Source organism: Oncorhynchus mykiss, chromosome 12, assembly GCF_057628025.1.
Source record: "Oncorhynchus mykiss isolate SJ-2025 chromosome 12, ASM5762802v1, whole genome shotgun sequence".
Classification (NCBI taxonomy): Eukaryota; Metazoa; Chordata; class Actinopteri; order Salmoniformes; family Salmonidae; genus Oncorhynchus; species Oncorhynchus mykiss.
In genome coordinates, this window is record NC_143033.1 from 13,577,501 (window position 1) to 13,682,500 (window position 105,000).

The window sequence follows — 105,000 nt, forward strand, 5'->3', positions numbered from 1 at the left end:
GAGTGTTAGAGACGGAGAGTGTTAGAGACGGAGAGTGTTAGAGACGGAGAGTGTTGGACGGAGAGTGTTAGAGACGGAGAGTGTTAGAGACGGAGAGTGTTAGAGACGGAAAGGGAGGGGGAGACCGAGCAAGGGAGAGAGCGAGAGAGGGGGGAGAGAGACAGAGAGAGAGACAGAGGGAGAGAGAGAGAGACAGAGAGTATTGTGGAGCTAATCATAATGTACAAAATCAGCAAAATGCCTGTGATAAGTGGTCAGTATGGACGATATCGAGAAGAGCTTTGGGTCAGGCTCCTCTTCTTGTCAGAGTGGGATGGGGAACTAAGGCAGATATATTCACATTGCATACATTAACATTAGGGCTGCCAGAGTTAATCAGTTAACGCAAGTAAAATTGTGAAATTTTACTGCACAATTTTTTTTATTGTCTGAAAGCATTCAAAGTACACTGAAAACATCCAAAATACATGATCTATACCTGATTTTACTAACTGTTACTTTGGACAAAATAACACATCAATATTCTTGTTATGCTTTTTGTATAAAAACAATTAAATTACAGCTCAATTTGAGCAAATTCTGAATTTGTGATTAATCGTGATTAGTCACAGCAAATCCTGTGATTAACTTGAAGAAGAGTTTTAATTGTTTGACAGCCCTAGTCAGTGGACATGCATACAGTATACTGTATATAACACATCCTATCACATGTTATAAACACTGGACAAATACTTCAATAAACATAAGCTGACTGACAAACATGCTTCGGCATACAAACAAAATGTACATACATGTTAATGCTGTATGTGTCATGTAAACATACAGAAATGGGGAACAGAAAAAGCCATGGTTTCAAGATACCTAAATGTTATATCTGTCTCAGTAAGAACACATGTCCTTTTCATTCACAACTCTTTATGCAACGTTATTTCCTTTCTTAAACGAAAGGTTTAGCTGATTGTGTACAACTGCCAGACCTTCCTCAATGTGCTTCTCATTCTGGCCAAATCTGAGGAGGAAAAGGGTTTGTTTGTGCCAAAAACTACACGGCTCTATGTATCACAAACTCTAGCTTAAATAACACAAAAATGAAATAGATTTACAGTAGTGAATTCTCTGAGATCAGCATCTCTATCTGCAGCCCACATGCAATCTAAAATTATACTTCCAGCAGCCGACAGTACAGCAGCCATTGACTGTAGCTCCGCTGTGGTCTCTATGGCTGTGTCCTCTATGGCTGTAGTCCCTATGGCTGTGGTCTCTATGGCTGTAGTCTCTATGGCTGTGGTCTCTATGGCTGTGGTCTCTATGGCTGTGGTCTCTATGGCTGTGTCCTCTATGGCTGTAGTCCCTATGGCTGTGGTCTCTATGGCTGTAGTCTCTATGGCTGTGGTCTCTATGGCTGTGGTCTCTATGGCTGTGGTCTCTATGGCTGTGGTCTCTATGGCTGTGGTCTCTATGGCTGTGGTCTCTATGGCTGCGGTCTCTATGGCTGTGTCCTCTATGGCTGTAGTCCTCTATGGCTGTAGTCTCTATGGCTGTGTCCTCTATGTCTGTAGTCTCTATGGCTGTGTCCTCTATGGCTGTGTCCTCTATGGCTGTGTCCTCTATGGCTGTAGTCTCTATGGCTGGGTCCTCTATGGCTGTAGTCTCTATGGCTGCAGTCTCTATGGCTGCAGTCTCTATGGCTGCGTCCTCTATGGCTGTGTCCTCTATGGCTGTGTCCTCTATGGCTGTGTCCTCTATGGCTGTGTCCTCTATGGCTGTAGTCCTCTATGGCTGTTGTCTCTATGGCTGTGTCCTCTATGGCTGTGTCCTCTATGGCTGTAGTCCTCTATGGCTGTGTCCTCTATGGCTGTGTCCTCTATGGCTGTAGTCCTCTATGGCTGTGTCCTCTATGGCTGTTGTCTCTATGGCTGTTGTCCTCTATGGCTGTGTCCTCTATGGCTGTAGTCCTCTATGGCTGTGTCCTCTATGGCTGTAGTCCTCTATGGCTGTGTCCTCTATGGCTGTTGTCTCTATGGCTGTTGTCTCTATGGCTGTTGTCCTCTATGGCTGTGTCCTCTATGGCTGTGTCCTCTATGGCTGTAGTCCTCTATGGCTGTGTCCTCTATGGCTGTAGTCCTCTATGGCTGTGTCCTCTATGGCTGTAGTCCTCTATGGCTGTGTCCTCTATGGCTGTTGTCTCTATGGCTGTTGTCTCTATGGCTGTGTCCTCTATGGCTGTGTCCTCTATGGCTGTGTCCTCTATGGCTGTAGTCCTCTATGGCTGTAGTCCTCTATGGCTGTGTCCTCTATGGCTGTAGTCCTCTATGGCTGTGTCCTCTATGGCTGTAGTCCTCTATGGCTGTTGTCTCTATGGCTGTTGTCTCTATGGCTGCGGTCTCTATGGCTGCGGTCTCTATGGCTGCGGTCTCTATGGCTGTGGTCTCTATGGCTGTTGCCTCTATGGCTGCGGTCTCTATGGCTGCAGTCTCTATGGCTGCTGTCTCTATGGCTGCGGTCTCTATGGCTGCGGTCTCTATGGCTGCGGTCTCTATGGCTGTGTCCTCTATGGCTGTGGTCTCTATGGCTGCGGTCTCTATGGCTGCGGTCTCTATGGCTGTTGTCTCTATGGCTGTAATCTCTATGGCTGTAGTCTCTATGGCTGTAATCTCTATGGCTGTAGTCTCTATGGCTGTTGTCTCTATGGCTGTTGTCTCTATGGCTGCGGTCTCTATGGCTGCGGTCTCTATGGCTGCGGTCTCTATGGCTGTGTTCTCTATGGCTGTATTCTCTATGTCTGTGTCCTCTATGGCTGTAGTCTTTATGGCTGTATCCTCTATGGCTGTGTCCTCTATGGCTGCGGTCTCTATGGCTGCGGTCTCTATGTCTGTGTCCTCTATGGCTGTAGTCTCTATGTCTGTGTCCTCTATGGCTGTAGTCTCTGTCTGTGTCCTCTATGGCTGCGGTCTCTATGGCTGTGGTCACTATGGCTGTGGTCTCTATGGCTGCGGTCTCTATGGCTGCGGTCTCTATGGCTGCAGTCTCTATGGCTGTGTCCTCTATGGCTGTGTCCTCTATGGCTGTAGTCCTCTATGGCTGTTGTCTCTATGCCTGTGTCCTCTATGGCTGCAGTCTCTAAGGCTGCGGTCTCTATGGCTGTGGTCTCTATGGCTGTGGTCTCTATGGCTGTAGTCTCTATGGCTGTGGTCTCTATGGCTGTAGTCCTCTATGGCTGTGGTCTCTATGGCTGTAGTCCTCTATGGCTGTGTCCTCTATGGCTGTAGTCTCTATGACTGTGTCCTCTATGGCTGTGTCCTCTATGGCTGTAGTCCTCTATGGCTGTGGTCTCTATGGCTGTGTCCTCTATGGCTGTAGTCTCTATGGCGGTGTCCTCTATGACTGTGTCCTCTATGGCTGTGTCCTCTATGGCTGTAGTCTTTATGGCTGTGTCCTCTATGGCTGTGTCCTCTATGGCTGTAGTCTCTATGTCTGTGTCCTCTATGGCTGTGGTCTCTATGGCTGTAGTCTCTATGGCTGCGGTCTCTATGGCTGCGGTCTCTATGGCTGCGGTCTCTATGGCTGCGGTCTCTATGGCTGCGGTCTCTATGGCTGCGGTCTCTATGGCTGTGTCCTCTATGGCTGTAGTCCTCTATGGCTGTTGTCTCTATGGCTGTGGTCTCTATGGCTGTGGTCTCTATGACTGCGGTCTCTATGGCTGCGGTCTCTATGGCTGCGGTCTCTATGGCTGCGGTCTCTATGGCTGTGTCCTCTATGGCTGTAGTCCTCTATGGCTGTGGTCTCTATGGCTGCAGTCTCTATGGCTGTGTCCTCTATGTCTGTAGTCTCTATGGCTGTGTCCTCTATGGCTGTAGTCTCTATGGCTGTGTCCTCTATGGCTGTGTCCTCTATGGCTGTGGTCTCTATGGCTGTGGTCTCTATGGCTGTAGTCTCTATGGCTGCAGTCTCTATGGCTGTAGTCTCTATGGCTGTAGTCTCTATGGCTGTGTCCTCTATGGCTGTGTCCTCTATGGCTGTGGTCTCTATGGCTGTGGTCTCTATGGCTGTAGTCTCTATGGCTGTAGTCTCTATGGCTGTGTCCTCTATGGCTGTAGTCTCTATGGCTGCAGTCTCTATGGCTGCGGTCTCTATGGCTGTGTCCTCTATGGCTGTAGTCCTCTATGGCTGTTGTCTCTATGGCTGTGGTCTCTATGGCTGTGGTCTCTATGGCTGTGGTCTCTATGGCTGTAGTCTCTATGGCTGTAGTCTCTATGGCTGTAGTCTCTATGGCTGCGGTCTCTATGGCTGTGTCCTCTATGGCTGTAGTCCTCTATGGCTGTTGTCTCTATGGCTGTGGTCTCTATGGCTGTGGTCTCTATGGCTGTGGTCTCTATGGCTGTGTCCTCTATGGCTGTGGTCTCTATGGCTGTAGTCTCTATGGCTGTGGTCTCTATGGCTGTGGTCTCTATGGCTGTGGTCTCTATGGCTGCGGTCTCTATGGCTGCAGTCTCTATGGCTGTAGTCTCTATGGCTGTAGTCTCTATGGCTGTGTCCTCTATGGCTGTGTCCTCTATGGCTGTAGTCTTTATGGCTGTGTCCTCTATGGCTGTGTCCTCTATGGCTGTAGTCTCTATGTCTGTGTCCTCTATGGCTGTGGTCTCTATGGCTGTGGTCTCTATGGCTGCGGTCTCTATGGCTGCGGTCTCTATGGCTGCGGTCTCTATGGCTGTGTCCTCTATGGCTGCGGTCTCTATGGCTGCGGTCTCTATGGCTGTGTCCTCTATGGCTGTAGTCCTCTATGGCTGTTGTCTCTATGGCTGTGGTCTCTATGGCTGTAGTCTCTATGACTGCGGTCTCTATGGCTGCGGTCTCTATGGCTGAGGTCTCTATGGCTGCGGTCTCTATGGCTGTGTCCTCTATGGCTGTAGTCCTCTATGGCTGTGGTCTCTATGGCTGCAGTCTCTATGGCTGTGTCCTCTATGTCTGTAGTCTCTATGGCTGTGTCCTCTATGGCTGTAGTCTCTATGGCTGTGTCCTCTATGGCTGTGTCCTCTATGGCTGTGGTCTCTATGGCTGTGGTCTCTATGGCTGTAGTCTCTATGGCTGTAGTCTCTATGGCTGTAGTCTCTATGGCTGTGTCCTCTATGGCTGTGTCCTCTATGGCTGTGGTCTCTATGGCTGTGGTCTCTATGGCTGTAGTCTCTATGGCTGTAGTCTCTATGGCTGTAGTCTCTATGGCTGTGTCCTCTATGGCTGTAGTCTCTATGGCTGCGGTCTCTATGGCTGCGGTCTCTATGGCTGTGTCCTCTATGGCTGCGGTCTCTATGGCTGTGTCCTCTATGGCTGTAGTCCTCTATGGCTGTTGTCTCTATGGCTGTGGTCTCTATGGCTGTGGTCTCTATGGCTGTGGTCTCTATGGCTGTAGTCTCTATGGCTGTAGTCTCTATGGCTGTAGTCTCTATGGCTGCGGTCTCTATGGCTGTGTCCTCTATGGCTGTAGTCCTCTATGGCTGTTGTCTCTATGGCTGTGGTCTCTATGGCTGTGGTCTCTATGGCTGTGGTCTCTATGGCTGTGTCCTCTATGGCTGTGGTCTCTATGGCTGTAGTCCTCTATGGCTGTGTCTTCTATGGCTGTGTCCTCTATGGCTGTAGTCCTCTATGGCTGTGTCCTCTATGGCTGTTGTCTCTATGGCTGTTGTCCTCTATGGCTGTGTCCTCTATGGCTGTAGTCCTCTATGGCTGTGTCCTCTATGGCTGTAGTCCTCTATGGCTGTGTCCTATATGTCTGTAGTCTCTATGGCTGTGTCCTCTATGGCTGTTGTCTCTATGGCTGTGTCCTCTATGGCTGTGGTCCTCTATGGCTGTGTCCTCTATGGCTGTAGTCCTCTATGGCTGTGTCCTCTATGGCTGTAGTCCTCTATGGCTGTGTCCTCTATGGCTGTAGTCCTCTATGGCTGTTGTCTCTATGGCTGTTGTCTCTATGGCTGCGGTCTCTATGGCTGCGGTCTCTATGGCTGCGGTCTCTATGGCTGTGGTCTCTATGGCTGCAGTCTCTATGGCTGTTGTCTCTATGGCTGTAGTCTATATGGCTGTTGTCTCTATGGCTGCGGTCTCTATGGCTGTTGTCTCTATGGCTGTTGTCTCTATGGCTGTTGTCTATATGGCTGCAATCTCTATGGCTGTTGTCTCTATGGCTGTTGTCTCTATGGCTGTTGTCTCTATGGCTGCGGTCTCTATGGCTGCGGTCTCTATGGCTGCGGTCTCTATGGCTGGGGTCTCTATGGCTGTGGTCTCTATGGCTGCAGTCTCTATGGCTGTTGTCTCTATGGCTGCGGTCTCTATGGCTGCGGTCTCTATGGCTGCGGTCTCTATGGCTGTGTCCTCTATGGCTGTGGTCTCTATGGCTGCGGTCTCTATGGCTGCAGTCTCTATGGCTGTTGTCTCTATGGCTGTAGTCTCTATGGCTGTAGTCTCTATGGCTGTTGTCTCTATGGCTGCGGTCTCTATGGCTGCGGTCTCTATGGCTGCGGTCTCTATGGCTGCGGTCTCTATGGCTGCGGTCTCTATGGCTGTGTTCTCTATGGCTGTATTCTCTATGTCTGTGTCCTCTATGGCTGTAGTCTTTATGGCTGTATCCTCTATGGCTGTGTCCTCTATGGCTGCGGTCTCTATGGCTGCGGTCTCTATGGCTGCGGTCTCTATGTCTGTGTCCTCTATGGCTGTATTCTCTATGTCTGTGTCCTCTATGGCTGTAGTCTCTGTCTGTGTCCTCTATGGCTGTGGTCACTATAGCTGTAGTCTCTATGGCTGTGTCCTCTATGGCTGCGGTCTCTATGGCTGTGGTCACTATGGCTGTGGTCTCTATGGCTGTGGTCTCTATGGCTGCGGTCTCTATGGCTGCGGTCTCTATGGCTGCAGTCTCTATGGCTGTGTCCTCTATGGCTGTGTCCTCTATGGCTGTAGTCCTCTATGGCTGTTGTCTCTATGCCTGTGTCCTCTATGGCTGCGGTCTCTATGGCTGCGGTCTCTATGGCTGTGGTCTCTATGGCTGTTGTCTCTATGGCTGTAGTCTCTATGGCTGTTGTCTCTATGGCTGCGGTCTGTATGGCTGTTGTCTCTATGGCTGTTGTCTCTATGGCTGTTGTCTCTATGGCTGCAGTCTCTATGGCTGTTGTCTCTATGGCTGTTGTCTCTATGGCTGTTGTCTCTATGGCTGCGGTCTCTATGGCTGCGGTCTCTATGGCTGTGGTCTCTATGGCTGCAGTCTCTATGGCTGTTGTCTCTATGGCTGCGGTCTCTATGGCTGCAGTCTCTATGGCTGCGGTCTCTATGGCTGTGTCCTCTATGGCTGTGGTCTCTATGGCTGCGGTCTCTATGGCTGCAGTCTCTATGGCTGTTGTCTCTATGGCTGTAGTCTCTATGGCTGTAGTCTCTATGGCTGTTGTCTCTATGGCTGTTGTCTCTATGGCTGCGGTCTCTATGGCTGTGGTCTCTATGGCTGCGGTCTCTATGGCTGCGGTCTCTATGGCTGCGGTCTCTATGGCTGTGTTCTCTATGGCTGTATTCTCTATGTCTGTGTCCTCTATGGCTGTAGTCTTTATGGCTGTATCCTCTATGGCTGTGTCCTCTATGGCTGCGGTCTCTATGGCTGCGGTCTCTATGGCTGCGGTCTCTATGTCTGTGTCCTCTATGGCTGTATTCTCTATGTCTGTGTCCTCTATGGCTGTAGTCTCTGTCTGTGTCCTCTATGGCTGTGGTCACTATAGCTGTAGTCTCTATGGCTGTGTCCTCGATGGCTGCGGTCTCTATGGCTGTGGTCACTATGGCTGTGGTCTCTATGGCTGCGGTCTCTATGGCTGCGGTCTCTATGGCTGCAGTCTCTATGGCTGTGTCCTCTATGGCTGTGTCCTCTATGGCTGTAGTCCTCTATGGCTGTTGTCTCTATGCCTGTGTCCTCTATGGCTGCGGTCTCTATGGCTGCGGTCTCTATGGCTGTGGTCTCTATGGCTGTGGTCTCTATGGCTGTAGTCTCTATGGCTGTGGTCTCTATGGCTGTAGTCCTCTATGGCTGTGGTCTCTATGGCTGTGTCCTCTATGGCTGTAGTCTCTATGACTGTGTCCTCTATGGCTGTGTCATCTATGGCTGTAGTCCTCTATGGCTGTGGTCTCTATGGCTGTGTCCTCTATGGCTGTAGTCTCTATGGCGGTGTCCTCTATGACTGTGTCCTCTATGGCTGTGTCCTCTATGTCTGTAGTCTCTATGGCTGTGTCCTCTATGGCTGTAGTCTCTATGGCTGTGTCCTCTATGGCTGTGTCCTCTATGGCTGTGGTCTCTATGGCTGTAGTCTCTATGGCTGTAGTCTCTATGGCTGTAGTCTCTATGGCTGTGTCCTCTATGGCTGTGTCCTCTATGGCTGTGTCTCTATGGCTGTGGTCTCTATGGCTGTAGTCTCTATGGCTGTGTCCTCTATGGCTGTAGTCTCTATGGCTGCGGTCTCTATGGCTGCGGTCTCTATGGCTGTGTCCTCTATGGCTGTAGTCCTCTATGGCTGTTGTCTCTATGGCTGTGGTCTCTATGGCTGTGGTCTCTATGGCTGTGGTCTCTATGGCTGTAGTCTCTATGGCTGTAGTCTCTATGGCTGTAGTCTCTATGGCTGTGGTCTCTATGGCTGCGGTCTCTATGGCTGTGTCCTCTATGGCTGTAGTCCTCTATGGCTGTTGTCTCTATGGCTGTGGTCTCTATAGCTGTGGTCTCTATGGCTGTGGTCTCTATGGCTGTGTCCTCTATGGCTGTGGTCTCTATGGCTGTAGTCTCTATGGCTGTGGTCTCTATGGCTGTGGTCTCTATGGCTGTGGTCTCTATGGCTGCGGTCTCTATGGCTGCAGTCTCTATGGCTGTAGTCTCTATGGCTGTGTCCTCTATGGCTGTGTCTATGGCTGCGTCCTCTATGGCTGCGTCCTATATGTCTGTAGTCTCTATGGCTGTGTCCTCTATGTCTGTAGTCTCTATGGCTGTGTCCTCTATGGCTGTAGTCTCTATGGCTGTGTCCTCTATGGCTGTGTCCTCTATGTCTGTGTCCTCTATGGCTGTGTCCTCTATGGCTGTGTCCTCTATGGCTGTAGTCTCTATGGCTGCGGTCTCTATGGCTGCGTCCTCTATGGCTGCGTCCTATATGTATGTAGTCTCTATGGCTGTGTCCTCTATGGCTGTAGTCTCTATGGCTGCAGTCTCTATTGCTGCGGTCTCTATGGCTGCGTCCTATATGTATGTAGTCTCTATGGCTGTGTCCTCTATGTCTGTAGTCTCTATGGCTGTGTCCTCTATGGCTATAGTCTCTATGGCTGTAGTCTCTATGGCTGTGGTCTCTATGGCTGCAGTCTCTATGGCTGTGTCCTCTATGGCTGTGGTCTCTATGTCTGCGGTCTCTATGGCTGCGGTCTCTATGGCTGTAGTCTCTATGGCTGTGTCCTCTATGGCTGCGGTTTCTATGGCTGTAGTCTCTATGGCTGTAGTCTCTATGGCTGTGTCCTCTATGGCTGTAGTCTCTATGGCTGCGGTCTCTATGGCTGCGGTCTCTATGGCTGCAGTCTCTATGGCTGTGTCCTCTATGACTGTGTCCTCTATGACTGTGTCCTCTATGGCTGTAGTCTTTATGGCTGTGTCCTCTATGGCTGTGTCCTCTATGGCTGTAGTCTCTATGTATGTCCTCTATGGCTGTGGTCTCTATGGCTGTAGTCTCTATGGCTGTAATCTCTATGTCTGTAGTCTCTATGCCTGTGTCCTCTATGGCTGCGGTCTCTATGGCTGCGGTCTCTATGGCTGTGTCCTCTATGGCTGTAGTCCTCTATGGCTGTTGTCTCTATGGCTGTGGTCTCTATGGCTGTGGTCTCTATGGCTGCGGTCTCTATGGCTGCGGTCTCTATGGCTGCGGTCTCTATGGCTGCGGTCTCTATGGCTGTGTCCTCTATGGCTGCGGTCTCTATGGCTGCGGTCTCTATGGCTGTGTCCTCTATGGCTGTAGTCCTCTATGGCTGTTGTCTCTATGGCTGTGGTCTCTATGGCTGTGGTCTCTATGGCTGTGGTCTCTATGGCTGCGGTCTCTATGGCTGCGGTCTCTATGGCTGTGGTCTCTATGGCTGTGTCCTCTATGGCTGTAGTCCTCTATGGCTGTTGTCTCTATGGCTGTGGTCTCTATGGCTGCAGTCTCTATGGCTGTAGTCTCTATGGCTGTAGTCTCTATGGCTGTGTCCTCTATGGCCGTGTCCTCTATGGCTGTGGTCTCTATGGCTGTGGTCTCTATGGCTGTAGTCTCTATGGCTGTAGTCTCTATGGCTGTAGTCTCTATGGCTGCGGTCTCTATGGCTGCGGTCTCTATGGCTGCGGTCTCTATGGCTGTGTCCTATATGGCTGCGGTCTCTATGGCTACGGTCTCTATGGCTGCGTCGTCTATGGCTGTGTCCTCTATGGCTGCGTCCTCTATGGCTGCGTCCTCTATGGCTGCGGTCTCTATGGCTGCGATCTCTATGGCTGCGGTCTCTATGGCTGCGGTCTCTATGGCTGCGGTCTCTATGGCTGCGTCCTCTATGGCTGCGTCCTCTATGGCTGCGGTCTCTATGGCTGCGGTCTCTATGGCTGCGTCCTCTATGGCACATTATTCCCTATATAATGCACAACCTATGGTCCCTGGTCAGAAGTAGTGTACTGCGTAGGGTTGGGTGCTATTTGGGAAACACACATCCTATGTGAACAGGAGGTGGACAGAGGAGCAGGAGAGTGGTGAGGAGTGTTACTGGCGTCTGGTGCTTTTAATAGACTAACCAACCGACCTACGTGTCAACCACAGCGTGGGCTAGGAACCACAGGTACTGCAGATGGCAAATGAAAAGGTACCTGAATAAAATTACAATTTACAAACAAATGTTAACACACTGTGGTCACAAGTAGTGGGTTAATATGTATTAGAGGATAATATAAGAGCAGTTATTGAGTGTAAAAAGTGACAGACTGTTCTAGACTAGTATATATGCCTCTATGTGAAGTATGATTTTGTTCTAGACTAGTATACATGCCTCTGTGTGAAGTATGATTTTGTTCATGACTAGTATACATGCCTCTATGTGAAGTATGATTTTGTTCTAGACTAGTATACATGCCTCTGTGTGAAGTATGATTTTGTTCTAGACTAGTATACATGCCTCTGTGTGAAGTATGATTTTGTTCTAGACTAGTATACATGCCTCTGTGTGAAGTATGATTTTGTTCTAGACTAGTATATAGGCCTTTGTGTGTAGTATGTTTTTGTAAAAGAGAAAGGGGAAAGGGTATGCAAGCAAATTATGTTTTTGTAAAAGAGAAAGTACATGAATGCAAAGTATTTTTTTTAAAGTGTGTGTGCGCTCATTTGTGTGAGTGCGCTCGTCCGTGTGTGTGTGTGTGTGTGAATGCGCTTGTCCGTGTGTGTAGGCCTGTGTGTGTGTGTGAGTGCGCTCGTCCGTGTGTGTGCCCTCGTCCGTGTGGGTGTGTGTGTGTGCGCTCGTCCGTGTGTGTGCGCTCGTCCGTCCGTCCGTGTGTGTGTGTGTGTGCACTCGTCCGTGTGTGTAGGCCTGTGTGTGTGTGCGCGCGCTCGTCCGTGTGTGTAGGCCTGTGTGTGTGTGTGTAGCCTACTGTGTAATAAAAGTGCAATTATTGCGTGTCAAATGTTTTTGTAAAAGAGAAAGGACACAGTGTGCACTGTGCCTGTGTGTGGGTGTGTGTAGACTACTGTGTGTATATCTTAGGTATGCTGTTCCACAGGAGAGACCAGACCAGACAGACCAGAGTGCTGTGCTGCATGCCTGAAGTGGGGCCTGAAGAGTCACACCCCGCTGTGAAACGGTTCCTGTAACTACTCCTGCAACTGTAGTATTTGTCTACACTCGAATGTCCCTCAGAAGCCTGTTTAAAGAGCCTCTCTGTCTCCTCCTGTCTATTCTGTGTGTGTGTGTGTGTGAGTGAGGAGGGGGTTGGAGTCATTTTTATGGGTTGTTTATTTCATTATATTATATAGTGTAATATCTGATGTAATATGAACCTTGAAAAGTGGTGCTTGTGTGGGAGCGTAATAGGTTTCCTTATACATAAAAAGCGTTGCTGTAGCATCCCTTTTGTCCTGGCCTCACAGCAGGCTTCTCTGTCATAGTGTCGCAGTAATATACATGGATAGTGAGACATTTTTTTTTTATAGCGTCCCAAACGATTCGCCCCCTCACCAAGCTTCCTCCTTCACCAGGCAATGCGCTAAAGTCAAGTTACATACTATTCACTGTAGCCCTTCATATAGAGCGGCTCCTATACAGTGGGCTCAGCTGGTAACGGTATTATTACCGAGTTTGCTGTTTCCATCCGTCAATCGTCCTGCTAGGCTGAACAGGTGCGGAGAGGAAGGGGGCAATGGCAGTTTCAGCGACTCCTGGTCCTCCAATTAGGAAAAGCACACATTACCACGTGAACAAAGCCGCTGTCTGAGTGATATGGGGACATGCAGCTCGAGGAGCAGGGGAACGCACATTTAACTGGAAGTAGGCTAAAGGTACCGGGCGGGGACTGAAACCAAGCTATTACGGTAATTGATTTATAATCACACATTTATGCTGCCGTTTTGTGGATGCGGTTGGAATGGTCAGCGGTTGATTGTTGTCGCTGTGATTTTTATTAGGCTACAAGCGGGCATAGTGAATTCCGAGCCAAAGAACGAACATCACTAGCACAGGCATTGTAGGCTATTTGCTATGCTCCTCAATCAAGCGTCATAAAGTATTGATAGTTAACACAGCCTCGTAATCACACCTCTGAAACCTCTCCGAAACATTGAATTCAAGTATGCTAATTGAACTTTATCCTATCATTTAATTTGACGCCCCTGCTATTGTGAGAATAGTCTATTTGTTGGTGCAGCGAGGCAGGCTGCTATAACCTACTTACATTATTTATTAGACTGTGTGGCTGGAAGAAATCAATGCTCCTTTTGAATGGAGACACAAATAGCCTGAAATGAGACATTTCTTGCACAAAATAAACTTTTTATTTATCAAAAAAGAATGTTCCCATACAAATGCCACAGGGCAGTAATTGAAGTCCCCGTATTAAGTTTGTCTTAATCAATATCCTATGTGTTAATGTGAATAGTGCAGCTCTTACTACACATTTACCAAGTAAATGCATAGACATGTTATTTCAAGTAGTTTATATGGCTGTGATATAGTTCAGCTTGATGTTTTGATCTCCGTGCACCATGTCACTGTCTACCCATCCTGTCAGTATACCCAGTGCTGGCGCTCTCAGCGCTCATAATCAACTGATCTTGTCCACGCATGCGCAGTTACCATTCATCTTTGAATTTCGTGCAAGAAAGAAACGAGCTGGTGTCAAACGTGCGAGCTCTGTCGCTGAATCTCGGCACTTGGTTTTTGGTCCTACCAGCGATCAGAACGGTGCCTGTTATCAACCAACGTCTGTTTGGATATCTTTTTCCACTTCAGTAACACTTCAACCGTAAGTAGTCAGCATATATTTGACATCGAACCCGTTTTGTTCGGGGATAAAGTAGTCATTCAGCTTGCGGCTGTTGTGGGCTCCGGTCTGTAGCAAGCTCGAACTCTCGACGGAGTGGCGTGCAGGGTCACCGGGACCTGTGTCGGTGTATCTGTTGTAGCTAGCTAACTTTGTAACAACTGTGTAATTGTTCTAGACAACTAAGGAAAATATACTGTTTTGTGTTTTGTTGCTAATTTAATCAACTCTAATGGTAAATGTAAATAACGAACAAATAACTTTTTTGACTATCAAGCAAACTAGCCAAAGCAAATGATATACTCACTCGCTATACGTCGATGTTTTCACCACCTGTGCTGTTTGGACGAGTATTTCTATAGGACCGACTAATCCATTTGTCACCTTTTTGACACTAGTAACTATTCATATACATGTGAATATTTGTTTGCTCACAAAAGCAGCCATCAATAGACGGTGTTATAACATCACCTACTGGAGCAGGTGTCAGTACTTCCGCAGTGAATAGGCTATTAAGAGGAGTGTTTAGGCTAGTAGCTAGTACTACTATGGCTAAATCATATCAACACTAAACTGTCAGCATTTACTTCATAATATATAACGATTTTAAATGAATTGTTATCAAAATTAGTACTAGAAATTGTTCAAATGAATGCATTGTGTTTGTGGCGTGTCTTGGAAATGTATTTGAAATGTTTTACTTCTGGTTTTTCTGTTTTGACTGTGCTCTGCGCTCTTTCTGATGTCTGTAAGCAATACTCGAGTAAACAAATCGAGGTCTAAAGTAAACAAACTAGTATGTTGCTTTATTGTCATGGTTTCACAGTTTCATTGCCATGTTCTCTGTGAAACTCCAACATGAGTGTCTGGGAACAAAGAGAAAAACACTGGGGCTTATTTCCTCATTGAGGTTTGTGTCCCTCTCATCTCTTCCTCATTGCTGTGTGTGTGTGTGTGTGTGTGTGTGTGTGTGTGCAAGCGAGTGTGAGTTTAGCGTTATGCTCCACATATGGCTCGAAATGGCTCTTTTTGCTGGCAGAAATAGCAAATAGTTTGTGGGCATAGATGTGTGGTGCCAAAATGTTTTTTTTTAATTGAATTTGATTGAATTTGTTATGTAAAGGTACAGAATGACAGATTTGAAATATTGGGCAATATGCTTACATGTAGCTTCTTCCAACCTACCTGCTTTTTCAAGTGTCACAAATGAGCAGGTTTTGGTGCTGGAGTGGACTCCAATGGCCATCTGAATAGAGCGAGAGATGGTGTGTTCCCATGGGGTAAAGGTTAAAGTTCAGAGCTTTGTCACTTTAGAAAGACCCTCTGTCACATTTACTGCCACTCGGATGACTCCATGGCCTTTTTGTTTTCTCCTATTGAGTGCCCCGTGGGATATGTGTATGATGCTTAGTTCATACACTGCAGAGATTTCTGGCCAAGTGGTTCTCACTTGGGGAATGTTATTTTTACGAGAGAAAATTACAGTGACCAGACACATAAAGATACTTTTATCTTGAATGCAATCAAGTTTTTATGTTATTTCTGTTGGTGAAGAGGAAGCTGTGGTCAGAAAAATGTGTGAATTCACTGCACAGTTAGAATAGAGAACACCCTGTTTTCCAGTTCACAATCACCACATAATGTAACTGTACTCCACTATGGACTCCCGTGGGCTTGATAAACGTAGTCAGAGAAAATGTGAAGACACTCATAGAATTTAGAATATACAGTGTGTAACTGTTTACCCATCCTATGAGCTCAATAAACGGCCAGCAGTTGTCATTATTAAAAGGGGAATACAGCAGCACTCCTCTCGTATACAGGAGCACTCCTCTCGTATACAGGAGCACTCCTCTCGTATACAGCACCACTCCTCTCGTATACAGCACCACTCCTCTCGTATACAGGAGCACTCCTCTCGTATACAGGAGCACTCCTCTCGTATACAGCACCACTCCTCTCGTATACAGCACCACTCCTCTCGTATACAGGAGCACTCCTCTCGTATACAGGAGCACTCCTCTCATATACAGCACCACTCCTCTCATATACAGCACCACTCCTCTCGTATACAGGAGCACTCCTCTCGTATACAGGAGCACTCCTCTCGTATACAGGAGCACTCCTCTCGTATACAGGAGCACTCCTCTCGTATACAGGAGCACTCCTCTCGTATACAGGAGCACTCCTCTCGTATACAGGAGCACTCCTCTCGTATACAGGAGCACTCCTCTCGTATACAGCACCACTCCTCTCGTATACAGCACCACTCCTCTCGTATACAGCACCACTCCTCTCGTATACAGCACCACTCCTCTCGTATACAGGAGCACTCCTCTCGTATACAGGAGCACTCCTCTCGTATACAGGAGCACTCCTCTCGTATACAGGAGCACTCCTCTCGTATACAGGAGCACTCCTCTCGTATACAGGAGCACTCCTCTCGTATACAGCACCACTCCTCTCGTATACAGCACCACTCCTCTCGTATACAGGAGCACTCCTCTCATATACAGCGCCACTCCTCTCGTATACAGCACCACTCCTCTCGTATACAGGAGCACTCCTCTCGTATACAGGAGCACTCCTCTCGTATACAGGAGCACTCCTCTCGTATACAGGAGCACTCCTCTCGTATACAGGAGCACTCCTCTCGTATACAGGAGCACTCCTCTCGTATACAGGAGCACTCCTCTCGTATACAGGAGCACTCCTCGTAGTATACAGGAGCACTCCTCGTAGTATACAGGAGCACTCCTCGTAGTATACAGGGGCACTCCTCGTAGTATACAGGGGCACTCCTCTCGTATACAGGGGCACTCCTCTCGTATACAGGAGCACTCCTCTCGTATACAGGAGCACTCCTCTCGTATACAGGAGCACTCCTCTCGTATACAGGGGCACTCCTCTCGTATACAGGGGCACTCCTCTCGTATACAGGAGCACTCCTCTCGTATACAGGAGCACTCCTCTCGTATACAGCACCATACAGTTTCAGTTGTCATTGCCGTGGATACAGAGAGGTGATTGGATGACTGTTGGTATTGGCTTATCTTCCATTAATATAATTTATGTTGACCCTGGACTAGATGTTGGAGTCAATGTGATTTATGGGACACACACACACACACACACATTTAGACTTTAAAAGCAGTTTTTACTATGGAGAACTCAGCCTTGTGTTTGTTTGTAGGCATACTGTATGTGTTCTGTATGCAGGTTAGATGGTTAGGGATCATTTTCCTCAGTCACTCTTGATGTGACTGAGATGTATGTGGGTCTCTCTTCTCTTTCTCAATTCAATTTTCAATTTCATTTTAAGGGCTTTATGGGCATGGAAACATATGTTTACATTACCAAAGCAAGTGAAATGGATAATAAACAAAAGTGAAATTAACAGCAAACATTACACTTACAAACGTTCCAAAAGAATAAAGACATTTCAAATGTCTTAAAATTTGCAAATTGTTAAAGTACAAAAGGGATAGTAAATAAACATAAATATGGGTTGTATTTACAATGGTGTTTGTTCTTTACTGGTTGCCATTTTCTCGTGGCAACAGGTCACAAATCTTGCTGTTGTGATGGCACACTGGTATTTCATCCAAAAGATATGGGATTTTATCAAAATTGGGTTTGTGGGTTTGTGTAATCTGAGGGAAATATGTGTCTCTAATATGGTCATACATTTGTCAGGAGGTTAGAAAGTGCAGCTCAGTTTCCACCTCATTTTGTGTGCAGTGAGCACATAGCCTGTCTTCTCTTCAGAGCCAGGTCTGTCTACGGCGGCCTTTCTCAATTCTCTCTCTCCCTTCTGTCTCTCAATTCAATTCAAAAGGCTTTATTGGCATGGGAAACGTGTTTACATTGCCAAAGCAAATGGAATAGACAATAAACAAAAGGGAAATAAACCATCAGTAAACATTACACTCACAAAAGTTTTCAAAGCATATAGACATTTCAAATGTTATATTATTGGCTATGTACAGTGTGCAAATAGTTGAAGTATTAAATGGGAAAATAAATAAACAGATAAATATAGGTGTAGGATATGCACAATATATTGGTGAACATATCGGAATCGGACGATATTAGCTAAAAATGCCAACATCGGTATCGACCGATGTCTAGTTTAACGGCGATGTTAAAAACAGATGTCAAAGCTGTTGTGCTTACCTATATAATGTAGGTACGTGACGTAATGACGCCACTTCAAATGTTGTGCAACACAGCATTCCTCACCTAGCCCACAATGTCTGCTGTGTGGATCGAGCAGTCAACGCGTCCAGCAGTCATTTGAAAGAGTAAGACAATTTCAGCAAGACAACTCAAAGGCGAAATCCATTAACGCCAAGATAATGGATTTCATAGCCCTTGACAATCAACAGTTCTCTGTCGTGGGTGATGTTGGCTTTCACCGACTGGTCGCGGACCGGTACACACCACCAAGTGCGCTATTTTTCAGATGTTGCCCTACCGGAGTTACACAGTAATAGCATCACTGCTATTAGCTTCACGACATACATACTATGGAACACCGTTTGGGTTTTTGTGTGTCCTAAAAGATACAGTAACACTGTCAAAGCTGTACATAAAATTCTGCAAACAAGCAAACCCCGGACATGATCGATGTGTTTACAATACCGCGTAGGTAATAAAGCATCATTTGTTCGACCGCAACTTCTGGGGTAGTTAGCTTTATCTTGGTATCTAGCTAGCATCAATACAACCAGCCTGAAAACAATGACCAGTAGAAACTGCAGTCATTTTCATTATTCTTAGCAATGATTTAGGAATCCTTGTGAGTAAGTATTAGCTAGATTTCCACTTGTTGTTCACCTATTGAAATTCAGTTCAAGAAAATAAATAGCTACTTAACCCTGTTGCCCAAAGCTAATGTTATAAGCAGCCAGCTAGCTTCATCTGGCTACTGCGGCTCAACCGAAGAGGGTTATGTGTTGTGACGCTAGCCACAATAAGAATTAGGCACAATAGTGGAATTTGCAGTTTTCCATCAAAATAAAAGTGCCATTGACGGTGATGCAAATTAATACAAATAGTAGAATTATTCCATACTTTTATTTTGAAGACTAACTGCAAAGTCCACAATTGTGGCTAATCCTTATTGTGGCTAGCTTCACATAGATGGTCCCGACCACCATTAATCAAATAAGAACTGTTTTATAAATGAGGGTTATTTTAGATGATGACACCTAGATAACTGTAGCTACTGAAACAGATTGTTATTTGACATATCTTTTTTGACACACAAAGACCCAGACGGCGTTCCATAGAAGTCCAGGTTGAGAATGAAGCGACTGAACAACCACACAGCACAGCAAGCAAGTGGGTTTTGATGATGTTTTACTGGTAATGGGGACACGTAAATGCCAACAAAATAACTTTTTGGTCAGTGTGTGTATGTAACTTTTTTAATTAACTAGGCAAGCCCGATAAGAACAAATTCTTATTTACAATGACGGCCCGGACAACGCTGGGCCAATTGTGCGCCGCCCTATGGGACTCCCAATCATGGCCGGATGTGATACAGCCTGGATTCGAACCAGGGACTGTAGTGACGCCGCTTGCACTGGGATGCTGTGCATTAGACCGCTGCGTCCGTGTGTGTGTGTGTGTGTGTGTGTTAAATATTTACTTGTACTAGAATGCTTAAAAGACTGCTAAAATGTTAAATATTGGTTATCGGTATCATGTTTTTTGTCAAGGAAAATATCGGTATCGGCCAAAAATGTCATCAGTGCATCACTAATATGTTGTATTTACAATGTTGTCTGTGCTCCACTTGCTGCCCTTTTCTCATCGGCCCACAAATTTAGCTGCTGTGCTTGCAGATCTGTGGCAATTAACTCTAATGTGGTCATACATTGGATAAACTTCTCTGTCTCGCTCGCTCGCTCTCTCTCTCCCTTCTGTCACTCTCTCTACTCTCTCCTACCTTCACTCTCTTCTCGCTCTCTCCCTTCTCTCTCTTTCTCTCTCTTCTCCTTCTCCCTACTCTCTCACCCATCTCTCTCTCTCTCCCTCTGCGTCTCTCCCTCTTTCTCTGCATCTCTTTCTCTCTCTCCCTAGTATCTCTCTCCCTACTATTTCTCTCTCTCTATCTCTCTCCTTTCTCTCTCCCTCTCTTCTCTCACCCCCCCTCTCTTCTCTTTCTCCCTTTTCCTTCCCTCTCTCTCTGCATCTCTCACACTTGCTCCGTGTCTTCTCCTTCCTACTGATTGGATCTATTCCTGCATTCCATGCAGAGGTGATGAGAAATGTGAACGGTGGGAGTGAATATGAGCTTTTTCCCCTCTGTCAGTCTCCAGGCCATGGCAGTTAAGGTCTGTCTGCTTCTTCTTTCTCTCCTGAGGTTGGTCAGCAGAAACGGTCTGAAACTGAAAAACATCGTAGCCATTGTTCTCTGGCCAGTCGGGAAGATCAAATGTTATATTGTTTGTTGTATTTTTTTTGCATGACGCAAACATTTTTTCTTCTCTTGTGTATGGATGCAGTCAGATGGAGAAGAGTGAAGTGAAGGCTGGAGAATAGGTGTGTCTGTTTGTGAGGTTAAGAGAGAGAGCATCACTGAGTCAGCAGGTTTTAGCCAGGCTGGCCCTTTTTATTGCTAAGAGCAGGAAGATTCTAAACAGTATCCTCCCTGAGGCTGTGTGTGTGCGCTTGTGTGTCAGGGTTTCCGTTAGGAAAATGTGGCGCCAGACATTTGACCAGCAGCATTTTAATTTACAGGACCCCGTTAACCGGTAATTGCCGGCTTCCCCCCCCCCCCCCCCAAAAGAATCCAATAAGTAAAAAGAACAAAAAAAGTCCTATTGTGAAATAATGCATTTTAGCCTTTTCTTTGATGGAAATACCAGTCGGTGTATTTGACTGGTCGTGCTTATTGGTCTAAAGGTTCATTTGCATAATTCAGTGTTCCGAGTTCCCATCGAACGACAACTGAAAACAGGCTTCATCAGCACGTCACACACCACTTTGCAATGAACTGGAGGCCGTATTCATTTTGAAAAACATAAACGTAATTGTTTTAAACCTAAACTTTTTAATACATAAATACATAAAGTAGCCTATTATATCTCCTCTCCTAAATTTCAAACTGATATTTTCATCTCTGTCACATGAACCAGCTCACATGTTCAGTGTCCTTTAGACAAGTGTTTTCCTGCTAACTGCATTACGGAACGAACATTTGCGCGTAGCCTACTGCCTTGTGCGCATTGCTGCGCTTATAATGTGACGATATCATAGTTTAGCTCTTTCTTCTTTAATGTTTTTTTCTCTTACACCGCACACGCGAGCTGGTTCATGTGACATGAAAATATCAATTTGAAATTTAGAAAGATGAGAGATCTAAAGATGCAACAACTAGCATGGGTTGCTAATATGACTAGGATTGTCAACAACTAGCATGGGTTGCTAATATGACTAGGATTGTCAACAACTAGCATGGATGGGTTGCTAATATGACTAGGATTGTGCCTTTGGCTACTGGACAATGAAATAAAGTTGATTTGAAAACCAATACATATGGAAGTCTTTATGAAATCATTTCCGCCACATTTATAGAAATGGATTTAGGCTAGGCTGCTTTGATGGAAGGTAAGTCAAATGTTCAGGTTTCACAGAATTAAATTAAATCAAATGTTATTGGTCACATTTTTAGCAGATGTTATGGCTGGTGTAGTGAAATGCTTGTCTTCCTAGCTCCAGTGCAGTAGTATCTAACAATTCACATCAATACACACAAGTTAAGAAATATATCAATATTAGATCGAGCAATGTCGGATTGGCATTGACTAAAATACAGTAGAATAGAATACAGTATATACATATGAGATGAGCAAAGCAAAAATATGTAAACATTATTAAAGTGACTAGTGTTCCATTATTAAAGTGGCCAGTGATTCCATGTCAATGTATATAAGGCAGCTGCCTCTAAGGTGCAGGGTTGAGTAACTGGGTGGTAGCTGGCTAGTCATGGCTATTTAACAGTCTGATGGCCTTGAGATGGAAGCGTTTTTTCAGTCTCTAGGTGTGCCCCCGGTGATGCGTTGGGCAGACTGCACCACCCTCTGGAGAGCCCTGCGGTTGCCGGGGGTGCAGTTGCCATACCAGACAGTGATACAGCCCGTCAGTGATACAGCCCGTCTGTAAAAGTTAGTGAGGGTCTTACATGCTGACCAGAACGGACACGTGCGTGTGTTGCAAAATACATTTTTATTGTTATTCAGTTATTGCACTCACACTGCTGGCGCGCGTCAACGAGCGTCTGCGCTGCAAGTCCTGCCTCTCCCATCTCCTCAATGGTTTATAGAAGCAGGTACCCACGTGCCATCTCCTCATTGGTTATACCTACGTGGGTGATTGAAAGACTTAACTGTTTTGCCGGTCGCCGTGGTAATACTATGAAAGTTTAGATGCCAATCACCATATCATTTCAAAGATGAAAAAGCCTGGAAGGAGGAGAGATGACTAGAAACGATTCGGTTGACCGTTTTATGTGTGGATTAATTGTCGGAGTAGAGGACCTTGTGCATTTCAGGACCTTGTGCACACCATAGCACTAACACACTGTTTCCTACCTTCACCATTTGGGAGCAGACCTGGGGGCAGTATACATCAACCATATACTGGTATCAATGAATGGGCAAAACAGTTTTATTGTAAAGGGTCGATGTGCAGCAGGTGGGACGGAGTCAGGCGCAGAACACCGAGGATGAGTAATAACGGACTTTTACTCAAGACGACGACAAAATAAATTCCACGCAGGGAAAACAATCCAGCTCACGAAATAGTATCGACTGCTAAACACAGAACAAACACGTACACAATGTGGGAACCAGAGGGTTAAATGGGGAATAAATAGTAATGTAATGGAAACCAGGTGTGTACAATAAAGACAAAACAAATGGACAATGAAACGTAGATCGGTGGCAGCTAGAAGACCGGTGACGTCGAACGCCGCCCGAACAAGGAGAGGCACCAACTTCGGCGGAAGTTGTGACATTTATTTTGAAATGTGATTTTTTTCTTCTCCCGGACAATTTTATTTATCGGCTTTTCCATCAGTCGGCAATTACTGGGTAGAAGAAACCCTGGTGTGTGTTTGTGCGCACGTGCCTGAAGAATCTCTGAAGAATCTCCCGCACAGCACCGACGCGAATTCTGCTTTCTGCACATTTCCATATTCTGTTTATTGGACAGTTGGTAGCCAGCAGGGTTTGGGCCAATTCTAGGGTATTTTACTAAACCTCCAGTGGTCCAGCCAACTGGATTTAGAGAAATATTAAATTCATATGTGCTGTTGGGATCTGCGTAAATCAATAAAACCCTTTACATTAATAAGTAGGTAAGGACATGGTAACAGACATCAGCTGTTACCATAGCACTAACACACGTTTGCATACTGTGTGTTTGTGTGTGTGTTTGTGTATGTGTTTTGCCCATGCATGCCTATGTCTGTGTGTGTGTGTGAGGCCAGTGGAAACAAAGCTTCTGTTCTGTGATGCTGTAAATGGGTTGTATAATAGTGGGAGAAGCTGACAGTAGTGAGCAGAGTGCTGAGCAGAGCCACGCAGTAAGGCAGCGGAAACGGAGTTGCCAGCAGTATACCACCCTGCCAACAGCATACCACCCTGCAACCCACTGCTGGCTTGCCTCTGAAGCTAAGCAGGGTTGGTCCCTGGATGGGAGACCAGATACTGCTGGAAGTTGTGTTGGAGAGCCAGTAGGAGGCACTCTTTCCTTTGGTCTAAAAAAATATCCCAATGCCCCAGGGCAGTGAATGGGGACATTGCCCTGGGTAGGGTGCTGTCTTTCAGATGGGATGTTAAACGGGTGTCCTGACTCTCTGTGGTCACTAAAAGATCCCATGGCACTTATCGTAAGAGTAGGGGTTTTAACCCCGGTGTCCTGACTAAATTCCAAATCTGGCCCTCAAACCATCACGGTCATCTAATCATCCCCAGCTTCCAATTGGCTCATTCATCCCCCTGTAACTATTCCCCAGGTCATTGCTGTAAATGAGAACGTGTTCTCAGTCAACTTACCTGGTTAAATAAACAAAAAATATATAGATATGTTCTTCCCAAATGGCTCCCGATATAGTGCACTACTTTTGACATGGACCTGGGCAAGTGTAGTGCACTATGTGTCGAATAGGTTGCCATTTGGGACACAGGTACAGAGATATGCTACAGCAGTCAGAAACTGGAGCTTAACCAGGCAGAGTGAGGCATGGATAGGAATGGCCATATAAGGCATCCTGTACAAGGTAGAGTGGAGAAGATGGACCATGGGAGGTCATAACACATGTACTGGCGTGTACACACGCACGCGCACGCGCACGCGCATGCACACGCGCATGCACACACACGCACACATGGAAACAAAGCAAACACTGCTATCTGTCTCTGTAGCTTACTAAACGTGACCAATTAAAAGTGTTATCCTTGAATGAAAGTTAATAAAGTGTTTTAGAAAAGTCACTGAGTGACTCAATTTGTAGCATTATTAGAATGAGTCGGATGTAAACCAATTTCTGCACAAAATTTGAAAGAAGTAGGCTTTTTGTGCGTATGGAAAATTACTGGGATCTTTTATTTCAGCTCATGAAACATGGGAGCAACACTTTACATGTTGCATTTATTTTTTTTGTTCAGTATAGTATAAATCAGAGTAGTTTAACATGCTAAGTAGATGCAAAGTATCAAAGTAGTAAGTAGTTGAAATGTTGCTAATATGCTGAAGTTGTCCACGATGAGATTCGAATTCGCAACCTTTGGGTTGGTAGACATAACATATCATAGTAATTTGAGGGTTCCGTATTTACATTTACTATGTTATGTCTAGTCTGAGACCAGGCTGGGATGATAAACACCAGCAGTGCATTCGGAAAGTATTCAGACCTCTTCACTTTTTCCACATTTTGATACATTACAGCCTTATTCTAAAATGGATTAAATAGTTTTTTCCCCTCATGAATCTACACATAATACCCCATAATCATAAGGCAAAAACAGGTATTTAGCAGTGTGTGTGTATGTATGTATGTATGTATGTATGTATGTATATGAAAGTAAATATTACATTTACATAAGTATTCAGACCCTTTACTAAGTACTTTGTTGAAGCACCTTTGGCAGCTTTTACAGCATCTAGTCTTCTTGGGTATGACTCTACAAGCTTGGCACACCTGTATTTGAGGAGTTTATCCCATTTTTCCCTGCAGATCCTCTCAAGCTCTGTCAGGCTGGATAGGGAGTGTTGCTGCACAGCTATTTTCATGTCTCTCCAGAGACGTTTGATCGGGTTCAAGTCCGGCCTCTGGCTGGGTCACTCAAGGGCATCGAGAGACTTGTCCTGAAGACACTCCTTTGTTGTCTTGGCTGTGTGTTTAGGGTGGTTGTCCTGTTGGAAGGTGAACCTTTGCCCCAGTCTGAGGTCCTGAGCGCTCTGGAGCAGATTTTAATTTCTGTACTTTGTTCCGTTCATCTTTCCCTTGATCCTGACTTGTCTCCCAGTCCCTGTTGCTGAAAAACATTCCCACATCATGATGCTGCCACCACCATCCTTCACCGTAGAGGTGGTATTGGCCAGGTGATGAGTGGTACCTGGTTTCCTCCAGACGTGACGCTTGGCATTCAGGGCAAAGAGTTAAATATTGGTTTCATCATACCAGAGAATCTTATTTCTAATGGTCTGAGAGTCCTTTAGGTGCCTTTTGGCAAATTTCAAGCGGGCTGTCATGTGCCTTTTACTGAGGAGTGGCTTCCATCTGGCCACTCTACCATGAAGGCCTGATTGGTGGACTGCTGTAGAGATGGTTGTCCTTCTTGAAGGTTCTCCCATCTCCACAGAGGAACTCTAGAGCTCTGTCAGAGTGACCATCGGGTTCTTGGTCACCTCCCTGACCAAGGCCCTTCTCCTCCGATTGTTCAGTTTGGCCGGTTGGCCAGCTTTAGGAAGAGTCTTGGAGGTTCCAATTTTCTTCCATTTAAGAATGATGGAGGCCACTGTGTTTTTGGGGACCTTCAATGCTGCAGAAATGTTTTGGTACCCTTCCACAGATCTATGCCTCAAAACAATCCTGTCTCGGAGCTCTACGGACAATTCCTTCGACTTCATGTCTTGGTTTTTGCTCTGACATGCACTGTCATCTGTGCGACCTTATATAGATAGGTGTGTGTCTTTCCAAACCATGCCCAATCAATTTAATTTACCACAGGTGGACACCAATCAATCTGTAGAAACATCTCAAGGTTGATCAATGGTAACAGGATGCACCTGAGCTCTATTTCGAGTCTCATAGCAAACGGTCTGAATACTTACGTAAATACATGTTATTATTATTTCATTTTATTATTTTTTTGTAAAAAAAAATCTAAACCGTGTTTTCACTTTGTCGTTATGGGGTATTGTGTGTAGATTGATGAGGAAAATGTATTACAATGAGGCCAAACCCTGAACAATTGTGTGCCGCCCTATGGGACTCCCATTCACGGCCGGTTGTGATACAGCCTGGAATCGAACCAGGGTCTGTAGTGATGCCTCTGGCACTGAGATGCAGTGCCTTAGACCGCTGCGCCACTCGGGAGCCCTATTAAGGATGCACACTGAGCCTGAGCCTCATCCTCCATCATTGAAATAGTGTGACAGTGAAACACATAGCTGGTCCTCCGTGGATCACTGGCTGGTGTCATCTATTCTTTCAGGGCCACTTCCACCTTTTACCATGGATGAAGTGTGGAGCTTCACTTGCTGTCAGGTCACACTGGCCATTCCTCCTCTCTCCCTTTCTCTCCCTCTCTCTCTGCCCCTCTCCCTCTCTCCCTCTCTCTCCCTCTCTCCCTCTCTCTCTCTCTCTGCCTCTCTCTGCCTCTCTCTGCCTCTCTCTGCCTCTCTCTGCCTCTCTCTCCCTGTCTCTCTCTCTGTCTCTGCCTCTGTTGTTGCTATCTTAGTCCCTCGCTATCTCTTTTTTATCTTATTTCAACCAAATAAAGCATGTTAGATAATGTACCAGTACCTTTCAGGTTAACATGCAAGAGGAAAATAACTCTTAAACACATATTCTCCTTTTGTTAGAGAAAGGATTCAAAATATGTAAGCTATTAACCTGTGCTGAAAATATTTCTAAATGTAAAAGATGAAATCGCTACCTGACTATCCATTTTGATGTGAGAGTTGTTTAATGAAGTACGTTAACCCCGTGGACCATTGTAAAATATTAATTGGTGTTTTTAATGTTAAACGGTAGCATATCATAATCACTGCAGTAGATAATCAGTTAGAGCACTAAAACGCCACAGCATCTAACTGATTACACTAGCTTTATTTAATAAAGAGCTGCATCTGTTTGGCCCGCTCGGATATGGCTATGGTTGATTTAGAAGAGAGATGGGAGAGATTTAAGAGGGGGGGGGTTGTTTTGATTGACTGAATATTAGCCACCCCCTAAGAGACTGAACCAATTAGAGCATGAGTTTCTGATTGCAGCTCGTTCAGCGGTTGAACTATTACAGCTGTATGGTCGGGACTAGGAGACAGACGTTTGTCTGTATGGTCGGGACTAGGAGACAGACGTCTGTCTGTATGGTCGGGACTAGGGGACAGACGTCTGTCTGTATGGTCGGGACTAGGGGACAGACGTCTGTCTGTATGGTCGGGACTAGGGGACAGACGTCTGTCTGTATGGTCGGGACTAGGAGAGCTCTATTAAAAGTGCACTGTGAATATTACCAAAGACAGGCTGGTTTGTTCCATGTTCTCTGTAGGTACACTGTATCAATGATCACACAGTGTAGCTAGGGGAAGGATGCGGGGCGTAGCTAGGGGAAGGACGCGGGGCGTCGCTAGGGGAAGGACGCGGGGCGTCGCTAGGGGGAAGGACGCGGGGCGTCGCTAGGGGGAAGGACGCGGGGCGTCGCTAGGGGGAAGGACGCGGGGCGTCGCTAGGGGAAAGTGGACCGGGAGTGTAAAGTTGTGGCTAGCTATCACTCTCATAAAGTCATGAAGATGAATGAATGAATAGTGTGAGAAATGAGGATGTGATGGTTGTAATGACTGTTTCCAGGTTCACCATCCACACTGAGCTGTGTTTTAAATGGATTGAACAGTAACAGATGGTGCTGGGTCAGGGGTTATTTAGAGGCACCTGGGTCCTGGGAACCCAATGAATCGGAGCATAGCAACAGATAACACTACAGTTAGAAGGCTTGAGGAGAGAAGGCCATCCTCACTCAGTCCCCACAGGGACATTGTTGTCCCAGCGAGCCAGGTGTGAACGCTTGTGTAGTGATGGGGGATTCTTTTTTTTTAATGATATATGTGACTCGTTTCAGGAAGCTAGGCTAATGTCGCACGTCACTACATCACAGGAGAGGCATTTGAACATATTAAATGCTTTTTGGGGGGCAGAAATGCCTTCTGGAACATGTGAACTTATATGTGCCGTAATAGCAAACTGCAATTGTTAAATTACGGACCTAGTTGGTTTATCCATGGAAAAAGACAAGAACGTTCCACTCGCCTTGATTGGCCAAGATAATGGATGGCCTGGACATGCCGAGAGATGAGTTCGGATTGGTCTGAACTAAGGCTAAGGCTTAAGAGGATGTGAACGATGCTGAGTGGGTGTAGATAAAGTAGAGCTCTCCAGTAGCATGCTTCTGTCTATAACATGAGCTGGTCAGTATGTGTCCTTTCTCATGCTGCTTTTTTGAAATATACAATGTTAGCCATGGGGAACTGCAAAAGTGTTGCTACTGCTCTCAACAACATTGCTGCCCTGAATTAAGCAGGCGCTATCGACAAAGATCAGTATGAAAAAGTTGAGATGGACTACTTTCTGCACATGGTCAGCGTGAACTAGAGTAACTTGACACAACGGGCCAAACAAGCTGTAGCTACAAACAAAACGAGAATGACACAGGACATCTTATTTAGTTAAAATGGTTCCAGTCGGCCGTGAAGCATTCATCCATGTATATAAGAGTCTAGCTACATTTTCAGATATTCTACATGTTTAATTTAGTCAGAAAGTCGTTTTCATTGCAAGTTAAAGCATACTGTTAGCTTGCTGGCTCTCTAGCTAACGTTACGTGTATGATCTGTGTAGTAATATTATTAGTATCTCAGAAGTCCATTTTCATTGATAGTTATAGCTAATGTTAGCTAGCTATCTAACATTGAACCTAGTTGGTTAGCTTTAGCCACCTGCAGATTCATACTACAGCATTTCATGCATGGTGACTAGCTATGTCAATCCGTTTATATTGCTAGTACTGTATGGGTTGGTATTATGGTTCATTGTTTAGCTAGTAGCTACCTACAGAAGAAAAAACTCCACTTCGTCAGATGATTACGTGACCCATCAAGTTAGCCAGGTGTGTCTGGGCGTGATTAAAGTAATCTATTGTACAAGACAATAAAGAGCCCTCCACTTCGCTAGATGTGGCTGGAGGGTGGTTATATCATTTCTTTCACATGACCCAACAATTTAGACAAGTGTGTCTGATTATAACATATTTATTATGGACACTTTTTATTTTTGATATTGCTACTATGCAAATATGCACAGAACGAATTAATTGTACCTGTGCATGTGACAAATAAACGTTAATTTTATATGATATAGTGTGTGTGTTTACCAGAGATGGTAATGTGAAGAACAACATGACCTGCACCAAATCAGATTAGCATATAGGCCAAGGACAAGTGTATTTTTACCTGGATTTTCCTGATTGTAAGCTACTACTTTCACCACTTTTAGTTTGGAAAGTTTGTTGTTTACTTCACTACCTTACTCATTATGTTTAGCACATGGCCTCACATGTGAATTCTTAAAGAGATGGTCAAGGCTAAGGCTTAAGAGGATGTGAACGATGCTGAGTGGGTGTAGACAAAGAATAGCTCTCCAGTAAATGTGCCAAAACATTCAAGGGCCATTTTCTGAAAAGTTTATTAACTTTCAAAGCAGAATTACTTTCCAATTGTTCCTCAACTGCAGTGTATAATTGACCCCTTTGTAGATCTGAGACTCTACTTTTATTCAGTGTAAAAAAAACAAACACAATTTCAAATTTTGCTACATAAGACCGAATCGAGGTGGTCGGTCGCATATCGTAACATTTTGGCTGTACCTGCACCAAAACTCTTCATAGCTTGTTCTCCATCTTCTTTTTAAGTAGGGAGCCAAATTGTTTCAGCACTTTTTGTTTTATTTCCATGACTGATCAAAGCTCGTTTTGTCACGGCTCTCTCTTGTCCCTCTGCAGCAGACATGTATAGTGAGAAATATGTTTGGGACATCGCAATAAAATCACAGAATCGAAACGTACTACATATTGTATTGGCACTCCGGTATCGTGATAATATTGTATTCTGAGGTCCCTGGTAATTCCCGGCCCTAAGCTTTACACTCTACCAACCCAGAGGCTATTGCACCCCTATCAGAACCTGACACTTGTTGTTCTGAACATGTTGATGTGTATGTCAAAGGCAAATAATATAGACAGGGTTCTAGTCTAGCCAGAACCTCTGGGCTCAACAGCAGCTGGCAAGTCAGTCATATTTCTCTAGAGATCTCAGGCGTAGAAACAGCCTAGCTGTCAGTGTCGCTCCAGTAGACACGTGACTGACAGGCAGCATCCCTCACGCTTACCCTGAGAAGACGAGCACCAGCCGACCGGCCGCCGCTCTGCTCTCTCTGCCTACTTAACATCTTGTCAGGGAATTATTTCATGTTTTCTCCGTCTCCTTGTAAGATTATTTGTCTTTTTTTTGTGTGTCAACTGTAAGCTACTGTATAAACAGACTGAAGCAGGCAGCTCTTTTGTCTGGGCTGTAAATTGAACTGTGTCTGTGCATACGGGCGCGTACGTGTGTGTACACGCGAGACAATTAGGATCTATTCAAATCGTTTTGCAAAGTGTGGAAGTAATGAAGGCAGACGGACATATGGAGTCGTCTCTCTCTTGCCTTGCGTGCTGCATCACCACCAATGTCTATCAAATGAGAGCTGTGTGAATTTAGTATTATAGTCTTGCCTCCATGTCTAACATCCCAAAGCCCTGCCAAGTCCACAGGTGAACAGGGTAAATATGGTCACATGTGGCAGAGCATTTAGGTCTGATTAATGACCTGTGTTACCGCACAACGTATTTGGCTATTTGGCCTGGTGTCACTATACAGAACACAAATATAAATGCAACATTTAAATTGTTGCCCCCCCCCCCCCCCCCAGGATTGTTCCATACGCACAAAAAGCTTTGTTGTGCACAAATTAGTTTACATCCCTGTTAGTGAGCATTTATCCTTTACCAAGATAATCCATCTACGTGACAGGTGTGGCATATCAAGAAGCTGATTAAACAGCATGATCATTACACAGGTGCCCCTTGTGCTGGGCACAGTAAATGGCCCCTCTAAAATGTGCAGTTTTGCCACACAACACAATGCCACAGATGTCTAAAAGTTTGAGGGTGTGTCCAAATTGGCATGCTGACTGCAGGAATGTCCAACAGAGCTGTTGCCAGAGAACTGAATGTTAATTTCTCTACCATAAGCCGACCTCCAACGTCGTTTTAGAGAATTTGGTAGTACGTCCAACCGGCCCAACAACCGCAGACCATGTGAGTCCAGGACCCCCACATCTGACTTCTTCACCTGTGGGATAATTTAAGAAGGGGGCGGGGGGGGGGTGTTCTTCGATGAACTGTAACTCAGTAAAATCTTTGAAATGGTTCTATATTACATTATATATTTATATTTTTGTTCAGTATACAGTGCCTTGCGAAGGTATTCGGCCCCCTTGAACTTTGCGACCTTTTGCCACATTTCAGGCTTCGAACATAAAGATATAAAACTGTAGTTTTTTGTGAAGAATCAACAACAAGTGGGACACAATCATGAAGTGGAACGACATTTATTGGATATTTCAAACTTTTTTAACAAATCAAAAACTGAAAAAATGGGCGTGCAAAATTATTCAGCCCCTTTACTTTCAGTGCAGCAAACTCTCTCCAGAAGTTCAGTGAGGATCTCTGAATGATCCAATGTTGACCTAAATGACTAGTGATGATAAATACAATCCACCTGTGCGTAATCAAGTCTCCGTATAAATGCAACTGCACTGTGATAGTCTCAGAGGTCCGTTAAAAGCGCAGAGAGCATCATGAAGAACAAGGAACACACCAGGCAGGTCCGAGATACGGTTGTGAAGAAGTTTAAAGCTGGATTTGGATACAAAAAGATTTCCCAAGCTTTAAACATCCCAAGGAGCACTGTGCAAGCGATAATATTGAAATGGAAGGAGTATCAGACCACTGCAAATCTACCAAGACCTGGCCGTCCCTCTAAACTTTCAGCTCATACAAGGAGAAGACTGATCAGAGATGCAGCCAAGAGGCCCATGATCACTCTGGATGAACTGCAGAGATCTACAGCTGAGGTGGGAGACTCTGTCCATAGGACAACAATCAGTCGTATATTGCACAAATCTGGCCTTTATGGAAGAGTGGCAAGAAGAAAGCCATTTCTTAAAGATATCCATAAAAAGTGTTGTTTAAAGTTTGCCACAAGCCACCTGGGAGACACACCAAACATGTGGAAGAAGGTGCTCTGGTCAGATGAAACCAAAACTGAACTTTTTGGCAACAATGCAAAACGTTATGTTTGGCGTAAAAGCAACACAGCTGAACACACCATCCCCACTGTCAAACATGGTGGTGGCAGCATCATGGTTTGGGCCTGCTTTTCTTCAGCAGGGACAGGGAAGATGGTTAAAATTGATGGGAAGATGGATGGAGCCAAATACAGGACCATTCTGGAAGAAAACCTGATGGAGTCTGCAAAAGACCTGAGACTGGGACGGAGATTTGTCTTCCAACAAGACAATGATCCAAAACATAAAGCAAAATCTACAATGGAATGGTTCAAAAATAAACATATCCAGGTGTTAGAATGGCCAAGTCAAAGTCCAGACCTGAATCCAATCGAGAATCTGTGGAAAGAACTGAAAACTGCTGTTCACAAATGCTCTCCATCCAACCTCACTGAGCTCGAGCTGTTTTGCAAGGAGGAATGGGAAAAAAATTCAGTCTCTCGATGTGCAAAACTGATAGAGACATACCCCAAGCGACTTACAGCTGTAATCGCAGCAAAAGGTGGCCCTACAAAGTATTAACTTAAGGGGGCTGAATAATTTTGCACGCCCAATTTTTCAGTTTTTGATTTGTTAAAAAAGTTTGAAATATCCAATAAATGTCATTCCACTTCATGATTGTGTCCCACTTGTTGTTGATTCTTCACAAAAAAATACAGTTTTATATCTTTATGTTTGAAGCCTGAAATGTGGCAAAAGGTCGCAAAGTTCAAGGGGGCCGAATACTTTCGCAAGGCACTGTACATGTTTTGGCTTTGAAATGTGATTCAGATAATGAAAAAATAAGCCCTCCTGGTACACACACACACACACACACACATTTGTTTTACTATCCTTGTGGGGACCAAACAATTGATTTCCATTCAAAATCATATTTTCCCTAACCCCTAACCCCATTCCTTCCAGGGGTCATTCCTCACAGCACAGCAGCCAGCAGCAATAGCAGCACTATAAGCCCTTAAGGCTGGTGTGTAATTGGAAGTGTCCCAGGCTCTTTTGAGGAAACCTCCAGCTGCATATCCATCCCTCATTTCTCACTTCCATAAATCCTCAGGATTTGACCCTATGCAAGCCAACGGAGTTCTCTCCCTCCCTCCCTCCCTCCCTCCCTCCCTGGAGCAAGTATAGACCAATTTATACATTGAGAACGAAATGCAGGATCGTCAAATTTCCGTAGCTGATTGTAGTTCTTTTGTTGTGTATTTTGTAAGGTTGGAATTAGGCTTAATGCCATGACGGTGGGGGGGGCGGGGGGGAGGGGGTCAGGGGAGGTGTGTACGTTAACGGGGGAGTCAGGGGAGGTGTGTACGGTGAGGGGGGGGGGGGGCGGGGGGGAGGGGGTCAGGGGAGGTGTGTACGTTAACGGGGGAGTCAGGGGAGGTGTGTACGGTGAGGGGGAGTCAGGGGAGGTGTGTACGTTGACGGGGGAGTCAGGGGAGGTGTGTACGTTGACGGGGGAGTCAGGGGAGGTGTGTACGTTGACGGGGGAGTCAGGGGAGGTGTGTACATTGACGGGGGAGTCAGGGGAGGTGTGTACATTGACGGGGGAGTCAGGGGAGGTGTGTACGTTGACGGGGGAGTCAGGGGAGGTGTGTACGTTGACGGTGGAGTCAGGGGAGGTGTGTACGTTGACGGGGGAGTCAGGGGAGGTGTTGACGGGGGAGTCAGGGGAGGTGTTGACGGGGGAGTCAGGGGAGGTGTGTACGTTGACGGGGGAGTCAGGGGAGGTGTGTACGGTGAGGGGGAGTCAGGGGAGGTGTGTACGTTGACGGGGGAGTCAGGGGAGGTGTGTACGATGAGGGGGAGTCAGGGGAGGTGTGTACGGTGAGGGGGAGTCAGGGGAGGTGTGTACGGTGAGTCAGGGGAGGTGTGTACGGTGACGGGGGGTCAGGGGAGGTGTGTACGGTGAGTCAGGGGAGGTGTGTACGGGGAGGGGGAGTCAGGGGAGGTGTGTACGATGACTAGGAGTCAGGGGTAGTGTGTACGGCCAACAAGATGAGTAACGAACAGCTAAATCACTAGCCTATGTCAATCTACTATCCCCCAGAGTTAAAAAGTTGATTGTTCAGCTTGTTGAGAAAATAAAAAGTCTATTCCAAACAGACTCTGTGACAGTTGTGAGACGATATCTCCCAAATTCATGCCAAGTTGGCCTAGGCTACATAAACAAATCTTGAAAAATGAATGAGTCTGATGCAACGGATCAGAACATTTTGTCTTAAAATGTTGATAAAGTATTATTTCTTCACCTTATAAGCGCAGCAATGCACACAAGTCAGTAGGCTACGCGTGAACGTTAGTTCCGTAATGCAGTTCGCTGGAAAACACTGTTGTTAAAAACGCATCGTACATGTGAGCTGTTTCATGTGACCGAGTTGAAAATATCCATTAGAAATGTATCAAGATGGGAGATCTAATATGCAACAACTAGCATGGATTGCTAATATGACTAAGATTATGCCTTTAGCTACTGGGCAAGAAAATTGATAATTGCCTCCATGGATATGGTCTGATTTTGGCTAGGCTCCTTTGAAGGAAGATAAGAAAAACATGCAGTAAAACGTTCTGGTTTCAAACAATTAAGTATATGTTTTCAAAATACATACTGCTTCCAGCTCAAAGTGGTGTGTGACATGCTGGTGGTTTGCTTGTTCACCCACAGCGTAAAAGGACAAACTGAATTACTTTCATGGAAGACTGGCTTAAATTGTGAGGATGTATTTTCATCATGAGCCGAAATGTATTGTTTTTCTACCCAAAGTTGCAAAGGAATTGTTGTGATTTATATAATAAACACAAGAGACCAGCAAAATGGATAAAAGAGTGTGGCGGTATAGCAGGAACAGTGGCATCTAGTAGTCAAAACCAGGTACTTTCGTACTACTTCATGGTGAATAATGCAAGTGATGTCATTACTAATTTCTCTGAACCGGGGAAACAAAACATTACCAGATTCACAGTGAATGCATTACATAGTATGGAAACGCAATACTCCAAGCCGCAGCTTCTTACTGTTTGTCATAGGGAACTGATATTATATACTGGTTGGATTGGTGTCTGTGTGTGGCTTTTGATACTTTTTGGGGACTGGTAGGAATATGTTTGGTCCAAATCGAATGCATGGTACTATATTTAGTGTAGTTTATAACGCAGTTCGGGAGGAGAGCTTCAGACGATACAGCTAATCCACAGCAGGAACTTCTATATATGGGCTTGTCTCAGTATTGGAATGCAGCCACAGCCGGAAATCCTTATATGGAAACATCCTTTTCATATTGGCCCGAAGCAGGAACTCCACACATGGGACACTCATATTGAACCACGTCCCGGAGCAGAAACTCCATATACGGTACCAGACACCCATTTTGGAACGTGCCCTATTAGCAAGAAACTCCGTACATGGACATAGAGCTGTGACCATGCCAACTTGCTCACCTGCATCCAATCTTCATTAGCCACAAGCTGCCGGGAGGCTAGCTACCAACTTCGGTCCACGACTGGGGGCTGGCCTCGCCATAAATTTCAACATCCATAGACAAACATTGGCAGTAGAATGGCCTTACTGAAGAGCTCAGTGACTTTCAACGTGGCACCAACATATGATGCCACCTTTCCTACATGTCAGTTCGTCAAATGTCAGCCCTGCTACAGTGGCCGTCAACTGTAAGTGTTGTTATTGTGAAGTGGAAACGTCTATAAGCAACAACGGCTCAGCCACAAAGTGGTAGGCCACACAAGCTCACAGAACAGGATCGCCAAGTGCTGAAGAGCGTTGTGCGTTAAAATCGTCTGTCCTCGGTTTTAACACTCACTATCGAGTTCCAAACTCCCCTGGAAGCAACGTCAGCACAAGAACTGTTTGTCAGGAGCTTCATGAAATGGGTTTCCATGGCCGAGCAGCCACACACAAGCTTAAGATCACCAAGCTCAATGCCAAGCGTCGGTTGGAGTGGTGTAAAGCTCGCTGCCATTGGAATCTGGAGCAATGGAAACGCGCTCTCTGGAATGATGAATCACGCTTCACCATCTGGCAGTCCGACGAACGAATCTGGGTTTGTCGGATGACAGGACAACGCTACCTGCCTGAATGCATAGTGCCAACTGTAAAGTTTGGTGAAGGAGGAATAATGGTCTGTGGCTGTTTTTCATGGTTCGGTCTAGGCCCCTTAGTTCAAATGAAGGGAAATCTTAACACTACAGCATACAATTATATTCTAGACAATTCTGTGCTTCAACCTTAGTGGCAGCAGTTTGGGGAAGGCCCTTTTCTGTTTCCATGACAATGCCCCTGTGCACAAGGCAAGGTCCATACAGAAATGGTTTGTTGAGATCGGTGTGGAAGAACTTGACTGGCCTGCACAGAGCCCTGACCTTAATCCCATTGAACACCTTTGGGGTGGATTGGAACGCCGACTGAGCCAGGCCTAATCGCCCAACATCAGTACCCGACCTCACTAATGCGCTTGTGTCTGAAGTCCCTGCAGAAATGTTCCGTCGTCTAGTGGAAAGCCTTCCTAGAAGAGTGGAGGCTGTTATAGCAGCAAAGGGCGATCAACTCTACATTAATGCCCATTATTTTGGAATGAGATGTTCGAGGAGCCAGGTGTCCATATGGCCATGTAGTGTATCTGCATCTGTTTCCTTGGCTCTGGCTTCACCCACCTTAATACAGCCGATCAGAGTTGAATTGGCAAAGCCTGCTTCTGTGTCTCCTGTGGCACCGGTATTATATCATGCACTTAGTCTCCAGGGGATTGTAGTCATATCTAGACTACTGGAAAACAGGGATGTTATCATGAATGAGACATTTAACTCACATCATTTAGATGTTCTCTTGTCAGTTCTACTTACCATAGGAAAACAACTGCAACATTTACCTGTCTCCCGTTCCTCATATAGAGTTTATTTTCTTATCTCTATCTGAAATGGAACTTGTTTTTTAATATAGAGTAGGGTCATCTCAGAACAAAAACAGAATTAACCCTCCATTCCAAGGTGTATCAGAGTAGGAGTGCTGGTGTAGAATCAGTTTAGATCATAATGATTATGATTATATGGGCAGAGGGGACCTGATCTTAGATCAACACTGCTACACTGAGATGCCTTATGGGGCCAGGTTCTGCAGGCCAGGTTCTGCAGGCCAGGTTCTGCAGGCCAGGTTCTGCAGGCCAGGTGAGGTGACTGGCACATCTCTGGATGGAGCTGCAACATTAAAAAGACTTGGCACACTGCAATCTAGGATCTTATGTGATTTATTGACAATATTTTGATCCTTAGGTCTTCACCAGCCTGGTTCTGTGAATAGAGCTGCCTGATTAGGGCAATGTTGTGACTATCTGTTAGTCTCCATTCTCAGCGAGGAGTTTGCAAAGCTGTCAAGCCCCACAAATACAAATTCCATCTAGACACCTTTGCCCTAGAGCACACAAAAAACTATACGTACCTCGGCCTAAACATCAGGGCCACAGCTAATTTCCACATAGCTGTGAACGATCTGAGAGACGAGACAAGAAGGGCCTTCTAAGCCATCAAAAGGAACATAAAATTCAACATAACAATTAGGATCCAGCTAAAAATACTTGAATCTGTTATAAAACCCATTGTCCTTTATGGTTGTGAGGTCTGGGGTCCGCTCACCAACCAAGAATTCACAAAATGGGACAAACATCAAATTGAGAGACTTTTTTTGGTTACTACATTATTCCATGTGTGTTATTTTGTAGTTTTGATGTCTTCACTTTTATTATACAATGTAGAAAATAGTAAAAAATAAAGAAAAACCGTTGAATTAGTATGTTTGTCCAAACTTTTGACTGGTATTGTATATATATATATTTTCCTTAAAAGTATATATTTTGTTAGATTACTATTGTTACCGTCCCCACTACAATAAACCAAAACTTTCATACGTGTCATTTTGTTCTTGAAACATTTAAATGGAGTACTGTAGAATTCCATTCATTCCTATGGAGGACTGCTTCTTATGGGGACTGCCAATATGGCCGACCGGTGGCTTCAAAGCCTCTCATTGGCCAATACATAGCATCAGCAATCCAGGGTTTATGTACATCATTGGTCTATACTCAGAATGCGCTAGATTACATAAACCTCACTTTGTTTAGTGCTAGTCCCTGTTAATCTCTTTAAAGAAAAACCTGGAGTCACCTGTTGTCCTGGAGTCGTAGTAGGTTAAACCAATCAGCTAGCGGCTCTCGCTCTCTCTTAATTCATTTAGATTCAGAGGGCTGTGTTGGCATGGGAAACATATGTTTACATTGCCAAAGCAAGTTAAATAGATAATAAATAATCAGAGAGAGAGGGTGTCTCTCTCCTCTCTCTCCAATTCAATTCTCTCTCAATTTTCAATTAAATTCGAAGGGCTTTATTTGCATGGAAACATATGTTTACATTGCCAAAGCAAGAAAAATAGATCATAAACAAAAGTGAAATAAACAACAATAACTAATGAACAGTAAACATTACACTCACACATCTTTTTGTTTTCTCATGATTTGGTTGGGTCTAATTGTGTTGCTGTCCTGTGGGGTGTGTTTGTGTTTGTGAACAGAGCCCCAGGACCAGCTTGCTTAGGATACTCTTCTCCAGGTTCATCTCTCTGTAGGCGATGGCTTTGTTATGGAAGGTTTGGGAATCGCTTCCTTCTAGGAGGTTGTAGAATTTAATGGCTCTTTTCTGGATTTTGATAATTAGCAGGTATTGGCCTAATTCGGCTCTACATCCATTATTTGGTGTTTACATTGTACACAGAGGATATTTTTGCAGAATTCTGCATGCGGAGTCTCAATTTAGTGTTTGTCCAATGTTGTGAATTCTTGTTTGGTTAGCGGACCCCAGACCTCACAACCATGAAGGGGCAATGGGTTCTATAACTGATTCAAGTATTCTTAGCCAGATCTTAATTAGTATGTTGAATTGTATGTTCCTTTTGATGGCTTAGAAGGCCCTTCTTGCCTTGTCTCTCAGATCGTTCACAGTTTTGTGGAACTTACCTGTGGCGCTGATGTTTAGGCCGAGTTACGTCTAGTTTTTAGTGTGCTCTAGAGCAACGGTGTCTAGATCTAATTTGTATTTGTGGCCCTGGCAACTGGACCTTTTTTGGAAGACCATTATTTTTGTATTACTGAGATTTACTGTCAGGGCCCAGGTCTGACAGAATCTGTGCAGAAGATCTAGGTGCTGCTGTAGGCCCTCCTAGGTTTGGGGCAGAAGCATCAGATCATCAGCAAACAGTAGACATTTGACTTCAGATTCTAGTAGGGTGAGGCCGGGTGCTGCAGAGTGTTCTAGTGCCCTCGCCAATTCATTGATATATATATATATTGAAGAGGGTGGGGCCCAAGCTGCGTCCGTGTCTCACCCCACAGACCGTGGAAAGAAATGTGTATTTCTTTGACAATTTTTACACTTCACACTTTTTGTCTATATTTATTTTATAATGTTGTATGTTTTGGGTGTTCAGTCCTTGGTTCCAAATATTGGAGAAGATGCCAGAGCTGAGAGTGATGTTAAAATGTTTTAAGTATAGCCAATTGGAATTTGTGGTTTGTATTTTTTATCATTTCACTTAGGATACCATCAACACCACAGGACTTTTTGGATGAGAGGATTTGTATTTTGTCCTGTAGTTCAGTCAATGTAATTGGAGAATCCAGTGGGTTCTGTCAGGCTTTAATAGTCGATTTTAAGATTTGTATTTGGCCGTGTATATATGTTTTTGCTGTTTGTTCTCTATTTCCTTCTTAGGTTTTTGCGTTCTAAACCTAAGAAAGGAATTGAGAAATCTATCCAACCAATAACATAGAGAACCAGAACCTGAGACTTCACTATGGTGAATCACTAAAACAATACAGAAATACACTACGGAAAAATAGCACGTCAGAACTGCGCTAAATGTAAAATCCCAACACACTAAACAAACAACACAAGGAGTTATCTATCCAAAACGGAGATGTGTGGATAAACCACATCTCCAATCTCTTTGGCTCTATAACAAAGAACAAACTGCAAAAGCATATACCCGATCAAAAGGTTGTCTGCTTGACATTTTTTGATTTGATAGGGAAGTTGAGATTGGCATGGGAAAGATATGTTTACATTGATAGGGAAGCTGAGATTGGCATGGGGAACATGTTTACATTGATAGGGAAGCTGAGATTGGCATGGGAAAGATATGTTTACATTGATAGGGAAGCTGAGATTGGCATGGGGAACATATGTTTACATTGATAGGGAAGCTGAGATTGGCATGGGGAACATATGTTTACATTGATAGGGAAGCTGAGATTGGCATGGGGAACATGTGTTAACATTGATAGGGAAGCTGAGATTGGCATGGGGAACATATGTTTACATTGATAGGGAAGCTGAGATTGGCATGGGGTGACATATGTTTACATTGATAGGGAAGCTGAGATTGGCATGGGGAACATGTGTTAACATTGATAGGGAAGCTGAGATTGGCATGGGGAACATGTGTTAACATTGATAGGGAAGCTGAGATTGGCATGGGGAACATATGTTAATGTTGCCAAAGCAAGTGAAGCAGATAAACAAAAGTGAAATAAACAATAAAAATGAACAGTAAACATTACCCTCACAGAAGTTTCAGTAGAATAAAGACATTTCAGATGTCATATTTTGGATATGTACAGTGTTGTAAGGATGTGCAAATAGTTAAATTAAAGTACAAAAGGGAAAATAAATAAACAAAAATATGGGTTGTATTTACAATGGTGTTTTTTCTTCACTGGTGCACTTGTGGCAACAGGTCAGAAATATATCTGCTGTGATGGCACACTGGTATTTTCTCTCTCTTGGTGTCTCTTACTTCTCTCTCTCTCTCTCTCTCTCTCTGGGTTGAATTTCTCCAGGACCAGATGGTCAGGTTATGCCATAGTCAGCTCCTACTATGTCTGACCTCCAGAACCCTGCCTGCTGCCTATTTAAGACTACCATGATATCTGAACCTGACCTGAGCAGGTTAGTCCAGATGGTAAATTAATGAATTAAACCAAGTAGAGGGGGAAAAATTATAGTAAGTTAGACTATCCACCAAAATGCATCCATTTTAATATTAAGCTATTTAAGATACATTTTTAAAACAAACATGTATTTTTTTGTCTTGTCTTAGGGTAAGTGACCATTAGTCACAGTATAGACCTTGGTTTACTGCAGTGTTTCGTAGCTTGATCCAGTCACAATTAGATACACATTAGACGATTTAAACAGAACAGTAAATGTTTGAGTCTGACTGGTTCAGTAATGTGTAAGGGGTCGCGTTAGCTTTCTGAAATCTTCATTGTCAAAATGCTGTGATAATGGGCTTGCAAATCTAGTTTTTAATCACACAAAATAAATTAATGCAAAACCATTCGCCATAAAATATATATATATATATATATATATATACGGAAGTGCAGTGCTAATTGGCTAGCAGCCATACATCAGTCAATTGGCTTACAATGAAAGAGCAAGGAATCTTTTGCAAATACGATGCATGGCCAACAGATTTCTTATGTTTACCATAAAAAGAATGTTTTGCTTGAAGTTAATCTTGCATTTTAACTTGCTAAAACTACAAGAGAAAAGTAACCTCTTCCTGTCGGCCACCAGTCAGAGCGCTGTCTGCTGATCGAATGCCCGTTCATGAAAAAACCCCAACTGATATTACATTTACATAAGTATTCAGACCCTTTACTCAGTACTTTGTTGAAGCACCTTCGGCAGCACTTACAACATCAAGTCTTCTTGGGTATGACGCTACAAGCTTGTCAGACCTGTATTTGTTGAGTTTCTCCCATTCTTCTCTGCAGATCCTCTCAAGCTCTGTCAGGTTGGATGAGGAGCGTCTCTGCACAGCTATTTTCAGACATGTTCAATCGGGTTCAAGTCCGGGCTCTGGCTGGGCCACTGAAGGACATTCAGAGGCTTGTCCCGAAGCCACTCCTGCATTGTCTTGGCTGTGTGCTTAGGGTTGCTGCCCTGCTGGAAGGTGAACCATCACCCCAGTCTGAGGTCCTGAGTATTCTGGAGTAGGCATTGGTGCGGCTGGCTTCCGGGTTGGATGCGTGCTGTGTTAAGAAGCAGTGCGGCTTGGTTGGGTTGTGTATCGGAGGACGCATGACTTTCAACCTTCGTCTCTCCCGAGCCCGTACGGGAGTTGTAGCGATGAGACAAGAAAGTAGCTACTAAAACAATTGGATACTGAGAAAAAGGGGTAAAATTCAAAAAAAAAAAGAAAAATGATGCTGAATCATGATTTTGACTAGCTGAGAAACGCTGCCTGCCTGCCTGCCTGCCTGCCTGTCTGCCTGCCTGCCTGCCTGCCTGCCTGCCTGTCTGCCTGCCTGCCTGTCTGCCTGTCTGGTCCCGATTTAAGTATGACAAGTAAAAGTACCAATAATAAAACATTCTTTATATTAAGCAAACCAGACTCCACAATTTTCTAGATTTTTTTAACTTACTGATGACCAGGGGCACACTCCAAAACACTAAGACGTCTTTTACAAACAAAGAATTTGTGTTTAGCGAGTCCGTCAGATCAGAGGCAGTAGGGATGACCAGGGATGTTCTCCTGATAAGTGCGTGAATTTAACCATTATCTGTCCTGCTAAGCATTAAAAATGCAACGAGTACTTTCAGGTGTCATGGAAAATGTTTGGAGTAACAAGTACATTATTTTCTTTAGGAATGCAGTGATGTAAAAGTAGTCAAAAATATAAATAGTGAAGTACAGATTCCCCAAAAAGCAGTACTTTAAAGTATTTTTATTTAAGTACTTTACACCACTGTGTTTCTTAGATGTACCTGTTACAAAGATGAGACAATCACTTATCTACTACAGTTCACAGAAAACCTACAGATAAAAATACTGCCATCTGATAGTTATCACCCTCTCCCCGTACAAAGAGTTTACCAGTCAGCCAACTTCATAGATCGCGTTGCATCTGTGACACATATGATAGACAATCAAATGATCTCCTTGAGTGTTTCCTGCTAGAGAGGATTCCCCCGATACCTGTCTTGATGAAGCTAAAGAACAAGTTAAATCCTTGAACAGAAGCCAGTTACTTAAGAAGAAACCGTTTTCTGTTAACTATATACTTAATTTCAATGATAGCTGTAATGGCATCAAGTCTATTGTCAATAAACACTGGCATATACTATCATCAGACTCCTCTTTAAATTCTGCCTCCCAGAATCCACAATCCAGAAAATTCCATCAAACATATTGGTTAAATCAGATGTCAGAGAGAGAGAAAGGAGGCCTTCATAGATTGATGCAGATGATGTTGCACTATACAGACATGTTCTAAATTAAATTCATGTATTATTCATGTAGAACTTGCTCTACTAAAGGACTTATTTATATGCTACAGTGTTGTAATACGATTTCTATTGGAAAAACATCCCGCGCCTTGAAAGTACGCCTTGGAGAACATAAATCCACTATCAGACGTGAAGATATCTCCTCGCTAGTTGTGAGACACTTTTTTTTTTTTGAACAAAATCATTCTATTATTCAATTGAGATGCGTTGGAAAAATTCTGCCAACAAATTACTCCTAAGAGAAGACGTGGATATATAAATTAAATTCTGTATCCCCACACGGTTTTTACCTCCTTCCTATTGGCCAAATGTAGACTTATACAACAGCACTGTCCATATCAGTTTGCATATCATTTATGAGTTAGCCCCACATATTTATCAACTGCTGAGCCTGATGTGCTTTGTGGTAATCTGTCTCATGAATTGAGATAATGTATCCACGTGAGCAGACACCTAAGGCAATTGATTCATGAATGGTTCAGGGCTGATACTCCCATAACCTAAAATTCTCTATTTCTGAAGTGCTGCTTTGTTGTTTTATTTTCAAACTAAGACGCTTGATTGCATTTCAAATCATGAATGACTCATCTGCTGTGTGATGACATGAATGAATGACATAATTATGTATTTCTTTGTGACTAAATTGTATAAAGGTAGACCAGAGAAGCCACATCTCTGATTGGCAGATGAGTGGCAACCCTAATTAGAAGCACCTGCTACTCATCGGTTGCTCACCTGTGTTCCCTGTAGATGCTGTTTTGAATGAAAACGATTTGTAGCCTCACGCTGAAGAAGGTCTGTGTAACCTGTCCCTGATGCAGTGAAATGAATAGAAAAATGGGAAATGAAGTCAGCTTTAAAATCAAATCAAATGAAATCAAATCAAATTCCCTTTATGCAACATCTTTTTGAGTGTGGCCCCATCACACCTTTTGTTTGTTTGAATTCACAGGTTTTACAAGCCAGCCAAGCTTCTGGGAGAGGGTGATGGTCCCTTTTTTGATTTGCCCCTCCCGTGCCCCTGTTGTTCAGAGCCTTACCAAAACTGGCTCCATCTAGAGCCCAGAGGCTGCTTTCTCAGTGTACTGTCCAGTGTTCCAAATGTTAGAGCTGAATAGACTGATCTTGATGGCATAATGGGATTAGCCAAGTTGTTGTTTGTTTAGGAAACTTTAGTTCTGATCTTTTTTAGAGTGATTTAGACAGGCAGAGATTTAGACAGGAAGACAGACAGTGCAGAGACCCAGGTGCCTGAATCCCAGCCCACCAGCATGGAGGGGGATGAGGCTGAGAGAAGCTTCATGCCTGGCTGGCTGGGGTGGGGAATTTCACAGTTTCTAAAACACAAGATGGTGAAAGCACAAGAGGTGCAGGCTGTAACCATGGCAACCTGGAGACTAAGTGAAATAATTGGGTCTGGGCTGGCCCAGATCGTGTTAAAAAAGAAGGTAGAAAGATTAAACCCTTCTTCTTCTTCGTTGTTGTTGTTGTTCCCAAACCTTGGCCTTGTTTAACAGTGCATTCTGTGCTGGGTTGAGCTGTCTGGGTTGTTGGTACTAGCTAGGTCAGGATGATGGATGAGTTGGCCAGTTACAGTCCTCAAAGTGTCCTACATACCTGGATTACAGACCTGGTGGGTTCACAGTGGCCTATTTGTCCTTTTACGAAATCTTTTAGCATATTACTGAGCGTGTATGGAGAATCAGATGGGTGATATTTGCACTTTTGTGACTATTCCATTCAGTCAAGCACAGAAATTATTTTGGATGAAAACAAATATATATATATATTTTTTTTAACCCGATCTCTAGATTACTGATTTTAAATCTCTCCAGACAGACAGACAAACACCTCAGTTATTATTCCATTGTTCAGATTTAGGCCTAGTGATTATATTATGATGAACATTTTGGGACAATAATGGAAATGAACGAAGTACTTGAAATAAATCTCCCTCTTAATCTCTGGTGTTATGTTGCCTGCCTTTCTCTTTGCCATCTAACAGAATGCTTTTAGTACAGATCACTGAATGGCATGATATGATACAACCCACACCACATAACTGTCCGTGAGCGTAGCGACAAGCTAGAATATATACAGTGCCTTCGTAAAGTATTCAGACACCCCTACACACAATACACCATAATTACAAAGCAAAAACAGGTTGTTGTCCTGTTGGAAGGTGAACCTTCGCCCCAGTCTGAGGTCCTGAGCGCTCTGAGGAAGGTTTTCATCAAGGATCTCTCTTTAGTTTGCTCCGTTCAACCTTTCACCTTGGTCCTGACTAGTCTCCCAGTCCCTGCCACTGAAAAACATCCCCACATCATGATGCTGCCACCACCATGCTTCACCGTAGGGATGGTGCCAGGTTCCCTCCAGACGTGACACTTGGCATTCAGGCCAAAGAGTTCAATCTTGGTTTCATCAGACCAGAGAATCTTGCTTCTCATGATCTTTAGTCCTTTAGGTGCCTTTTGGCAAACTACAAGTGGGCTGTCATGTGCCTTTTACTGACGAGTGGCTTCCATCTTGCCACTCTACCATAAAGGCCTGATTGGTGGAGTGCTGCAGAGATGGTTGTCCTTCTTGAAGGTTTTCCCATCTCCACAGAGGAACTCTAGAGCTCTGTCAGAGTCACCTCCCTGACCAAGGCCCTTCTCCCCCGATTGCTCAGTTTGGCTGTACGGCCAGCTCTAAGAGTCTTGGTGGTTTCAAACTTCTTCCATCTAAGAATAATGGAGGCCATTGTGTTCTTGGGGACCTTCAATGCTGCAGACATTTTCTGGTACCCTTCCCCAGATCTGTGCTTCGATACAATCCTGTCTCTGAGCTCTACGGACAATTTCTTTGACCTCATGGCTTGGCTTTTGCTCTGACATGCACTGTCAACTGTGGGACCTTATATAGACTAGAGGTCGACCGATTTAATCGGCGTGGCCGATTTCAAGTTTTCATAACAATCAGTAATCAGCCTTTTTGGACGCCGATTACATTGCAATCCATGAGGAAGCTGCGTGGCAGACTGTCCACCTGTTACGCGAGTGCAACGTCAACAGGACCTTGTGGCTGCAAGGAGCCAAGGTAAGTTGCTAGCTAGCATTAAACTCATCTTATAAAAAACAATCAATCTTCACATAATCACTAGTTAACTACACATGGTTGATGATATTACTAGGTTAACTAGCTTGTCCTGCGTTGAATATAATCAATGCGGTGCCTGTTAATTTATCAGCGAATCACAGCCTACTTCATCTTTGCCAAATGGGTGATCTAACAAAAGCGCATTCGCAAAAAAGCACTGTCGTTGCACAAATGTACCTAACCATAAACATCAGTCTTTCTTAAAATCAATACAGAGAAGTATATATTTTTAAACTTGCATATTTAGTCAAAATAAATGCATGTTAGCAGACAAAATTAACTAGGGATTGTTTGTGTCACTTCTCTTGTGTTCAGTGCAAGCAGAGTCAGGGTATATGCAACAGTTTGGGCCGCCTGGCTCGTTGCAAACTGTGTGAAGACCATTTCTTCCTAACAAAGACAGTAATTAATTTGCCATAATTTTACATAATTATGACATAATAGTGAAGGTTGTGCAATGTAAAAGCCATATTTAGACTTAGTGTTGCCTCCTGTTCGACAAAATACGGAATGGTTCCGTATTTCACTGAAAGAATAAATGTTTTGTTTTTGAAATGATAGTTTCCGGATTTGACCATATTAATGACCAAAGGCTCGTATTTCTGTGTGTTTATTATAATTAAGTCATTGATTTGATATTTGATAGAGCAGTCTGACTGAGCGGTGGTAGGCAGCAGCAGGCTCGTAAGCATTCATTCAAACAGCACTTTACTGCGTTTGCGAGCAGCTCTTAGCAATGCTTGATTCTCCCAAGATTATGCTGGCAATATTAAAGTAATTTTTTGAGACTAAATTATTTTTATTTATGTATTATATGAAGGAAAAATAAAAGGGTTAATTGTTCATTCAGTATTGTTGTAATTGTCATTATTACAAATATATATATAAAAATCGGCCGATTTTAATCGATATCGGCTTTTTTTTGGACCTCCAATAATCGGTATCGGCGTTGAAAAATCATAATTGGTCAACCTCTAATATAGAAAGGTGTGTGCCTTTCCAAATCATGTCCAATCATTTGAATTTACCACAGGTGGATTCTAATCAAGTTATAGAAACATCTCAAGGATGATCAACGGAAACAGGATGCACCTGAGCTCAATTTGAAGTCTCATAGCAAAGAGTGAATACTTATGTAAATAAGATATTTCTGCTTCATATTTGTAATAAATTAGCAAAATTGTCTGAACCTGTTTTCACTTTGCCATTATGGGGTATTGTGTGTAGATGTATTATATGATTTTTTTCCCACATTTTAGAATAAGGCTGTAAAGTAACAAAATGTGGAAAAAGGGAAGGGGTCTGAATACTTTCCGAAATGCACTGTATGCTGCCTGTACATGGCCCTAGCCTGGCCAGGGGAAAAAGATAGTGTTCAACGTAAATTGGTTGATTTTCTTTTGATTTTCCCATGATGTCAAGCAAAGAGGCACTGAGTTTGAAGGTAGGCCTTGAAATACATCCACAGGTACACCTCCAATTGACTCAAATGATGTCAATTAGCCTATCCGAAGCTTCTAAAGCCATGACATCATTTTCTGGAATTTTCCAAGCTGTTTAAAGGCACAGTCATCTTAGTGTATGTAAACTTCTGACCCATTGGAATTGTGATACAGTGAATTATAAGTGAAATAATCTGTCTGTAAACAATGACTTGTGTCATGCATAGAGTAGATGTCCTAACCCACTTGCCAAAACTATAGTTTGTTAACAAGACATTTGTGGAGTGGTTGAAACAGTTAGGTTGGAGTCATTAAAACTAGTTTATGTAAACTTACAACTTCAACTGTAATTTATGAGCAGGGTCCACCTCTCTGTACGACCCCCCTCGGCCCACCTCCAGTCCTCTAGCTCTAGTACTTTATGGGGAGCAAAGGTGTCATGTTTGTGTTTTCTCCAGACCAATACAGAGGAGTCTTTGTGGGGGGATGACAGTTCACACTCCTACTATCCAAAGAATGCAGCACTGTGTGTATTACTGGCTCCCTGCAGTAGGCCCATTTCACAGCCCCAAACCTAAACCCTTAGCTTTTTATTTGGATAATCGGTTTACTGCCGAGGTGGCTGGGTTCCTGGGAATGTTAACTTCAAGTCAATTGTTTGTTTTTGTTTATGCTAGATTAACTTTACTTATTGATATTTTGATCCGTCTTCTGCTGTGTTCGAGAGAGTTGAGATACTTCCTGAATGATCACGTTCAGAGATTTAACCTAACATTACAGATGGTCAAACCACAATACAGCTGTATACAAAGTTATTTTCATTTTGAGTAACAGCCCATGCCTTCCATTAACAGCTATATTATGCAGAGTACATTTAATCGGTTGCACAATACAAGCCAAACATTGGCAGGCATGGTGCTTGTTGCCTGCTGTGGAGTGTGAATAATTGAGTTGAACGTCATTTTAAAGGGCCGGTTCTGTGACTCATACCAATGACTAGCGAATAGGAGCGATGCTCGGAAACTCCTTGAACCAGCCCACCTCACCCGTTTCCTGATTGGAATTGTGTGGAAGTCAAAGATCTCTAGTGGGATCTGGTGAAGTTCCCATTTTGTCTGGCTGAAGGATCTATGAAGCCCGTCTGCTCCTCTCTCTCTCTCTCTCTGTTTGTGTACTATGTCGTTCAGAATGCTGCTCAGGAATTCAGAGATTCTCGTACATCTTGTGGTCTCTGGGTTGTACGTAAGGAATTTTCTACAATTCCTCTCCAACAATATCCATGTTGACAGCTACCTATCCTAAAGAGGCTCCTGAAAGCTCTGAGATTAAGCGTCAGTGTTTGACGACTATATTGTCAGTGTTCTTATGTTTCGATTTAAAGGGATACTTTGGGATTTTGGAAGCCCTTTATCTACATTCCCAGAGTCAGAAGAACTCATGGAAACCATGTTTATGTCTCTGCATTCAGTATGAAGGACGTTGGATTTAGTTTTACGATCCAATGCTAACTAGTGTTGGCACAAAGACTGGAAGTCTATGGTATCTACTAGCATGCTAGCAGTTACCATAGACGTCCAGTCATTACGTTAACACCAGTTAGTTGTTAACTGGCATTAGCACAATTGCTAACTTCAAACTTAGGGCCGACCCCATTTAGTCGACTGGTCCATTCTTTGGTCGATAGGCTGTTGGTCGACCGAGATTTCTTTAGTAGCACATTTTTTTATAATAATCATGGTGTACAAGACACCTGTCTGATTGGCTCCTGTCTGTGTGGACTGATCCATTGTGGAGGCCGTGGGGATAGCACAGTCCATCACTAAGACATGTGCCACTGAAATTGGATATGGTTATATTATGTAAGAACAATGGTGCAACACTAATAAAAATTATATTATTTTATAACATTATTTTACATTTTTTTCTCCCGCATTGGATAGCGGTATCTGTCTGCGCTTCTGAAACCCATCAGTGCGCTATTGAATTGCCGCCTTTTCCTAGAGACCACGTTGCTATGTGCATAATAGTAAAGTTAATCAGCATGTTGGTGTTGAGAACAATGTGGTGGAGGCAGCGAGAAAACAGGAGAGTGAGGAGAGAGGAAACACCAACTTAATTAGGTCTATAATCAACAGCCTAACTGTTAAATGTGATGGCTTTATAAATCAGCCATATACAGTGGGGCAAAAAAGTATTTAGTCAGCCACCAATTGTGCAAGTTCTCCCACTTCTCCCACTTATATGTCTTCCATTTCCTAATAATTGCTCCCACAGTTGATTTCTTCAAACCAAGCTGCTTGCCTATTGCAGATTCAGTCTTCCCAGCCTGGTGCAGGTCTACAATTTTGTTTCTGGTGTCCTTTGACAGCTCTTTGGTCTTAGCCATAGTGGAGTTTATGACTGTTTGAGGTTGTGGACAGGTGTCTTTTATACTGATAACAAGTTCAAACCGGTGCCATTAATACAGGTAACGAGTGGAGGACAGAGGAGCCTCTTAAAGAAGTTGTTACAGGTCTGTGAGAGCCAGAAATCTTGCTTGTTTGTAGGTGACCAAATACTTATTTTCAACCATAATTTGCTAATAAATTCATTAAAAAACCTACAATGTGATTTTCTGGATTTTTTTCCCTCATTTTGTCTGTCATAGTTGAAGTGTACCTATGATGAAAATTACAGGCCTCTCTCCTCTTTTTAAGTGGGAGACCTTGCACAATTGGTGGCTGACTAAATGCTTTTTTGCCCCACTGTGTATCTACAGAAATAAGACAGAACCTGCTACTGTTGCCTGTTTTGAGTGTTTGTTTAATAGCCTCTCGACTCTGTGAGCATCAAGCTTCACGTAACCAGAACATGTCGGATAAAAAAATTCACTAATTCGTCAGTTTTTGATATTTTCTATGCTGTAATAAAGGCTTCACCATGTTTCTCTCTCCTTAGAACAATCTCCGGTATTATTATATTGTTCATTTAGACTGCATGATAAACACTGTTGATGTTCTGTGGTGGTCGCTGCAGCAGAGACTGCACAAGAAACACTGTTGAGGTAGCAGGGTTAGAGGGTAGCAGGGTAGCCTAGTGGTTAGAGCGTTGGACTAGTAAGGTTGCAAGTTCAAATCCCCGAGCTGACAAGGTACAAATCTGTCGTTCTGCCCCTGAACAGGCAGTTAACCCACTGTTCCAAGGCCGTCATTGAAAATAAGAATTTGTTCTTAACTGACTTGCCTGGTTAAATAAAGGTTAAATAAATGTTCTGTGGTGGTCGCTGCAGCAGAGACCACACGATAAACACTCTTGATGTTCCACAGTCACGCGCTGTCATTTTTTTCTCACCACAGCGCAGCAAATCTGAGCCCGGCCCGGCACAATCAAATCAATTGCTGGTCAGACTCCCTCTTGTCATTTGTGTGTATGGGTGGGCGGTATCCAGATCATATCGTGACTGTGCAATACCGGGATATACGTTATTACTGGTAGTGCACACAACGCTTTTTTAATTTCAAATTTACCAAAATGCTAACAAGTACTAAAGAATCCTTATAGTGGATGCTAGTTAAATGCTAACAAGTACTAAATAATCCTCATAGTGGATGCTAGGTAAATGCTACCACGTACTAAAGAATCCTCATAGTGGATGCTAGGTAAATGCTAACAAGTACTAAAGAATCTTCATAGTGGATGCTAGGTAAATGCTAACAAGTACTAAAGAATCCTCATAGTGGATGCTAGGTAAATGCTAACAAGTACTAAAACATCCTCATTGTAGATGCTAGGTAAATGCTAACAAATGCATGCAAACATTTACTACTAAGACAGACAACCCAGCTCATTAAGTTTTGCAAGTATCTCAAAACGCAGTTTGCAGCACAAAATAAATATTACACAGCAGGGATATTCATCCAGGAGGGGTTGTCTCTGCTGCTGTTACCAAGCAAGCTAACGTTAGCAAAAACCCAGCAGAGAGAATTTGTCTCATCTTAGATAGTTAACTTAATATTTCTAAGATGTATAGCTGACAAACATTAGTAGTGCATTTCATATAAGTGTAACTTGGATCACCTCACTTGCCCATAGAAGTAGTCAGACCTGAATGCCAAAACATGTATGAGATGTGCTCAAAGTTGACCCGTTTTCAATACCCCACACTACCATGAAACATCCATTCTAGAAGATATAAACGCTTGTCATTGATACAGTTGACCCGTTTTCAATACCCCACACTACCATGAAACATCCATTCTAGAAGATATAAACGCTTGAGATTGATACAGTTGACTCGTTTTTTAGATAATTAAAGTTGAAGATTAAAGATTATTTTCAAGAACTGTTTAAATAGTTTGACAACCCTGTTTGTATGCTTTTATATGATATCAAACTCAACCGTTGTGATAAAGTCATGGATGTCTCATGATAAGATGGGCTATGTAAAATGGGTCAACTTTGAGCACATCTATCTCCTTCATTTTGTGGCATTCAGGTCCAAAAAACCATTGCTTTCTGACCACTTCTACCAGGGGTAAATATGTATAGAAAGTGTTGTTAAAAATAAAAAAGGGGTGCGGTCAAAAAGTTATTGAATTCAAATGGACACTTCTGGACTGTAAACTAGGCTACTTTACATAGGGCTATAAGCCCAAAGAACACTGTGATCATTTGTATCCTGACATGTCTGGGTTAGGGTCTTCTCATATCAGTCAGGGACGTAGACCATCATTCTATTCTACTCTCTGCTTCATTACCTTTCAAAACTCTTCTGAGAGAACCACAAGGGTCCATTATCATGTGGTCACCTGCAACAGTTACTGTCATTAAAAACCTCTTAAGTATCTCTACAGATCGGTGTCCCACCCACGGGACGGTTGAGCTAATGTGCACTAATGTGATTAGCATGAGGTTGTAAAAAGTAAAAGTAAAAATAAAATTTCCCACGACATAGACATATCTGATATGGGCAGAAAGCTTATATTCTTGTTAATCTAACTGCACTGTCCAATTTACAGTAGCTATTACAGTGAAATAATACCATGCTATTGTTTGAGGAGAGTGCAGTTATGAACTTGAAAAGTTATTAATAAACATATTAGGCACATTTAGGTGGTCTTGATACAACATTTTGAACATAAATGAAATGGTTCATTGGATCAGTCTAAAACTTTGCACATTTACTGCTGCCATCTAGTGGCCAATCTAAATTGCGCCTGGTCTGGAATAATGCATTATGGCCTTTCTCTTACCAGATCTAATGCGTTAATCTCCTACATTAATTTCACATTTCCACAAACTTCAAAGTGTTTCCTTTCAAATGGTATCAAGAATATGCATATCCTTGCTTCAGGTCCTGAGCTACAGGCAGTTAGATTTGGGTATGTCATTTTAGACCAAAATTTGAAAGAAAGGGGCAGATCCTTAAGAGGTTTTTAAAAAACCCACCTGTCCTCTCGACAGCCACTGTGATTAAACAAACCACCTGTCCTCTTAAGAACTCTATAGGCTAACTTTGACTGTGAAGGGATGAAAGGCAGTGCCTATTTGCACCCTCAAAGTAAGTTGAGTGACTTCTCTCTGATACTTTTAACTGCAGGGATGAGACAAGGGGAGTGGGCGGCATCGCTGTGGGATGTGTCTGTCTCAGTGTCTGGCTGTCCCAAATGGCAACCTATTCCCTTTATAGTGCACTACTTTTGACCAGGGCTCATAGGGTAATTAACAAAGGGCTCTGGTCAGAGTAGTGCCCTATTTTTAAAAGAGTATGGTGACATTTGGGACAAACTCTGTCTGGTCCCGTAGGCACGACAGGATAGATGGTTCTAGACTTCAGAGGATAGTGAAGTTTTGTTTTATTCTCAGAGGAGCAGAATGTGTTTTCGTCATTAGTACCGAGACTGCTGCTGTTATGTCTGAGGCCAGACAGCACCACTCTGACCTTTAGTGATGGGCTGACTGACTAGACCTACGGACCTACGGACATACAAAGTGATAGGTGTGACAGTGCCCATTTGCACCTTTAAAGATGAAATTTGCAGTAGGAGTTAACCGCGTGCATTGGCCCGGCAGCCACAAGGAGTTGCTAGGGCATGATGGGACAAGGACGTCCCAGCCGGCCAAACCCTCCCCTAACATGGACAATGCTGGGCACCACCTCATGGGTCTCCAGGTCACAGGGATTGAACCCGGATCTCTAGTGACGCGTCTAGCACTGCAGTGCCTTAGACCGCTGCGCCAGACAAGGAAAGTCGAGTGACTTCTCTCTGATACCACTAGCTAATTGGCATCTGTGCTCTGCATCTCTAGTGGGGCTAGGTTCAAAAGACAAAACATTAGGGCAAGAACTTTTGTTCCAATAGGCTATTTAGAGATCGAGCCATCCTAACAAGAAACGGGTTCAAATGTCATAGCCTAATTGCGGAAGACAATGACCTCATTGCCCCACTTCGTGGCTGCTGTATGATGTCACTGTGCAATGAAACACAATGTGTCAACGCAATGAAACACAATGTGTCAACGCAATGAAACACAATGTGTCAACACAATGAAACACAATGTGTCAACACAATGAAACACAATGTGTCAACGCAATGAAACGCAATGTGTCAACGCAATGAAACGTAATGTGTCAACGCAATGAAACGCAATGTGTCAACGTAATGTGTCAACGCAATGAAACGCAATGTGTCAACGTAATGAAACGCAATGTGTCAACGCAATGAAACGTAATGTGTCAACGTAATGAAACGCAATGTGTCAACGTAATGAAACGCAATGTGTCAACGCAATGAAACGTAATGTGTCAACGTAATGAAACGTAATGTGTCAACGTAATGAAACGCAATGTGTCAACGCAATGAAACGTAATGTGTCAACGCAATGAAACGCAATGTGTCAACGTAATGTGTCAACGCAATGAAACGCAATGTGTCAACGTAATGAAACGCAATGTGTCAACGCAATGAAACACAATGTGTCAATGCAATGAAACACAATGTGTCAACACAATGAAACGCAATGTGTCAACGTAATGTGTCAACGCAATGAAACGCAATGTGTCAACGTAATGTGTCAACACAATGAAACGCAATGTGTCAACGCAATGTGTCAACACAATGAAACGCAATGTGTCAACGCAATGAAACACAATGTGTCAACGTAATGAAACGCAATGTGTCAACGTAATGTGTCAACACAATGAAACGCAATGTGTCAACCCAATGAAACACAATGTGTCAACGTAATGAAACGCAATGTGTCAACGTAATGTGTCAACGCAATGAAACGCAATGTGTCAACGCAATGTGTCAACACAATGAAACGCAATGTGTCAACCCAATGAAACACAATGTGTCAACGTAATGTGTCAACGCAATGAAACGCAATGTGTCAACGTAATGTGTCAACGCAATGAAACGCAATGTGTCAACGTAATGAAACGCAATGTGTCAACGCAATGAAACACAATGTGTCAATGCAATGAAACACAATGTGTCAACACAATGAAACGCAATGTGTCAACGTAATGTGTCAACGCAATGAAACGCAATGTGTCAACGCAATGTGTCAACGTAATGTGTCAACGCAATGAAACACAATGTGTCAACGTAATGAAACGCAATGTGTCAACGTAATGTGTCAACGTAATGTGTCAACGCAATGTGTCAACGTAATGTGTCAACACAATGAAACACAATGTGTCAACACAATGAAACACAATGTGTCAACGCAATGAAACGCAATGTGTCAACGTAATGTGTCAACACAATGAAACGCAATGTGTCAACGTAATGTGTCAACGTAATGAAACGCAATGTGTCAACGTAATGTGTCAACCCAATGAAACGCAATGTGTCAACGTAATGTGTCAACCCAATGAAACGCAATGTGTCAACGTAATGAAACACAATGTGTCAACGTAATGTGTCAACCCAATGAAACGCAATGTGTCAACGTAATGAAACACAATGTGTCAACGTAATGTGTCAACACAATGAAACGCAATGTGTCAACGTAATGTGTCAACGTAATGAAACGCAATGTGTCAACGTAATGAAACGCAACGTGTCAACGTAATGTGTCAACCCAATGAAACGCAATGTGTCAACGCAATGAAACGCAATGTGTCAACGTAATGTGTCAACGCAATGAAACGCAATGTGTCAACGTAATGTGTCAACCCAATGAAACGCAATGTGTCAACGTAATGAAACGCAATGTGTCAACGCAATGAAACGCAATGTGTCAACGTAATGTGTCAACGCAATGTGTCAACCCAATGAAACGCAATGTGTCAACGTAATGAAACACAATGTGTCAACGTAATGTGTCAACCCAATGAAACGCAATGTGTCAACGTAATGTGTCAACGCAATGTGTCAACCCAATGAAACGCAATGTGTCAACGTAATGAAACACAATGTGTCAACGTAATGTGTCAACCCAATGAAACACAATGTGTCAACGCAATGTGTCAACCCAATGAAACGCAATGTGTCAACGTAATGAAACACAATGTGTCAACGTAATGTGTCAACCCAATGAAACGCAATGTGTCAACGTAATGTGTCAACCCAATGAAACGCAATGTGTCAACGCAATGAAACACAATGTGTCAACGTAATGTGTCAACCCAATGAAACGCAATGTGTCAACGTAATGTGTCAACCCAATGAAACGCAATGTGTCAACCCAATGAAACGCAATGTGTCAACGTAATGTGTCAACCCAATGAAACGTAATGTGTCAACGCAATGAAACGCAATGTGTCAACGTAATGTGTCAACGTAATGTGTCAACGTAATGTGTCAACGCAATGTGTCAACGCAATGAAACGCAATGTGTCAACGTAATGAAACACAATGTGTCAACGTAATGTGTCAACGCAATGTGTCAACGCAATGTGTCAACGCAATGAAACACAATGTGTCAACGTAATGAAACGCAATGTGTCAACGCAATGAAACGCAATGTGTCAACGTAATGAAACGCAATGTGTCAACGTAATGTGTCAACGTAATGTGTCAACGCAATGTGTCAACGCAATGAAACACAATGTGTCAGCGCAATGAAACACAATGTGTCAACGTAATGTGTCAACGTAATGTGTCAGCGCAATGAAACACAATGTGTCAACGTAATGTGTCAACGTAATGTGTCAACGCAATGTGTCAACCCAATGAAACGCAATGTGTCAACGTAATGAAACACAATGTGTCAACGTAATGTGTCAACGCAATGAAACGCAATGTGTCAACGTAATGTGTCAACGCAATGTGTCAACCCAATGAAACACAATGTGTCAACGTAATGTGTCAACGCAATGTGTCAACACAATGAAACACAATGTGTCAACGTAATGAAACGCAATGTGTCAACGTAATGTGTCAACGTAATGTGTCAACGCAATGTGTCAACACAATGAAACACAATGTGTCAACGTAATGTGTCAACGTAATGAAACGCAATGTGTCAACGTAATGTGTCAACGCAATGTGTCAACGCAATGAAACGCAATGTGTCAACGCAATGAAACACAATGTGTCAACGTAATGAAACACAATGTGTCAACGTAATGTGTCAACGCAATGAAACGCAATGTGTCAACGTAATGAAACGCAATGTGTCAACGTAATGTGTCAACGTAATGTGTCAACGCAATGTGTCAACGCAATGAAACGCAATGTGTCAACGTAATGAAACACAATGTGTCAACGTAATGTGTCAACGCAATGTGTCAACCCAATGAAACGCAATGTGTCAACGTAATGAAACACAATGTGTCAACGTAATGTGTCAACGCAATGAAACGCAATGTGTCAACGTAATGAAACGCAATGTGTCAACGTAATGTGTCAACGTAATGTGTCAACGCAATGTGTCAACGCAATGAAACGCAATGTGTCAACGCAATGTGTCAACGCAATGTGTCAACGCAATGAAACGCAATGTGTCAACGCAATGAAACACAATGTGTCAACACAATGAAACACAATGTGTCAACGCAATGAAACACAATGTGTCAACACAATGAAACACAATGTGTCAACGCAATGAAACACAATGTGTCAACGCAATGGAACGCAATGTGTCAACGTAATGTGTCAACGCAATGAAACGCAATGTGTCAACGCAATGAAACACAATGTGTCAACGCAATGTGTCAACGTAATGTGTCAACGCAATGAAACGCAATATGTCAACGTAATGTGTCAACGCAATGTGTCAACGCAATGAAACGCAATGTGTCAACGCAATGAAACGCAATGTGTCAACGTAATGTGTCAACGCAATGAAACACAATGTGTCAACGCAATGAAACGCAATGTGTCAACGCAATGAAACGCAATGTGTCAACGTAATATGTCAACGCAATGAAACACAATGTGTCAACGTAATGTGTCAACGCAATGTGTCAACGCAATGAAACGCAATGTGTCAACGCAATGAAACGCAATGTGTCAACGTAATGTGTCAACGCAATGTGTCAACGCAATGAAACGCAATGTGTCAACGCAATGAAACGCAATGTGTCAACGCAATGAAACGCAATGTGTCAACGCAATGTGTCAACGCAATGAAACGCAATGTGTCAACGCAATGAAACACAATGTGTCAACACAATGAAACACAATGTGTCAACGCAATGAAACGCAATGTGTCAACGCAATGAAACGCAATGTGTCAACGTAATGTGTCAACGCAATGAAACGCAATGTGTCAACGCAATGAAACGCAATGTGTCAACGCAATGAAACGCAATGTGTCAACGTAATGTGTCAACGCAATGAAACGCAATGTGTCAACGTAATGAAACGCAATGTGTCAACGCAATGAAACGCAATGTGTCAACGCAATGAAACGCAATGTGTCAACGTAATGAAACGCAATGTGTCAACGTAATGTGTCAACCCAATGAAACACAATGTGTCAACGTAATGTGTCAACCCAATGAAACACAATGTGTCAACGCAATGAAACGCAATGTGTCAACGCAATGAAACGCAATGTGTCAACGCAATGAAACGCAATGTGTCAACGTAATGTGTCAACCCAATGAAACGCAATGTGTCAACGCAATGAAACGCAATGTGTCAACGCAATGAAACGCAATGTGTCAACGTAATGTGTCAACGCAATGAAACGCAATGTGTCAACGCAATGTGTCAACGCAATGAAACGCAATGTGGCAACGTAATGTGTCAACGCAATGAAACGCAATGTGTCAACGTAATGAAACACAATGTGTCAACGTAATGTGTCAACCCAATGAAACGCAATGTGTCAACGTAATGTGTCAACCCAATGAAACGCAATGTGTCAACGCAATGAAACACAATGTGTCAACGTAATGTGTCAACGTAATGTGTCAACGCAATGAAACGCAATGTGTCAACGCAATGTGTCAACGCAATGAAACACAATGTGTCAACGCAATGAAACGCAATGTGTCAACGTAATGTGTCAACGTAATGTGTCAACGCAATGAAACGCAATGTGTCAACGCAATGTGTCAACCCAATGAAACACAATGTGTCAACGTAATGAAACGCAATGTGTCAACGCAATGAAACGTAATGTGTCAACGCAATGAAACGCAATGTGTCAACGCAATGAAACACAATGTGTCAACGTAATGAAACGCAATGTGTCAACGTAATGTGTCAACGTAATGTGTCAACGCAATGAAACGCAATGTGTCAACGTAATGTGTCAACCCAATGAAACACAATGTGTCAACGTAATGAAACGCAATGTGTCAACGTAATGTGTCAACGTAATGTGTCAACCCAATGAAACACAATGTGTCAACGTAATGAAACGCAATGTGTCAACGTAATGAAACGCAATGTGTCAACGCAATGTGTCAACGTAATGTGTCAACCCAATGAAACGCAATGTGTCAACGTAATGAAACGCAATGTGTCAACGTAATGTGTCAACGTAATGTGTCAACCCAATGAAACACAATGTGTCAACGTAATGTGTCAACCCAATGAAACGCAATGTGTCAACGTAATGAAACACAATGTGTCAACGTAATGTGTCAACCCAATGAAACACAATGTGTCAACGTAATGTGTCAACCCAATGAAACACAATGTGTCAACGTAATGTGTCAACCCAATGAAACGCAATGTGTCAACGCAATGAAACACAATGTGTCAACGTAATGTGTCAACGTAATGTGTCAACGCAATGAAACGCAATGTGTCAACGCAATGAAACACAATGTGTCAACGTAATGTGTCAACGCAATGAAACGCAATGTGTCAACGCAATGAAACACAATGTGTCAACGTAATGTGTCAACGCAATGAAACACAATGTGTCAACGTAATGTGTCAACCCAATGAAACGCAATGTGTCAACGCAATGAAACACAGTGTGTCAACGTAATGTGTCAACGTAATGTGTCAACGCAATGAAACGCAATGTGTCAACGTAATGTGTCAACGTAATGTGTCAATGTAATGTGTCAACGTAATGTGTCAACGTAATGTGTCAACGTAATGTGTCAACGTAATGTGTCAACGTAATGTGTCAACCCAATGAAACGTAATGTGTCAACGCAATGAAACGCAATGTGTCAACGTAATGTGTCAACGCAATGAAACGCAATGTGTCAACGTAATGTGTCAACGCAATGAAACGCAATGTGTCAACGCAATGAAACACAATGTGTCAACGCAATGAAACACAATGTGTCAACGTAATGTGTCAACACAATGAAACACAATGTGTCAACGTAATGAAACACAATGTGTCAACGTAATGTGTCAACACAATGAAACACAATGTGTCAACGTAATGTGTCAACCCAATGAAACGCAATGTGTCAACGCAATGAAACACAATGTGTCAACGTAATGTGTCAACGTAATGTGTCAACGCAATGAAACACAATGTGTCAACGCAATGTGTCAACGCAATGAAACACAATGTGTCAACGCAATGTGTCAACGCAATGAAACACAATGTGTCAACGTAATGAAACACAATGTGTCAACGCAATGAAACGCAATGTGTCAACGTAATGAAACGCAATGTGTCAACACAATGAAACGCAATGTGTCAACGTAATGTGTCAACACAATGAAACACAATGTGTCAACGCAATGAAACACAATGTGTCAACGTAATGTGTCAACGCAATGTGTCAACGCAATGAAACGCAATATGTCAACGCAATGAAACACAATGTGTCAACACAATGAAACACAATGTGTCAATGCAATGAAACGCAATGTGTCAACACAATGAAACGCAATGTGTCAACACAATGAAACACAATGTGTCAACGCAATGAAACACAATGTGTCAACGCAATGAAACGCAATGTGTCAACGCAATGTGTCAACGCAATGAAACGCAATGTGTCAACGCAATGAAACACAATGTGTCAACGCAATGAAACGCAATGTGTCAACGTAATGTGTCAACGCAATGTGTCAACGCAATGAAACGCAATGTGTCAACGCAATGAAACGCAATGTGTCAACACAATGTGGCACTTATTTCCCTATTGAACACATCACACAATGAATGTAGCCTCCTCTACAGTACAGCGGTGATTCTGGAAGCATGGTATACACACTGTTTTAGTCTAAATTAGATACCTTGTTTCTCAACATTTTGGTCACAATCTTTTCCAATGTATCATATCTAGGCTATTTCTTTACCCACATGTGTCCTTAAAAAGGGTCAAAGTGCAATACAAGCACAGAATGAGTATTTTAGGAAACTTGACTGTAGCGTAATCTATTCGGTCTCCTTGCTTTGCAGTGTAATCAAGGTTTCTTCAAGACATTGATCTAGTCACAATTAACATATCTACAGTTTGTAATGAGAGTCCTGCTAGAGCCTGACCAATCAATGCCAACGTAGCAGCAGCTCTACGAGCCTTTTAGCTGATACAGCACACACCTTTAAAGTCCCTTTTCATCATCCAGCAAGTAGCTTTGCTAGACTACACTATAGAAATAGCCTAGAAGTACATTCAACATGGCTGCCGGCCTGGCCCACCTGTCACGAAACATTGACTTGAGTGAGAATGACCCTTCTGGAAATTAATATTTCTATGACCTCACACCAAGTTAGATTCTATCTCCCTCTGTGCCGTTTATGAATGGAACACATGCCAATCATCTGAGTAATCTTAATGGGGGAATCAGCAGTGTGGTGTTAATAGGATCTAGTTATGTTGATATGCATTCTGTAGGCAGCCAGGGCTATTCCTGTTTGAGCCATGTTGACAAGTCATATAAGACTAGTTAATACTCTAGTCTGCACACACAGAAAGCGGACGTTGCATTTTTGCGGCAGAAGCCAGTCAGAAGACTGGTCAATCTTTTACTAATTCATAAACTTCCCATTGCTCAGATCCCTTGTAAAAAGCTGTGGAAGCAGTTTGTAGTGATCCTGATTGTGTTGCTATTGAATTAAAACCATGCAAAGCTGCTTGTGGTTCTCAGTGTTAAGTGTTTCTACCAGACTCCTCTGTGTGCTTCATAAAGCTCTGTTTTGAAATGCCCACATCCCAGGCAGACATTTATTCTTCCTATCTCTTTCTCTATTTCTGTCTCCCGCTCTCTCTTTTTCTCTATATCGCTCTCTATTCTTCTCTCTAGCTCTCTCTTTCTCTATTCTTCTCTCTCTAGCTCTCTCTTTCTCTATTTCTCTCTCTAGCTCTCTTTCTCCTTCTCTCTTTCTCGCTCTCTCTTTCTCTATTTCTCTATTTCTCTCTCTATTTCTCTCTTTCGCTCTCTCTCTATTTCTCTCTCTTTCTCTATTTTTCTACATAAATATATATATATATATATATATATATATATATATATATATATATATATATATTTATTTTTTTCCGTATGGCAACAGGTGATGCATCTTTCCTCTGTGATGGCACACTGTGGTATTTCACCCAATAGATATGGGAGTTTATCAAATTTGATTTGTTTTTGAATTCTTTGTGAATCTGAGGGAAATATCTGTCTCTAATATGGTCATACATTGGGCAGGAGGTTAGGAAGTGCAGCTCAGTTTCCACCTCATTTTGTGGGCAGTGTGCACATAGCCTGTCTTCTCTTGAGAGCCATGTCTGCCTACGGCGGCCTTTCTCAATAGCAAGGCTATGCTCACTGAGTCTGTACAAAGTCGAAGCTTTCCTTAAGTTTGGGTCAGCCACAGTGGTCAGGTATTCTGCCACTGTGTACTCTCTGTTTAGGGCCAAATAACATTCTAGTTTGCTCCTGTTTTTTTGGTAAATTTGTCTCCGTTTCAAGTAATTATCTTTTGTTTTCTCATGATTTGGTTGGGTCTAATTGTGTTGATGTGCTTGGGCGGTGTGTTTGTGTTTGTTAACAGAGCCCCAGGACCAGCTTGCTTAGGGGCCTCTTCTCCAGGTTAATCTCTCTGTAGGTAATGGTTTTGTTATGGAAGGTTTGGTCTCTCTCTCTCTCTCTCTCTCTCTGTCTCTCTGTCTCTCTGTCTCTCTGTCTCTCTGTCTCTCTGTCTCGCTGTCTCGCTGTCTCGCTGTCTCGCTGTCTCGCTGTCTCGCTGTCTCGCTGTCGCGCTGTCGCGCTGTCGCGCTGTCTCTGTCGCGCTGTCTCTCTCAAATTCAAGTTCAAGCTGCTTTATTGGCATGTACAACATTTAAATAATAACAATAAAATGTTAACAATCAATAGTAGAAATATAAACATGTAAAATAAAACTGACTAACTTATAACTAAATAACAGTAATCTTCACCATTACATCAGTACTACAACTACCATCATTACTACTACAACTACCATCATCATTACTACTATAACTACCATCATCATTACTACTATAACTACCATCATCATTACTACTACAACTACCATCATCATTACTACTACAACTACCATCATCATTACTACTACAACTACCATCATCATTACTACTACAACTACCATCATCATTACTACTACAACTACCATCATCATTACTACTACAACTACCATCATCATTACTACTACAACTACCATCATCATTACTACTACAACTACCATCATCATTACTACTACAACTACCATCATCATTACTACTACAACTACCATCATCATTACTACTACAACTACCATCATCATTACTACTACAACTACCATCATCATTACTACTACAACTACCATCATCATTACTACTACAACTACCATCATCATTACTACTACAACTACCATCATCATTACTACTACAACTACCATCATCATTACTACTACAACTACCATCATCATTACTACTACAACTACCATCATCATTACTACTACAACTACCATCATCATTACTACTACAACTACCATCATCATTACTACTACAACTACCATCATCATTACTACTACAACTACCATCATCATTACTACTACAACTACCATCATCATTACTACTACAACTACCATCATCATTACTACTACAACTACCATCATCATTACTACTACAACTACCATCATCATTACTACTACAACTACCATCATCATTACTACTACAACTACCATCATCATTACTACTACAACTACCATCATCATTACTACTACAACTACCATCATCATTACTACTACAACTACCATCATCATTACTACTACAACTACCATCATCATTACTACTACAACTACCATCATCATTACTACTACAACTACCATCATCATTACTACTACAACTACCATCATCATTACTACTACAACTACCATCATCATTACTACTACAACTACCATCATCATTACTACTACAACTACCATCATCATTACTACTACAACTACCATCATCATTACTACTACAACTACCATCATCATTACTACTACAACTACCATCATCATTACTACTACAACTACCATCATCATTACTACTACAACTACCATCATCATTACTACTACAACTACCATCATCATTACTACTACAACTACCATCATCATTACAACTACCATCATCATTACTACTACAACTACCATCATCATTACTACTACAACTACCATCATCATTACTACTACAACTACCATCATCATTACTACTACAACTACCATCATCATTACTACTACAACTACCATCATCGTTACTACTACAACTACCATCATCATTACTACTACTACTACTACAACTACCATCATCATTACTACTACAACTACCATCATCGTTACTACTACAACTACCATCATCATTACTACTACTACTACTATCATCATTACTACTACTACTACTACAACTGCCATCATCATTACTACTACTACTACTACTACAACTGCCATCATCATTACTACTACTACTACCACCACTACCATCATCATTACTACTACAACTACCATCATCATTACTACCATCATCATTACTACTACCACTACCATCATCATTACTACCACCACTACCATCATTAAACTGCTCTCATTACCATCATCACTACTACTACCCATATCACTATTTGGAATTATAAACCACAATAATAATAGAAATAACAATAATAGTGATAATAGTAAAACTAATAATAAGTAAGTTACTGTTTACTATGCAGATTTTATTATTGAGTGTCCCTCAGGCTATGGAAGATATTTTTCTCTTTTCCTCTGGTTTGGAATACATATAGTCGTTTCAGTGAATAATGAATCTTTTGGTGAGGAATATTTATCACAGTAAAGGAGAAAGTGCATCTCTGTTTCTATCTCCCATGTTGTGCAGTGACCACATACAATCTCCTCTTTGGGTAGCCATGTCTTTTTATGTCTGACGGTTTCTATTTCCAATCGGTGGTCACTCAGTCTGTACAGTCAATAACACCTGAGGAAAGAACCAAACACACCGACATGAAACACAGTCAACACCTGAGAAAAGAACCAAACACACCGACATGAAACACAGTCAATAACACCTGAGGAAAGAACCAAACACACCGACATGAAACACAGTCAATAACACCTGAGGAAAGAACCAAACACACCGACATGAAACACAGTCAATAACACCTGAGAAAAGAACCAAACACACCGACATGAAACACAGTCAACACCTGAGGAAAGAACCAAACACACCGACATGAAACACAGTCAACACCTGAGGAAAGAACCAAACACACCGACATGAAACACAGTCAATAACACCTGAGGAAAGAACCAAACACACCGACATGAAACACAGTCAATAACACCTGAGGAAAGAACCAAACACACCGACATGAAACACAGTCAACACCTGAGAAAAGAACCAAACACACCGACATGAAACACAGTCAATAACACCTGAGGAAAGAACCAAACACACCGACATGAAACACAGTCAATAACACCTGAGGAAAGAACCAAACACACCGACATGAAACACATTCAACACCTGAGGAAAGAACCAAACATACCGACATGAAACACAGTCAATAACACCTGAGGAAAGAACCAAACACACCGACATGAAACACAGTCAACACCTGAGGAAAGAACCAAACACACCGACATGAAACACAGTCAATAACACCTGAGGAAAGAACCAAACACACCAACATGAAACACAGTCAACACCTGAGGAAAGAACCAAAGACACCGACATGAAACACAGTCAACACCTGAGGAAAGAACCAAACACACCGACATGAAACACAGTCAATAACACCTGAGGAAAGAACCAAACACACCGACATGAAACACAGTCAACACCTGAGGAAAGAACCAAACACACCGACATGAAACACAGTCAACACCTGAGGAAAGAACCAAACACACCGACATGAAACACAGTCAACACCTGAGGAAAGAACCAAACACACCGACATGAAACACAGTCAACACCTGAGGAAAGAACCAAACACACCGACATGAAACACAGTCAATAACACCTGAGGAAAGAACCAAACACACCGACATGAAACACAGTCAACACCTGAGGAAAGAACCAAACACACCGACATGAAACACAGTCAATAACACCTGAGGAAAGAACCAAACACACCGACATGAAACACAGTCAATAACACCTGAGAAAAGAACCAAACACACCGACATGAAACACAGTCAATAACACCTGAGAAAAGAACCAAACACACCGACATGAAACACAGTCAATAACACCTGAGGAAAGAACCAAACACACCGACATGAAACACAGTCAATAACACCTTAGAAAAGAACCAAACACACCGACATGAAACACAGTCAATAACACCTGAGAAAAGAACCAAACACACCGACATGAAACACAGTCAATAACACCTGAGGAAAGAACCAAACACACCGACATGAAACACAGTCAATAACACCTGAGAAAAGAACCAAACACACCGACATGAAACACAGTCAATAACACCTGAGAAAAGAACCAAACACACCGACATGAAACACAGTCAATAACACCTGAGGAAAGAACCAAACACACCGACATGAAACACAGTCAACACCTGAGGAAAGAACCAAACACACCGACATGAATCAGTCAATAACACCTGAGGAAAGAACCAAACACACCGACATGAAACACAGTCAATAACACCTGAGGAAAGAACCAAACACACCGACATGAAACACAGTCAACACCTGAGGAAAGAACCAAACACACCGACATGAATCAGTCAATAACACCTGAGGAAAGAACCAAACACACCGACATGAAACACAGTCAACACCTGAGGAAAGAACCAAACAACACACCGACATGAAACACAGTCAACACCTGAGGAAAGAACCAAACACACCGACATGAATCAGTCAATAACACCTGAGGAAAGAACCAAACAGACCGACATGAAACACAGTCAACACCTGAGGAAAGAACCAAACACACCGACATGAAACACAGTCAATAACACCTGAGGAAAGAACCAAACACACCGACATGAAACACAGTCAATAACACCTGAGGAAAGAACCAAACACACCGACATGAAACACAGTCAATAACACCTGAGGAAAGAACCAAACAACACACCGACATGAAACACAGACAATAACACCTGAGGAAAGAACCAAACACACCGACATGAAACACAGTCAACACCTGAGGAAAGAACCAAACACACCGACATGAAACACAGTCAATAACACCTGAGAAAAGAACCAAACACACCGACATGAAACACAGTCAATAACACCTGAGGAAAGAACCAAACACACCGACATGAAACACAGTCAACACCTGAGGAAAGAACCAAACACACCGACATGAAACAGTCAATAACACCTGAGGAAAGAACCAAACACACCGACATGAAACACAGTCAATAACACCTGAGGAAAGAACCAAACACACCGACATGAAACACAGTCAACACCTGAGGAAAGAACCAAACACACCGACATGAAATACAGTCAATAACACCTGAGGAAAGAACCAAACACACCGACATGAAACACAGTCAACACCTGAGGAAAGAACCAAACAACACACCGACATGAAACACAGTCAACACCTGAGGAAAGAACCAAACACACCGACATGAAACACAGTCAATAACACCTGAGGAAAGAACCAAACACACCGACATGAAACACAGTCAATAACACCTGAGGAAAGAACCAAACACACCGACATGAAACACAGTCAATAACACCTGAGGAAAGAACCAAACACACCGACATGAAACACAGTCAATAACACCTGAGGAAAGAACCAAACACACCGACATGAAACACAGTCAATAACACCTGAGGAAAGAACCAAACACACCGACATGAAACACAGTCAATAACACCTGAGGAAAGAACCAAACACACCGACATGAAACACAGTCAATAACACCTGAGGAAAGAACCAAACACACCGACATGAAACACAGTCAATAACACCTGAGGAAAGAACCAAACACACCGACATGAAACACAGTCAATAACACCTGAGGAAAGAACCAAACACACCGACATGAAACACAGTCAACACCTGAGGAAAGAACCAAACACACCGACATGAAACACAGTCAATAACACCTGAGGAAAGAACCAAACAACACACCGACATGAAACACAGTCAATAACACCTGAGGAAAGAACCAAACAACACACCGACATGAAACACAGTCAATAACACCTGAGGAAAGAACCAAACACACCGACATGAAACACAGTCAATAACACCTGAGGAAAGAACCAAACACACCGACATGAAACACAATCAACACCTGAGGAAAGAACCAAACACACCGACATGAAACACAATCAACACCTGAGGAAAGAACCAAACACACCGACATGAAACACAGTCAATAACACCTGAGGAAAGAACCAAACAACACACCGACATGAAACACAGTCAACACCTGAGGAAAGAACCAAACACACCGACATGAAACACAGTCAATACCACCTGAGGAAAGAACCAAACACACCGACATGAAACACAGTCAACACCTGAAGAAAGAACCAAACACACCGACATGAAACACAGTCAACACCTGAGGAAAGAACCAAACTACACACCGACATGAAACACAGTCAATAACACCTGAGGAAAGAACCAAACACACCGACATGAAACACAGTCAATAACACCTGAGGAAAGAACCAAACACACCGACATGAAACACAGTCAACACCTGAGGAAAGAACCAAACAACACACCGACATGAAACACAGTCAACACCTGAGGAAAGAACCAAACAACACACGAAACACAGTCAATAACACCTGAGGAAAGAACCAAACACACCGACATGAAACACAATCAACACCTGAGGAAAGAACCAAACACACCGACATGAAACACAGTCAATAACACCTGAGGAAAGAACCAAACACACCAACATGAAACACAGTCAATAACACCTGAGAAAAGAACCAAACACACCGACATGAAACACAGTCAATAACACCTGAGGAAAGAACCAAACACACCGACATGAAACACAGTCAACACCTGAGGAAAGAACCAAACACACCGACATGAAACACAGTCAATAACACCTGAGGAAAGAACCAAACACACCGACATGAAACACATTCAACACCTGAGGAAAGAACCAAACACACCGACATGAATCAGTCAATAACACCTGAGGAAAGAACCAAACACACCGACATGAATCAGTCAATAACACCTGAGGAAAGAACCAAACACACCGACATGAATCAGTCAATAACACCTGAGGAAAGAACCAAACACACCGACATGAAACAGTCAATAACACCTGAGGAAAGAACCAAACACACCGACATGAATCAGTCAATAACACCTGAGGAAAGAACCAAACACACCGACATGAAACACAGTCAATAACACCTGAGGAAAGAACCAAACACACCGACATGAATCACAGTCAACACCTGAGGAAAGAACCAAACACACCGACATGAAACACAGTCAATAACACCTGAGGAAAGAACCAAACACACCGACATGAAACACAGTCAACACCTGAGGAAAGAACCAAACACACCGACATGAATCAGTCAATAACACCTGAGGAAAGAACCAAACACACCGACATGAAACAGTCAATAACACCTGAGGAAAGAACCAAACACACCGACATGAATCAGTCAATAACACCTGAGGAAAGAACCAAACACACCGACATGAAACACAGTCAATAACACCTGAGGAAAGAACCAAACACACCGACATGAATCACAGTCAACACCTGAGGAAAGAACCAAACACACCGACATGAAACACAGTCAACACCTGAGGAAAGAACCAAACACACCGACATGAAACACAGTCAATAACACCTGAGGAAAGAACCAAACAACACACCGACATGAAACAGTCAATAACACCTGAGGAAAGAACCAAACACACCGACATGAAACACAGTCAACACCTGAGGAAAGAACCAAACACACCGACATGAAACACAGTCAATAACACCTGAGGAAAGAACCAAACACACCGACATGAAACACAGTCAATAACACCTGAGGAAAGAACCAAACACACCGACATGAAACACAGTCAATAACACCTGAGAAAAGAACCAAACACACCGACATGAAACACAGTCAATAACACCTGAGGAAAGAACCAAACACACCGACATGAAACACAGTCAACACCTGAGGAAAGAACCAAACACACCGACATGAAACACAGTCAACACCTGAGGAAAGAACCAAACACACCGACATGAAACACAGTCAACACCTGAGGAAAGAACCAAACACACCGACATGAAACACAGTCAACACCTGAGGAAAGAACCAAACACACCGACATGAAACACAGTCAACACCTGAGGAAAGAACCAAACAACACACCGACATGAAACACAGTCAACACCCGAGGAAAGAACCAAACACACCGACATGAAACACAGTCAACACCTGAAGAAAGAACCAAACACACCGACATGAAATACAGTCAATAACACCTGAGGAAAGAACCAAACACACCGACATGAAACACAGTCAACACCTGAGGAAAGAACCAAACAACACACCGACATGAAACACAGTCAACACCTGAGGAAAGAACCAAACACACCGACATGAAACACAGTCAACAACACCTGAGGAAAGAACCAAACACACCGACATGAAACACAGTCAACACCTGAGGAAAGAACCAAACACACCGACATGAAACACAGTCAATAACACCTGAGGAAAGAACCAAACAACACACCGACATGAAACACAGTCAACACCTGAGGAAAGAACCAAACACACCGACATGAAACACAGTCAACACCTGAAGAAAGAACCAAACACACCGACATGAAATACAGTCAATAACACCTGAGGAAAGAACCAAACACACCGACATGAAACACAGTCAACACCTGAGGAAAGAACCAAACACACCGACATGAAATACAGTCAATAACACCTGAGGAAAGAACCAAACACACCGACATGAAACACAGTCAATAACACCTGAGGAAAGAACCAAACACACCGACATGAAACACAGTCAACACCTGAGGAAAGAACCAAACACACCGACATGAATCAGTCAATAACACCTGAGGAAAGAACCAAACACACCGACATGAATCAGTCAATAACACCTGAGGAAAGAACCAAACACACCGACATGAATCAGTCAATAACACCTGAGGAAAGAACCAAACACACCGACATGAATCAGTCAATAACACCTGAGGAAAGAACCAAACACACCGACATGAAACAGTCAATAACACCTGAGGAAAGAACCAAACACACCGACATGAAACACAGTCAATAACACCTGAGGAAAGAACCAAACAACACACCGACATGAAACACAGTCAACACCTGAGGAAAGAACCAAACACACCGACATGAAACACAGTCAACACCTGAAGAAAGAACCAAACACACCGACATGAAACACAGTCAATAACACCTGAGGAAAGAACCAAACACACCGACATGAAACACAGTCAATAACACCTGAGGAAAGAACCAAACACACCGACATGAAACACAGTCAACACCTGAGGAAAGAACCAAACAACACACCGACATGAAACACAGTCAACACCTGAAGAAAGAACCAAACACACCGACATGAAACACAATCAACACCTGAGGAAAGAACCAAACACACCGACATGAAACACAGTCAACACCTGAGGAAAGAACCAAACACACCGACATGAAACACAATCAACACCTGAGGAAAGAACCAAACACACCGACATGAAACACAGTCAATAACACCTGAGAAAAGAACCAAACACACCGACATGAAACACAGTCAATAACACCTGAGGAAAGAACCAAACACACCGACATGAAACACAGTCAACACCTGAGGAAAGAACCAAACACACCGACATGAAACACAGTCAACACCTGAGGAAAGAACCAAACACACCGACATGAAACACAGTCAATAACACCTGAGGAAAGAACCAAACACACCGACATGAAACACAGTCAATAACACCTGAGGAAAGAACCAAACACACCGACATGAAACACAGTCAACACCTGAGGAAAGACCCAAACACACCGACATGAAACACAGTCAACACCTGAGAAAAGAACCAAACACACCGACATGAAACACAGTCAACACCTGAAGAAAGAACCAAACACACCGACATGAAACACAGTCAACACCTGAGGAAAGAACCAAACAACACACCGACATGAAACACAGTCAACACCTGAGGAAAGAACCAAACACACCGACATGAAACACAGTCAACACCTGAAGAAAGAACCAAACACACCGACATGAAACACAGTCAACACCTGAGGAAAGAACCAAACACACCGACATGAAACACAGTCAATAACACCTGAGGAAAGAACCAAACAACACACCGACATGAAACACAGTCAACACCTGAGGAAAGAACCAAACACACCGACATGAAACACAGTCAACACCTGAAGAAAGAACCAAACACACCGACATGAAATACAGTCAATAACACCTGAGGAAAGAACCAAACACACCGACATGAAACACAGTCAATAACACCTGAGGAAAGAACCAAACAACACACCGACATGAAACACAGTCAACACCTGAGGAAAGAACCAAACACACCGACATGAAACACAGTCAACACCTGAAGAAAGAACCAAACACACCGACATGAAATACAGTCAATAACACCTGAGGAAAGAACCAAACACACCGACATGAAACACAGTCAACACCTGAGGAAAGAACCAAACACACCGACATGAAATACAGTCAATAACACCTGAGGAAAGAACCAAACACACCGACATGAAACACAGTCAATAACACCTGAGGAAAGAACCAAACACACCGACATGAAACACAGTCAACACCTGAGGAAAGAACCAAACACACCGACATGAATCAGTCAATAACACCTGAGGAAAGAACCAAACACACCGACATGAATCAGTCAATAACACCTGAGGAAAGAACCAAACACACCGACATGAATCAGTCAATAACACCTGAGGAAAGAACCAAACACACCGACATGAATCAGTCAATAACACCTGAGGAAAGAACCAAACACACCGACATGAAACACAGTCAATAACACCTGAGGAAAGAACCAAACAACACACCGACATGAAACACAGTCAACACCTGAGGAAAGAACCAAACACACCGACATGAAACACAGTCAACACCTGAAGAAAGAACCAAACACACCGACATGAAACACAGTCAATAACACCTGAGGAAAGAACCAAACACACCGACATGAAACACAGTCAATAACACCTGAGGAAAGAACCAAACACACCGACATGAAACACAGTCAACACCTGAGGAAAGAACCAAACAACACACCGACATGAAACACAGTCAACACCTGAAGAAAGAACCAAACACACCGACATGAAACACAATCAACACCTGAGGAAAGAACCAAACACACCGACATGAAACACAGTCAACACCTGAGGAAAGAACCAAACACACCGACATGAAACACAGTCAATAACACCTGAGGAAAGAACCAAACAACACACCGACATGAAACACAGTCAACACCTGAGAAAAGAACCAAACACACCGACATGAAACACAGTCAATAACACCTGAGGAAAGAACCAAACACACCGACATGAAACACAGTCAATAACACCTGAGAAAAGAACCAAACACACCGACATGAAACACAGTCAACACCTGAGGAAAGAACCAAACACACCGACATGAAACACAGTCAACACCTGAGGAAAGAACCAAACACACCGACATGAAACACAGTCAACACCTGAGGAAAGAACCAAACACACCGACATGAAACACAGTCAATAACACCTGAGGAAAGAACCAAACACACCGACATGAAACACAGTCAACACCTGAGGAAAGAACCAAACACACCGACATGAAACACAGTCAACACCTGAGGAAAGAACCAAACAACACACCGACATGAAACACAGTCAACACCTGAGGAAAGAACCAAACACACCGACATGAAACACAGTCAACACCTGAAGAAAGAACCAAACACACCGACATGAAATACAGTCAATAACACCTGAGGAAAGAACCAAACACACCGACATGAAACACAGTCAACACCTGAGGAAAGAACCAAACAACACACCGACATGAAACACAGTCAACACCTGAGGAAAGAACCAAACACACCGACATGAAACACAGTCAACAACACCTGAGGAAAGAACCAAACACACCGACATGAAACACAGTCAACACCTGAGGAAAGAACCAAACACACCGACATGAAACACAGTCAATAACACCTGAGGAAAGAACCAAACAACACACCGACATGAAACACAGTCAACACCTGAGGAAAGAACCAAACACACCGACATGAAACACAGTCAACACCTGAAGAAAGAACCAAACACACCGACATGAAATACAGTCAATAACACCTGAGGAAAGAACCAAACACACCGACATGAAACACAGTCAACACCTGAGGAAAGAACCAAACACACCGACATGAAATACAGTCAATAACACCTGAGGAAAGAACCAAACACACCGACATGAAACACAGTCAATAACACCTGAGGAAAGAACCAAACACACCGACATGAAACACAGTCAACACCTGAGGAAAGAACCAAACACACCGACATGAAACACAGTCAACACCTGAGGAAAGAACCAAACACACCGACATGAAACACAGTCAATAACACCTGAGGAAAGAACCAAACACACCGACATGAAACACAGTCAACACCTGAGGAAAGAACCAAACACACCGACATGAAACACAGTCAACACCTGAGGAAAGAACCAAACAACACACCGACATGAAACACAGTCAACACCTGAGGAAAGAACCAAACACACCGACATGAAACACAGTCAACACCTGAAGAAAGAACCAAACACACCGACATGAAATACAGTCAATAACACCTGAGGAAAGAACCAAACACACCGACATGAAACACAGTCAACACCTGAGGAAAGAACCAAACAACACACCGACATGAAACACAGTCAACACCTGAGGAAAGAACCAAACACACCGACATGAAACACAGTCAACAACACCTGAGGAAAGAACCAAACACACCGACATGAAACACAGTCAACACCTGAGGAAAGAACCAAACACACCGACATGAAACACAGTCAATAACACCTGAGGAAAGAACCAAACAACACACCGACATGAAACACAGTCAACACCTGAGGAAAGAACCAAACACACCGACATGAAACACAGTCAACACCTGAAGAAAGAACCAAACACACCGACATGAAATACAGTCAATAACACCTGAGGAAAGAACCAAACACACCGACATGAAACACAGTCAACACCTGAGGAAAGAACCAAACACACCGACATGAAATACAGTCAATAACACCTGAGGAAAGAACCAAACACACCGACATGAAACACAGTCAATAACACCTGAGGAAAGAACCAAACACACCGACATGAAACACAGTCAACACCTGAGGAAAGAACCAAACACACCGACATGAATCAGTCAATAACACCTGAGGAAAGAACCAAACACACCGACATGAATCAGTCAATAACACCTGAGGAAAGAACCAAACACACCGACATGAATCAGTCAATAACACCTGAGGAAAGAACCAAACACACCGACATGAATCAGTCAATAACACCTGAGGAAAGAACCAAACACACCGACATGAAACACAGTCAATAACACCTGAGGAAAGAACCAAACAACACACCGACATGAAACACAGTCAACACCTGAGGAAAGAACCAAACACACCGACATGAAACACAGTCAACACCTGAAGAAAGAACCAAACACACCGACATGAAACACAGTCAATAACACCTGAGGAAAGAACCAAACACACCGACATGAAACACAGTCAATAACACCTGAGAAAAGAACCAAACACACCGACATGAAACACAGTCAACACCTGAGGAAAGAACCAAACACACCGACATGAAATACAGTCAATAACACCTGAGGAAAGAACCAAACACACCGACATGAAACACAGTCAATAACACCTGAGGAAAGAACCAAACACACCGACATGAAACACAATCAACACCTGAGGAAAGAACCAAACACACCGACATGAATCAGTCAATAACACCTGAGGAAAGAACCAAACACACCGACATGAATCAGTCAATAACACCTGAGGAAAGAACCAAACACACCGACATGAATCAGTCAATAACACCTGAGGAAAGAACCAAACACACCGACATGAATCAGTCAATAACACCTGAGGAAAGAACCAAACACACCGACATGAAACACAGTCAATAACACCTGAGGAAAGAACCAAACAACACACCGACATGAAACACAGTCAACACCTGAGGAAAGAACCAAACACACCGACATGAAACACAGTCAACACCTGAAGAAAGAACCAAACACACCGACATGAAACACAGTCAATAACACCTGAGGAAAGAACCAAACACACCGACATGAAACACAGTCAATAACACCTGAGAAAAGAACCAAACACACCGACATGAAACACAGTCAACACCTGAGGAAAGAACCAAACACACCGACATGAAACACAGTCAACACCTGAGGAAAGAACCAAACACACCGACATGAAACACAGTCAACACCTGAGGAAAGAACCAAACACACCGACATGAAACACAGTCAATAACACCTGAGGAAAGAACCAAACACACCGACATGAAACACAGTCAACACCTGAGGAAAGAACCAAACACACCGACATGAAACACAGTCAACACCTGAGGAAAGAACCAAACAACACACCGACATGAAACACAGTCAACACCTGAGGAAAGAACCAAACACACCGACATGAAACACAGTCAACACCTGAAGAAAGAACCAAACACACCGACATGAAATACAGTCAATAACACCTGAGGAAAGAACCAAACACACCGACATGAAACACAGTCAACACCTGAGGAAAGAACCAAACAACACACCGACATGAAACACAGTCAACACCTGAGGAAAGAACCAAACACACCGACATGAAACACAGTCAACAACACCTGAGGAAAGAACCAAACACACCGACATGAAACACAGTCAACACCTGAGGAAAGAACCAAACACACCGACATGAAACACAGTCAATAACACCTGAGGAAAGAACCAAACAACACACCGACATGAAACACAGTCAACACCTGAGGAAAGAACCAAACACACCGACATGAAACACAGTCAACACCTGAAGAAAGAACCAAACACACCGACATGAAATACAGTCAATAACACCTGAGGAAAGAACCAAACACACCGACATGAAACACAGTCAACACCTGAGGAAAGAACCAAACACACCGACATGAAATACAGTCAATAACACCTGAGGAAAGAACCAAACACACCGACATGAAACACAGTCAATAACACCTGAGGAAAGAACCAAACACACCGACATGAAACACAGTCAACACCTGAGGAAAGAACCAAACACACCGACATGAATCAGTCAATAACACCTGAGGAAAGAACCAAACACACCGACATGAATCAGTCAATAACACCTGAGGAAAGAACCAAACACACCGACATGAATCAGTCAATAACACCTGAGGAAAGAACCAAACACACCGACATGAATCAGTCAATAACACCTGAGGAAAGAACCAAACACACCGACATGAAACACAGTCAATAACACCTGAGGAAAGAACCAAACAACACACCGACATGAAACACAGTCAACACCTGAGGAAAGAACCAAACACACCGACATGAAACACAGTCAACACCTGAAGAAAGAACCAAACACACCGACATGAAACACAGTCAATAACACCTGAGGAAAGAACCAAACACACCGACATGAAACACAGTCAATAACACCTGAGGAAAGAACCAAACACACCGACATGAAACACAGTCAACACCTGAGGAAAGAACCAAACAACACACCGACATGAAACACAGTCAACACCTGAAGAAAGAACCAAACACACCGACATGAAACACAGTCAACACCTGAGGAAAGAACCAAACAACACACCGACATGAAACACAGTCAACACCTGAAGAAAGAACCAAACACACCGACATGAAACACAATCAACACCTGAGGAAAGAACCAAACACACCGACATGAAACACAGTCAACACCTGAGGAAAGAACCAAACACACCGACATGAAACACAGTCAACACCTGAAGAAAGAACCAAACACACCGACATGAAACACAGTCAATAACACCTGAGGAAAGAACCAAACACACCGACATGAAACACAGTCAATAACACCTGAGAAAAGAACCAAACACACCGACATGAAACACAGTCAACACCTGAGGAAAGAACCAAACACACCGACATGAAACACAGTCAACACCTGAGGAAAGAACCAAACACACCGACATGAAACACAGTCAACACCTGAGGAAAGAACCAAACACACCGACATGAAACACAGTCAATAACACCTGAGGAAAGAACCAAACACACCGACATGAAACACAGTCAACACCTGAGGAAAGAACCAAACACACCGACATGAAACACAGTCAACACCTGAGGAAAGAACCAAACAACACACCGACATGAAACACAGTCAACACCTGAGGAAAGAACCAAACACACCGACATGAAACACAGTCAACACCTGAAGAAAGAACCAAACACACCGACATGAAATACAGTCAATAACACCTGAGGAAAGAACCAAACACACCGACATGAAACACAGTCAACACCTGAGGAAAGAACCAAACAACACACCGACATGAAACACAGTCAACACCTGAGGAAAGAACCAAACACACCGACATGAAACACAGTCAACAACACCTGAGGAAAGAACCAAACACACCGACATGAAACACAGTCAACACCTGAGGAAAGAACCAAACACACCGACATGAAACACAGTCAATAACACCTGAGGAAAGAACCAAACAACACACCGACATGAAACACAGTCAACACCTGAGGAAAGAACCAAACACACCGACATGAAACACAGTCAACACCTGAAGAAAGAACCAAACACACCGACATGAAATACAGTCAATAACACCTGAGGAAAGAACCAAACACACCGACATGAAACACAGTCAACACCTGAGGAAAGAACCAAACACACCGACATGAAATACAGTCAATAACACCTGAGGAAAGAACCAAACACACCGACATGAAACACAGTCAATAACACCTGAGGAAAGAACCAAACACACCGACATGAAACACAGTCAACACCTGAGGAAAGAACCAAACACACCGACATGAATCAGTCAATAACACCTGAGGAAAGAACCAAACACACCGACATGAATCAGTCAATAACACCTGAGGAAAGAACCAAACACACCGACATGAATCAGTCAATAACACCTGAGGAAAGAACCAAACACACCGACATGAATCAGTCAATAACACCTGAGGAAAGAACCAAACACACCGACATGAAACACAGTCAATAACACCTGAGGAAAGAACCAAACAACACACCGACATGAAACACAGTCAACACCTGAGGAAAGAACCAAACACACCGACATGAAACACAGTCAACACCTGAAGAAAGAACCAAACACACCGACATGAAACACAGTCAATAACACCTGAGGAAAGAACCAAACACACCGACATGAAACACAGTCAATAACACCTGAGGAAAGAACCAAACACACCGACATGAAACACAGTCAACACCTGAGGAAAGAACCAAACAACACACCGACATGAAACACAGTCAACACCTGAAGAAAGAACCAAACACACCGACATGAAACACAGTCAACACCTGAGGAAAGAACCAAACAACACACCGACATGAAACACAGTCAACACCTGAAGAAAGAACCAAACACACCGACATGAAACACAATCAACACCTGAGGAAAGAACCAAACACACCGACATGAAACACAGTCAACACCTGAGGAAAGAACCAAACACACCGACATGAAACACAATCAACACCTGAGGAAAGAACCAAACACACCGACATGAAACACAGTCAACACCTGAGGAAAGAACCAAACAACACACCGACATGAAACACAGTCAATAACACCTGAGAAAAGAACCAAACACACCGACATGAAACACAGTCAATAACACCTGAGGAAAGAACCAAACACACCGACATGAAACACAGTCAACACCTGAGAAAAGAACCAAACACACCGACATGAAACACAGTCAATAACACCTGAGGAAAGAACCAAACACACCGACATGAAACACAGTCAATAACACCTGAGAAAAGAACCAAACACACCGACATGAAACACAGTCAATAACACCTGAGGAAAGAACCAAACACACCGACATGAAACACAGTCAATAACACCTGAGGAAAGAACCAAACACACCGACATGAAACACAGTCAACACCTGAGGAAAGAACCAAACACACCGACATGAAACACAGTCAACACCTGAGGAAAGAACCAAACACACCGACATGAAACACAGTCAACACCTGAGGAAAGAACCAAACACACCGACATGAAACACAGTCAATAACACCTGAGGAAAGAACCAAACACACCGACATGAAACACAGTCAATAACACCTGAGGAAAGAACCAAACAACACACCGACATGAAACACAGTCAACACCTGAGGAAAGAACCAAACACACCGACATGAAACACAGTCAATAACACCTGAGGAAAGAACCAAACAACACACCGACATGAAACACAGTCAACACCTGAGGAAAGAACCAAACACACCGACATGAAACACAGTCAATAACACCTGAGGAAAGAACCAAACAACACACCGACATGAAACACAGTCAATAACACCTGAGGAAAGAACCAAACACACCGACATGAAACACAGTCAATAACACCTGAGGAAAGAACCAAACACACCGACATGAAACACAGTCAATAACACCTGAGAAAAGAACCAAACACACCGACATGAAACACAGTCAACACCTGAGGAAAGAACCAAACAACACCGACATGAAACACAGTCAATAACACCTGAGGAAAGAACCAAACACACCGACATGAAACACAGTCAATAACACCTGAGGAAAGAACCAAACACACCGACATGAAACACAGTCAATAACACCTGAGGAAAGAACCAAACACACCGACATGAAACACAGTCAATAACACCTGAGGAAAGAACCAAACACACCGACATGAAACACAGTCAACACCTGAGGAAAGAACCAAACAACACACCGACATGAAACACAGTCAATAACACCTGAGGAAAGAACCAAACACACCGACATGAAACACAGTCAATAACACCTGAGAAAAGAACCAAACACACCGACATGAAACACAGTCAACACCTGAGGAAAGAACCAAACACACCGAAATGAAACACAGTCAATAACACCTGAGGAAAGAACCAAACACACCGACATGAAACACAGTCAACACCTGAGGAAAGAACCAAACACACCGACATGAAACACAGTCAACACCTGAAGAAAGAACCAAACACACCGACATGAAATACAGTCAATAACACCTGAGGAAAGAACCAAACACACCGACATGAAACACAGTCAACACCTGAAGAAAGAACCAAACACACCGACATGAAATACAGTCAATAACACCTGAGGAAAGAACCAAACACACCGACATGAAACACAGTCAACACCTGAGGAAAGAACCAAACACACCGACATGAATCAGTCAATAACACCTGAGAAAAGAACCAAACACACCGACATGAAACACAGTCAATAACACCTGAGAAAAGAACCAAACACACCGACATGAATCAGTCAATAACACCTGAGAAAAGAACCAAACACACCGACATGAATCAGTCAATAACACCTGAGAAAAGAACCAAACACACCGACATGAAACACAGTCAACACCTGAGAAAAGAACCAAACACACCGACATGAAACACAGTCAATAACACCTGAGGAAAGAACCAAACACACCGACATGAAACACAGTCAATAACACCTGAGGAAAGAACCAAACACACCGACATGAAACACAGTCAATAACACCTGAGAAAAGAACCAAACACACCGACATGAAACACAGTCAATAACACCTGAGGAAAGAACCAAACACACCGACATGAAACACAGTCAATAACACCTGAGGAAAGAACCAAACACACCGACATGAAACACAGTCAACACCTGAGGAAAGAACCAAACACACCGACATGAAACACAGTCAATAACACCTGAGGAAAGAACCAAACACACCGACATGAAACACAGTCAACACCTGAGGAAAGAACCAAACACACCGACATGAAACACAGTCAACACCTGAGGAAAGAACCAAACAACACACCGACATGAAACACAGTCAACACCTGAGGAAAGAACCAAACACACCGACATGAAACACAGTCAACACCTGAGGAAAGAACCAAACACACCGACATGAAACACAGTCAACACCTGAGGAAAGAACCAAACACACCGACATGAAACACAGTCAATAACACCTGAGGAAAGAACCAAACACACCGACATGAAACACAGTCAACACCTGAGAAAAGAACCAAACACACCGACATGAAACACAGTCAATAACACCTGAGGAAAGAACCAAGGGGAGCGACAGATATAAGGGAGGTAATCAAGGAGGTGATGGAGTTGAGTGTCATGAGGGGCAGGTTTGGGTTTGAAGTGCTTTAAATTGCAGACTTGAATTTAGATGTGGCCAAAATGTTGATCATGTTTTCTGTATTTTCATTATTGCTGGAAAGAGGCCCAATTCAGCCCTACATGCATTAGTTGGTGTATTTCTCTGGACTTTTCAGAATTTTCAGACAGAATTCTGCATGTAGGTTTTCAATTGGATGTTTGTCCCACATTTTAAAGTCCAGTTTATTGAGTGGCCCCCAAACCTCACTTCCGTACTCACTTTTCTGTCTCTCTCTCTCTCTCTCTCTCTCTCTCTGTCTCTCTCTCTTTTCATCACACCGCCCCATACTTTCTCTTTTCATCTCACCGCCCCATACTTTTCCATGGATAGAGGATGATGGTGGGTGATAAACGCAGCAGTAAATGATATGCAAATGAATTCATCCTACATTGTAAAGTAGGTAGGCCCGCTGAATGACAGGAGAGGGGAAAGGTGGTGTAGAGGAGTAGTGGCGTAGAGGAGTGGTGGTGTAGAGGAGTGGTGGTGTAGAGGAGTGGTGGTGTAGAGGAGTAGTGGCGTAGAGGAGTGGTGGTGTAGAGGAGTGGTGGTGTAGAGGAGTGGTGGCGTAGAGGAGTGGTGGCGTAGAGGAGTGGTGGCGTAGAGGAGTGGTGGCGTAGAGGAGTGGTGGCGTAGAGGAGTGGTGGCGTAGAGGAGTGGTGGCGTAGAGGAGTGGTGGTGGCGGAGAGGAGTGGTGGTGGCGGAGAGGAGTGGTGGTGGCGGAGAGGAGTGGTGGTGTTGGAGAGGAGTGGTGGTGTTGTAGAGGAGTGGTTTTGGAGAGGAGTGGTGGTGTTGGAGAGGAGTGGTGGTTTTGGAGGAGAGGAGTGGTGGCGGAGAGGAGTGGTGGCGTAGAGGAGAGGAGTGGTGGCGTAGAGGAGAGGAGTGGTGGCGGAGAGAAGAGGAGTGGTGGCGGAGAGGAGAGGAGTGGTGGCGGAGAGGAGAGGAGAGGAGTGGTGGCGGAGAGGAGAGGAGTGGTGGCGTTGGAGAGGAGAGGAGTGTTGGAGAGGAGAGGAGTGGTGGCGGAGAGGAGTGGTGGTGTTGTAGAGGAGTGGTGGTGGCGGAGAGGAGTGGTGGCGGAGAGGAGTGGTGGCGGAGAGGAGTGGTGGCGGAGAGGAGTGGAGTGGTGGCGTAGAGGAGTGGTGGCGTAGAGGAGAGGAGTGGTGGCGTAGAGGAGAGGAGTGGTGGCGTAGAGGAGAGGAGTGGTGGCGTAGAGGAGAGGAGTGGTGGCGTAGAGGAGAGGAGTGGTGGCGGAGAGGAGTGGTGGCGGAGAGGAGTGGTGGCGGAGAGGAGAGGAGTGGTGGCGGAGAGGAGTGGTGGTGTTGGAGAGGAGAGGAGTGGTGGTGTTGGAGAGGAGAGGAGTGGTGGCGTAGAGGAGTGGAGTGGTGGCGTAGAGGAGAGGAGTGGTGGCGTAGAGGAGAGGAGTGGTGGCGTAGAGGAGAGGAGTGGTGGCGTAGAGGAGAGTGGTGGCGTAGAGGAGAGGAGTGGCGTAGAGGAGAGGAGTGGCGGAGAGGAGAGGAGTGGCGGGGCGTAGAGGAGTGGTGGCGTAGAGGAGTGGTGGCGGAGAGGAGAGGAGTGGTGGCGGAGAGGAGAGGAGTGGTGGCGTAGAGGAGAGGAGTGGTGGCGTAGAGGAGAGGAGTGGTGGCGGAGAGGAGAGGAGAGGAGTGGTGGCGGAGAGGAGAGGAGTGGTGGCGTAGAGGAGTGGAGTGGTGGCGTAGAGGAATGATGGCGGAGTGGAGTGGTGGCGTAGAGGAGTGGTGGTGGTGGCGTAGAGGAGTGGTGGTGGTGGCGTAGAGGAGTGGTGGTGGCGTAGAGGAGTGGTGGTGGCGTAGAGGAGTGGTGGCGGAGAGGAGAGGAGAGGAGTGATGGTGGCGTAGAGGAATGTTGGTGGAGTGGAGTGGTGGCGGAGTGGAGTGGTGGCGTAGAGGAGTGGTGGTGGCGTAGAAGAGTGGTGGTGTTGGAGAGGAGTGGTGGTGTTGGAGAGGAGTGGTGGCGGAGAGGAGTGGTGGCGGAGAGGAGTGGTGGCGGTAGAGGAGAGGAGTGGTAGAGGAGAGGAGTGGTGGAGGAGAGGAGAGGAGGAGTGGTGGTGGAGAGGAGAGGAGTGGTGGCGGAGAGGAGAGGAGTGGTGGCGTAGAGGAGTGGAGTGGTGGCGTAGAGGAATGATGGCGGAGTGGAGTGGTGGCGTAGAGGAGTGGTGGTGGTGGCGTAGAGGAGTGGTGGTGGTGGCGTAGAGGAGTGGTGGTGGCGTAGAGGAGTGGTGGTGGCGTAGAGGAGTGGTGGCGGAGAGGAGAGGAGAGGAGTGATGGTGGCGTAGAGGAATGTTGGTGGAGTGGAGTGGTGGCGGAGTGGAGTGGTGGCGTAGAGGAGTGGTGGTGGCGTAGAAGAGTGGTGGTGTTGGAGAGGAGTGGTGGTGTTGGAGAGGAGTGGTGGCGGAGAGGAGTGGTGGCGGAGAGGAGTGGTGGCGGTAGAGGAGAGGAGTGGTAGAGGAGAGGAGTGGTGGAGGAGAGGAGAGGAGGAGTGGTGGTGGAGAGGAGAGGAGTGGTGGCGGAGAGGAGAGGAGTGGTGGCGTAGAGGAGAGGAGTGGTGGCGTAGAGGAGAGGAGTGGTGGCGTAGAGGAGAGGAGTGGTGGCGTAGAGGAGAGGAGTGGTGGCTTAGAGGAGAGGGCAGTAAAATAAATGAAAACCTAAACCCTGGTTGGCACATTGCTGGTTATCATGGTTGTCAGTTAACGTGTGACTGAACCCCCTCATGCTGGACTGCAGGGGACATGAGAATGATTAGAAGTTGTGTGTGTGTGTGTGTGTGTGTGTGGGTGGACCAGAGCGATTACGGGGCAACGCTGCCTGTTCTGCTCTTGTCTGCTGTCCTCCGGTGCTTATGTAGACTCCACACAGCAGAGGCAGAGTGGCTCACTGGTGTCACGACAGTCACGTTTTTGTCAACTCAGGCCTTGGGGTGCGGGAGTTCTCGCTCTGTCAACTAAATGACATAAATTAGTCATTTTGATTATTGGTTGGAATAGGCTATTATAATAGTATTATATACAACACAATGGAAGGTGTTGATGACTGAACTTTGACCTCTTTGTGTTTCCAGGTAGAGATTCCCCACACATCCTGAGACTATTCCTGTGACCCTGGGCTGCAGAGGGACTGGAGGACAGTGTAGCACAAGGTAATGATCACGTGACAGGGTCACTATGCTTCCCTGACTACTGTAACTAGGCTAGTAACACAGTACGCTGGATAGCCCCATTGGGACCTACAGTCCGCTGGTCTTGGACAGGATCGGTGTTACATGGAGATGAACTGAATGTCCTTCACCTATTTCCAATGGGAATTGGCTTCTTGTCATTTTTTATAGTCTACACTGAACAAAAATATAAACAAAACATTCAACAATTTCAAAGATTTCGCTAAGTTAAAATAAGGAAATCAGTCTATTTAAATAAATTCATTAGGCCCTAATCTATGGATTTCACATGACTGGGAATACAGATATGCATCTGTTGGTCACAGATACCTTTAAAAAACGTTAGGGGCGTTGATCAGAAAACCAGTCAGTGTCTGGTGTGACCACCGTTTATCTCATGCAGTGTGACACATCTCCTTCACAGAGTTGATCAGGCTGTTGATTATGGCCTGGGGCTGTGAATTATCATGCTGAAACATGAGGTGATGGCGGCGGATGAATGGCACGACAACGGGCCTCAGGATCTCCTCACGGTATCACTGTGCATTCAAATTGCCATCGATAAAATTAAATTGTGTTCATTGTTATTAGCTTATGCCTGCCCATCCCATAACCCCACTGTTCACAACGTTGACATCAGCAAACCGCTCGCCCTCACGATGGGACGCATCCACGAAGAGCACCAGTGAAGAGCACCAGTGAAGAGCGCCAGTGGGGAGCGCCAGTGGGGAGCACCAGTGGGGAGCACCAGTGAAGAGCGCCAGTGGGGAGCGCCAGTGGGGAGCACCAGTGGGGAGCACCAGTGGGGAGCACTAGTGGGGAGCACCAGTGGGGAGCACCAGTGGGGAGCACCAGTGGGGAGCACCAGTGGGGAGCACCAGTGGGGAGCACCAGTGGGGAGCACCAGTGAAGAGCACCAGTGGAGAGCGCCAGTGGGGAGCGCCAGTGAAGAGCGCCAGTGGGGAGCACTAGTGGGGAGCACCAGTGGGGAGCACCAGTGGGGAGCACCAGTGGAGAGCGCCAGTGGGGAGCACCAGTGAAGAGCACCAGTGGAGAGCGCCAGTGGGGAGCACCAGTGGGGAGCACCAGTGGGGAGCACCAGTGGGGAGCGCCAGTGAAGAGCGCCAGTGGGGAGCACTAGTGGGGAGCACTAGTGGGGAGCACTAGTGGGGAGCACCAGTGGGGAGCACTAGTGGAGAGCACTAGTGGGGAGCACCAGTGGGGAGCACTAGTGGGGAGCACTAGTGGGGAGCACCAGTGGGGAGCACCAGTGGGGAGCACTAGTGGGGAGCACTAGTGGGGAGCACTAGTGGAGAGCACCAGTGGGGAGCACTAGTGGAGAGCACCAGTGGGGAGCACTAGTGGGGAGCACCAGTGGGGAGCACTAGTGGGGAGCACTAGTGGGGAGCACCAGTGGAGAGCACCAGTGGAGAGCACCAGTGGGGAGCACCAGTGGGGAGCACCAGTGGGGAGCACCAGTGAAGAGCACCAGTGGAGAGCACCAGTGGAGAGCACCAGTGGGGAGCACCAGTGGAGAGCACCAGTGGGGAGCACTAGTGGGGAGCACTAGTGGGGAGCACCAGTGGAGAGCACCAGTGGGGAGCACCAGTGGAGAGCACCAGTGGGGAGCACCAGTGTGCCATCGAAGGTGATAATTTGTCCTCTGAAGTCAGTTACGACGCCGAACTGCAGTCAGGTCAAGACCCTGGTGAGGACGACGAGCACACAGATGAGCTTCCCAGACACAGTTTCTGACAGCTAGTGCTGAAATTATTCAGTTGTGCAAACCCACAATTTCATCAGCTATCTGGGTGGCTGGTCTCAGACAATCCCGCAGGTGAAGAAGCCGGATGTGAAGGTCCTGGGCTGGCATGGTTACACGTGGTCTGTGGTTGTGACGTCTGTTAGATGTATTGCCATATTCTTTAAAATGACGTTGGAGGCAGCTTTTGGTACAGAAATTAACATTCCATTTTCTGGCAACAGCTCTGGTGGACATTCCTGCAGCCAGCATACCAATTGCATGCTCCCTCAAAACTTGAGACATCTGTGGCATTTTGTTATGTGACAAAACTGCACATTTTAGAGTGGCCTTTTATTGTCCCCATCACAATGTGCACCTGTGTAATGATCATGCTGTTTAAACAGTTTCTTGATATGCCACACCTGTCAGGTGGATGGATTATCTTGGCAAAGGATAAATGCTCACTAACAGGGATGTAAACTAATTTGTGCAAAACATTTTGAGAGAAGGCAGACCCAGGAGACCGTAAGGAGGGGTGAGGGAAACCAGGAGGGAGTCCCCTCAGTGAGGTGCATAATGCTGGGGGCTGGGAACACCGAGTGTCTCACTGTGAGTCATGCGGAAAACAAGCAGCACCCCGGTGTGTGTGTGTGTGTGTGAGAGCTCTCATGTTCTACCTCTGACTCAGCAGCAAGGCCACTGACCTTTCTGACCCCACCAGTCACCCACATTCAAGTCACATACAGTGGGGCAAAAATGTATTTAGTCAGTCACCAATTGTGCAAGTTCTCCCACTTAAAAAGATGAGAGGCCTGTAATTTCCATCATAGGCACACTTCAACTATGACAGACAAAATGAGAAAAAAAATCCAGAAAATCACATTGTAGAATTTATGAATTTATTTGCAAATTATGGTGGAAAATAAGTATTTGGTCACCTTCAAACAAGCAAGATTTCTGGCTCTCACAGACCTGTACCTTCTTCTTTAAGAGGCTCCTCTGTCCTCCACTCGTTACCTGTATTAATGGCACCTGTTTGAACTTGTTATCATTATAAAAGACACCTGTCCACAACCTCAAACAGTCACACTCCAAACTCCACTATGGCCAAGACCAAAGAGCTGTCAAAGGACACCAGAAACAAAATTGTAGACCTGCACCAGGCTGGGAAGACTGAATCTGCAATAGGTAAGCAGCTTGGTTTGAAGAAATCAACTGTGGGAGCAATTATTAGGAAATGGAAGACATATAAGACCACTGGTAATCTCCCTCGATCTGGGGGTCCACGCAAGATCTCACCCCGTGGGGTCAAAATCATGTACATGCTTAAGCCAGTACATGTCCAGGCCCGTCTGAAGTTTGCTAGAGAGCATTTGGATTATCCAGAAGAAGATTGGGAGAATGTCATATGGTCATTTGGTAAAAACTAAACTTGTCGTGTTTGGAGGACAAAGAATGCTGAGTTGCATCCAAAGAACACCATACCTACTGTGAAGCATGGGGGTGGAAACATCATGCTTTGGGGCTGTTTTTCTGCAAGGGACCAGAATGACTTATCCGTGTAAAGGAAAGAATGAATGGGTCCATGTATCGTGAGATTTTGAGTGAAAACCTCCTTCCATCAGCAAGGGCATTGAAGATGAAACGTGGCTGGGTCTTTCAGCATGACAATGATCCCAAACACACCACCCAGGCAACGAAGGAGTGGCTTTGTAAGAAGCATTTCAAGGTCCTGGAGTGGCCTAGCCAGTCTCCAGATCTCAACCCCATAGAAAATCTTTGGAGGGAGATCAAAGTCCGTGTTGCCCAGCAACAGCTCCAAAACATCACTGCTCTAGAGGAGATCTGCATGGAGGAATGGGCCAAAATACCAGCAACAGTGTGTGAAAACCTTGTCAAGACTTACAGAAAACCTTTGACCTCTGTCATTGCCAACAAAGGGTATATAACAAAGTATTGAGATACACTTTTGTTATTGACCAAATACGTATTTTCCACCATAATTTGCAAATAAATTCATTAAAAATCCTACAATGTGATTTTCTGGATTTTTTTTTTCTCAATTTGTTCATCATAGTTGAAGTGTACCTATGATGAAGATTACAGGCCTCTCTCATCTTTTTAAGTGGGAGAACTTGCACAATTGGTGGCTGACTAAATACTTTTTTGCCCCACTGTATACACACACACACACACACACACACACACACATTCAAGTCACTCACACACACTGAGTGGATCAAACATGTGTGTATATGTGTGGTCCTTAATTGACCATATTAGATTTACTCTACAAGAAAATTAGACTACCAATTTAGCCCTAACATAACACACACCCATTTTGTATTTGTTTGTTATTTAGGAGATCCTCTTATCCAGAGCAGTTTACAGCAGTGAGAGCATACATTTTCATTTGTACTTGTCCCCTGTGGGCATTGAACCCACAACCCTGGCATTGCAAGTGCTATGCTCTACCAACTGAGCCACACGGGGCCCATTAGTCACGTTCATGAGAAGTAGCCCACAATGCATTACGTTTTAACATAGCCTTCTGTCGTCTCCCAATAAGGATGCAGTTTCGATATTAAATGATGCACCGGTCTGTGACATGTTTTATGCTTCTCAGGAACAAATGAGTTTTGTTCTCCATCGTTAGTGTTTACCAAGCAGTGTGTCAGTCAGTCAGAGCACCAGCCTTTGAGTGTGTCTGCTGCAGATAATCTAGCAGTCAACCGAAGGTCACTGGTTTGAATCCCGCCACCGAAAATCTGTCTGTGCCCTTGAGCAAGCTGTTTAACCCTAATTGCGCCTGTAAGTCACTCTGTATCAGAATGTCTGCTAAAATGTGTAAATGTTTATGTCTTGTACAGCAGCCAAAGAAAAGTTTGAAGACCTGAGTGTGGTAGGTAATAATGTGTAACTAAGTATTACACTTTGATAAGATAACAGCATGGGATCCATTTTGGATATCTCTGAGCTTTGGGCTGCACCTGGTCAATAGACCCCATAGGGCCCTGGTCAGTAGACCCCACAATCGTTTCTTCTCAATTTTTTTGACCTTTATTTAACTAGGCAAGTCAGTTAAGAACAAATTCTTATTTTCAGTGACGGCCTAGGAACAGACAGGTCTCAATAGACCCCATAGTGTTGCTGCACAGCTATTTTCAGGTCTCTCCAGAGCTGTATTTATTTATTTAATCCATTTTAGAATAAGGCTGTAATGTAACAAAGTGTGGTTCAAGTCAAGGGGTCTGAATACTTTCCGAAGGCTCTGTATATAGTGAACGAAAGAGCAGCGGAAGAATTCAGCTTGAGGAGTCAGGCAACTGAACAGGTGCTGCTCATGATTTAAGGCCGCCTTCTGGCAAAAGGTAGAGCTGAAGCACAGAGAATGGTCCTGCTGGGTTCAAATAGTATTTGTTCTCTTTCAAATACTTTGAACGTTTGCTTGAGCCTGCCTCGAGACGGAGTGCCACATGGGCAGGGTTTGCGCTTTTGGGACTATTCCATTGTTTCCGTTGTGCCAGAGCCAATCAAGCACAGCTAAAGTATTTTAAAAGAAAATAAATAGGGCCTGGTATTTGAACCTTGGTCTCCCTCAGCCAGGACGGAGCTGAAGCAGAGGGAAGATAGACCAGACTCTGTCTAGCTCGCTTTGTCTCTGTATAGCTCTCTCTGTCTCTGTCTAGCTCTCTCTGTCTCTGTCTAGCTCTTTGTCTCTGAATAGCTCTTTGTCTCTGTATAGCTCTCTGTCTAGCTCTCTCTGTCTCTGTATAGCTCTCGGTCTCTGTATAGCTCTCTCTCTGTATAGCTCTCTGTCTCTGTATAGCTATTTGTCTCTGTATAGCTCTCTGTCTCTGTATAGCTCTGTCTCTGTCTAGCTCTCTCTGTCTCTGTCTAGCTCTCTCTGTCTCTGTCTAGCTCTCTCTGTCTCGTGTCTAGCTCGCTTTGTCTCTGTCTAGCTCTCTTTGACTGTATAGCTCTTTGTCTCTGAATAGCTCTTTGTCTCTGTATAGCGCTCTGTCTCTGTTTAGCTCTTTGTCTCTGTATAGCTCTTTGTCTCTGTATAGCGCTCTGTCTCTGTATAGCGCTCTGTCTCTGTATAGCTCTCGGTCTCTGTATAGCTCTCTCTCTGTATAGCTCTCTGTCTCTGTATAGCTCTCTGTCTCTGTATAGCTATTTGTCTCTGTATAGCTCTCTGTCTCTGTATAGCTCTCTGTCTCTGTCTCGCTCTCTCTGTCTCGCTCTCTCTGTCTCGCTCTCTCTGTCTCGCTCTCTCTGTCTCGCTCTCTCTGTCTCGCTCTCTCTGTCTCGCTCTCTCTGTCTCGCTCTCTCTGTCTCGCTCTCTCTGTCTCGCTCTCTCTGTCTCTGTCTAGCTCTCTCTGTCTCTGTCTAGCTCTCTTTGTCTCTGTCTAGCTCTCTCTGTCTCTGTCTAGCTCTCTTTGTCTCTGTATAGCTCTTTTTAGCTCTCTTTGTCTAACTCTCTCTCTGTATAGCTCTTTCTGTCTTTGTCTAGCTCTCTTTGTCTCTGTCTAGCTCTCTTTGTCTCTGTCTAGCTCTTTGTCTCTGTCTAGCTCTCTTTGTCTCTGTCTAGCTCTCTTTGTCTCTGTCTAGCTCTCTTTGTCTCTGTCTAGCTCTTTGTCTCTGTCTAGCTCTCTTTGTCTCTGTCTAGCCTCTTTGTCTCTGTCTAGCTCTCTTTGTCTCTGTCTAAGCTCTCTGTGTCTCTGTCTAGCTGTCTTTGTCTCGCTCTCGCTCTCTCTGTCTCGCTCTCTCTGTCTCGCTCTCTCTGTCTCGCTCTCTCTGTCTCGCTCTCTCTGTCTAGCTCTCTTTGTCTCTGTCTAAGCTCTCTTTGTCTCTGTCTAAGCTCTCTTTGTCTCTGTCTAGCTCTCTTTGTCTCTGTCTAAGCTCTCTTTGTCTCTGTCTAAGCTCTCTTTGTCTCTGTCTAGCTCTCTTTGTCTCTAAGCTCTCTTTGTCTCTGTCTAGCTCTCTTTGTCTCTGTCTAGCTCTCTTTGTCTCTGTCTAGCTCTCTTTGTCTCGGTCTAAGCTCTTTGTCTCTGTCTAGCTCTCTTTGTCTCTGTCTAAGCTCTTTCTCTGTCTAAGCTCTCTGTCTCTGTCTAAGCTCTCTTTGTCTCTGTCTAAGCTCTCTTTGTCTCTGTCTAGCTCTCTTTGTCTCTGTCTAGCTCTCTTTGTCTCTGTCTAAGCTCTCTTTGTCTCTGTCTAGCTCTCTTTGTCTCTGTCTAAGCTCTCTTTGTCTCTGTCTAGCTCTCTTTGTCTCTGTCTAGCTCTCTTTGTCTCTGTCTAAGCTCTCTTTGTCTCTGTCTAAGCTCTCTTTGTCTCTGTCTAAGCTCTCTTTGTCTCTGTCTTGCTCTCTTTGTCTCTGTCTAGCTCTCTTTGTCTCTGTCTAAGCTCTCTTTGTCTCTGTCTAAGCTCTCTTTGTCTCTGTCTAAGCTCTCTTTGTCTCTGTCTAAGCTCTCTTTGTCTCTGTCTAGCTCTCTTTGTCTCTGTCTAGCTCTCTTTGTCTCTGTCTAAGCTCTCTTTGTCTCTCTTTGTCTCTGTCTAGCTCGCTTTGTCTCTGTCTAGCTCGCTTTGTCTCTGTATAGTTCTGTCTTTTTATAGCTCACATTGTCTCTGTATAGCTCTCTTTGTCTCTGTATAGTTCTCTTTTTATAGCTCTCTTTGTCTCTGTATAGCTCTGTGTATCTCTGTTTAGCTGTCTTTGTCGCTAGATGTCTTTGTCTAGCTGTCTTTGTCTGTCTCTATCTAGCTGCTCCTGATGTGTTGCAGATGTGGCAGCAGTGTTTGTGTGGCAGCCAGGGTTTTCATCCCAACACGGCTGTGATTTATAGCCCAGGACACAGAGCAATGCTTTCAACCATCGGGACAACGTAAACAACAGTGTGGTGTGTGTAGACATGGTGACCGGGGTGTGCTGGCCTGCTTGGTTGGTTAGTCTGTGTCTGACCTGAGGTTTGGCTCCCTACCACAGATTTGGTTGGCTGGATTCTTGCTCCTTGGTCAGCTCTGTTGCCCAGGCTCGCTTTCATCTGGCCACTGTGTCAGCCACAGACTGAATTCTATTAGTTAGTTACAGACTGAACTCTATTAGTTAGTTACAGACTGAACTCTATTAGTTAGTTACAGACTGAACTCTGTTAGTTAGTTACAGACTGAACTCTATTAGTTAGTTACAGACTGAACTCTATTAGTTAGTTACAGACTGAACTCTATTAGTTAGTTACAGACTGAACTCTATTAGTTAGTTACAGATATGGAATTGTTTGATAAATATTACACGAGTGCTGTGGTCCAGTAGCTCTGTCTCAGTTTGCTGGTTCCCTTTGGTGTCTGTTATGTTTATTGATGATGATGTTTTGATCACCAACAATCAACATCTGTGCTCCTTGTGCTTAAGTACAACTTGGAGTGCGCTGTTGGACATCGGCTGTGTGTGTGTGTGTGTGTGTGTGTGTGCGCGCGCGCGTCTAATTGATTGCTCATGGTGTTTTGGGAATGACTAAAAACTTGCACCACCTTCCTTTACCAGCACATCACTTCCCAGTCTTTTCTTGTCATGATCAGTTGGTTTTCTGGCAGCTTGCTACCGTTTTGGCGTTCAACTCTGAGTTGAGTTTCCACTCATTCCTTTGAGCTCTCTCTCTCTCTCTCTCTCTCTCTCTCTCTCTCTCTCTCTCTCTCTCTCTCTATCTCTATCTCTATCTATCTATCTATCTATCTATGGGGAAGCAATGAGGAGGACTGAGGAAGCAATGCAGTGGGTTGTTTCTGCCTCTTCCCGTCAGTCTCTCTTCCCGTCAGTCTCTCTTTCCGCCAGTCTCTCACTCTCCAGGTAGCAGCACCCTATTCCCTGCAAAGTGCACTATTTTAACCAGATCCCTATGGGCCCTAGTGCACTTAATAGTGAATAGGGTGCCATTTGAGAGGCCTTGCTGTATGGGTTAATGTTATTCAGATATTCATGGATGAAACATCAGAGCTCAGCTCCCTCTTACAGCTCCACAATATCCCATAATTGTCACGGCAGATTTCCTCCTCTTCCTCTGAAGAGGTGAAGCAAGGATCGGATCAATATGCAGCGTGGTAGGTGTCCATGGTTTTTAATAAGACAAACTGAACATGAACACATATACAAAATAATAACGTGAACTGGCAACGAAACAGTCCCGTGTGGCACAAACACTGACACAGGAAACAATCACCCACAAAATACCCAAAGAATATCACTGCCTAAATATGGTTCCCAATCAGAGACAACGATAGACAGCTGCCTCTAATTGAGAACCAATCTAGGCAACCATAGACATACAATTACATAGAAAAGAAACAGCCCCATAAACTTACAAAAAACCCTAGACAATACAAAACACATAAATCCCCCTTGTCACACCCTGACCTAACCAAAATAAAAAAAAAATAAAAAAAATAAAAAATAAAGAAAACAAAGATAACTAAGGCCAGGGCGTGACAATAATACCTAACGTGACCTGTGTGTGTGGATATTAACATTGCATTGAAAGCACAATCACTAGCCTTATCTCAGACTCCGATCGTTAAGCTTGCTTTGTCACAGTTTTCCTCCGACTCAATTTAAAATATTAATTGGTCCGTTTGAATGGAGCCTAGGTCAATTATCTACGTGTAAGACGATACTCTTCCAGTCTCTATCCTCTCGTCCTTTTTTCCGTTGGATCGGGTGTCCGTCCGTAGGTTGCTAGTTGTTTTGCCATATGTGTCCTGTATGTTGCTCCTTTGTGACCCCTCAGCTGTCACGGAGAAGGACTATTCATGCTTGAAGACTTTGTCTCCTCCCAGCTGGCTTTATTAAGGTAATACAACCTGTACTCTACAGCTCCCTGGAGCAGATTGTTACACCCTAGGTGGTTCACTACGTTTTCCTACAGCGAACACACTTGTAGCTGTTCTGTTTAGAACACAGCCTTTACACAATTACTGTTGTTGTTTAGGCAATCCAAAAAACAGTCCATTATAAATTGCATTCTGGGTCAGGTGGGCATCATTTAAACGATAAGCAGATGTTGGTGTGCGTAGAATGAAGTCAGGACTGCATTCAGATGCGTGGTCCGCGTCAAATCTTCTCCACAATTGGGCTGGCCAATCAGATTTCAGACGGCATGTCCTTATATGATACCAAAGTACACAACGGTTTTGGCTTGCACGTCAAAAAAATGGAGAATACCTTCCTTGAATTTGATTATGTATTGTGTTTTTATGTTTTATGTACTTTTGTCTTTTAAGTACATGGCCAAATGAATTTGTACCTGGTGAGATGATAAAGTTGATCTTCTCAGTCTATGTGACCAGGACTGCCCCGAGAGGCCAGCAGCACCTCAATTACAGCCCAGTCACAGCAGATACTTTTGTTACAGAAGAATTTGAGAATGTCTTCCCTCGGTCTATGACAAACAACATATCTAATACAACACTACACAAATGTTATGACGTAGTGCCTTCCTTAGATATTCTATGTGACCTGACTTGTACTGCGAGGTCGGGGCCTATCAAATGCATGTTAACAACCCTCTGCTATCACAAAGCAGCACATCAGGTTCCACTAGGTTTGTGTGCGTGTGATGCTTCAGACAGGGAGTGGTAGGTGGTAGGAGGAGGAGTGTGTGTGGGATGCTTCAGGCAGGGAGTGGTAGGTGGTAGGAGGAGGAGTGTGTGTGTGATGCTTCAGGCAGGGAGTGGTAGGTGGTAGGAGGAGGAGTGTGTGTGTGTGATGCTTCAGACAGCGAGCGGGTGGTAGGAGTGTGTGTATGATGCTTCAGACAGGGAGTGGTAGGAGGAGGAGTGTGTGTGTGATGCTTCAGGCAGGGAGTGGTAGGTGGTAGGAGCAGGAGTGTGTGTGTGATGCTTCAGACAGGGAGTGGTAGGTGGTAGGAGGAGGAGTGTGTGTGTGTGTGATGCTTCAGACAGCGAGTGGTAGGAGGAGGATTGTGTGTGTGATGCTTCAGACAGGGAGTGGTAGGTGGTAGGAGGTGTGTGTGATGCTTCAGACAGCGAGTGGTAGGAGGAGGATTGTGTGTGTGATGCTTCAGGCAGGGAGTGGTAGGTGGTAGGAGGAGTGTGTGTGTGTGATGCTTCAGGCAGGGAATGGTAGGTGGTAGGAGGAGTGTGTGATGCTTCAGACAGGGAGTGGTAGGTGGTAGGAGGAGGAGTGTGTGTGGAATGCTTCAGGCAGGGAGTGGTAGGTGGTAGGAGGAGGAGTGTGTGTGTGATGCTTCAGGCAGGGAGTGGTAGGTGGTAGGAGGAGGAGTGTGTGTGTGATGCTTCAGACAGGGAGTGGTAGGTGGTAGGAGGAGGAGTGTGTTTGTTGCTTCAGGCAGGGAGTGGTAGGTGGTAGGAGGTGTGTGTGTTGCTTCAGGCAGGGAGTGGTAGGTGGTAGGAGGAGGAGTGTGTGTGTGATGCTTCAGGCAGGGAGTGGTAGGTGGTGGGAGGAGGAGTGTGTGTGTTGCTTCAGGCAGGGAGTGGTAGGTGGTAGGAGGTGTGTGTGATGCTTCAGACAGGGAGTGGTAGGTGGAGGAGTGTGTGTGTGATGCTTCAGGCAGGGAGTGGTAGGTGGTAGGAGGAGTGTGTGTGTGTGATGCTTCAGACAGGGAGTGGTAGGTGGTAGGAGGTGTGTGTGATGCTTCAGACAGGGAGTGGTAGGTGGTAGGAGGTGTGTGTGATGCTTCAGGCAGGGAGTGGTAGGTTGTAGGAGGAGGAGTGTGTGTGTGATGCTTCAGACAGGGAGTGGTAGGTGGTAGGAGGAGGAGTGTGATGCTTCAGGCAGGGAGTGGTAGGTGGTAGGAGGAGGAGTGTGTGTGTTGCTTCAGGCAGGGAGTGGTAGGTGGTAGGAGGAGGAGTGTGTGTGTGTCATGCTTCAGACAGGGAGTGGTAGGTGGTAGGAGGAGGAGTGTGTGTGTCATGCTTCAGACAGGGAGTGGTAGGTGGTAGGAGGAGGAGTGTGTGTGTGTCATGCTTCAGACAGGGAGTGGTAGGTGGTAGGAGGAGGAGTGTGTGATGCTTCAGGCAGGGAGTGGTAGGTGGTAGGAGGAGGAGTGTGTGTGATGCTTCAGGCAGGGAGTGGTAGGTGGTAGGAGGAGTGTGTTAAATGCTTGAAGTGTTAACAGATGACAGTTTTCTCCACAGCAGTCAGTGTAGCTGTTCTAGTGTTTACCCAGAGCAATCTATGAACACTGTTTTTAATACTTAGCTACTGCCCTTAGCTTACACTACACTAACACCTGCTGGACACAATCACCTTTCCCATTCATCTCTCTTCTTCACATCCTTTTCAATCTCTTTTCTGTCCCACCATCTTCCAGTAAGGAATATGCAGTGAGGAATATGCAGTGAGGAATATGCAGAGAGACAGTGAATGACTTTAGTCGTTGTATGGCGAGCGATATAGATGTGTGGCCTGATGTTCCTCCAATATATGTGTGTCACCTCAGTGTTATGTTAAGTGTGTGTGTGTGAGAGAGAGAGTGTGTCACATCCACACTCTCTCTTAGGTCAGCTCCCTGAACGGTAGCCTGGTTAAAAATTCAGGACATTGCTGAGGCTTGCCCTCTTTCTGCAAGCACACACACACACGCTTAACATAACATAATATCCTCTTCAGCCAGTTGGTATCTCTGCAGTCCTGGATTGTGACAGTGGGTGTTACTGAACCCCTGAGGAGCTGCTCTGAGGGAGGGAGGGAGGGAGAGAGGGGGAGAGAGAGAGAGACCAGAATGCCCTTCTCTTTCACAGCGGCAGGGTATATTCATCTCTCCTCATCTCTCAGAAGCCGCCCGCATCAACTGGAAAGAATGCTTGTTCTGCTGTGCGTGTTGCTATCCCTTTTGGTACATAAACACACCTTTGTCTACACTTCCCCAAGGCCCTTCTCTTAGTCATTCAGCTGAGAGATGAAGATCAGACTGGGGCTGAACCTATCTGAGTTTGACAGAGAGAGAGAGAGTATACTGTAGCCATTGTTCAGTCTGTAGGATTCTACCACACTGGCACGGCAACACTGTATTGGTTTGGCTGCAAGAAACTCATTGTTTCCCTGTTTGAACAAAAAATATAAGAAGCAGTGATTATTTTCTTCCAACTCTCCCAGGAGGAAAAAAAGGTCTCAAGAAGGAGATAATCTGGTGTTAAAGGTGCTGCTGGAGGATACTATGTATCACTCCCCCTGGGTTAGCTCGGCCCAGAAAGGTTTGGGACGCGGTGCTGCTGGAGGATACTATGTATCACTCCCCCTGGGTTAGCTCGGCCCAGAAAGGTTGTGGAGGCGGTGCTGCTGCAGGATACTATGTATCACTCCCCCTGGGTTAGCTCGGCCCAGGAAGGTTTGGGACGCGGTGCTGCTGGAGGATACTATGTATCACTCCCCCTGGGTTAGCTCGGCCCAGGAAGGTTTGGGACGCGGTGCTGCTGGAGGATACTATGCATCACTCCCCCTGGGTTAGCTCGGCCCAGGAAGGTTTGGGACGCGGTGCTGCTGGAGGATACTATGTATCACTCCCCCTGGGTTAGCTCGGCCCAGGAAGGTTTGGGACGCGGTGCTGCTGGAGGATACTATGCATCACTCCCCCTGGGTTAGCTCGGCCCAGGAAGGTTGTGGAGGCGGTGCTGCTGGAGGATACTATGTATCACTCCCCCTGGGTTAGCTCGGCCCAGGAAGGTTTGGGACGCGGTGCTGCTGGAGGATACTATGTATCACTCCCCCTGGGTTAGCTCGGCCCAGGAAGGTTTGGGACGCGGTGCTGCTGGAGGATACTATGTATCACTCCCCCTGGGTTAGCTCGGCCCAGGAAGGTTTGAGACGCGGTGCTGCTGGAGGATACTATGTATCACTCCCCCTGGGTTAGCTCGGCCCAGGAAGGTTTGGGACGCGGTGCTGCTGGAGGATACTATGTATCACTCCCCCTGGGTTAGCTCGGCCCAGGAAGGTTTGAGACGCGGTGCTGCTGGAGGATACTATGTATCACTCCCCCTGGGTTAGCTCGGCCCAGGAAGGTTTGGGAGGCGGTGCTGCTGGAGGATACTATGTATCACTCCCCCTGGGTTAGCTCGGCCCAGGAAGGTTTGGGACGCGGTGCTGCTGGAGGATACTATGTATCACTCCCCCTGGGTTAGCTCGGCCCAGGAAGGTTTGGGACGCGGTGCTGCTGGAGGATACTATGTATCACTCCCCCTGGGTTAGCTCGGCCCAGAAAGGTTGTGGACGCGGTGCTGCTGCAGGATACTATGTATCACTCCCCCTGGGTTAGCTCGGCCCAGGAAGGTTTGGGACGCGGTGCTGCTGGAGGATACTATGTATCACTCCCCCTGGGTTAGCTCGGCCCAGGAAGGTTTGGGACGCGGTGCTGCTGCAGGATACTATGTATCACTCCCCCTGGGTTAGCTCGGCCCAGGAAGGTTTGGGACGCGGTGCTGCTGGAGGATACTATGTATCACTCCCCCTGGGTTAGCTCGGCCCAGGAAGGTTTGGGACGCGGTGCTGCTGGAGGATACTATGTATCACTCCCCCTGGGTTAGCTCGGCCCAGGAAGGTTTGGGACGCGGTGCTGCTGCAGGATACTATGTATCACTCCCCCTGGGTTAGCTCGGCCCAGGAAGGTTTGGGAGGCGGTGCTGCTGGAGGATACTATGTATCACTCCCCCTGGGTTAGCTCGGCCCAGAAAGGTTTGAGACGCGGTGCTGCTGGAGGATACTATGTATCACTCCCCCTGGGTTAGCTCGGCCCAGAAAGGTTTGGGACGCGGTGCTGCTGGAGGATACTATGTATCACTCCCCCTGGGTTAGCTCGGCCCAGAAAGGTTGTGGACGCGGTGCTGCTGGAGGATACTATGTATCACTCCCCCTGGGTTAGCTCGGCCCAGAAAGGTTTGGGACGCGGTGCTGCTGGAGGATACTTTGTATCACTCCCCCTGGGTTAGCTCGGCCCAGAAAGGTTTGGGACGCGGTGCTGCTGCAGGATACTATGTACCACTCCCCCTGGGTTAGCTCGGCCCAGAAAGGTTTGGGACGCGGTGCTGCTGGAGGATACTATGTACCAGTCCCCCTGGGTTAGCTCGGCCCAGGAAGGTTTGGGACGCGGTGCTGCTGGAGGATACTATGTATCACTCCCCCTGGGTTAGCTCGGCCCAGAAAGGTTTGGGACGCGGTGCTGCTGGAGGATACTATGTACCACTCCACCTGGGTTAGCTCGGCCCAGGAAGGTTGTGGACGCGGTGCTGCTGGAGGATACTATGTATCACTCCCCCTGGGTTAGCTCGGCCCAGAAAGGTTTGAGACGCGGTGCTGCTGGAGGATACTATGTATCACTCCCCCTGGGTTAGCTCGGCCCAGAAAGGTTGTGGACGCGGTGCTGCTGGAGGATACTATGTATCACTCCCCCTGGGTTAGCTCGGCCCAGAAAGGTTTGGGACGTGGTGCTGCTGGAGGATACTTTGTATCACTCCCCCTGGTTTAGCTCGGCCCAGAAAGGTTTGGGACGCGGTGCTGCTGCAGGATACTATGTACCACTCCCCCTGTGTTAGCTCGGCCCAGAAATGTTTGGGACGCGGTGCTGCTGGAGGATACTATGTACCACTCCCCCTGGGTTAGCTTGGCCCAGGAAGGTTGTGGACGCGGTGCTGCTGGAGGATACTATGTATCACTCCCCCTGGGTTAGCTCGGCCCAGGAAGGTTTGGGACGCGGTGCTGCTGGAGGATACTATGTATCACTCCCCCTGGGTTAGCTCGGCCCAGGAAGGTTTGGGACGCGGTGCTGCTGGAGGATACTATGTACCACTCCCCCTGGGTTAGCTCGGCCCAGGAAGGTTTGGGACGCGGTGCTGCTGGAGGATACTATGTATCACTCCCCCTGGGTTAGCTCGGCCCAGGAAGGTTTGGGACGCGGTGCTGCTGCAGGATACTATGTATCACTCCCCCTGGGTTAGCTCGGCCCAGAAAGGTTGTGGACGCGGTGCTGCTGCAGGATACTATGTATCACTCCCCCTGGGTTAGCTCGGCCCAGAAAGGTTTGGGACGCGGTGCTGCTGGAGGATACTATATATCACTCCCCTGGGTTAGCTCGGCCCAGGAAGGTTTGGGACGCGGTGCTGCTGCAGGATACTATGTATCACTCCCCCTGGGTTAGCTCGGCCCAGAAAGGTTGTGGACGCGGTGCTGCTGGAGGATACTATGTACCACTTCCCCTGGGTTAGCTCGGCCCAGGAAGGTTGTGGACGCGGTGCTGCTGAAATATTAATTCTTCACATTATGTGGGAGCGGCAGCAGGGTTGGTTCTGTCACTGCGGACGGTTTTAGACTGACTGAAATAGAGCTGTACATGGAGGGGAGGGAGGGAGGGAGAGAGGGAGAGAGGGAGAGAGGGAGAGACCCTGGACTGACTGGCTGTGAAATATTAATCCTACCACTGTGTCATAACGACAGTCGTTCAACCATTCAGCTATTCAACCTCACCTCAGGACACACACACACACACACACAGGGCTGTGTATTGTATGGATTCATATGAAACACACAGGTAACAGAGGTTTCTTTTTAATTGACCCCCACAATGAAATCGGGTAGGGGACTGTGGGTCTCTCTGTCCGCCCGTTTGTTCCTTAGACAGCACTGACCTGATTGAGTTTCAACTTGAATGATGCGTCTTGCCATAGAGATCCGTCTTTACAAAAATACACTGATTGGCCAGATGGCGGCGCTATAACAAAAGATTGAAAATGAAAAGTTTGAAAGGTCACGCCCCTTACCCCATTTGACCTAAAGTCATGAAATTTGGTACATAGGTCCCCTCCTCACGAGGAACAAATTTACCTCAGGGACCCAACCAAGGGAAATACAATACAAGCAAAAAGGTAGTAACTGCTCATAGTGTGGAACTGAGAAAAAGGGCTTGTATTTCCCTTGGTTTCACAGTACCTTTATACAGTTACTGTTAACATGACCCTCATTTTCTCCAAAACACAATACAATAGAGGCGGGATACATGATTAAGCATGTTCTTAATGTAGCAAAAATGACTAACTCATTTTCGACTAAATGAGAAGTTTCTGCCTTTTTGCTTGGTAGGGCAGCACAAGGTCTGCCATGATGGATCTTCCTCCATACTTGAATTTTGTGAAAAACACTTCAAATGAATTGGCTCTGAATGACCGATCTGCATGAACCGTGATATGAGGCATCTATGGACGTCTCTCAACACAATTTTTTCCAGATTAGTACTTAAAACAACATGGCTACTATTGACCAATAGACATTCATGTGGGCGTGGTCTGCCACATAAATGCATATAAACAAGTCGAGGATATTCGTATTGTAACACAATTTGGTACACATGTTGCAAACACTGCCAAGACTCAACATATGAGAGAACATTCATAACAGGCACATGTTTGCTATAACAGGCACATGTTTGTATATCTGGATCTATTTGTCTCAGATTGCTGAAATTTGGCACACATTCTCAGGGATATGAGACTAGCTAACACACTGGCCCGATTTGGACTAAACTTGGGTGAATGATGCGTCTTGCCATAGAGATCCGTAATTTAGAGAGAGAGAGAGAGAGAGAGAGAGAGAGAGAGAGAGAGAGAGAGAGAGAGAGAGAGAGAGAGAGAGAGAGAGAGAGAGAGAGAGAGAGAGAGAGAGAGAGAGAGAGAGAGAGAGAGAGAGAGAGAGAGAGAGAGAGAGAGAGAGAGAGAGAGAGAGAGAGAGAGAGAGAGAGAGAGAGAGAGAGAGAGAGAGAGAGAGAGAGAGAGAGAGAGAGAGAGAGAGAGAGAGAGAGAGAGAGAGAGAGAGAGAGAGAGAGAGAGAGAGAGAGAGAGTGACACTGACACTGACACTGACACTGAGAGACACTGAGTGAGAGAGAGAGACACTGAGTGAGTGAGAGACACTGAGTGAGTGAGAGACACTGAGAGTGTTTCTACAAAATTCTACAAAGTGGGCTTGGTGGTAAGGTGTATGACTTAATAAAATGTATGTACACAGAAAATAAGTGTGCAATAAAAATCAAAAACCAAAGAACAGAATTTTTTTCACAATGTCGAGGTGTGAGACAAGGCTGCAATTTGAGTCCAAATCTTTTCAACATTTATATCAATGAATTAGCAGACATGTTGGACCAATCTCCAGCCCCAGCCCCAGGACTCACACTATTTGACACAGAGGTGAAATACCTGCTATATGCTGATGACTTGGTACTTCTATCACCAACCAAAGAAGGTCTTCAACAAAACATTAATATTCTGGAGCAATATTGCCATAATTGGGCCCTGGCAGTAAATTTCCAAAAAACTAAAATCATGATTTTCCAAAAAAAACCCAGATGTCAGAAACAAAAATGTAAATTCACCCTGAACAACACCTTAATTGAACACACAAAAAATTACACCTACCTTGGTCTGACCATATCTGCATCGGGAAACTTTAATATGGCAGTGAAGGCACTCAAAGAAAAAGCCCGCAGAGCAATGTATGCAATAAAAATGAAATTATTCAAAATCA

At 44.5% G+C, this 105,000-nt stretch overlaps 1 long non-coding RNA gene across 1 annotated transcript; it reads left to right on the plus strand.

Moving 5' to 3' along the window:
- Positions 1-13,385: 13,385 nt before the first annotated feature.
- Positions 13,386-86,703, plus strand: LOC149979075 (uncharacterized). The gene is made up of 3 exons (XR_016484880.1): positions 13,386-13,513; positions 41,105-41,213; positions 86,624-86,703. It is a non-coding gene; the product is annotated as an uncharacterized LOC149979075 (long non-coding RNA).
- The last annotated feature ends 18,297 nt before the right edge of the window (positions 86,704-105,000 follow it).